A 144,179-nucleotide genomic window follows, 5' to 3' on the forward strand; every position below is an offset into this window, starting at 1 on the left:
GGCTGGCGCGTAGGAATTCTGACAGAGAGCGATCGACCAAGACGGTGAGTAATGCAAGCACCAGGCAGGAACACGGCTTACAGGTACGCAAATTGTTGACAGGTAATAAGATAGAAAGGTGCAAAAATATCAAAAACAGGCTACAATTTTTTGAACGAAGTTCTTTATCTTGAAAAGGAGCAAAAGAGGGAAACCGCAATTTATTCTGACAGGTAATAAGAGAAAGGTGTAAAAATATTAAATACAGGCTACTCCTTTTCGACCGATGAAGTCTATATCTTCGAAGTGTGCAAGAGAGGGAAGCCTTCCTGTGGTGGCATCGATATGGCTGGGTGGCTCGACTGCCTGGATATATAAACGTTCCTCATCTACTTCCCAATCCCCTACGAGGATGGAGAAGGACTGCAGAGGGGCTTTTTTTTTTTTTTTTTTTTTTTTTTTCCCGACTCTGGGCAAAAGCTTCAGAGCCTACCCCCAAGGCCCAGCAGTCCTCCTACATCTCCACATGTCACCATTTCGGCACTAACATCCACCGTCAATACTGAATACATGCTAGGGCTGTCTCATACAGGACTGGTGTATTGGTACCGTATTAGTGGAAATGTTTTTACCTGTAGTCGGGTCTTCTGGTAGATCAGTAAAGCCTGCTTTTTATTAAAGAAAAATCCATAAACTGTTCCCTGCCCCAGCGGGGATTTCAACCTGGGTCCGTTAGGACTGCAGGCCACCTCTCCACCGTTTAAGCCACCGCCTCCCCCTTAGGTCTGCAGTCCACTGGATTCACATTTCAAACCTTGGACCACAAAAACAAGTAAGGTGCATTAATATATTCCAGGTACAGGTTAATCCCCATTCCGACCGATGGTGTCTTTGTTTTCATACTTATTTCAGCTAACGTGTGTATGTACAAGGTTACGGCAAGGCACACAGAGGACAGAAAAATATGCATGACGGGTAATTCAGATTTTTTTTTCTTTTTTTGGTTGGGAGGGTACAAACAGGTAGGCCAACTTAATGATGACTTACTCTTACACCAGCTGTACGATTTCACTCAACTTATACAACTCGAGGACGTCTTACTGATTCTGTTCATCGTGGATATTTTAGGAACATGTAACAATGGCGGACAAATAAAAATGAAGGGTAAATCAGACACAAGGGTGCAAGAAAATAAATACTGCTTAACTCTCTCCAGGTAAGGTAACTCTAGATGCCTACTTTTAATACTACAAAAGCCAGACGGTTTTATATTTAGCAGGTGAGACGTATGAGACTAAGTTTTAATGGTCACCAAAAACCCTCTTATGACCGGGACAACTCTTGTATGTAATTCCAGATAATGCCAGGCTGAGAATCATATGGCCTGAGTGTTAACAGAGACGGGGAAATTAGATATCCTTTCAATGTCCGACTGAAGGCAACAACATACACAGTTTACCCCTCCAAACATACTGGAAAAAAAAAAAAAAAAAAAGCTTAACCCCTTCAGTGCAACGACGTTATTATCACTCTTGCTACCTCTGTACGAGTTTATTTTAGCACAGGTTAACACTCTCAGGTTCCTCTACTCCTACTCACACTCAGCTGAAATAAACTGTCTGCCATTAGCTGGAATAAAATACTGTACACCATAATAGGATTAATGGTACGAGGATGAACACGCACAGCCTCAGAGCAAAAAGATACTTATTCCCGTTAAAAAAAAGTAGGAAAATGACCGTCGAACAAAATGGGTTATTCCCGGAACCTTCAGACTCTCCTTATACTGTAAATGTGGTACAAGATTAAATAAATATCTTGCAATGTTGAAAAGCCTGAAGGAAATTTCACAGGGGCGGGAAAAATTACAACGAGAATGAAAATCTGTGCGGTGAAATCTTGATAAAATATACCTGAAATTACAGTACATTAGGCATGTCATCTCAATTATCTACATCCACTGCAGTTCCGAGGGTTTCTCCTTAACTGAATAAAAGCATAACTAAAAAGGACGTAGGGTATTCAAGAGGCTATGAAGGCTGCTTCCCCCCCCCCCCCAGTCCTATCCCTGGGAGGTGTGTATGAGTTGAACAGAAGCGTCTGGTGGTAACAGCAATAAAATCACAATGATTTCATAGACCTGAAGGAGATCATGATGTGTGCTGAATTCAAGGACAGCACCAAAAATTTCACGCATTAATATAAGATGGTCAATGCCATTCCCATGATTATTTTCTATCATTTTCATGCTGAATAAGCTAAGTAGTCTACTTTATATATATATATATATATATATATATATATATATATATATATATATATATATATATATATATATATATATATATTTACAGACAGATACTGATAAATAAACAGGTAGATATACAGATAAGAGAAAAAAGAAATCTGACGACAGAGCGAGCTACATCGCAACCTTGCCTTTGACCTCTCCCTTGTCTCCCCTCCCCCTAGCCACTCTCACCCGCACACTTGTTGCGAAAGGGAAGGGGGAAGGGAGGGGGGAGTAAGTGGTGGTGATGGTGGGAAAGGTAGAAGACTGAAAGAAGGGTAGAAGGAGAGGAAGGGGAGAGGTAGATTTAGAAAGGGAGAGGGGAAAAGAGGAGAAAACAGAATAGGGAAACAGAGATAACTTTAAGAGGAGGCGAAAATAAAAATTACCAAACAGCAGAAGGGGACAGTAAATGAGAATGACAATGAAATGGGGGGAATGAATACAAAAAGGAAAAGAAGAAAATACTCGAAAGAGAGAGAGAGAGAGAGAGAGAGAGAGAGAGAGAGAGAGTGTCCACTAGCCAGCCCAACAACCCACAACCCTCATGGTCAAGTCTGGCCCACAATTACGAGGTGGGGTGGGAGTGGTTACAAAAAAACATCCACCAGTTACAAAATAATCCCCAGGTAGACTCAACATTCAAAGTTACAATATATTTGCCAGTTTCAGGATATTACAGACAATACTCAAAAATTACAGTATATTAACCAGCTAGAGAGTATTAGCCACAGTAGTTACAATATACCCGCCACTCAGAGAATATTATACACAATACTCAAACAATAACAACATAATATTCACCCTTTTGATATACCGAATGAATTATAACATAGGCCTAGGTTAATGGTTCACGTTACCAATTAACCACCACAGACACACCTGGCCTATTCGAACAGTTACTAAATATTTGTTAGAAGTTGATGATAATAAATCAGTTACAACACATTCCTAGCTATAGTTATTTTACTGTAGCTACAAATTCAGCAGGTATATAATAAGTATGTTAACTGAAGACTGTACGGATAGCTACCGGTATAAATAACCGCTACTTACAAAACATTACTTACAGGATAGTTTGCTAGTGTACAAACTCTTCACTAGTAATAAGTGGTTACTATACTACGGTACCGGTACGTAATAATTTTCCATGAAAGATGGAAGAAATGCAAGCTATTGCAGACCGTGAAAACCTTAGTCTATTGTACGGTATATTTCAACTTTATTATATGATCCTGTACAGTAAATGAAAGCATATAATACTGACTAGATTTAGCCCAAGTTAATAACGCCTTAAATATAGGTGAATAACATATTCCGGTATACAATTATGCAAGTAATTACGGTACCAGTCACAAATACCTTCCAAGCAATTATCTCTCACATGTGATGCAAGGTTCCTCATTTCCTAACTCAGTATTTCGCAAACCGCGTTCCAATTACTGTATTCCCGTTCACAAAGAAATTTCGTTCACTGTCTGCAACACTCGCAGCATTGCAAAATCCAAGGCCACTATATCATGCAACTTGCTCTCAATAATCGCTGAAGGGAAATACATAGCTTGGAAATACTAATATTCCAAAGATGCCTCTCCAAGATGATGATAATCTTATGTACCTAAACGTGAACAACTGACGCTAAACCAAACTGATATTGCCTAGATCTAGCAGAAAGAACGGTAAACTGGAACATGTTTCTTTACTCCTGAGAAAGAGTGTGCTCATGACTGAAACTGACACAGTTCTATCACACACACACACACACACACACACACACACACACACACACACACACACACAAATCGATCTAACTACATAAACAGCATGAAGGTGGGCTCCAGTAATGATGATGTTAAAGACTACTGATCACGCGATTCGCCAAAGACGTGACTAGCCGATGTTCTCTCAACTTTACAGAAAAAAATAAAAAATAAAAATGTGGCAAAAGAGCATAGTGATATCAGTAGTTTAACCCAGGGTCGACTCCACATACACGCTGGCAGTGAACAGTTCGGCTTTACAAACTTATGATCAATTCAAACTGGCCACTCACATTTTCCTTTGCTGAAAAAACAAGAAACAAGGGAACTTCGAGCAATTTCCTTTTCTTGCCCTTCCAATATATCTATCTCTCTCTCTCTCTCTACCTGTAACAAAAACAAAGTATACCGTAACTAATATTTTTCTCCGGTAACTAGGAGTCGTTTTTGCAGGGAAAGCATGAGACACAGGCAGGGCCTACGCTCTCCTTGACCTTTCGGCAAAAACAAATGTAGCATACAGATGATGAATTTGTTTGTGAATCTCAGCCCAGCACCACATCACGCCAGTCTAAATAATCCTGAGCTTACTTAAGATACCGCATGTCAGTTTCGTTGCCTAATGCTTCTCTGACTATGCCCAACGACAAGTTTGCAAAATACTCACATTAACACTGCTACTGTACAACAGACTCGATCTAGCCGCATAAGAAACATCCTTTCCTTTCTCATTTTAGACTGTAGGCGCTGATGAGTAATATGTGACAAGTGTGCTTGTGATATTCCTTATAAATAAACAGGCACACAGAGTTCTGTCTGTAAGCCTCTGCGTGACAGCATGCTCCCTAAGCCTAAAGCTGGACTAAAAACTACCTCGATTAACCAGCTTACGTACCAAGACGACACCTGATCCTATCCCAAAGCAGACGACTGGGCTATATATAGTCAAGGCTAACGCTTAATGAAGTGAATTCTGGAGGGCAACATTAAAAAAAAAAAAAAAAAAAAAACTGAATACCCTAATACTCAAACACCTAAATATATGTACCGGTACTAGTTAACATGCAGAACACGTTGCTGTATCAGGCCAATCAGTTTTATCACAGCCTACAATTTGCATATCGAGTTCAAATCTCTAATCACAAACTGAGAGGCGAGATTAACGACATAGGCCGATCATCTCGCGCCATTTAAAGCAAAAAATAAAGTCTGGACAACCATTTCCTCATCATCCCACCAAGAGCTTCAATAAACCGGCTTCGCATTTATTTGACGCCAGCAAAAGAAACAGGTTCCTGTACAATCACCAAAGGCTGACTCAGGTCATCTAGATCGCACACACATGTCAAGGGCACAGGTGTGAAAAGTTAAGCAGGTGTAGGCAACTAAATCATCAACTAGTTTTTATTGTTCTAGTCCTTATCTAAATAAACACTGCGAACCATACGATAATCCAACCTAATCTAACCTAGTTAAGGAAAATATAAAATACTGAAACCAACGTAAATCAAACCAATAAATACTAACCTATGCTTATCGGCTAAACCTAAACCTAGGTAAACCTACCGTAGTCAACATTTAAACCGAAGCCTAACCTAACTACTATCCCCCTAACACATCCCACATAACCAAGGTTCATTCGTTATAACTAGTTGGATATCTGCGTCTTTTTTACAGCCTATTTTTTGTAGCTCGGTGGAAGAAGACAATGCTAAGACTAAACATCTTTAACATAGTACTTCTGATATAGCGCTAAGACTATACATCTTTAACACAGCACTTCTAATATAGCGCTATGTTTTCGTGTTAATCCCTTGCTATAGCTCAGCATGAAAAACGGAAAGGTGTCAACTGAAGGCAAAGTCAACGTGAAAGAATAGACTACCATCCCCCCAAAGTAACATTTCTCACATACCCTAACGACCATTTCCCCCCTAACCCAACTCAAATCCTCCCCTCCCCCCCATAACCAAAGAAATTCCTCCCATACTCCTCACCTACCACCGATTCTGATGACTCGACCCCAGCTGAAGTGTGTTTGTGAAGCAAGTCTGGTGGTGGTGGTGGCAAAGGCTGTTGCAACTCCCCTGGGGCCGTGGCTGTCACTGCTAAGGCACCCATGTTAGTAACCTGGATCACACACACACACACACACACACACACACACACACACACACACACACACACACACGATCTGTCTGTTGTGTCTCCAATCCTCCCTTGATTCCAACAACCTTTCGACGCCCTGCGTAGATTTCAATCTCAATTCTTCCCTTATTGACAGGCTACTGGAACCATCAACAGTACGTTAACCTTCAAAATCAAGTAAACACACGGAGGGCAACTTGGTGTGACGATGTGTCGTTAGAGAAAAACTTGGGATTAGCAGTGTGTGTGTGTGTGTGTGTGTGTGTGTGTGTGTGTGTGTGTGTGTGTGTGTGTGTGTGTGTGTGTGTGTGTGTGAATCCAGGTCCATACCTCTTAGTACGTCGGAATTCCTTCTATGTAAATAAAATGACGACATCCCCGCATCTTGAACATAATACTGATAACCTAACTCTATCTGTAACACCATATCTTATCTTCCGAAACTTCACATTATCACGTAAAAATACTGCATAACTCTTGCTTTGCCTTGAACTCTAAACAATAATTTCAGGGACAATCTAAAATCAAATGGGCAACCTGAGATCCCAACAGTGATGAAGCTACCGTACTTTGTGGGGCAAGGGCCTCTTAGGAGATGTACAGTTAAATTATTTACCTATCGTACTCAACTATGGTACCGGTAATTAACTACCGGTACTTAAGCCGATCAAGAAGAGTACATAGTTTTATTTAGGTACTACTTAACTACTTATTTGGATGACTTAAAGTATATTCTGCTTTTTACCGGCTCGTATTTACCTACTCCGATGACGTAGAGTACCAGGTATACTCGTATTCTATTCTTTCTACAACCAAACGATTTAGTTCAGATCTGGGGACTTCAAACTAGACAAGGTAGAGAGGTCTATCAACACAGCCATCATTAACTCATTCACTACTAGCGGTATAAGTTGTTAAAATCGACCTGTTAGCAGTATTAACTGAAATATTTAAAACATGTTACTAGACTAACAAATTTAACTCCATCAGACAATGTACGTACAATGGTATAAAATAAATAAATAGCAGCTACATTGCGCTTTACGGCATACGGTAGTCAACAACCTACATTTGCTATATACCCTTACAAGAATACCGTACTCATATATTACAAAACTTTACTGCCGGTACCATCAAACGATTTTTTTTTTTTCAATCTATTTCGTAGTGAAAGGGTGAAAGTATCAGCTGAAACTTTCGCAGTATATATGTATGTACCGTGTGGATTGTACTGGCCGGTTTGGAGACGCCTGAGATGGAAGGAAAGCCCTACCGGTACTCTAAACGTTCATGTCATGTTTTACGAGTCCTGAAAGGCAACTGTATCGCAGGCCTGAGAAACACCACCATGTGACCGGGCAAGATACGGTACGCTACCTGCCTCTGGTACACGACTTCTTATCTATCTATCTGTATCCACATACCATAATCCCGCATGGGGCGGCCACAAGCTACTCATCTCCATTTTACCCTGTCCTTCGCCACCAGACTGTTCTCTCTCCAACTCATATTCCCCTCAATCATACCTCACCACACCATCCCTCTCATCCTTGGTCTCACCCTTCCCTTCCTCATCCTCCTCACTCACATACGATACCTTACACTCCCCTTGTCAGTTCTTTTCCCCTATACAGTTCCATGATTTCTATGATAGCAGGCATGTATGTGCGGTTCCGCTTATCTTTCAAAAGCAACTGAAAACAGGTTCATATGATAACGTTAGAATACAGCTCGCCTATGGTTTAGTGTAGACTAGAACTGATTATGGTAGTTTGTTTTATTATTACTATACCGGTATTATTATTTCTTGAACGTTGTCCATATCATAATGGTATCTAATACAGTCAGCTTTCCCGGTGCTGTGCTCCCTAAATGAAGCCATAAATCAACCAAACTTTCTTTAAAACGTTGCCAACAGAAACGGGGTTCTAAAATCGGCGAAAGTCATCTACCGTCCTACACCGGTACGGTACTTTTCTCAACTCAGCTATCTTTCGACTGCCTTACGCCGCATCCAACAAAAAAGTGGTACCTCAAGGTAGCCTACCTCGAGGCGTTTCCTCCCCTTCTCTATAAAGATCCCTCTTCAAAGGACATCCCTTCTCCCTCCACCTGCTACGTCCTCCAGCAACTTGCCTGTCCATCCCGTTCTCGGAGTCCATTTACACTTCCCAATCATCTTACTCTCATGACGGCAATCTCCTATTCAGTCTCTCAAATTAGTTAAAAATCAGTAACTAAATTCGCACTGCACCTGCAGCGGGAAACAAGGCCATCTGATAGTGCAATTCTTTTTATCAACATACACCGACAAAGTAGAGAAATATTTGTGAAAATATTAATTCCCATCAATGTTTCTCTCTCTCGTTTTATCAGACATCTAAAATAAATATTCGTCGTCTTAGTTTTATCTGATATGCAATAATAATAATAATAATAATAAAATTAATAATAATAACATGACAAAATAGGCTACTGGGCAACATACATTCTATAATTCAACAAATATTCACACACACACACACACACACACACACACACACACACGCCCGCACGCACGCACGCGCGCGCGCGAGTCTTTCAACTTCCCGGTAATGCTATCCCCAGATCAAGAAAGATACAAACATGACATTCGTCATCCCTGACCAAGGCCATCCAGAGATTTAGTTACCGTACTTATCAGGGGCCACCTGATAAAGGCCAATTGCTGATAACCCAATTACCGTTCTCGTTACCCTGGCTATGTGGCAGCTCTTAACCCTTTCAGCCCGAGGACGCCATTTGTACTATATTTCTGTTGATACCTGACGATATCAAACATAAGGATATACAGTTGGTAGGGAAGGAGTTTAGGGACGTCGTCTGTATTACTCAGCTACTGTTACCGGACGAATCTACAGTAACTTAATACGGATCTGAAGACGTGAAGGGGTTAAAACCCCGCACACTTTGCTTCGTCTAACATCGCACGATTTTATTTAGTTCGGGGAAATCCAATGCTGTAAAAATTTAAAACCATTACCTCTGTTACTCCTCTAACCCAAGAGCAACGTCCGACGATTCCCTTTAGCTCACATAAGCCCATCGCTGACAGCATTTACCATTTCATTCCAAAGACGTCCCCTTCTTTAATGCTATCCGTGCTACCTCCTGGCGACATTACTTCGAGAAGGATTAAACTAGAGAAGTACGGGATTTGATATAGCCTCCATTAACTCCCTTGCTACTTGAATAAAATTGTCTGGCGAGAGCAGAATACGCAAATAAATTACGGTACGTCACCAGACTGAAGGAGTAACGATGCTCTCCAGTGAATTCTGTCACCGCCAATCTAGCCTACCCCTATAGGCCTAGTCTGAATCCAGTGATCTTTGTGTTCTTGTTTATTGTGTTCTTGTTTATTCTTACTACTTGAAGACGATTTTAGGGTATTCATCTCTGAGAAACCTGCTGAGTGCGCAGGTGTGAGAAACTTTGTCTTTTAGACCGTCCCCCTCAACCCTACTTCAAATCGTTTCTCAAGAACTAAATAAAATCATCTGGAAGTAGCCAGAATGAAATAGAATAAGTAATCGGACTGAAGAGAAAGCATACCTCTTGGCGATGAGGCTAGAAAGTCTGCATTAACCTTTGAAGTGCCATTTTATTTTTTTTCTAAACTACGATTTTCTTAAGCTTAGGAGCGATTCCTCGTAGTGAAGGGATAAAAACAGTTTTTCCATCTAGCAAAACAGTAGCATCAGAGATATTTCAGAGAAAATTTACAACGATCTACCATAATTTGGTAGTTATGAATATGGTGCCATCTCAATAATGCTCGGATATATAATGTAAGGAGCGATCCTTACGGTCTTCCCGATCATGAACTCTAAATAACCATTGCCATTTTCTTTTAAGGTTAAATCTTGAGATTGTGACTTCAAAGTGTCGACTATCATCTTAACCTTTACTCATATCTTACATTTGTTCTATTTACGAAACTGGTAAATAAGGCCTTGCAAAATCTAGTCAAACCACCTTGGTACCGTACTATTAAAAAGATTAATTAAAATTTGTATCAGTTCACAACACATATCGTATGAAATTGTCACTTCGACAGTAAGGTGTTTGAATAACTGATTTACTGCGTAAATATGCCTGTATCCAAAAACATTGCTGTACATAATTAATACTGTAACAAAACTGACACCGTAATAATAATAATAATAATAATAATAATAATAATAACGAAATGTCAATAATAATCTAATCCAAATCTACAGATTAAGAAACCTTTAAACTTGCACAGGATACACATAATATCAATACACTACATGGTGCGAGAATAAATTGCCACATAGCTACACAGTACTTTAATCGGCCTCAAAACATTCATACATGACACACCTTGGCATCATCCCAGAACAACTCGAAAAAGAGTAAACAATGCCATCTCAAAAAGGCGAGAGAAGAAATGATGAAAGGGTATAGTTAATTCATTTAGACCTGGCGGATATCTTCGGTCTTTTGCTGCTCATTTCCCGGGGTAGAATATGACAATTCTACGGTTCTACACTTTCCATAATACTTTTTTCCCCCCATGACCAATATCATCAAGCTTTAATATATTGTTACAGCTTAGAGTTCAAGAGTGAAAGAGTGCAGGTTTATGTCCAGGTGAAGTGAACAGAGTAAAGGTATGCAGAATCATGGATAAAAATGTTATCTCCCAACACTAACTCCGACTGACAAATTACGAACCAGAAGCCAGTTCCAGGGGGGCATTCTTTGCTTACCCAGTACTAAACATTTATCGGAGAAACACAATCCATTTTTACTATATTACGCCTAACGTCAATTAATTTTATCCATTCTGGCGGTTCCCTCCATAGCCGAATGGTTAAAAATTTACCTCTTCAAGTTTTGACTAATAATGAAACTGGCATTTGAATCCGGCTAGCAGACGATTTTATTCAGCAAAGAATCCTGAATGCGGCCAATGAACTAAGTTAAGCCCACCAACTTGGCTACACGTCACTACGGCATTCACAAGCATACAAAATATTACACTGTATCCACTGGTATGCACAGCAACTGGAATCCGACAAACACTGCATGCTGATACTCTCCATCCCAAGAAAAAATTACGCCTACTCTAAGTTAAAATCCCGACAGCAGCATAAAATCTTCGTTTCTTCAGCACAAACTATCCGACTATGCATAGTAAAACGAAGACATCAGACATGGGACACGCAGTCCATGAGTTAAAATCTGCAAAACTAGTTCCTGTGTGAGGTCTATGTGTCGGCTACAAGAAACAGATCAGTTAGATGTGTCTGCTAAAACATCTCTTCCCCAATTCATTACGTTGGCAGCGAGCCACCTGTACTCTGTGCATAAGGGCCTCACGTTGTCACAACCACCTGTCAACGTACAGGCTGGGAATAACTAACAAAAATACAGGAATAAATCACAGTACGATGAATGGAACATTTATACAACTACGGTGAGGGTGAGATATAAGTGGTGTGTCCTGGATGGTGAGTGTCCGTGTTGGGTTGCTCACTCCTGTCTGAAAACTTGAAAAACTGACGCGTTCAACTTTACCCGCTCAAATCGGCGTCTGGCTGGGGGGGTGAAGCTCCAACTGCCGTGAGGCATTGTATACAATCCTTATGAGTATCCAGGTCTAGGTGCAAGTTCCATCACTGTTTGGTATCGCAAGTAACTCAGAGGAAACACGAGCGCGCACAACAAGCCCTCATCACCACGAAGTGCTGTCACCACTGTGGCTGAAGTCCCGTCACCCGCGCCATCTATGGAGACTCGCAGCTACCACATGCACGCAGACGAATTATTCTCACCGGCAATTTGCTCTCACCTCCTGATTGATTCTTCGAAATAAACCCTCCACGCTTTTTATATAATGGTATATGTAACATTCACTCAATACATACTCAAAATCAATGCCTAATAATCGTCAAAACATGTTTGTTTACCTTTCATCATGAATGAAGTACGGAATCATAGAAAACAAGAAGGCGCTAAGAGAAAACGTAACTACTAAGAGGGTAACTCGTACATTCTTTGAAAACATAAGTTTATGTCACGTTCATAAATGACATTCAATATTTATTAGCACTCATTCCCGTATTATAAAAAGTTATAAGCAAAAAAAACTGCTAATTCTTAACTGGCTTATACTAGCTCTATTTTCCTCACTATTGGTGGCTGCAGTGGATGACGTCAGAGTATGCTAGCGGGTGGGTCTTATGTCGTCCTGTCGTGCCGGGTTATGTTTTTTCTTTTAGCTTCGCCTTCTCTGTACCGCGATCACGTCAGGCACCGCACAATGAACGTTACGGAAGATTCCGGAGGTTTTTGGTGTTACAGCGTAGGACTCATGGTAATTTCGTAACCTACTTTCCATCCTTTCTCTGAATTATAATGACATTTTGGATATAACGGCACTGTAAAATATAACGAACACAGGAGAATTTTTACACTTGCCAGTAGTTTTCCTCATCGATGTGCGTGACGCCAGACATCAACTTCCGGAATCAGGTGGAATCTTTTCTAGCTTATTCTTGCTATCTCCAGACGATTTTATTCAGCTTATGGGGCGGGCTTCCACTAATCCATTCAAAACAAGAAGCCGTTCCTTAGTTGAATAAAATCGTCTGCAAGTAGTAACAATATGTTTAAAAAAAAAAATAGTAAAATATGAACATTGTTACTTGTATGATGGATTACGTTTGTATTAAAGTGACATAAAACAGGACTGAGATATAGTGGGATATTAACAGGAAAGGTGAACTGATGTGCTACATATCTTAACATCTGCAACCCTCTCATGGTCGCCACAACTCTGCTATTCATTTCTGCTGACGTCTGATGATTTTATTCAGGTGAGAGTGAGTTGCAGGAACATCACAATTGACTTTCGTGATTGTGGTAATTCTACCTTCCTTTCCTTGGGGGAAGCAGCCTAGGTATATAGATTGATAGGTAATTCTTGTATTCTGTTCCAGCTAACCTCAAGCGAAAGTGAGTCAGAGCCTGAGATTGATACTAGGAAGGGTACACACACACACACGCACACACACACAATACACAGGTGATGGACAGTCACGCCTACGCTTCAGTAACTTCTTCCTCTATACTTACTCTATGCCTTCCTCCAACCATTCATTCATTCGATTTATTTTTCCAAGTATCATTTTTCTCTCTTCTTTTTCCCCATCCACCGTTGTACCTTCCTTTCCTCCCCTGTATTACACTAATCTCTCCCGTATCTTTTTTTCTTTTCCTTCTCCTTTTTAGGTAAAATACAGGTAAGTGAACATCATTAGAAGGTGAACTCTCTCTCTCTCTCTCTCTCTCAGTATATGCAGTGAATATTAAATCCATATAACATCTCACCTGTATGTTTTCCTGCTCAACCACTATTTGATTGCACATCAAGATCCACTTCATGAATTTATTATTTTGCTCTCTCTCTCTCTCTCTCATGAACCGAAAGAGCATTTGCATCAGGCTCATCCAAATCCCCTCTCCACCAAGCTCTCGACTGCAAATTCCACTAGTTGCGTGACGTCTGTACTGGGGAGGAGCTCTGGATCAGCTTGTCAGACAGGTAACTCGTGTATAACTCTGTGATGTAAAATATCCCATAGTGCTTCTACTCTAACCTGGCACAGATTATCGTCTTTTTGCAGCTTATTTCATGTAGCTTTGTGGCAATGTTACAGCGCTACGTACTTTCTACAGCACCTCTTTGTGGATAGCATTATAATCTAGTGTCACTCTATCTTACAACTCAGCTTTCAATATGGAGAAAGGAATTTTAGGACATATTGGAATAGAGAAGAGTGCAATGATCTGTGGAACTATATCGATCATGTGCACCTAACCATCTGAGGAAAGTTCACTGTTTTAGGTAAGCAGTGTTTCCTTTAGCAAAAACTGCCCAGCCAGAGGTGCGAGGTGTGTGCAACTGGCTGTCACTAACGGCAGGCGATTCGATTTAGCAGGGGATGTCATACGTGGCCACAGGGTCAGAACAGTCTCTATAACCTTTTCAAAGATTTGGCGGAACACTGGCATTCTACTCAACACCTGATCATCTTATTCAGAACAAAGAAACCCTTCGCAGTCTTTCTTCTGTCTGTCCTGTTTTTTTTTGTTTTTTTTTTTCCAGTGTTCATTCTTAATATGCTACTTAACATTAATGCCTTTCTTTTTTTTTTTTTCTCATTATCTTTGTCACTTCTTACATCGATATTATTAGACGTCCACACTTGAACGCGTGGAACGTGTTAGAGCGAGCAAGCTTGCTTATGTTGTTTTTGCCAAAGTGTACCATCTTACATGCCTGATAATAATGCACATTTTAAAATGATTCATCTGATTTCAGAATTTGGAACCTGTCAGTTTACGTGCTCTAGACTATCACATCAAAACGTGGTGGGTTACACGACGTAATTCTTGTGTTCAGTTAGAACTTTTGGGTTCTTTTCAACACTGTGCTGGCGAATTTTGAGAACAGCCACATTAAGTAACAGCTATCAGCTCTCCATGAGCTTCCAGTGGTGTGAATAGGTTTTCTGTCGCTTTACTAATTTCCGAGAAAACCCAGTTTGAGTGCTCAGTTTGGCGCTTTTTGGCTTTCTCTTGCAATATGGAGGCGAATTTGAGAAAAGTCAATTACGTAACACTCATTACTTATACAAAAGTTTTCAAACTGTGTGCTTAGATCCACTGTAATTTAAAGTCCCCGAAATAACAGTTTTGGTGGTCAGTTTGGCGCTATTTGGCTAATCCCAGTCACATGATGTGCGAGTTTTGCGAAGTCTTTTTCGTACTGCCCGTTACTTTTTCATGAACATTCTAACGATGTGCGAAGATGCACTGAAGCTTTAGTAGTTTCTGAAATTACACTGTTCTGGTCCTGCGCTTTATCAACCTCATCCACGTGACAAAAATATACCGTATGTCTTTTAATATGACCTCTAAAAATGAACTCTGGGAACACGCGGCAAAAGTGGCCCGATAGCTACAATCCGCCGGGTACACATTACATCAGCGACGGACCGTAATAAAAAAAACTTTCACGTCATCATTATTATCGTTGTTCTCCATATCATTTTCTCTATCATCACTGTTGCCGTTATCGTCTCAAATCATCATAATCATCAACACTGATGTCATCATCATAAGCATCATCACCATCATTCTTCATTTCTTCCTTCTCCTCCTCCTCCTCCTCCTTATCATCATCATCATGATCATATCTTCATCAGCATCAACGTCGTCATGATTATCATTATCACCATCATTATCATCAGAACTACTATCAACATTAACATTGCCATAATTCTCCTCCTCCTCATCATCATCATCAAATCCTAATTAACTCACACCAGGAATGAAACTGTCATTCCCACAAAACCCTTTTGATCTGGTCATGCATCAGTCTGTCAGTCTCTTGACTGACCGCCTAATAATAGGCAGTTAATCATACAGTATATTTGATCTTTTTCTCTTCGTATATTTTATTAGATTATCGTTTCACCTTTGTTATTCACCTGCATCTTAGTTCCCCTTACCTTTCATGAATTTTATAGCCTTATTTCATACTTCTCCTCTCCTCTCCCCTCTCTCTCTCTCTCTCTCTCTCTCTCGCTCTCTCATTAATTCTGCAGCACAGGTGTATCAGGCAAAACTCATACTGGAGTTAAGCCATTAGCCTCAGCGATTCTTATAATGAGGGGTGAATGGGCGGCACGAGGTAAGAGGAAGAGAGAGGGGGAAGGAGGAGAGGGAAAGAAGGATGGAAGGAGGGTAAGAAAAGAGGAAGATGAATCATGGAGAGAGGGCGGGAAGGAAGGGAAGGACGGAGAAAGATGGACAAGGAAGGAGCAGTAAAGGAAGAGAAAGATGGAGGGAGGGAGGGAAAAGTAAGGGAAGAGAAAGATTCAGGAAGGAAGGGAGAGAAAGGGAGGGTGGGAGAGGAGGAAGGAGGGAGAGAAAGCAAGGGATGAGAAAGGTGGAAAAGTAAGGGAGGGAGGGAAAGGTAAGTGAAAATGGAAAAAGGAGAGGGGGAGGAAAGGAAGGGGGAGGCAAAATGGAAAAAGGAAGGAAGGTAAGGGAAGAAGACCAAAAAGAAGAAGTAACCATAAGAAAACAAGGACGCAAAAACGAGTGTATGTGACAAACAATAGGGAGAAAGGGAGGAGAAAACCAGAAAGGCAAGACGGAAAGAATGAAAAAAACAAGAAAATAAAGAAAAGCAGAAAACACGGATAAAATAGACTAAGAAAACAAGGAAGACAGGCTGATGAAGCAATAACAAGGAAGAGGGAAGAAATGGCGAAGCGAAAGAACCAACATGACGATATTATTCAGTCGTTCAGTTGAAAGTAGTCGTGAATTAATGGCGTACAGACGGGGATGTTTGGGAATTGGTACCTTATTCTCTCACTCTTGTGTGTGTGTGTGTGTGTGTGTGTGTGTATGAGAGAGAGAGAGAGAGAGAGAGAGAGAGAGAGAGAGAGAGAGAGAGAGAGAGATTAATGAAACGTTCTGGATAAAATGTGAAAAAAAGAGAGCAGAAGTCGCATTCCCGGAAGCTCTTATCTCAGCGTATAAATAATCCAATTCTCTTTATATCTTGCCAAATTAAACGTAAAGACGAAGGACAACGGAATAAAAATGATGGTGACTTCTCAAGTAAAAATGAGGAGTGCAGTCCAAAGGACATTGTATTTTCAAGTGAAGACTGTCTTAATAAAATATAGCGTACACACACACACACACACACACACACATTATACTTTCAAGTGAAGACTGCCTTAATAAAATATAGCGTACACACACACACACACAAACATTATACTTTTATGTGAAGACTGTCTTAATAAAATAAAGCTTACATACACACACACACGACTGTCTTAAAATCAAGCTTACACACACACACACACACACACACACACACACACACACACACACACACACACACACACGACTGTCTTAATAAAATAAAGCTTACACACACACACACACACAAACATTATACTTTCACGTGAAGACTGTCTTAATAAAATAAAGCTTACATACACACACACACGAGTCTTAAAATCAAGCTTACACACACACACACACACGACTGTCTTAATAAAATAAAGCTTACACACACACACACACACACACACACACAAAGACTGTCTTAATAAAATAAAGCTTACACACACACACGACTGTCTTGATAAAATAAAGCTTACACACACACACACACACACATTATAATTTCAAATGAAGACTGTCTTAATTAAAGTTTTCACACACACACACACACACACTAGAACAAAGGTTGTCGCTTAAGTTAAGCATAACTAAGTCTTTCAACGCACCTTACTGGCTTTCTCTTTAAAAATGTATTTTTGTCAATCAGCTGTGCGTGGCTTGCTTTAAAATCCATTTCTCTCAAAGCTGCTACGCAGCCAGGAAAGAAACTTAAGCTAAATCAATAAACTGGATATTACGCAGTCAGTGTTCGAGTAGTATATGCGTAATGGATCAATACACCTGACAGGTGGCCACCTAGCGCCATGCTGGTGGGAAAGAAGCATTTCATTTGCGGGATAAATCTCTTTTGCTCCAAATGTTGGGGAGTTACTCAAATGCAGCATAGACTCACACGGACTGAAGTTGTAACTGCGGAGTTTCATTTCAATCCCTTCATTAACAATGAATATATTGGTGTTCTGGGAAGTCACAGTAATGAATCCTCCTGTACTTGATAGTGTGTTTATGCTACAGTATGTACAGGCAGGTGATAACATGGTGTACCGTGCAATTAACAAGTGTACTGTGAAAGGAAGTGCAGGACTGCGATCACTGACGTGAGAGCAATGCATAGTGATGATAGTAAGGAAGTGATGTTAGGGTGTATATTCTACAGTGTGCTGCACAAGGGTGCCTTTCCGCGGTGACACTGAAACAGTGATTTGTGAGGGAGTGTTCCTGTGTATCTCTCTCCCCCCTCCCCCCGGGAAATACGCTACTGTGCTCAAGCAAAGCCTTACCTCAAAATAAAGACCTCTGTTACTTTCGTTCTTAATTTATCCTTTAGTTATACTGCCATCGATTCCGCAGAAGGAAACTGCGAAAATGGAGACGATCATAGAAAACCAAAGGTATTGTAGGGCACACTCTGGTACGTTGTTCTCCAACTATAAATGGCAGTTTACTTAGTGTCCAGTACGCCTTTCCAGAATTTAACTTTTACCAATGACCCTCTGACTGCTGGGCTTATAGCTGAACAAAATCCCCTGACGGTAATGTATATAAGGGCGACTTCATGGATTACAGGGTTAACGCATTTTTTACTGTTATTGCGTACTTGATGAGAAGGGGAAGGGGGATCGAAGCTGAACTGCAGAGATGTATACTCGTACGAGTAAACGTGGGAGAGGGGGACTGGAGGAAGTGCAGCCTGATGCCGTAGGTCAGAACGACATGGAGGTGATTAATCGTGGTCACCCTCTCTAAATACAGCGTTGTGGCTGTAAAAGTTGGATAAATAAAATCCTTAAATTCTTACTACCTTCAAGTCCGGCGATAATGGGGGACTTGTTAAGCTGCCTACCGCTAGAGGCCACCGTTGTTAACAGCTTGTCGTCCACGAATACGTGTTAAATTACCATGATTTTTCTCTGTTGATGTGAGAACCTGTGTGGCAAAATACCATCATACACTACCGAAGTACTGAAAGAGCTTCGTAAAAATATATAGCAGAGGAGAATACATTGTTCTCGTTGTTTTATTTCCTCGAAAACCAAGCTCGAATTTTGAAAAACGGGCACATATATTCTTGTCGTCGTTTTTATTGAAGCTGCTACAAAGCTGAGTTAATTCTTGCCTCCTGAAATGTTCGATTTTGTGTGTGTGTGTGTGTGTGTGTGTGTGTGTGTGTGTGTGTGTGTGTGTCAACAGTCACTTATGTCATGTGATAATGATGTGTTACATGATTCTACACCAGCCATCCGAGCTCACAGTTCCCGTTCCAAGATTTGATATGACTTATTTGAAAGTAGTAGTAGTGACTGACACAAACAAAACAAGTGCTTGGCTTTAAATACAGCATAAATCGAACAAACAGGAGGCAAGAATTAACTCAGCTTTGTAGCAACTGCATTGAAAACGACGAAAAAAAATATATAAGCGTCAGGTTTTCAAAATTCGGACTTCGTTTTCGGGGAAATAAAATGAGAGCAATGTATTCTCCTCTTATATTTTTGTTACGAAGCCTTTTCAAACTTTAGTAGTGTATGACGGTATTCTGCCACGCCGGTTCTCACCTCAACAGAGAAAAATCACGGTAACTGAACACGTGCTCGGGACAAAGAAGCTGTTGATAGTGAGAAAAATCTGGTGGCAGACGATTTAGAAGTCCCCCACTGACGGATGAAAAATGTGAGGAGGTATATCACTGAATTTTTTTGAAAAAGAGCTTGCACATAGTATTCGAAAATTTTCATTAAGTTTCATGACACTTTTGAAAACTAAAGAGTAATATCTCTATCGGAGCTAAACTCTACCACTACCAGTATATTAATCATAAACGGTAAACCAACATATAAAAAAAATTATATACTGCCAATAAAACAAAAGAATGCTAAACAAAAAGGCACCAGTTCACATTTCAGGCTGCAACAGAATAGTAAATGGTGATCCCGAGCTGCCTTTGTTGGTGGTGCACAGCGTCCACCATAACAAAGCCACACTGTAATTTACACCCAGTGAGCCAACAAGGATAATCCAGGGCAAAATGGTGGCCAATACCCGTACTGAACAGGTGGGGCTCATGAGATTACACGAACACTGGTTTTGTGTGTGTGTGTGTGTGTAGGATGATTTTGTTTGTATCTTTACTACCACCAGGCTTTATAATATATGCTTTCTCCTGGCAGATGAAATGAGGAGAGAACACCGAACAAACCAGCACAAAATCGTCGACAAGATCCACAGGGAACAGGAGCTGGACGATTTTTTTCTTCTATATTTGCTGCTACCAGATTAATATACAGTTTCTTCTGGCAAATGAAATTAGGAGTGAACACCGACCCAACCAACACAAGATGATGGCGGGTCGGATGTCGTTTGATTGGCTGTATGCTGGGGTGTGTGCACAGTGAGTTATCTTCAGTGTTCTTGCTACCACTGTGTTAATATAGCCTTCCCACTGGCAGATGAACTGATGGATGTACACCGATAAACCAAACTGTATATATGTTAACGGCAGACTGAATAACACCCTACCGTGGGTTCGTGCCCCACGCAGATGAGGGTGCTTTATGGTACGATGCTATTCAACATGTTTATATACTGTATATATACATTTTGTCAACCACCGGGACCAGAAGAGCTTACATTAACCACCAAGTACAATACAATAGGTCGGGGTGTGTGGATGTGATAAGAAAAACGTCATAATTAAGTGTCGGACATACTCTTCTACACAAAGAATTAAAGCCGAAACCTGTTGGATGTGGACCCAGATTATGAGATGCGCGTTATCAGTGATACAACCTCGAGTCAGTCGAGTGACTGCAAGCAAACAGTGCTATCCATCCACTTGATGTGTAACAAAATTTGCATCTGATTGATAGCTGTAAACATTAAAATAAACTGAGAGCACCAATTTTTTTTTTTCTATCATTATTGGTGAGCAGCTTGAGATAAAACTGAAGGGGGGCCGCAAGGATGTTAAGCTCCCCACAAGTGGGGACGGAAGTGGAAAAGTTTGAGAAACACTGAGCTAGGCAAAGTTCAAACCATATAAAGATCAGGGACGAATTACCAGATGACGCAAAATCGATTAACAACAGCAGTGTTTAATTATTTTGCCCACGGTTTTTGAGTTTGATGGAGATTTGGCTGAACTTAAAGACTGCTGGTCTTCTTGATATCCATAACTGTGGTAAAGTAGTTTCCATTTACCTCCCTATGTGGATGTGGACCAAATACATGTAAAATAAATAAAAATTACCTAGCAAAGCCGACGACACTCACTCGCAGACCAGCTTGCTCTCTTCACCTTAATATCCCACAATTTCCTTCTTGGTGGATCACAAGAGGGTCGGAAAAGCCGCCCAGAAGGTCCATGAGTGTTATTGCACCGAAACGCAGCACAATCAAACCATTAATATGGAAAAAAAAAAATAACAAGTAAAAGAACACCCACCCCTCTCAAATTTGCGGCTACCAACAGTTTAGTTTGTCACCATTATAATTCGGCGATTATCATGGTGTTTACGTGTGCGTTGAGGTAAAATCCGTATGCAGAGATGAAGATTACAACAAAAATCTTCAGTAGCTCAGATTAACAAAATATACTGCGATTAATGCGACATTTTATTCATCAACCAGTCATGTATCACAGCAGGTAACGAGATGTATTTTTAGACGAATCTGTAGTCAGGCAGTAACCGGACTGTAGCCTGTGAGGACTTTGCACAAAAATGGCGCCACGGTGACTGACCAATTAGCGAGCCACTGAAAATATTGGCTATCCAGTCTCTTTCTATAGGGTCTCTAGCCTGACCCATAACCGTTTGTTTCAAATAAGATGAAAACTGTTTGATTAACCTTGCATTGTAACCTTGGCTTTTGACCTTTCCCCGTGACTTTTGCCTCTGACTGTGGTCAAAACTTCATCCTATTATTCTGGCCATAACCTTAGCCGTTTCACAAAGTTCGGCCTAAATTGGATAAAAATTGTTACCGTGCCATGTGACCTTGACCTTTGATCTATTAAAAAAGGCTTACTCCTTTGATGATCCTCAATAAAAAAGCGTGTTATTTTGTTAAAACACACACCCACACCCACACCCACACCCACATACTACTCAAAACACAATTCCCTCTCTCGCCTCGCGGGTTTAATGAGCCACCAATTTCAAGGGGTTAAGGATCTTGTGCAGTCCAAAGGCATAAACCTGGCTCTTCATCACCTGCCAAAGGTTGTTTTGCCACTGGGGAAGTTTCGCAATGTCTCTCTCTCTCTCTCTCTCTCTCTCTCTCTCTCAAAAGGACCTGTCTGACTTTCTACCTCTTGCTCACAGATTCTCTCTCACCAACCGCTGTTTATCTGCTTTTGAATTCTCTCTCAATATCTCTCAAGAGTGATTAACTATCCCCCCCCTACTCTCTCCCTCTCTTTCTCTCTCTCTCTCTCATACTGAACCGGTGAACGGGATAGGTTAATTAAATTCTGAGTACGTAAGTTTTAAAGCAAATCGTTTTACTTAATTAACCTGCGTTGCGTTTGTAATTTTTCTCCGTGCTTTTTCATCCTCATCCGAAGTACTTAATTTATCTGTATCTGACGTTTGCTATTTTTTACCGTATTTTTTATTTATTTCTTTTTCGTCGGCATCTAACATTAATTTCCCTTCGTAATAGTTTTCCGTTCGCAGCCTGAAATTCATAAACTTTTTTTTTCTTTACCTAATTAATGTTCTTTCTGTAATCGACGTTATTTTTACACCTGGATCATTGAAGTTATCCGTCTCTACCTAAAGCTCTTTTCCGTCCGCATCTGGAGTTCTTTTTCATTCTCCGTTTCAAAGCAGTTTTATGTTTGTACACCCTATCAAAAATTTTTCGGCACCCCTTGCTCCGATACCGTGCGCGACGATCACTGTTACAGACGGTGTGAATACGTGGTGTGGTTGGTACCCCTGTACCTCTCTCCCTCTCCCGCCTGATTTCACCATTAGCAGACGAGTTAACACACACCAGCAACACAGGGCCAGGGATACCAACCACATACCGTAATTCAGGAGTTGATTCAGAATGCCTCGTGTGTTGTGGCATAATGTATCGTGCCGTAAGGGTGCCGAAAATTTTTTTATAGTCTGTACCTGAAGTCCTTTTCCGTCTGCATTTTCCTCCCTTCCGAATCAAATCAGTTTTCTCTCTGTACCTGATATTTAATTCCGTCTGCATCTTATTTTTTTTTTCCTCTTCTATATCCAAGTAGTGTTTCCGTTCACTTCCGAGGTTCTGATTCTCTCCCTCGTCTGACTGATGCTCTGACTCCACCTTAAGTTCTTTTGCGTCCTTAATAGAGTACTTTTGCGTCCGTAGCAGCGTACTTTCGTGGCCTTATCAGAGTAGTTTTGTGTCGTTATCAGGGTACTTTTGTGTCTTTTTCAGCGTCCTTTTCAGTGTTTAGCAGAGTACTTTCGGGTTTTTATCAGAGTACTTTTGCGTCTGTATCCGAAGGTCTTTTCCATCCGCATCCGAAGTTCTTATTATCAATATGAAACGGCCTTCATTACATTGTTCCTTACTTACGGTATAATAATAATAATAAACGACATCGGAGCAGTACGAAAAAATGATGCAGGTAAAAATGCGATGGTTAGGGTGTCGCGGCGGGCACGGGTCCGCTTTTTGTTAATTAAGCATTTTATTACCTGGAAGTGTATTACATACTGTTTATATTACCGCCAGATGATTTCATGTAGTTTAGGAGAGACTTCTGGCGGTGACGAGATTAGAAAGCAACCTCATTAACACCAAAATATTGTCCACGTGTAATTATCGCTACCTGCAGACGATTTACGTCAGTTTAGGAGAGAGATAAACACATAGATAGCTTGATATAGGGATATATATATATATATATATATATATATATATATATATATATATATATATACTGTATATATATATATATATATATATATATATATATATATATATATATATATACTGTATATACATATATCTATCTATCTATCTATATATGTATATATACTGTATATACATATATCTATCTATCTATCTATCTATATATATGTATGTAAGTATGTATGGAGAGAGAGAGAGAGAGAGAGAGAGAGAGAGAGAGAGAGAGAGAGAGAGAGAGAGAGAGAGAGAGAGAGAGAGAGAGAGATCTATTAGTCTCTTTTCACACGCCCAGTCCCAGACTTCATCCTGGATGTCTGTCACATAAAGTCAGTGGTAATACAGTAATCTAAACACTACAGGAGACCTAGTAGGACCACTCTCATGGCGATTTATTTTTCATTTTAAACCTTAACGTTCTCCTCTAGGCCAATTATGCTGGTTTAACACCGACACAGATAACATAATTTACAAAGAAGGGGATTTTGAAGCGAAATCGCTACGGAAAAGGTGCTAAGAAAACCCCGAAGCCACTTAGGATAAATCCCTAAGTATCTTTTTCACAACCCATATCAGGTACAGTAAATTCAAACTCTCTCCCCAGAATCACAATACGTCTGTCCTTTGTTCATTCTCTCCAATATTATTCACATCTTTCTTGGTCTTCCTACATTCCTTCTCCCATAAGTGTTGTTTCTTTTACAGTCCTTCCATACTGCAATTTAAAACAAGGAAATCATGCTCTTTATACATTCTCTTGTTCACATATCATGGCATAACAAACACACGTACGCACGAAGTTATACATGCATTAATTTCCTTGGTTTCGTCCACAAACGATAAAAAATGTATAAATGATGTTGCAGGTTTTGCTTGAGGGGACACACACACACACACACACACACACAATTTTTTTTACCTCGTATGCATACAAGGAAAAGGCTTCAATGTATCATCACACTGTCAGATTCTGAGTACGGCCATATTCACACAGAAAAATATCTATGCCGTTGCAGATTTCTTCTCTGGAAGCGCACACATTCCTTCCAACCCCCACCCTCCCACACACGTCCATACTTTCTTATTCCCTCACAGCACGTATGTACACACACAAAGAGAACTTTCCCAGATTCTCTCTCCCTCTCTCTCTCTCTCACACACACCCGTCCATGCTTTCCTACACCCGTACAACCTGCATGTACGCATCCAAACGGACAAATAAAACTCAAACTCTCTCCTCTTTTCATCCATACGTCCTCTCACTCACAACACGTAGTTATTCACATACCTTAAACTTGCACACACACACACACACACATTCATTCTCTCTCTCTCTCTCTCTCTCTCCTATTCAGTTTCACCATCACAGCTTTAAAACTCTGTACAGCAAATGGCCGCATGACTTCACTCTCCCTTAATACCTTTCCCAGTCAACTCCAGGCACACTGACAACTCCCGCTAATTAGAGGTAGACAAGGTGATAAAAATGACCAGATATATATATATATATATATATATATATATATATATATATATATATATATATATTTACGATGTAGATTTATTTTCACCTATTCTTGCTAAATCCACTCCTTTTTTTTTTTTTTTTTTTTAAACATCTGGGGAACCTTTTTGGCAACTACCGCTTATTACAGGCACGCCAGGTAAGAAAATAAGGCTTTCAATGCGATGTTGACTTATTTCGGTCCATCGTAGCTACCTCCAGACGATTTTTTTCATACTAGGGGAACCTCATTCATTGAAGGAGTTGATGATCGTTATGACAAATCCGTCCTGTTCGAAAAGTCTCTCTTGAGCTCAATAAAATCGGCGAGTGGTAACTAAAATATAAAAATAAACTTGTTTTTATAATGAAAATGAATTATTCGTTGCCATGGCGCGGGACTAAAACCCACTGACATCAACACAGTCATCAAAGTTATTGGAACATTCGCTTTTTCTTTCTTATCCCCGAAAATGTCCTATAAATAATTCTTATTTTTGAAGGCCTTGCATATTGTCCAGAGTAAACTGAATTATTCTGGAAACCTCCGGCAACTTGCAAGCAAAAGCGAGAAGTTGCTGGTGAGATCCATTATTTTTTATTAACTTTAACAGACGGCACAAATCTGTCTATCTACCTGTCTGTCTGTCTGTCTATCTACCTGCCTACCTACCTATCTACGTGTATCAATCTATGGCCACACGCCGTAATCCCGGAGGGGGTGGTCACAAACAAATTGCTTCCATGTCATCCGATGTGTGCATTTCCACCATCAGGCTACCCTCCTTCCAACTTTCATCACCCTTAGTCATACTGGGCTAAATCACACAGAACAGCATAGTCTTCAGCAATTCAATCTTCCTTGCTTTAGGCTGATATGTGGGCAAAATAAAGGATTTCTTGAAGGGAGTAACCAAAACCTTAGGGAATAACTATGGGCACGAACTATCTCCTTTATATCCCTTACATCCATATACCTTTCCACCCCGTCCCTCGTCCTCAAATAACAAGTGTAAATAATAAGAAAGTACTTCCCTCTTTTCTCACATGTACCCATTAACGAATTTATGTTTTTCTTGCTGTCTTCTAACAATTTTTTTCCAGTTTACGGGACGCTCCACTAAAACGGATTTCTAACCTTAACTACTATCAGCTCAGTTGATGGCCAAGTGCAGCGCGACTGGAGAATCGATTTGACTAGTAACCAAGGAGATTCATTCCTAACTCACAGCTGAGGCTCATCGAATTTCACGCATCTGTTAAAATATTCATGATGTGAGTGGCCCAGTTTCGTCAGGTGATAACAGACAGACTGTCAGTGCTCTGCTAGGATGAATAAATATGTCTGGTCGTTGAATGATAACAAAAAGCTCCGTGTAAAGAGGTTATTAGTGTGTGTGTGTGTGTGTGTGTGTGTGTGTGTTTGTGTCATACTGACAAGGACGACAACAGTAAAATATAACATAGCATTCAAGTGAATATTGTGTGTGTGTGTGTGTGTGTGTGTGTGTGTGTGTGTGTGTGTGTGTGTGTATGTGTGTTAGTGACAAGCACGATAACAATGTAATATAACATGGCTTTCAAACGTATATTGTAAATAGTGAATTAATCAAGGGATGAACAACAAGAATCTACACATTTTGTCACACACACACACACACACACACACACACACACACACACACACTGCATTTCCATAAAAGGCCTTCATTCAACACATCCCTTTCAGCAATCATTCGGGTGAAATATTTTCCGATGAAGTGACAGTCGAACGAACCTGACTGACTGAAAGCAGCAAGTGAGATTAACTGCTTCGTTCTTACCACCACCAGACGATTTTATGTAACTTAGGATCTCGAGGAGTAAAGGGGTTAATGAAGACTATATAGGGTGTCCCGGGAGATATGGACATAAATTTGGGAAGCGATAGATGAGGGAAAAGTAAGCAACAGATGCAATATCAACTTGTGTCTAAACTTGAATCGTTATGAGGATACAATTACTGATGCCCTTATAGACAAAAATTGTTTCACTCATAATTCACCCATTAAATTATCAATAATTGTACCTCCGTAACAGTTAAGGTTTCAAGACATGTTCATATAGCATTTTTTACCTGTAATTCACCCATGAATAATTACCCAGAGTTATGCCCTTTCCTCCTAGGACACTCTGTATGTAACCCCTCTGTTCGATAAGTGGCACTATACTTTTGTGGCTGAAACGATAAGATGTTAAGCTACTTTATTTTGCTAGCAGGGCCACGTATTACACATAAAAACACCAGGGAAATAATATGACTGGTAAACGGTGTGGAAACTCTGGCATCAGCACCGAGATGTTGACGTTATAAGCCGGGGAATATGCTGATGAGCTGGATCGTCGTGTTGAATTTAAAACTTGCCTGTGTCTCTTTCCGATACTTGTTATACTACTGTGTTTCATATGCTACATGTTACACTCACAGATTGGGTCATCATTTGCGATACAAACTCACCTATTAATATCACGTACAGCTACAGCAAATAAAGATGGAAATAGAAACACGACAAGATTTCTACTATCCGAGTTCTCTTCATTATGGCATCCAGGCACCAGCGAGGATGGAAACTCAGGTAGACTTCAACTACAAGGTTCAGGTAAATTCACTACATCTCTTTCAGGCTACTATGACTACTCTCTCCGGAATAAAAACGTCAGAAGTTAATTGGGACAGCATACTAATGTTGTCTCGATCATGAGACGGTTAACCACTTCATTCCGACCATCTTTTACTTTCGATTCTTGCTACGCTCAGACGATTCATTCAGAGTTAAGGGAATTTCCTGTGGCGAAGAGATTAATCGAGACTATAATTATACAATCCCTCCAAACTGCAAAGTCTCCCTTAAGATGAAAAAAAAAAAAATAAGTGTCTGGAAATCACAAGAAGAGACTAGAAATCACGCCTTCGTTGTGAAAGGGTTGTTTCTGATAGCTTAAGGCCAAAAATATAAACGAGAGAAAGGGAGAGAGAGAGAGAGAGAGTTAAACAAACTCTGATTTCATCAGATCCAACTTTCGGCCAAAATCAAAGTTCATTTACCTCCTTCTGCTTCTCCCTCCCTCCCATCCTCTCTCTCTCTCTCTCTCTCTCTCTCTCTCCAGTTCACCTGACACTACCAATACTGTGTCCGACTTGTTCTAGATACTGATAAACACACACACACACACGAATTTATCGACTAGCAACTACGATTTATACGTAGAGAGAGAGAGAGAGAGAGAGAGAGAGAGAGAGAGAGAGAGAGAGAGTGGTGTAAGCTAACCGGATGAGACCCAAAGTTAGGAGAATGAAATATGGAGGAAGACAGGTTGGGGTGAAGGGACAAGGAGGGATATTGGGTAGGGAGAGAGAGAGAGAGAGAGAGAGAGAGAGAGAGAGAGAATGATGATGATGGTGATGGTGATGAAGTAATACAGGTAGTCTACTCACAGATTTTCGGAAACCAGCTGGAAGTGACCGTCTTACCTGTAAAGAAATAAGAATGTTTGAGTAAGCTGAATTATACATGACTTAACATAGGTAAATATAAAGGAGATGATAGACAGACTGACAGGTGGACCAGTCTATCTACCTATATCTAGAGAGGGAGGGAGAGAGAGAGAGAAGAAAAAGTTAGCGAAAAAGTTAAATAGAAAATGAAGAGACAGTACCAGGAGGAAAAAAAAGGGTGTGGTGAATACAATGGCCAGCACTGTGGAAGACTGACCTAGATTTTTGTGTGTGAATGGGACAAGAGAGGAAAAAGAAAATGGGGTACATGATTTTGGAGGATGCAGAGATAATGGAGGGAGGGAGGGAGGAGAGAGGCTGGAAGAGAGGAATGGAGAGAGGAGAGAGACTACATGGAAGGAAGGGTTGGAGGGAGGAAGAGAGGAAAGAGGCTGGAAGAGAGGATTAGATAAGGAAGGAAGGAAGAAAAAAAGGAAGGAAGGAAGTTATGGAGGAAGGGATGAAGTGTGTTGAGAAAAAGGAGGGAGAGAGAAAGAGGAATGGAGAGTGCAGAAGGGAGGGAAGATGGGAGGGAGGGAGAGGGGAAGGAGAGTAAAGAGAAACGAGAGAGAGAGAGAGAGAGAGAGAGAGAGAGAGAGAGAGCATTGGTTCTGAGAAAAGGCAAGGAGAGTGGAAGGTATATAGAGAAGAAAAGAAAATACAGGAAGAGTGTGAGGTAGGGGTAGGGGATGGTGAGTGCACAGAAAAAGAGTAAAGGAAGGGAGAGAGGGAGAGATGGAGAAAGGGTGCAGAGAAAAGGAACGGGAGGTGGGAGGTATGAAGAGAGGGATGGAGGGAAGTGGGAGAGAGGGAAGGAGAGGGGGATGAAGGGAACAGAGTAGAATGAGGGGGGAAGGGATAGGAGAGAGAGAGAGGATGAAGAGAAAAGGGAGGGAGGGAGAGGGAGATGGAGAATGCAGAGAAAAGGGAGAAAGAGAGGGAGGAAATGGTTGAAAGAGAGGGCAGGAATGGTGTAGGCGGGCCAAGAATACGTGGGCAACATGGAGGGGTGACAATGAGGGAGAGGGAAGTGGGTGGTAGTGACGAGAGAGAGAGAGAGAGAGGGGGGGGGTGGAGGAGGAGGGCAGGAAGAAAGAGGTTAGAGTGTGAGGGGGAGGGGTTTGGGGCAAGAGGAAAAGGTGACTGACCCTTTGACTACTAAGAATCTCTCGTCTGAACAAAATCGTCCGGTATCAGCCTAAATATTATTCCTAAATATTATTCCTAGGCGTGTCGGGATTAAGGCGTCTGGCAATAGACAGACAGATAGATAGATAGTGTGTCTGATCCATTGTGATAAACAGATAAGGTGGGTGAGAGGGGGACACAGAAAAGAGCTTGAATTCTTTACTTTTTCTCACGCTTCAGGCTACACAGAATAGCTTCTATAAAGATGGGTTTCTTTGTACCCCGAAACGTTTGAGAGATTAAAACATTCAAACGCTATTTTATGTACCCTTCGGCACCCAGTTTATTTTTAAATGTACAAGTAGCAGATAAAAGGTTCCTCGATATATTTTTCCGCCAGGCATGCTCTCAGCTGAACGAAATCCTCCCAAGCGCAGTGATAGCGTTAAAGAGGATGGGTAGAGTGTGTTAGGCGCTGGAGTGCGACGCCTTCATGTGGTGGTGGCACTGATATAAGTGGGTGGCTCAATGTTATTCAAACGTCCCTCAACTCTCTCCCTGTCCACCGAAAGGAGAATGGGGGACAGCAGGAAATGGGCAACTTCAGCCTGTACTTCACCGGGTTCTTTTCCAGATGAGACTGGGGTTACAACAATAGAGAGGGCTAAAAAGATAGAGGAGGCTAGACAAATTGGGTCGGAGAAAAAAGGGGAGGGAGTCCAAAGAGTGGATGGAGAAGGGGATATTAAAGGGGATGGGTTAAGGCGAGGGAATTGAAAAACAGGGCTTGAGATAAGGGAGGGGTCAGATATAAAGGACACCAGAAATAGACAGGACAGACAGAAAAACAACTATATAAGACACATGCCAGATACATAAGAAAAGACTAAACATAAGCCAACTTTGAAATGTGGGATGGGTAAAAAGTTAGCCAGGTCGGTTCCAGCCGTAACTTAGTTTGCTTGTGACATAACTAGATCTCACCCCCACCCCCTTCCACCCTGCCCACCACTCACATGCCCTCACTTAACCACACTCACACCCAACTTTCCCTTACCTACCATCCCCTAAGCCACGACCCATCACCCCAATCCACGCAACTCACACACACCCACTCCTACCCCACGAACCCCCACCTCCATCCACCCACCCCACAAACCTTCAGTACAAAACCACAACCCCCATACTCTGTCACCCACCCACTCCATACCCACCCTCCTCTATCTCCATCGAACTATACCCTAAAACCTCCAACCCTCATCCACCCACCCCACAATCACCCTACCCGATCCCCACCCACCCCACGACCTCCTTATCCTACTCTCCTGCCCTTCACAGACCCATTCCAAAATCCACAATCTCGCAAGGTACCGCTGGATTACATTATTTAACTCCTTCACCATCATGAAGTATTATTTGTTTTCCTGTTGCTACGCCCACAGGTTTATTCAGCTTGAGGACGACTTTTGGAAACGAATAACCAATTACACTCCTAAGGGGCTGTACTCCTAAGCTGAATAAAAACTGTATTGTAGTAGTAAGAAGAGAAGCATTACATCAAACTGAAAATGTCAAATCCTTTAATACGAATACGTCTTGCTTTACTGCTAATTTTCACTTCCCTGAGGCAACTGCAAATCCATTATATTCAAGTCAGGAAGGATATCTATTAGTGCAAGGATTGATGAAGGCTGTATCTACTATCTCCAGCTCGAAACGTCTCTCCCATATAACAGTCACTACGGACATAGAGACATCCTGCAAAATGTGAAATGAAAAAGGGAAAAGAGAGAGAAAACAGTTATAATCACTACTGGCTTAAGAGACATCCTGCAAAAAATAAGGATAAAGAGTAGTTACAATGAAGTTCTGATGGGATAATCACGAGATTATTTAATGAGGGTCCGGTATTTAGGACAGAAAAACAACTGCAGTGAAGCGGAAGTCGTTATGTCCTAATTTACGAGATCTGTTCCCTAATAAACCTCCAGATATATACTGTACATGCTTGATAACTGTGGCTTGAATAGCAAAGGACTAATGGCTTGGAGGAGAAAAATTAGGGGAGTACTCTGAATTATTACCGTCACTATTGTTATTGTTGTTATTTATTATTACCATTACTTTTACTACTATGGTTGTGATGATGATGACGATTTTCATCATCATTATTATTATTATTATCATTATTATTATACCCGTGCTCGCGGAGCGAGAGAAGGTATGCTTTAGAGGTGTGTGTGTGTGTGTGTAAATCACCGGGTCGGTCAGGATCACTTGATGGTCGTGATCGTCAGCTTTGCACCCTCCCGGAAGGGAGCTGAGAGCTCATATAGTCCGATCTAAGGGCAAGGCTGTGACCTTCACACTCGCACACACCCGTCCCCTTGCTCAAGGGGGACAGTAACCACCCACTTCGTCAGTGAAACATTTCGTAACCTGAGCGAGGCGCGAACTCCCGTCCACCAGTTGGTAAGCGGGAACGTTACCACTGCACTAGCGAGCGGTGTGTGTGTGTGTGTGTGTGTGTGTGTGTGTGTGTGTGTGACCCATCAGCCAAAAGTCAGGGTCAGACGGAAACATCAGAGGCCAAGGTCAGAGGGTAAGGTCGACTCAAACAGGTCTGATATACTTTGAACCGAACCCGTGAAAGTGTTGAGGGTCAGGCAAGAACGAAGAGATTCAATTAAAGGAACAATCAGTCAAACGTCAAGGCCAAAGTTTAACTCCTCCACCAAGTCTGGTTAAAATCTGACAAAAACTGCTTGATTTATGATCGGAACTATTCTCACGGAAGGAACGCCGGTGGGAACAGTTCCATGCTTGACTCACGGCTTTCATACGATTATAACCAACAGGCGCCTCTTGGTTATATGGTTACCACTCAACACAGTAAATGGCTACTTGGTTTATAGCAAAACCAGTTGACGTGCACGTGCCATTCAATGTAGTTACGCGAATGTAGCGTTACATCGAGTGGGTGGATGGTGAGCGCCCCCACCACTACCAACAACAAAATCGATATATGAAACCTAATATAAACAGCAACAGCTCATAGACAGTATGTCTAAATTCAACAACAACAACAACAACAACCGCCACAGTAGCAGTGGTGATGGTGGTGGATGCGTCTCGGTTATGTTTACTGTGGTCACCATGGCAACCCGTCATCGGCTGGAACAAGCAGGCCTCACTCTACTTTCCTTCCACCAACATCAATTTACATGAACCTTTTTCCTTCGTTTCGATGTCAATAATTTTCCACAGTGATTACCTGGTAGTTTCCTCACCCGAAGCATATTCATAGTGCATAAATAAACAAATAAATTACATCACCATCATCATCAACAGTCTGTCAGTTGAATGAGCAGAAGAGAATAAGTGAAATAAGCAGAAAATAAATTAATGAGTATAAATAAAGCGATACGTACTCAGTTAAGACCTCAACCTTTCAGTACAATGACGTCCATTTTTTTTTATGTATTTGTTGCCTCCAGACGATTTTGTTCAGCTCTGGGGAGATCTCTTGTGGTGAGGAGGTCTGAACAAAAAAGTCTGTAATTACGCTTTCAGTACCATGTGATGAAGACAGATAGCTGGCTAACCAAACAATATTATATAAGGGGCAATAGAAAGAGAGACAGCCGGCCATACATTATAGATTCACATATAATTATCCCGCCAAACAGACAGACAACCAGGCAGAAAGACAAGTGTGAGAAATAGAGTAGACAGCCAGCCATTCGTTAAAGATTTACACATTAGACAGACAAAATGACAGACAAAACGACGGACAAGCAGACAGCCAGACGGACAGACAGACAAGTGTTAGAAAGAGGGTCATACGTCCAGACAGTTAGACATGACACAGCTGCCTCATCTAACAGCTTTGATACTCAGCTAAGAATACACACGGGTGAGATACATTTCCAGGAAGGCAAGAATTAGCTGGGAATAAGCTTGACAATGAGAGAGAGAGAGAGAGAGAGAGAGAGAGAGAGAGAGAGAGAGAGAGAGAGAGAGAGAGAGAGACAGACAGACAGACAGACAGACAAAACAAAGGTCATGGTAGGGAAGAGATAAAGTTCTGATAGTTTAACAAGTGTTAGTGAATCACTTACATACAAAAATAAATCTCTGTTCTTATACATTCCAAGCCATTTCATTATTCCTAATTAGTTAGTAAAATAGAATGAGCTTTATAATAGAGTTCAGAGTCGGTGAAAAGGGATTATTACTCCCGCCAAGGATGTTATGTTTTACCCTGCGTTGGTTTGTTTATTTGTCTGTTAGCAGGATTACTCAAAAAGTTATGAATGAATTTTGATGAAATTGTGTGGAAGGGTGGGCCATGGGCCAAGGAAGAAATGATTAAATTTTGGGGCGGAGTATCCCGCATAATATCTCCAATGAATTTGCATGAAATTTTGTGGAAAGGTGGGCTATGGAACAATAAGGAATTGATTAAACTTTGGGGTGGATCCGGATTCTATATCTACGGATCCGGACCCGGATCGTTTTTAATGGCAATGGCACTGGCGGAGGTATGCGCTAGTGCTTCTAGTTAACATATGAAATTCCTCTAAACATCTAGGATTCCACACTGATAACCAAGATAATAACTTAGGAAGATGCAATTAGTGTTTGACAGAACGTCGAGACAGTATAAGGGAACTACTGAGTCTGACTGTACACCTCTAGGAATTAATTAGGGTGAAAGCAGGGCAGGTTTAGAGGAGCTGAACGTACCTGACATGTCGTTAATTAAAGGCAGCGAGACACACACGCACACAGACCCATACACGTGCACTACAATCATCACCATCATCATCATCATCATAATCATCATTACACTCCAAACATTAACATTCTCCAAACGTTAAAAACAATAGAGAAATGAAGAACTACATTTTTTCTTTATTTCTCTAGCGTTTAAGACTCTGAAGATGGGATATGTAGTCCTGATAGTAAGAGAAAGAGAGAAAACTTGAGCTACTTCTTGTGTGCCATCACGTGAAGGCGTCCCTCTACAGCACCAAAAATACACTTACAGCGCAGGTACACAAGATCAGCACTCGAACCCTCTTATTGATCACTTCACCCCGAGTAAGTCTTTCCTATGGCATTTTTGCTGTCTCCGGACGATTGTGTTCAGCTCAGGTTAGACTTTTTGGACTGGAGTGGTTAGACAGCCTTCATTCACCAATTTCATTACAAGAGGAGATAGCAAGAATATAACAAAAAGACGTCACTGTGCCGAGGGGGGTGGGGGAACATACAGTGCATATTCCGGTATATCCCAGAGAGAAGGCTGGCCACAAGGCACGAGAGAAGCTTGGAAACAGTGGTGAGGTAAACACAGCTAGACAGACGTACAGACATGGAGTACACACAGCTTCCCTGGAGTCTAAAGGCTCTGACAACTCAGCCATGACACCACAATCTCAATTTTCCTGTAACGCAGTGTGGTCCAAACTACGGTACATGTACTTCGCAAAGTTGATGGGTACGCGAGATGATTAAATTTTCTAAAATTAAGTTAAATTACATCACAGATTTAATATATTTATCTTACTTTCGCTGAATGACGACAGAAGAGGAAAGGTAAGGATGATGGTGGGGGTGAGAGGGAAGGAGGATGAGGAAGGGGATGGAGAGGGAAGGAGGATGAGGAAGGGGATGGAGAGGGAAGGAGGATGAGGAAGGGGATGGAGAGGGAAGGAGGATGAGGAAGGGGATGGGGAGGAAAGGAGGATGAGGAAGGGGATGGGGAGGAAAGGAGGATGAGGAAGGGGATGGAGAGGGAAGGAGGATGAGGAAGGGGATGGGGAGGAAAGGAGGATGATGAAGGGGATGGGGAGGAAAGGAGGATGAGGAAGGGGATAGGGAGGAAAGGAGGATGAGGAAGGGGATGGAGGAGGAAGAAGGTTGAGGAAGGGGATGGGGAGGAATGGAAGATGAGGAAGGGGATGGGGAGGGAAGGAGGATGAGGAAGGGGATGGAGGAGGATGAGGAAGGGGATGGGGAGGAATGGAAGATGAGGAAGGGGATGGGGAGGGAAGGAGGATGAGGAAGGGGATGGGGAGGGAAGGAGGATGAGGAAGGGGATGGGGAGGAATGGAAGATGAGGAAGGGGATGGGGAGGAAAGGAGGATGAGGAAGGGGATGGGGAGGAAAGGAGGATGAGGAAGGGGATGGGGAGGGAAGGAGGATGAGGATGGGGATAGCCAGGGAAGAAGGAAGAGGGGAGGGCCAGTGTTTACAGTAGGCCCACGCTGAGTAGTCACTGATGATCTGAAGGAAAATATATCCAATTCACGATTTTTCAGTATTTCATAACAGGGAACGGATTTTGTTCGTTATGTGAACTGTAATGCCACACGGTTTGATATGTTACTGTTTTATTAGGTTTAACATTGATTTCCACCGGTCACTTGATCAGATATACAAGCAAAAATGAGCTGAGTCGGCCATGAGGGTATTTTTATGACAATTTTCTCGATACATACATACCTATCTACCTACCTACCTTCTTCCTCACATTAAAAAAACTAAATAAATAAATATCTATCTATCTATCTATATAGGTGTCTCAAGCTGTTAATTATAACGACCACAAGCATATACTTTCTCTCTCTCTCTTACACAGCCCTCCCCGTCCCCCCACGCCACACACACACAAATGAGCACAGACTTGTCTTTTTTGTCAAAGTTATATAAGCATGCACACTCAATTTGTCATCCGCACAGGATCTCTCTCTCTCTCTCTCTCTGCTAGATACTCGTAAAAAGAGGATAAGAGGCCTCAACGACATGGGCCACCCAGCTTTAAGTGTAAGTAGGTCAGTTGATTACGCTGCCATTATAGCACGTCTCTCTCTCTCTCTTAAACAAATACTTACAATAAACTAGAACAAAGTGACCTGAGGTCACAACACCCAGCCCAAGTCCCAAATTTGGGACCCTCAACTCCCACCCTTGCCCCAGGTGGATTTTTACTAAAATCGAACCACTTCCTCAGTTCCACATACTCAGAACCTGTGCGAAGTTTGAAGATGATCCGTTCATTGGTTCAAGAGTTAACCGACGTACAGACTTACAAATAAATACATGCCGACGATCACATACACCCCTTCGGTAATGAAATGGGGATGGGGTGAAGAACAACAAGCCAGCCACTGTCCTTCTAACCACTTGACAAATATCACTTATAGGAATATGAAAAAAAAAAAAAGGCTCTGGATGAATAAAGAAATATGAAGAGACTGATAATGATTGAGATAAAAGCCAATAAAGGATAAAAAGGTGAACATGTAAGAAGGCAATAGAGGAAGGGGAAAAAAAGGAGGTGCGATGAAAATGACTCAGCGGAGATATTGATCAAAGGTAAATACGACAAAGGTAACAAAGACAAGTAAGAGAATTAAGCCGATAAAGGCAAAATAAATGTAGATTCTACTATGAATCAGAAAAGTAACATAATAAGACAACCACTAAGAAAGGAAAACAAAATGAAACTGGGAAATGAAGACAAAAATAAGAGAGAAATCGATGGATAAAAATATGAGGACTACAAAGATCCCGTGAAAATTAGGGAGAGGCTTTGAAATAAAGGAGTGTAAGAGAGAAGCTGCCGAAGAAAATAAGAAAAAAGCTGCTAAAATGAAGATAAGAGAGAGGACAAAGGAGATAAAAAGAGTAGGTGAAAGAGTGCCATATAAATAATAATAATAATAATAATAATAATAATAACGCGGGAACAACTTCTATAAATAAATATTAAAAGAATACTAAATACTAATACTAACAAATTAAAGAAATTCTGCGTTAAAAGACGATAACTAAAAGACTCATATGAAAAAAGAGGGTAGGATATTACATGGAGAAAAATATATATGAATAAAAAAGAGACCGACAACCCAAAGAAAAGTATACATACAGGTAAGAATCTGATTACGCAGGTAGAAGGCTTCGGTGGGGGGCAGGGAGGGTGGATATGAGAGAGAGAGAGAGAGCAGAAAACTCAACCGCCTTCCCAGTGTGGTCTATTGAGATGATTAGACGCCCTTATGCTAGAGGTAAATATTGCGGTTAATGAGGAGTTAATGAGGATAATAGCCAGTATCAGATAATTAACAGCGAGGAGATCTGAGACGGGGAGGGGGACGGGTGGGTAATTTTAGGCCTCATTATGCTTAGGGAAAATTACTTCATATGAGGTTTTAGAATGAGTAGAGAGACAGATAGATAGATAGATAGATAGATAACGAAACAGAGACGGATAGATAGATAGATAACGAAACAGAGACGGATAGATAGATAGATAACGAAACAGAGACGGATAGAAAGATGGATCGATGGACATACAGACAGACAGAAAGTTGGATAAATGGATAGACAGACAGATAGAACGATGCATAGACAGATAGAAAGATGGATAGACAGATAGATAGATAGAAAGGCATAGACATATAGATGGATAGAATGATAGATAGACAAATGGTAGACAGAATATTTAAGTAACGTGACCATTATGACTCTACAGAAGGCTAACAAGAGCAATTTGAGATTGCAAACCTCCGCCACGGCGGAGTGTGTGGTAGATCTTATGGAGTTCTTATCTTGTCATTTTTGTGCAAGCACTGTAGGCATTATTTATCGGGTTAGAAGCAAAACTGTTGAAATTGTCACTATCTTGCAATGGTAATGAATCCTGGATCCGGATGATGATCCGGATCACCACCACAATCTAATGGATTGTTGATTGGGCCATACCCCACCCCTCCAAAAAATTACTGCAAAAATTAACATCAGGTTTCTTTTTCTTTTAATACTTACTGGATGCAAGTGATATTAGGATTAGAAACAAAGAACAAGAGCTCAATATAGAAAGCGAAATCTCGGACAGACAGATAGACAGAGAGACCGACCGACCGACACACACACGCGCAAACACACACACACACACACAGAAAATGACTCGAGTAGGGAAGTGACACCGAAACTAACATAAACAGCTTCACAAATAACAAGGGCACCGAAAAATAGCAACGAAAACAAGCACATTATGTGACACAAAATGCAGCAGAGAAAAGGTTTAATAAATAGTGAAATGTTAGCTGACATCAAAAGTAAATACGACTCTGATAAACTTGCCCACAGAAACATCTCTGGGAGTGAAAAAGACTTAAAGAGGGAAACATGAAAAACAGAAAATAAAAAGATAACTGGATGGCCACAACGATCAGCACAGTGAAAGAAACAACAAAAATAATGCCAAAACTGTGAATAAAGTGAATAAATTATGGGAAACGAAATAATAAGGAAGCTAATGGGCTCACCACGTACTGACCTGGGGTAGAGAGAGCGTGGAGAACGACTTGGGCTGGTACGGTAGGGTCTTCTGGGTCTTGCTGGTGGGCTGGTTGGGCTGTGGGGTCTGCTGCTCCTCGATATCTTCCACCGAGACGATCCTCACCGTCAGCGTACATCCCCTGCGACGGACGATAACCGGAATGGACTCCTCGTACGTGACGCTCTCCTGCCGCCGAGTCCTTGGGTAGCCCGGCACATCACCCTCGCTACTCCCCTCACTCCCCTCGCTACTCCTGTGTTCTAGGGGGGAACTGTGGTCTGGAATATCCCCCACCCTCCCGCCTCTCATACTTCTGTGTTCTAGGGGGGAACTGTGGTCTAGAAAGTCCCCCATTCCTCGGCCACCTCGCAGTAACTCCCCTACTTCCAGCGACCTTGCGCGGCTCGTATCCGGTTCCAGGGTCGGGCCGGATACGGATACGGATCTCACTCGTCGGCATGGTTGGATCCTATACGGTTTCTGCCAGGAGCATCGGCGAGGGGAACGGAGCGGGGTAGAAGGAGTTGGTCTAAAAGTCTCCTCTCCAGCGAGCAAATGTAGGTCGTTGAAGCCTGAGAACCTGTGCAGCGGGTGCCTCCTGAGCAGCGGTCGGTGGCATTCAATCGGGGAAGTGCTCAGGCTCAGTCGGTGTTCGCTCAGGCCTAATCTGGTTTCATTCGAGGGTGAGCTGCTCACGTTCAGGCTTAATCTACTCTCACTCAGCTTCAATTTTTCAACCGGGCTTAATTTTGTTTCGTTCAGTGGCAGACTATGCACGTTCAGACTTAGCTTGCTTGGACTCAGCCTTAATCTGTTTTCACCCAAGTCTAATTTTGTTCTACCCGAGGGCGAAGTATTTCCATTCACGGTGGATTTTGCATGATTCAGGGATATTTTGGTTTCGTTCGAGCTTACTTTGGTTTCGCCAGAAGGTCCAAAATTTCCTTTTAGAGTTGGTTTCTTTTCATTTGTCTTTAATCTGGTTAAGTCCAATCTGGTTTCGTTCGCACAGACTTCAATTTCATTCCCACCTACTTTGGTTTCGTTCGCACCTACTTTGGTTTCGTTCGCACCTACTTTGGTTTCGTTCGCACCTACTTTAGTTTCGTTCGCACCTACTTTGGTTTCGCTCGCACCTACTTTGGTTTCGTTCGCACCTACTTTGGTTTCGTTCGCACCTACTTTGGTTTCGTTCGCACCTACTTTGGTTTCGTTCGCACCTACTTTGGTTTCGTTCGCACCTACTTTGGTTTCGTTCGCACCTACTTTGGTTTCAGTCGACGGTACACTCTTTACATTCCGAATGGATCTGTTTTCACTCAGACATGATTTGCTTTCATCCATCTTCAGTTTGGTTTCACTACTTAGATTTAATTCATTTTCACGCGTCTTTACTTTGGTTTCACTTGGACCTACTTTAGTGTCACTACTTAATTTGGTTTCACTCAAGCTTGCTTTGGAATCACTCAAGACTATTTTGGACTCACTCAAGCCTATTTTGGATTCACTCGAGACTATTTTGGATTCACTAAGGCCTGGTTTCGTTTTACTAGGACCTGTTTTAGTATCATTACTTTTCCTTACTTTTGTTTCATTCAGACCTACAATGGTTTCACTCAAGCCTACACTGGTTTCACTCAAGTTTAATCTGTTGTCACTACTTCGACTCAACTTGTCTTCATTCAGCTTTAATCTGGTTTCACTTTGCCCTGATTTGGTGTCGCTGCTTAATTTGTTTTCACTCTGGCCTAATTTGGTTTCACTCGATTTGGTCTCACGCGATGGTGCACTGTTCTTGGATAATTTCTTTTCACTCGGCGGCGTACTTTTCACGCCTAATTTTGCTTTATTGGAGGACGGTACACTCTTCTGACTCGACATGGTTTCACTCGTGTTTAATTTGGTTTCATTTAGGCCCAGTTTGGTTTCGCGTTGGTCTAATTTTGCTTCAGGTAACGGTCAACTGCTTGTGATTTATTTGGTTTCACGAGGTGGTGTACATTGGTTTGACTTGATTTGGTTTCACTCAAGCCATATCTGGTTTCACTCACGTCCGATTTGGTCTCAGCTGACGGTACACTTGTCATGTTTGGCTCACTGTTCTGGTATTATTTGGTTTCACACAGAGGCATTTCCAAGACCTGGTTGGTTTCACTCAAGCCTGATTTGGTTTCACAGGACAGTACATTGCTCCTAATTGGCTTCATCAGGTGGTAAACAGCGTAGACTTAAACTGGTTTCCCACTGAGCCATAATTACCGTCAATAATTGGCTTCACCGTATGAGACAATGCTGAGGCTTATATTTACCCACTAGAATGCTTGTATAACTTCGTAACATCTATGGGTACAGCACTCTGGCCGAAATTGGTTTTTGTGATTAAATTTGGCTTACTCAGAAGAATGTTGCTCGTGCATATACTGCTGTTTTCACTCAGCTTCAACATTCACTTACCAAAATGACACTGAGTGGGTACGATTATAGTAGGTAAAATACACTAAGTAATTTTTCACGTGTACATATAAAATGGTACTTTATGAAACTGACACACAACACACTGAAACACTATCATGAAAAGGCTTCAGAAAATGCAAGCTGAGCCTTTAAAAACGTTGCACAAGATACGTAGAAACTTCATTGTAGATTTAAAGGCAGCCAAGGAGCTTAAAAATGTCCAGTCCTCACACGACACCAAAGCAGTTCACTAATGGTAGGAAATCTTTCTAGGGTATGTATAAAAGAGATCACTTAGTCGAAGATTTATAAAAAGTTCAAAAATGGTCATCTATGGCACCAAAGTATATACAAAATTTTCACCGGAGATCAAAAGGCAGTGAGATTGCTTGAGAGTATAGCATCTTGAAGGGCAACATTATGCAACACTATATCTAGACTATGTTGCAACGGGTTCACTTTTCAATACACCTGCATGTCTCGCAAGTATGCAGTTAATACCATTTGTAAGATGATGCTGTAAGATACAAAAATATGTTTCATCTGAATCACCTGGAAGAAAAAAAAATACTTAGAGATTTTGAACTTATCCAAATTACACGTCTAAAAACATGTGATCGCTTTCTGAAACATTACAAATTAAAAGCAGATCTGTCTCATAACTGTGATTATGATCTACGGGAAGGACAGGAGATATGCGACTTCTCTATCTACCGATCTATATCTATCTATCTGTCTGTCTATCTATCTAGCTATCTATCTATTTTCCCACACCTTGTCTTTCCCGCACAAGCGAAAAATGACACGATACTCTCTTCTCATGAATGATTTTTTTGTTCTTTTTTAATGCCGAAGGAGCAAAAGAGATACGGAAAGATTTCGAAATCTTCTTACTCTCCCTGTAAAAAAAAAAAAAAAAAAAAAAATCTTAGTTACGAGACGGAGTGAATCATGAGTCTCCTCGTGAATCTCGCTCCAATTCCATTACACCAATTTAGTCCCGCCAGAAATAAATATCAGGCACGAAAATTTGAGGGTATGGGTAGGCAAGAGTATGATGGTGTTTGAAAGAGGTGCGGTGACATTCTGTGGTATGAAAATAACTGTACAACAATAGAGAGTAAGAAGATAGTTAATACTTTAGGCAGTGCTGTGAAAAAAGACTGTGGTATGGGGAATGAAGGGAATCTGGGGATGCAGCATGGGAGTGGCAGGGACAGTAATAGGAATAACCGATCCTGCCTACATCGTCACCATCATCATCATCACCACACTTCACTCCGTATCATCATCATCATTATCCTACCTACATCATCATTCAGTGGACATCATTTTCATCATACATACTACAATCTTCCTATCTCCATCACCAAAAACTTCCTGTCTACATCATCGTCATCATCCTGCTATCTACCATCATCATCGCCTATTTCTCCATTTGAACTGAAACGGAGGAGAAAGCAAAAGAGATGGTGAAAGATCCTTGAGTAAAGCTGGTCTGAGGAAGAGAGATGTCTCAATCCACTTTAATGCTGAGAGGCGGGGTTGCTGGGGACGTGTGTGTGATAGATAAATAGACAGATAGATAGATGGATGGAGAAGAGAGAGAGAGAGAGAGAGAGAGAGAGAGCAATCCCTTCCCATCTGAGCCATTAAACAAGCTTCATGAATAATTCATTTAATACATATTCGGCAGCGCCATTTCGCCTCCCCTTTGACACTTCCGTCTTCGTGGAGTTATAACAGACGCTGCAGTTTATTATTATTATTAATATTATTATTATTATTAGTAGTAGTAGTAGTAGTAGTAGTAATAGTATTTTCTGCGCTCGGTGTCGCTATTATTATTATTATTATTACTATTATTAGTTTTATCATTAATGGTACCGTTATGATTACGCCTATTTTTTCTACAACAATAATCAGTTTCCGTGCAGTCCCTGATCGTTCTAATTTTTTCCATATATAGATTTGACAAAACTACAGACACAGACGAAAGTTAAAACAAGGGAAACAATGAGGTATCAACAAGCCAATAAACAGAATATATATATACATATATATATATATATATATATATATATATATATATATATATATATATATATATATAAATGAAGCAATGAAATCTGTTGAGTGGAAAAAGGAAAAACGAACGAAATTTATAAATGGAAAAATAATAACACTGAGACAAAATACGAGAAAATAAAAGTGGTTAAAGAATGACAAAATTAGAGTAACAAAAAAGATGAGGATAAAACGTTGCTTTCAAAAATTATAAAAATAATGAAAACAAATAATTAAAGACACAGTACAGATAACTATTAGAAAGTGCACACACACACACACACACACACACACACACACACACACACACACACACACACACACAATTATAAATAACATAGCTTATTCTGGCTAACGACACGCGAAGTTTTTCAGATTAATTTATTTCTGTACCTGTTTCGTTAGGATAATTTTGCTTATTATTTGTGCAGCCTAAGTCAGTACACAAAATCATATATAACACACACGAGAATAATAATGTGCCATGTTCTGAAGCAAACTTTTTTATTTATACGAGGAAGAAAGAGCCAAAGCCCAGGAGCCCGCAAAATTGTCCCTTCCATGAAAAAACAAAAAACAATATAACAGGGAGCAGAATTCAAGATCCATTCATTTCGAGATGCCTGGACACCCTGCGTTTGAAAGACTAGAGATCAAAGGCAGTAGGAAATACAGACAGAGGGAGACAGTTCCAGAGCTGACCTGTTGCGTACATGAAGGACTGGGACTAACGGTTAACTCTGGCATTTGAGAGCTGGACAGAAAAGGGATGTGAGTTTGTTGCTAGACGGCTGCAGCGCGTGTTGGAGAGCCTCAAGAGCTGATGAGAATACGTTCCTGAATCACCAAAACCTGGACAAATATCGCTCAGGTTTCACTCTTTTGTATGATGACGCATTTTTCATTATATTCCTGGCAACCTCCAGATCATTCCATACAGCCTGGGATTGAGTTTTCGAAGAGGAAGAGTTAGATACATCCTAAATAAATCTCTTCATGACGAGATATCTGTACTGAAGGCGAATCAAACTGTGGGATATCAAGAGCAATAAACTAAAAACGACATCGCTTGGATCCAAGAGCTCAAAATCCATCTAACCTACACGTGGAAGGATTACTTACTTAGGTGAATGTCCCACGCACCAGCCAAACCCTCAGTGCATTCATCACTCTCTGACCCTTTAATATATCCGATTTCTCTCCCTTTATGTCTGGCTATCTATCTATCTATCTATCAATCTATCGCTTTCAGTGCATCCTTCAGTGGTTCCATCAAAGCTCCTTTACACCGATATAAAATGAACATATATACTGTATTATATACCACCATCAGCCGACACGATATGTTCAAACGTTAAGCTCTTTCGTTCATTTGGTGTGTGTGTGTGTGTGTGTGTGTGTGTGTGTGTGTGTGTGTGTGTGTGTGTGTGTGTGTGTGTGTGTGTGTGTGTGTGTGTGTGTGTTCGCGCGCGCGCAAAATCCAAGAGCGGATGTGTGCAGATATACAGATTCAGATATAGATAACCGAGAGATACAGGTACAGTAAATACGGTACGTACACAGGTAAGTGATGTGAATATCTATCTAGCTCTATAGTGTGTGTGTGTGTGTGTGTGTTTGTGTGTGCATACATATATATATATATATATATATATATATATATATATATATATATATATATATATATATATGAGAGAGAAAGAGTGTTACCAACTGGGGTATATAAAAATAAAATGCGCAGAATATTTTGCCTTGCGTAAAGAATAATAAAAACGGTTGTATTACTTCTTCTTTTTAGGAATGGAAATTAGTCTCATCTATGTTCTCTTAATGCTATATTAATCCCTTAACTACGATGGCGTTATTTTGATTTTAATCAGGATACCACAGGAGATTTTGCTCAGTTTGGAGAGAGAGAGAGAGAGAGAGAGAGAGAGAGAGAGAGAGTTGTAATCTGGTAACGAATAATAAGCAACCATCATCCCCTAACCAAACCCTTCATCCCTCGTTACTTCAGTTTTCTGGGAATATTTCGTTTCAACTTTCAGCTTCTGTACCCACGTCTTCTCTTACACACACACACACACACACACACACACACACACACACACACACACACACACACACACACACAGTCTCTCTCTCTCTCTCTCTCTCTCTCTCTCTCTCTCTCTCTCTCATTGGTTGACGTTTTTGTGACCTGCTTTAGTTCAGTTTATGTCGTCATTTAGTCAGGCCGAGGGAAACGAAGTGGTGGCTGGCTAAAGGGACTACTACTACTACTACTACTACTACTATTATTATTATTATTATTATCATTACTGTATTATTATTATTATTATGATTATTAATATTTATTTATTTATTTATTTTTAGTATGTGTCCAGCTCTGGTTCTAAAGATGACGGTCCTTCCTCTGAGGCTCGATAGTCCTTTTAAGTGCCACACACATGTCACCATTTCGACGCTACTGCCCACTGTTCATACTGAGCTTACGTTGAGAAATGTCATGTATATGCTTGACAATGCTGCCTCTTTAGTTACTCAGTGCCATTCCCATTACTCTGGAAAAGGATGTCTCTGTAGACCATTGATGGACAGGAACAAAATAATAGTTATATGTATACATCCTAAGGTACAGAAGGGATCGACGCTCCCTCTCCAGCCAATTCTCATTTTCTGCCACTCAAGGGGAAAATGACACACGGCATGCGAGAGGCGGGAACTGTTCGCCTCACTGGAGATATCAATTAGGCAGACGGGTGGAGGTGAGTAGCTGAGGGTCTCGAGGAGCAGGGGGTGAGGGAGGAGGTGAAATTGTTGGAGTGGGGAATAGGGGTAGAGGTGGGGTTGGGGGAGTGAAAGGGATGGAGGTGGGAAGTAATGGGATGTGACGGGGTGGTGTGGGGGATAGGGTGAGGGATTAAATGGGTGAGCATGAAAAGCGGATGGGATTGGCTGGGAGTGGGGATGTGTGTGGAGAACGAAAAGGGGTTTGGGGCAGGAGTAGGAGGGGTTTGGGAGTGGGAATGAGAGGGTGATGGATGGGTGTCTGATTAAAGTGGTTTAGGGTGGATGGAGGGGTAGCTGGTGGGGATTAGAGGCTATCAGTGTGTCTAATTAAACAAGCCTCTCCACACCTGAGGGAAGCGGAGCCGTGATTGGTGTCAGGTATGAAGGTGAGATGAGAGGCATTGAGTCAGGTTGGTGGATGTATGGGAAGACGTAAAGGAATATTGGTAGATGCAGGTCACTGGAAGAGGGACTGCGGTAGGCTGATGGATGGGTAGACAGAAAGGCAGGTTTATAGGTGCAGGTGGTGTGGGAATAAGGCTGAAGTAGGTAGACAGATGGGCAGAGAAAGTTTTATAAATGCAGATAGTAGCGAAGAGGGGGTTGACGGATAGACAGATATTTAAACGGACGAAAAGGTTCATTCATGAATGAAGGTGAGTGGAAAGAGGGACTTAGAGCTAGTGGACTAATTAGAATGTTAAAAATGAAGATGAGGCGCTGTAGAGGATCCATCGAGGTAGGTTGCTGGATGATGTATAGTCAGGGAGGGAGGTTTATCTAGTGAACGCAGATTAATCCCAATAGTAAGGTGACTTTTTAATTTTTTTTGAGGGGGTTACCATTCGAGGATTTTACTCCACTTAGAACGTACCTTTAGAGGTGAAGAGGTTAATGACAGTTTAAAAATTCTCCTATACTGAATAAAATAATCCGAAGACAGCATAAACAAATAAATAATTAAATAAATAAATAAATAAATAAATATATATATATATAGATAGATAGATAGATAGATAGATAGATAGATAGATAGATAGATACAGACTGATTAGTAGACATGAAAAGACAAGACCGTCACACAGGCAGACTGACCTATATATATAGATGATTACGCACGCACGCACTCCCCCACCCTTCCCCCTTAAACACACACACACACACACACACACACACACACACACACGCGCACACACACACACGCGCACACACACACACACACACACACGCGCACACACACACACAGCAATCCCCACCACACTCACACACACAGCAACCCCCACCACACACACACACACACACACACAGCAACCCCCACCACACACACACACACATACTCAACTCCCCCCCACACACATACATAACCCACCACCACACACACACACACACAACCCACCACAACACACACACACACAACCCACCACAACACACACACACAACCCACCACCACACACACAACAACCCGACCCCCACACACACAATAACCACACCCCCATACACACACAACAACCCCACTACTACGCACACACAACAACCCTCCCACCACCACACAGGGCTGCGTAAAAAGAATTTAGTGTTCAAAATAAAAGCACTGAGGATTTCCGAGATCATAACAAACAGCTGTGCCTGACATAATCTCGTAATACCACTTTGAGAGAAAACAATCGCCTCTGAGCGTGTGCTGAGTTCATTTTGTTGTGTTGATGGGTTTCGCATTTTGGCAGAAGTTTGTGTTTTCGTTGTCATTTAATGGGGATGGGGATTTTCAAAGAACTTACAGTATATAATATCTATGCGGTGTGTGTGTGTGTGTGTGTGTGTGTGTGTGTGTGTGTGTGTGTGTGTGTGTGTAATTTGCCCACCAAGTTGCTCAATCGTACTGCCTTATCAAGTGTATACATGTGAGGCTGTTCTATCATACAACGGGCGAAACAGTATACAAATCCAATATATTTCAGTCTTACTAGGCGGTTTGCTCCATTCCCTATCAGCTCACCCCCAAAAATTCATAAACAATTTAATCTTGCTATCGCCAGACGACTCATTTCAGCTTCCTGAGACACGTTTAGAAGTGGAAGGGTCGGACATTGCCTTTTTCACCCTCTTCTGTACTATGGGTGCTCTGATAAATCTTAAAAATAGTATGAGGCAGGAAGAATAATATAATAAAGCCAGCTGAATTTTCTGAATAAACGGCAAAAGAAGTTATGATTACGACGATGATGATGATAATGATTCACTGGGTATTCACCGGCACATAAACAAATACATTCATACATACGAGTACACCTATCCATGCGCTGCACATATACATTCATACATACGATTACACCTATCCCTGCGCTGGTTCATACACGCAGCAAGTGCCACACATGCAGTATCATACATAACTCCAGATGGTCATACATATATCAACATACATATGACCAATATATACGTCCAGACACGACAGACATAGAATCCAATATTATATCCACCACAAGCTCTGCACCAAGGACACACACACACACACACACAGACACAGACACACACAGACACAGACACAGACACAGACACACACACACACACACACACACACACACACACACACACACACACACACACACACACACACACACACTGTCGACAAAAGCTCACTGGATCCAGCAATAAAAGTACAGTAAATTACAAATACTATCAACTTTCAGTAACAATAATAATATATTATAATTTCCAGTCATTTAATACAGCACTAAACTGTATGTTAAAACTAGATATAACTGCACTGCGCCATTTCCTGAGAGAGAGAGAGAGAGAGAGAGAGAGAGAGAGAGAGAGACTGTAATACTAATCAACCCCTTCCCTCCGATGGTGTCTCTCAAATTCTACTCTGTATCAACAGTAAAGCGTATCAGTTCAAGGTGAAACAAGGCAAGCGTTTAGCCCCTTAGTAGGAGGCGGTATTTTTTCATTCAACCCCTGCTATCTCCAAACGATTTTCCTTGGCTTAGGAGAGACTCTTGGAACTGGAGGGGTTAGGCACAGTCCTCATAAACCCCTACAATATAAGGTCTCTTTCGTATGCTGAGTGAAATCGTCTGGAGGTAGCAAAGAAAATAAATAAATAAATAGATTAAAAAAAAAAAGTCGTAGCGCTTGTGGGATTAATGACTGTAGAAAACCAACGTTCGTCTCTATAAATACATTTTGTAAAGCATTCCACGTTGCACTTTAAGTATGACCCGTCTTCATGGTCCAGTAGAGAGTCACTTGTCTACTCATGCCACTACATGGGTACTAACACTCATCGTCGGTACTATGATACTAAATAGATTTGGTTTTCAGGACTAATGTAACTATTTTTTTCAATGCAAGAAAGAAGGAACCAAAGGCCAGCAGCACTTGGGTTGGAACATGCGGCCTTAGAGTTCAAGGATTAGGAGGCTCCCTACCACCTTTTCCTTAGCGATTTATCTTTGGTTGTTGCTGTTTAATATCCTTTTGTACGTTATTTATGCAGGGTATGACGATGTTGGAAAGATTTATGTAACACAGAAAAGGAAACTAAGATGCGATAAGCATAATAAATCGCGTAGGAAAAGGTGTTAAGGAGCTTTCTTAACCGACGAGAATAAATGGCCCAAGAGTCTGTTTCTTTAATCGTGTCACTGCATTCTTGCTTCCGTCAGACGATTATATTCATGTTAGTGAGAAGTCTGGAAGTAAAGGGAGGGTTAAGTTCTCTAAACCCGAGAGAGAGAGAGAGAGAGAGAGAGAGAGAGAGAGAGAGAGAGAAGGTAAAGCAGAGCAGCAATATTGTAAGAGACACCTGCACGTTACGCTGATATAGGAAAGGCTTACACAGCACAGTGGATGCCATTAAGTAAATTGTGAGTCTGTGTGTGTGTTTGTGTGTGTGACAGAGAGAGAGAGAGAGAGAGAGAGAATAAACAACGAAAGTGCCTGCCATATCAATAAGTTGTGAGCGAGGCCGGAGGAGAGGAGGAGAAGGGGGAATATAGAAGGGAGGGAGGAGGAATATGAAGGGTGAGAGAAGAATAGGGGGTAGGAAGGGTGGGAAATATGGGGGTAGGGAGGGGGAGGAATATGGGGGCAGCGAGCGGGAGGAATATGGGAGCAGGGAGGGGGAGGAATATGGGAGCAGGGAGGGGGAGGAATGTGGAGATAGGGAAGGGGAAGAATATAGAGATAGAGAGGGGGAGGAATATGGAGGAAGGGAGCTTCAGAGGTAAGGTAGTTCAATTTCCCTAAGTGAATGGAAGCGAGGATCTCCTACTATCAAAATATCCTGAAGAGAGGAGGAGGAGGAGGAGGAGGAGGAGGAGAGAAGTGGGCGCAAGAGAGAGTAAAGGAGGAAGTGGACTGACTTTAAATATAGAGGCATTTTGTACCTTGTTTATATGCATGTGACAACGGATGCTTATGAATGTCTGAAAGTGATCGAAAGGTGCTTCCCCCCAAACTTCCACTGTTACCTTTCGGAAACCACCATCTCTCGCTTCTTAAATGAATCTTGTTACGTCCGTCTACACCACTCCGACTCGACCGTATTCCTTTACTCCGCCACAGTTCGTACAAGCATCAAGTTCTGCAGAATGGAACTCCAGCTATGCAACAGTAATTGATTCAAGTACCAAATAAGCAAGGTTCCTAAGTGCTGGGCGGTGACTCATGTGGACAACAAACAAGAACAACAACAACAACAACAACAGAAGCACAAACACACATTTTCTCATATATACACTCAGATCTCTCTCTCTCTCTCTCTCTCTCTAATACACAAAGCCTCTCATAACCCGTGGTATTTCATCCTCCCACTGTGTCGAAGAAGCATTGTACACCCAGTGAATAAGGAGGGAGCGGGGATTGTGTGTGTGTGTGTGTGTGTGTGTGTGTGTGTGTGTGTGTGTGTGTGTGTGTGTGTGTGTGTGTGTGTGTGTGTGTGTGGACAAATACAAAAGACCCCCATTACGTTTATTGAGGGAGGGAATTACAGGTGGAAGAGGGTGAGAAGGTGAGGGGCAGGTGAGAGAATGAGAAAGGTAAGGATGTGGATGATGGGTCTGAAAAGTGTGTGTGTGTGTGTGTGTGTGTGTGTGTGTGTGTGTGTGTGTGTGTGTGTGTGTGTGTGTGTGTGTGTGTGTAAGGAAGGGACAGAGGTGTGTAATGTGTGTGCGTAGGGGGGGTAGGGAGCAGACACACACACACAAAGGAGTCCCATTAGTTTCATTGCGGGAGAGGTGTGCAGGGCAGCAAGGTGAGAGGGAGTGGCTAGACTGATGAAGGTGTGTGTGTGTATGTGTGTGCGTGTGCGTGTGTGTGTGTGTGGACAAAGGACCCCATTACCACCATTGCACCTGGCCTCATTAACGACTGCCATTGGTGAGCCAGGAAATGAACTGCAAACCCTGAGAAGAAAAGAATCGAAAGAGCGAAGAAATAATAATAAAAAAAAAACACACAAACCGAATAAATTACGTATTCTTAGGTCTTCTTTTCTTTCTTTTTTACCTGAGCATAAATGTCAGCAATATAACAACATTCAGATGGCATATGAAGAGAAAAAAAAATACACACACTCACACACAATTACGTTTCTCGTGTTTACCGCACGTATCCAAGCCAGACGTCACCTTAAACTAGCCCCCCCAACACACACACACACGCACACACACGAAAGGTATAGATAGACAGACACTGAAAGACAGATACAGATAGACAGATAGATAGATAGATAGATAGACAGCTTAATTGACAGGTGCATAAACAGACCGGTAAATAGATAAATAGACAGATGACAGAAAGGTAGATAAACGGACTGGTGGATAGATAGACAGATAGACTGGCAGGTAGATAAACAGACTGGTGGATAGATAGAAAGATAGATTGGCAGGTAGATAAACAGACTGGTAGACAGGTCGCAAAACAGATATTGAGAAATAGATAGACAGGCAGAGAGAGAGAGAGAGAGAGAGAGAGAGAGAGAGAGAGAGCCATATCAGCAAGTCTGAGTTGGCTTTCAGGTCAGGCAGGTTCTGGTGGACAAGCTATGCAATTTATTACCTGTCATGGAAGGGAGGGAGGATAAGTCTTTTACTGTGAATGGCTTTTCTTTAATTAAATAGTCGGGACAGTGAATGGGGATGAAAAGTGAGAGAGAGAGAGAGAGAGAGAGAGAGAGAGAGAGAGAGTGGTAGTTAACTCTTATGTTGTGTGAGTCCTTTCTTTAATAACATTGTCAGGACCGTAAAGAGTGTAAATAGCCTACAGGGATACATTAACGTGTGTGTGTGTGTGTGTGTGTGTGTGTGTGTGTGTGTGTGTGTGTGTGTGTGTGTGTGTGTGTGTGTGTGTGTGTGTGAGGGGGGGTGGGGACCTGCTGGGAGCTAAAGTACAAGGACTTAGAAGGAATATGCCACTTGGAAAATTAGGGAAAGAGGCTTAAGAGGATGTACAAATAGGGAACTCCTCGGTTAAGTAAAGAGGCCTGAAGGGATGGGTAAATAGGGCCATAGGGGGTATTTAAGAGGGATACGTAAGTTGGGATCCATTGAGCTTACACAACGGGAGTCTAGAGGGGGTGGTAAACAGGGATCTTAGAGTGAGCTGGATGGGCTTAGAAGAAGGGTATCGGTATTCCATGGTCCGTACTCTCGTCGGTCAAGGAAGCTCCCTAACACTTTCTCCTAAGCGATTCATTCTGTTTATTGCATCTTACTGTCCTCTTCTGTTACAAAACTCCTTCAAACATGGTCGTACTCTGCATAAATAGCGTACAAAAGGATATTAACTACGTGGAAAAATAATTCGCTAAGGATGAGGTGTTCGGGAGCCTCCTTACTAAAACAGAATACGGGCCAACGGGTAACAGGTGGTTCGTAAACAGAGCTCCACTAGAAACTCATCTGTTGGTACCGTATGTGTCGCGTGAACGGCTGAGTATGCTGGTGTGCGCGTGAGAGTGGCAGTGGGAGTAGGAAATGAACAGACGAACTGATACTGGCAACGCCGAGAGCCGTCCCCGCAACGCACGAGAAGTCACCTGGCATAAAGGAAGATGGGCGTTATACATGGGCCACCCTGTCCAGACACACGACTTATGCAGGAAGGACCCACGGGAGATTAGATCATGGAAGATTTTGGAGGGATATGTACACCGTAGAGGTTCATAAAAGGGGACTTAAAGAGACGGACACACGGATGGAAGAGGATTCAGAAGCTTCTTGAGATCAGATAGGAAGATTACATAACGGAGTGGGTATACACGAAGGGAGATTCTGGAGCAGAGAGTACATACATGTGGGAGATAATAGAAAGGAGGTTCTGGAGAGGAAGGTCTTCACGCAGTGGCATAGAAATAGCCGGACTACTGCGCTGCCCAGTTACACAAACAAGGCCTCAACTTCGTCCCTGTCCTCCAAAAGAAGGGTGGTGGACTGCAGGAGAATGGCTTAAGTCTAAATGAACCTGGCCAGCAGCAACAACAGCAACAACAACAGGGAGAAGGAGAAAATGGGGACCAAAAGAGAAAGGTAAGGGACAAAGGGACCTGGTTTCTTCAGTTCTATGACGTCTTTTTCCGTTTCATTCTTGCTGCCTCCAGACGATTTCATTCAGCTTAAGAGGGACTTCTCGAACTGGAGGGATTAGATAGGCTTCATTAAACGATTTACTACCGGAAAGATCTCCATAATGAAATAAAGTTATCTGGTAGCAGCAAGAAATAGAAAAAATCAGTAGCAGCAAGAAATAGAAAAAATCAGTAGCAGCAAGAAATAGAAAAAATCAGTAGCAGCAAGAAATAGAAAAAATCGTCATTAGGCTGAAGGGGTGAGGGTAACTTTTTTTTTTTTTTTTCTATATATGCAGTGTTTCCGCTAGAAGAATTTATCCATCTTAGGCGTGGCTTCTCGTTCTCTAAGGATCGAGGCGAACATGAAGAGGCGGTGAATAATTAAATGGATTCTCGAGGAAGAGGGAACTCGACGAGGACTTAAAGCAGAACCTAAGGAAGGACTGACAAGCAATGAACGTAATAACCGACAGAGAAGGTAAATAACGGGGATGATGGGTACCCTACTTCACAGGCGACTGAGGTGATGGGAGAAATTAAGAAGGGGACTGCTACTGGGTAACAAATAATTAAGAGATAGAAAGTAACAAGACAATGGACATCTATGATATCCGCACCTTTCCCAACCGTATCCACAAGCCAACGCATCCCAAAGGGTGTAATTTGTTTATGGACAAAATCCAGATGAACACCAGACGTACCTTAGGCACACCCCTTTAGGTGCAACAGAAATCGATAAAAGTAAGTGTGACGCTCATAAAACTCTACGGCTACAACTTGATAGATTTCATCCTTCAATTATATACAGTTACTCAGTCAAGAGATCGACACAGTGAGATACATACTGGATTTGGCCGACCCTGTTGGTATGGTAAAAAGACGAAAGGGAAAACCTGGAGATAAGTGACTCATGAAAAGGAAACTGAGAATGGGGACTTTACTCACTAAGCACTACCATTACCACGTTACTGATTTTAATCTTGTTCCAACCAGAATATTTTATTTGCAACAGGAAAGCCCCTACACTGCAATAGCCTACATAGGTTAATGAAGGTTATACCTAAACCCAAGAGTTCGAAAAATCTCTCCCCAGTTGAACCTAATTGTTTCTCTGTACAGTATTCGGAGTGAGAAAAAGTAACACTTTGAAACCGAGAAGATGGACGGTAATAATTAAAGGAACACGGCACTTAAAAGCAATTAAGGAAAAAGGTAACATAAGGAGATGGGTCGTTAAGGACACACCTGCAGGGGGCTGATCCAGGGTGATGATAAAAAATGTAACAACTAGAAACAGAAATGACAAAGGGAAAAATTTAGTTGTGCTGGGTACTAAAGGAACTGAGAAGGGGACTCACACAGGATTTGAAATAAAGGGTAAAAAGAGATGGCGGGACGTAGGTAAGAAATAATAAGCACTTAGAAAATAAAAAGACGAAAGAGGGATAAAAAGGATGCTATGTAATCAAATGGGGATGAAAAGCAAAAGATAAAGTGATAAATAGGAGACAAATGGGGGAACTTTAGGGGGACAAAATAAATGGGTAAATAGATATGGGGGAGTTGTAGAGGAAGGACCTAAGGGGAACTAAGGAAAACGGTAAACTGATAAGGGGAGCCTAAGGAAAATGATAAGCTGATTCGGGGAGCCTAAGGAAAAGGGTTAATTGACAAGGAGGGACAGGAATGGGGGAGCCTAAGGGTGACTAAGAAAAAGGGTAGAATGATAAGGGGAGACCTAAGAGGGACTAACCAAAAGGGTAAATTGACAAGGAGGGGCTGCAATGGGAAGGCCTAAGGGTGACTAAAGAAAAGGGTAGATTGATATGGGGATGCTAAGCGAGACTAAGGAAAAAGGGTAAACTGATAAAGGGGTGCTAAGGGGGACTAGGGAAAAGGGTAAACTGATAAAGGGGTGCTAAGGGGGACTAGGGAAAAGGGTAAACTGATAAAGGGGTGCTAAGGGGGACTAGGGAAAAGGGTAAACTGATAAAGGAGTGCTAAGGGGGACTAGGGAAAAGGGTAAACTGATAAAGGGGTGCTAAGGGGGACTAGGGAAAAGGGTAAACTGATAAAGGGGTGCTAAGGGGGACTAGGGAAAAGGGTAAGCTGGGAAGGGTGCCGTAGAGGGGTGACTTTAAATGGGACTGATCCTGAGTGAGGGGCCCAGGGGCATGTGATTACGGCCAATGATCCACTTGCCGGGCCCGCCTTCCTGAATAATTGATGGCAGGGTGGAGGAGGAAGGGAGAGATGGACGGGAGAAACAGGAGGAGAGGGAGGAGGAAGGGAGGATGAACAGGAGAAACAGGAGAGAGAGATGGAAGAGGAGAAGAACGAGAAACAGGAATGGTGCAGGATAATGATGATGATAAGATTGACAGACAAACAGGTAGAGAGAGAGAGAGAGAGAGAGAAAGAGAGAGGGGGGGGGCACTTTAAAAGCCAACTCAAGCCTCAGTGAACAGAGAAAGAAGCCGAGATAAGCTGGATGGAGGCAGATACAGCCGGAGAGAAGGGGGGAGGGATGGAGGGAGGAAAGGAAGAGAGAGGGAAGGAGGGAGAGAAGGAACCTGGGGAGAGAGACAGCTTGGAGAGAAAGGAAGAAAGAATATGAGTGTGGAGAGAAGGAGAAGCCTTGAAAGGAGTCTGGAGATAAAAAGCTTGGAAGAGGAGGAGTCAGGAGGGAGATAAGGAAGTCAGTAGAGAGGAGATAGGAAAGATGGATGGAGAGTGGAGGGACAGAGGGAGACGGCTGGAAGAAGAGAAGGGAGAAGCTGGAGGGAGAGAAGGATGAGACTCGAGGGAGAGAAGAAGAAGGCTGGAGGGAGAGAAGGAGGAGGCTCGAGGGAGAGAAGGAGATGGGTGGAGGGAAAGGAGGCCGGAGGGAGAGAAGAAGGAGATTGGAGGGAGAGAGGGAGGAGATTGGAGGGAGAGGAGGAGACTGGAGGGGGAGAAAGAGGAGATTGGAGGGAGAGAGGGAGGCGATTGGAGGGAGAGAAGGAGGCTGGAGGGAGAGAAGGGGGAGGCTGGAGGGATAGAAGGAGAAGACTGGAGGGAGAGAAGGGGAAGACTGGAAGCAGAGAAGGAGGAGGCTGGAGGGAGAGGAGGAGGCTGGAGGGGAAGGAGGCCGCTGGAGGCAATGGAGGAGAGAGTTGGAGGGAATGAAAGGAGAGAGGAAGCCTGGATGAAGAGAGAGGAAAAAAAAAGCTGTAAAGGCTGAAGGAAATGTCTTTATTCTTGCTGCTGCCAGTCGATTGTATTTAGTTCAGGGGAGCGACCTAGAAGAGAAGAGGTTAATACAGGTTAGTATAGTACCTCCTTCCTCTTCGAAATCTCTGTTAAGGTGAATGAAATAATTTGTCTATAACTATAATAAATAAACAAATAATAAATAAAATCGTCTGGAGGTCACATGAATAAACTAGAAAACACATAACTGGATTCCAGTCGCTCCGTTCTTTAGCTCTCCACTAGCCTAAATTAAATATCCTGATGGTGGCAACAATAATGTGAAAAATGGTGTCATTATTCCGTAGAGTTTAAGGGTCTAAAAGTTATTGAAGCTGCCAATTAGTGTGGAATGGTGGTAGGTTCCTCTGGCAAAATTAGAAGTAAATTGAGAGAGAGAGAGAGAGAGAGAGAGAGAGAGAGAGAGAGAGAGATCAAAGCCTCCACTCTCCACCCACTTCACCTTCCTTTTAATATTAACACCTGGGACACCTTGCCTGATGGATTTTCTACCGCTTTCCCTACAATAAGAGCCTTTTCTATACTCTTTCTACTTTAACTTGGCCTAAAATTGCAGTCCCACCACCTCCAATACAGAATTTTACACAACAGATTAACACCAGAATATGATGTAAGTCAAGAAGAAGTGCGATTAAAAGAATGTAGGATCGTAATTTTAACATCAGATTAACACTAGACTATGATGCTAGTCACGGAGAAGTGCTATGAAAAGTATGTAGGAGGCCCGAAGCATTGTCTTGTTTTCTGGCACTGATCTACGTGAACTAAGCGACAAAAGGACGAATATCTAGGCCAAGTATAGATTATAAAAAGACCAAAGTTTGTTAGTGTTGCTACCAGAGAATATATATTTTTTTAGTCTTTACACCTTAATGTACTCCATTATATTAGTACTGAAAATGATGCCAATGTTGATCACGTGAAAATAAACTATCTATCTATCTATAGCCAGACGCCTTAATCTCGTAAAGGGGTGGTCACAAAAGCGCCTCCATGTCGTCTTATCCTCTACCATTTCGCTGCCCTCCCCCCAACTTACACTCCCATCTCTCATACACCTCTCTGCTCCCTCCCTCCAACGCACATTCTAAATAACACGCGAGGAAATGTCAAGGTGAAGTCTGCACAATAAATAGCTAAGGAAGAATATTAATGCCGTAAAATCCACTATAGGAAGAAGGTGAACGTTCTCTCAGTCATCTCTCTCTTACCCTTCATTTCCGCGCTACTTTCTGCCCATACATTATACTCCATTAATTGCTCACCTTCTGACGAGGTTTTTAAAGGCCGGTTCATTGATTTACTCTACTAACATCTCTCTCTCTCTCTCCCTCTCTCTCTCTCTTTCTCGGTTCGTACTTCCAAGACCGTAATCTTCAAGACATTTGTCTTACACTAATTCAAATTATCGTCTCAGAAGGCATCAACCTCCACTTCATATTTGTCTCCTTTCTTCTCCCTGAATGCAATGAAGAATTTAGATATCTAGTTTTCATCATATATTCTTCCGTTCATCTTTTCTATTTTTTTTTTTTTCAGTTTTCACATCTACACGTCGTTTCTTTCATTCTTTGTCTCCTTTTTTCACACCTCTTATTTTTGCCCATCCCTTTTCTTCCATATCATCTTTCTTCCCAGTGTTTGCATACCTCATTATTATGGTTATTCCCTCTAGTTCCGTTTCTCTCTCTCTCTCTCTCTCTCTCTCTCTCTCTCTCTCTCTCATCCGTAAACACAATTTACACTTAATTCTGCATCCTTAACCATTTCACTTTGATAACACTTCTTTATTATTTTTATTTTATTCTTGCCACCGATAGCCAATGTAATCCAACATAAAGGAGATCTGAATGGCCTAAACCCCTTCAGTCCCATAACGTATTCTTAACTATAGCCTTTGTAACCCTCAGACGATTTCATTCAGCTTAGGAGAGGCTTTCTGAAGTGGTCTGGACAAGTGCATTCTATTTCATCTAACCCCAGACGGTTTTATTCAGCTGAGAGTGAGTCTGAAATTTAGTACTTTCTGTATGTAGTGTAGCCTATACACTGTATATATACTGTATATGGCTAGTGAGGGAGTGATCGCCCTCTACCTACACAGATCAAAAGCCCTCGGGAGCAGGGGGGTGGTTGCTTTCTCAGGCAGAGGAACTCCTTGAGAGTGAAATGGCTGGGAAGCATGCCGGCACGTGACTGGCTACAGCATAGCTGGGTCTTTCGGGTGTGGGGAATCAGGCAAGTTAGCTGCCTACTGCGACTGCAACACAATGGCGAGGTGTTCAGGAAGTTAGCCAAAGAAACCTTGATGGACTCGGAAAGAATAATAATGGCCCCCAGTCCCGTGCAGCCCTTAAATGGGCAGGGGGTGCTAAGAATCTCACGGTTGCCTCAATTACAATCTAATTCCTTTGTGAATGCAAAAAATACAATTAAAATTGGTAACTGGAATGTGAGAACGCTAAATCATGACGGTAAAATCGATGAGTTAGTGAAGGTTTTTCAAAATTACGGACTTGATATTTGTGCTCTGACAGAAACTAGATTAACTGGAGTCGATAAGTTGGATTTGGAGGATGGTATACGTTTATTGATATCTGGCCGACAGGACGGAATGCATTATCAGGGAGTAGGATTGTTGCTGGGTTGTAAGGCAAATAAGGCTTTATGTGAGTGGGATCCTATAGATGAGCGATTGTTATACGCACGGTTTAAATCAAATCATGGCAACATCAGTCTGTTTGTGTGTTATGCACCTACTAATGATGCACTCGATGAAAGGAAAGACACATTTTATGAAAAGTTGCAAGAAGGAGTAGGAAGGGTACCTAGACATGATGTTTTGATCTGCGTTGGAGACTTTAATGCAGTAATGGGCTGTTCAAATGAGGGATTTGAGGCATGTATGGGTAAGATGGGAGTTGGTAGTAGGATGAGTGAAAACGGAGTGAGGTTTGGAAGCTTCTGTCTAGCAAATGACTTAGTCATCGGGGGCACACTCTTTCAGCATTGCAATATACACAAGACAACTTGGGTGTCGCCGTGTGGAAAATATAAAAATCAGATTGATCACATCGCTATCAGTAGGAGGCATAGAAGTTCTCTGCTAGATGTTCATGTTAAACGGGGAGCGGATATTGGTAGTGACCATCAACTCAGCATTGCAAAAATAAGGTTTAAACTTAAAAATCAGAAGAAGGAAAAATCTGGTGTTGGTAGATACGATATTGTTAAGCTTGGAAGGGAAGGAGAAGAAAAGGAGGAATTCAGATTAGAATGCAGAAATAGGTTTTTGGTGTTGGAAGAGGGGGAGAGAAGTGTAGATGAGATGTGGGAGGATGTGAACAAAGTTTTGCATGAGACTGCTGAATGTACGATTGGAAGGAGACATAGCTTCAGGAGAAAGAAATGGATATCAGAGGAAACGTGGGATATGATAAAAAAGAGAGGTGAGGCTAAACTGAGGAGTGAGATGCAATGCGTTGATGAACAAGAGATTGAATTAGCAAGAGCTGCGTACTGGAGTTTAAATTCTGAAGTATGAAGGTTAGCTAGGAGAGATAAAAGAAGATGTGTGGATGGAAAGGTTGCAGAGACTGAAATCTTAATAAACAAAAATGATGGACAGAGTCAAAGACTAGCATATGAATCGATTAGAGAACTGAGTGGTAATGCAGGTAAACGCAAGGAAATACCAGTTAGAGACAGGGAAGGAAATTTATTGACCAAAGATGGAGATATTAAAAATAGATGGAAAGAGCATTTTGAGACAGTTCTTAATAGACCAATACCACCAGAAGAGGATATACCGTCTGCTCAGGAAGATTTAAATATAGAAACAGGAGAGTTGAGGCTTGCAGAAGTGGAGAAAGCAGTAAAACAGTTAAAGAATAATAAGGCACCAGGGGAGGATGGTTTATTTCCGGAAATGTTTAAAGTGGAGGGGGATAGATTAATAATGATCTTGACCAAGCTATTCAGTAAGATATGGGTGACGGTGTTACTACCATCAGTTTGGAAGAATGGTGTAATTGTTAAAGTTCCGAAGAAGGGAGACCTGAGTGAATGTGGTAATTGGAGGGGAATCTCTTTGTCACCAATAGCTTTGAAAGTTTTCAGTAGAGTGTTGTTAAATAGGTTGGAGCCGGTGGTTGAGGGTATTCTGAGGGATGAACAGGCTGGGTTTAGAAAGGGACGTGGTTGCAATGATCAGATCTTTATAGTTAGGCATTTGATGCAGCAAGTTAATGAAATGAGAGTACCGTTAAGTCTTTGTTTTGTTGATTTTGAAAAGGCTTTTGATAGTGTTTCGAGAGAGACTATGGGGAAGATCATGAGACATTACGGAATACCAGAGGAGTTTGTGAGGGTCATTATGAACATGCATGAGGACACATTTTGTAAAGTGATGGTTGATGGTTGTCTGAGTGATTCGTTTGAAGTCAAGTCCGGAGTAATTCAAGGTGGTGTTCTATCGCCTTTACTATTTATATTGGTCATTGATTACATTATGAAACGCGTTGGAACAGAAACCGGTGCAGGTATACTTTGGGAGAGAACAGGAAACTTTTGGATTTAGATTATGCAGATGATATAGTTTTGATTTGTGATGGTCCAGAAGAGATGCAGAGAGTGTTGGACTATTTGGTGAGTGAAGGTCGCAAGGTGGGTTTGGTTATTAATTGTGGAAAAACTGAAATAATCAATATGAATATGGAAAATGCGCAGGAATGTGTAATTGGAGGTATGGTTGTAAAGCAAGTTGATAGGTTTAAATATTTAGGTACTTATTTAGCCAAGGATGGTTCTTTGAACTTTGAATTCGAGGAAAGGTTAAAGAAGGCTAATCAGGCAATGGGAATGCTTAAAAATATTTGGAATAATAACAATTTCTCTGTGCATACAAAAATCAAACTTTATAAGGTAATGGTTAGGAGTATCTTAATTTATGGACACAAGTCTTGGTACAGCACAGTGACTATGGAAAATAAATTCTTGGTGTTTGAAAATAAAGCACTTAGAAGAATATTAGGAGTTAAGTGGTGGGAAAGGATACCAAATAGTAGAATTAGAGAAATAACGGGAGTGCAGCCGGTCGATGAATATGTTAGATTCTCACGATGGAAATGGCTGGGACATGTGTATAGGAGACAGGGAATAGTACGAGGTACACCAGGGTGGGTGGCACTTGGTAGGAGAGGTAGAGGAAGGCCAAAAGAGACGTGGGTGAGGACAATGAGACGGGAAGCTGGAGATGAGTGTTGGGGAGATCTTGAGGAGTTAGCACAAGATAGGATGTGGTGGTGTGAGTTCATCGAGGCCCTATGCATCCCCGAGGGTGCCACAGGAAATGATTGATTGATTGACTGTATGTACATATTTTTCTCTCCATTCTCTTCTGATTCCTTTCTTTCTCCCTTCTGCCATCCCTTCTGGTCTGCTTTAATTCGGACTGTCATTCAATGCTCTCTCTCTCTCAAGTTTTAACCCAAGTGTATGCCCTCTTCGGTTTTGCCAGGTTCGGGGACAAGAGTTACAACTTCCATAAAAATCTGACCAGTCTTGGGAGGAAAGAAGTGTTTTGTTGGTGGGAACTCCTGGACGCAAAACTAATAATAATAATAATAATAATAACGATAATAATAATAATAATAATAATAATAATAATAAATAACGCGACATACACCGAAAACTTCTAATGGATCGGATCTAGAAAAATAATGACTGGAAAAATAAAACAAGGATAAAATTTTGCTCTAACTCTACAGTCATATTACTAAAAGCCACTAAAGGCGACTGCATGAAACAGTGATAAGAGGATAATGTGAGAGAAGGGGAAGAGGATTAGGCGAAGAAAGCAGAGAGGGAATACTAAGGGAAGTGGAGGAAGAAGTAAGGAATGTAGACGCGAAGACTGAGACATGGGGGATGAATTGAGAAGGGATTGTAGTCTATGTTCTAAAAAAAAAAAAATAAAGTTCAAATAACGAAACAAAGCAAATAAAGTGAACTGAATAACTGGTGTAGATACCGCACCAATATTTAACGCATGCATCATAAAGCGAACATTACAAATTATTCGTGCATAAATGTATAGTATGCGCAAATATTCAAACAGCTTCTAAAACAAAATATTCGTATCATAAATGTGAAATTCTCGAGGTATGAACGAATGTCTAAAACATCCTTTAGTCCCTAACACTGAATCCTATTAATATATCAATTTATTAATTTCTTTTAACATACTTGTGTTACGTGATGGCAACCACCATCCACGCAATTGATGCAGCGTTGCTTACATCTTCCTTCACTTTTATTTTTTTTTTTCTGTGTCTGCCTTTATCTCTTCCTATTTCTCCCATCTATCTAGTCATTTTATAGTTTTCTTCCTTCTATTTCATGCGGCTCTTCACTGCGTGACAAGCCTAATGGTTTCCTGTTACCCATGAAACCATCTACAGCGCTGTGTGGTAACCATAAAACCAAATAACGGGGTGATGTGGAGCCTCTTATGATGCCCCATTTAACTGGCTGGAGATACAAATGTGGCGTCCATCTAGGAACCAAACCTCCACACTGTATCCCGCGCTTCGCTGTGGCAAGGCAATTCATAACAAAGGGGGCGATCTGAGAGCAAGGTGGCGATTCGTACGTTATGATGGGGCAACACTAATAATTCATTCCAACTATTGTCAGATGATTTTACTCTGCTGGAAATAGGAAATATATGCTTGTGAGTTTTAAAGTGTTAAATAAGTAGCCCACGAAGAGGCGTTACGAAATTTCAAAAGTTCTCTAGACTCCAACTAGGACCAGATTTTCGTCCTTTTATAACTTACGTCATGTAGTTCAGTGGCAGAGAGACAATGCTGCGACTCTACATCCTTTCCATAGCACTTCTTTGTGACTAGTGCCATGTTTTAGTCTTGATCTCCCGGCACAAATCGGTATTCTAGGTGGACACTGCAATTTTGGGCCTGGTAAGAGTAAAAAGGTATACAATATTTTCCTTCCTCTGACCGTCTTATGAGCCTAATTATCAGCGAGGTAAACCCAGAGCCTTAATTACATATGAATATTTCACTGGTATACCTGAGGCGGGATTAAGTAATAAGGACGAAGAAATTGGCCAGTCACTGAGGGAAAATGGGAAGTTACATAACACAGTGCAAAGAGAGAGAGAGAGAGGGAGAGAGAGAGAGCACTCATAATTCTCTCTCATATATATATATATATATATATACTGAGCAAAATCAGGCATTTGAGAAAAGAAATATGACTCACTTTGACGGGGAAACTAGTAAAAAGGAAGAAAACGAAGAAAACGGGAAATTTAGGACGAGATGAAGCAGGAAAAGTTTAGTATAAAGATAACAGTTCAGTGGTAAATAAATGGGAAACGCAAAACAAAAGGGAGAATGAAAGAAGGAAAAAGGAGAGTACGGAAACACAAAAATCTTAATGACATATTATGAGCAATAAACCCGTACACTTTCAGACGTAAACCCATACGGTCTACATACAGTTGGAACACCTTAACTACTAGACCATCAGGCGTTTATCTGGCTATGTAACGTAGTATATGGTTTTCTGGCCTACAAGACATCATTTGACTTGTCGCTCAGTGTAGAATCAACTGTTATGGATGGTAGGATGAAAGTAAACAGGACAGAAAAATGCAGGAGCAAGAAATTAAGCAGAAAAGCAGTATGAGCGAGAAATTAAGCAGGAAATGCAGGAAAATGCAGGGAGGGTGCGTCGCCTCGCTGCTGGAACTGCCGGCCTCTGCTGACGGTGCTGTGAATATTTTAGCAGGCAGGCCACGGGGGAGAGAGACTAGCATACTGCCCTACCCTTTACCCTCGCTACTGCTCTCACTCTATGCTCTGACCTGTTTTACCAGTCTCCATCACTTCCTGGTTTCCTCCCCTCCTTATTCTCCCCTCCCCATCTTCTCCATACCCTATTTTCTCCCCTCCCAGCCCTCCTCTCCCCAACCCTTTCCCGTCTTCTCCATTCTCTCTTTATTGCTCTTCCTGTCCTCCTCTCCCCAACCATTCCCCATGATTTTCACATCCTCTTTTTCCTTCCCTTCCTCCCTTTCTCACTACATTCTTTTCCTTCGTTATGTTCTCATCTCTCTCCACCCATTTCTTTTGTTGTCCCCTCCTGACCTCTCCCCTATACCTCCTGTTCCCATCGTATTCCTCTTTTCCACAACTTATCTCTTCTTTCTTCTCCCCATCCCTTCCTACCCCTAGAGATTGGCACACTGACCTACCTTTTATCTTCGCCACTGCACATCCTTATACTCCTCCCTATTCCCTCCCCCCTTTCTCTATTCCTTCTGTCATTCCTCCCCACTCATTCTCTCTTCTACTCCTCTCCTCCATATCCCCCCCCTCCATTCTCCTCCCGTTTTCTCTCTACTCCTCTCCTATCCCTTCATTAATCCCCCTGTTCTTTCTGCCCCCCCCCCCCATCCCTCCTCTCTTCTCCTCTCTCTTTCTACATTCCTTCCCATCTCAACTGAAATGACATTCGCCTCCTTTCCCTCTAACCAACTACTTTCCCTCCCTTCGTCCTATAGGTCTTCAGTAACTCCATCTCTTACTTCCCTTCACATTAAGTTATTCCCTTCATTTAGCTATTAGTAAAGATGGGAAAACGTAGCCTATATAAAGTTGCGTAATGTGAAGGGCAGGTAGACAAGCGGCCAGGTAGGCAAGAGGGCAGGTGTGGTAGCAGACATAAAGGTAAACATGTAGGTGGGAAGACATACGAGTACACGTTAACTTTATGTAGGCGGCACAATTTACAAAAAAAAAAAAAAATCAGTGTGTGTGTGTGTGTGTGTGTATGTGTGTGTGTGTGTGTGTGTGTGTGTCAGGATCACTTGATGGTCGTGATCGTCAGCTTTTACCCTCCCGGAAGGGAGCTGAAAGCTCATATAGTCCGATCTAAGGGCAAGGCTGTGACCTTCACACACGCACACACCCGTCCCCTTGTTCAAGGGGGACAGTAACCACCCACTTCGTCAGTGAAACTTTTCGCAACCTGAGCGAGGCGCGAACTCCCGTCCACCAGTTGGCAAGCGGGAACGTTACCACTGCACCAGCGAGCGGTGTGTGTGTGTGTGTGTGTGTGTGTGTGTGTGTGTATGTGTGTGTGTGTAAATATAGGCAAAAAATACAGGTGAACTTGATGCAGGTGTGAAACAAGTGTACAGCTAAGTTGGTGTGGGTGTATGTGAGCGGAGGCGGGAGGGAAGGTGGTGAGGAAAGCATGGTGGGATGATAGGCAGGTGAGATATGATAAGGCAAAAGTTAATGAGACTGGAGGTAGACAGGTGCGTAAAATTTAAGTGGACAGGTAGGAAGATACAGAGCACATATGTAAAGGTAGGCATCGGAAGCAGGAAACCAGATGTAAAAAATAAATGAGGCAACGCAAAGGTTAATGAGACTGGAGGTGAACAGGTGCGTAGTATTTAATTAGACAGGCAGGAACACAATCAGAGGACACATACGTTAAATACACACCGACAAAGGATGTAGGAAGCCATGTGTAAAATAGGTAAGATATGATTAGGCAAAAGTTGATGAGACTGGAGGAAGACAAGTAGATGTTAATTATGCAGGCAAGAATACAGTCAAAGAACACATACGTATAACCGCAGTCAGGAGTATCGCAACACATATTGGCCGAACAATTATGAAACTCTTATACATTATTCTGAACGTGTTTGCTGGGTTCCGAAGCTCGCATCACTGGGTTTCAAAAGGCATTGCTTATCGTCTCGTTACTTATCGTAAGGAAGTGGATCGATACTATAGTCTGTTCACTTTACTATGGACCAAAATTGCCATCCCTTCATGTCGAAAGCTGAGTTATAACAATAGATTAAGACCAGAATATGATGCCAGTCACAAAGACCTGCAACAGAAAGGATGCAGAGCTACAGCACTGTCTTCCTGCCACTGGGCTAAGTGAAATAATCTGCAAAACAATGAAAATCTGGGCCAAGTTAAAGTGAATGACCTACAGTATCCGCAGTAGTAAAGATTGACAGCAGATATAAGTAACCAGGAGTAAGGTTTAATGAATCTATCATTGCAAGAGGCTTCCCTTGGTCTTAATCAAATAATCTGTACGGTAGCTAAAAATACCATAAGAAAACCGTCGCTGTAGTGATGAAATGATTACGGACATTATTCCTCAGTAATCTTATATTTTCCTTGTATCCTGACACACTGGAAAAATAAAAAAGAAACATACAAGAGAATATCAACATGTAAAATTAACCTGGGAAAGAAGAGGTGCGAAAGAGTGTCATAGACTAAACCAAAAAAAAAATCCCTCAAGACTGAACCCAACTTTGAATATGCTGCACAATATGTTAATAGGTTACGTTAAAAATATTTCAATAAGATGAGAGCTAATAGAACCATATCCGGTAATGCAATGAACTGTAATTAATGACAGGACAGGTGAGAAAACCCAATATTAATTTCGGACTTAACTCTGCAAAAAATGATGTGCCTCATTTTGCAGCAACCATTAATAATCTTAATTATCAGTGGTTATATTTTCGCTCTATACTGGTCATACAGTAAAAATATAACCAGTATATTTTTTACTATATCTCCTTTAACTCTCAACATTTACTTATACGTTTTCTTACACTTATTATTTAAGCTGCTCTCTTCAACCCTCTCACGATTGGGACAACTTTAGTACACAATTCCAGCTAACGCCAGACGATTTTATTAAGTTAAACGTGAGTCATAGAAGCGTGTCCATTAATAGTACAGTTATTTCACTTCAACTTGGCCCAAATTTCAGTCTTGTTGCAGCAAATTCCACGTAACTCGACAAAAGAATAAGACAATACAACAACTCTCCATCCTTTCCATAGCACTTCTTCATGAACAGCATCATATTCTAGCAATAATCCATTCATACAACTGATCATTCAAGGTGGAGAGATGTTAATTTTAGGCCAGGATAGAGTAAACAGGGCACAGTACCATTAAGCATCTCAAGGCCTTGTATGTCATTCCATCTAACCCCAGACGATTTCATTCAACTGAGTGTTAAGCAGTTAATTTTACTATATATATCATCCATACTGTTAATAAGAAATACTCCAATATTTTTTCCTACACTTTCTCCTTTAACTTCGGCTCTCAACATTTAATCATTTATTTTTATACTCGGTAATTTTAATAAGCCTTTAATTACCAAGTGAGTTTTTTCACATAATCTAAACTTAAAATATCCAATGTATTTTTCACTATGTTTCATTATTTCTTCACCGAATTCAACTTTCATTTTTAGCATGGTTTTTACTCTTCTTGAATGATACTCTGACGCTGCTTTTGACTCACTCGCAGGTAAATCACATCACCTGGCGTTACCTGGAATAGTATGTCAGAGTTTTGCCGTAATCATGACTGGGTTAGGACAATGGTCACAGTATCAACACTCGCAGGCTCCCATGACGTATCCACAACACACACACACACACACACACACACACACACACACACACAAGCGACACCATAAGAAAATTAACCCCTTCAGTCCGGTGACGTATTATTATCGATTTATTATTTCCATCCCCTCTTCAGCTTGGGGGTGATGTTGAAATAGTCAATGAGGGCTGAATCTAAAAACACTATCATCCTTTTACAATAGCTCGGCCTAAAATTCCTAACTCTCCATCAAGAATACTGAGTTCTGGGAATACATTAGCACCACAATGTGATGCCTGTCACGATGAAGTGCAATGGAAAGGATGTAAAGCCGTAGTTCTGTCACTGAGCTACGGGAAATAAGCTGCAAAAAGGACGAAAATCTGGGTCAAGTTAGAGTAAAAGGAGTATAGTTCAAAAAGTCTCCCTTAAACCGAATAAAATCATCTGAAGGCAACTGGAAGGAAATAATACATTATTGGATTAAAGAGATTAAGCTACATCTATTCACATCGCTGAATTTTGTTTTCTCTCTCTCTCTCTCCTCATTCACTCTTTTGCCCTTTCCATTATCTTTTCCCCCCTTTTAACCCTTGGAATTTTCCCATCTCTTCTACTCGATTTTTCTACTTATTTTTAACTCAATGTTCCAGCTGCCATATCCTTTAACTTCTCTAATCTTTTTCTGCAACTTCTCCAATTTTTATGATGCCTAAAAGCTACCCGAAACTTTTTTTCTTTATCCCTTTTTTTTCCTCTTTGAGTCCTGTTTATTTGTCGATCCGTCTGTTTTGTCTCTGTTACCTAACTCTCTCTCTCTCCCTCCAAGTTTTATCCCCTATTTCTCCGTCTGTCTTTCACATTCATTCCTCTCTATCTCCTTTCTCCCTGTCCCCTCTCCTTTCTTTCTCACTTGTCTCCTCACCACCTTCCTTCCTGTCTTCCCACCACTCCCCTCGTCTCTCCACTCTTACAGATCTCACCCCCTTTTCTTTACCTTATGATTTTTAACTCTACTCATTTTTTCACAGTCCGGGTCCCTCTCCATTTGTCCAGCCCCTTTCCCATTCTTGCTCAGCCAACCTATCTGCGTCTCTCTCTCTCTCTCTCTCTCTCTCTCTCTCTCCTACGTGTTCACTTTGTTCTTCTCTCTCTCTCTCTCCTACGTGTTCACTTTGTTCTTTCCTCCTTCACTTTTTTTTTTATATTTTTCCTCCTCCACTCCTCTCACCTTTTATATTATATTTTCTTTCTTTAAATTCTCCTCTTTTCCTCCTGTTTTCCCTCTTTCTCCAAATTGTTTCTCCCGTCTGTCCGCACTGTCTCTTTTCATCTCCACATTTTTTCTTCCTTCCTCCTTTACAGTTTCCATGCTTCTCCCATTCTCCCTACCTAAATACATTTCCCCACTCCGTTCTCCTCTCCTCTCCAACTTTATTCTGCCTCTTTCTTTCTTATCTCATTTACCTTCGCTGTTTTCTCTTATTCTATCATTGTCCCTCCTAATTTCTTACCACTTTCATTTTGTATAACCTCCGTCACAATTCTCTCTTTGTCTTTCTATATCCACTTTCCCCTCCGAATTCTCTTTGCAGTCTCTGAGCTCTCCAGTGCTTTACGCTGTTTGCACCCCCTCTTCCTCCTTCTAAGTCCTACCTTTTCCCTCACTCTCCCTTCTACCTTCCTTATTCTCTCTCTCTCTCTCTCTCTCTCTCTCTCTCTCTCTCTCTCTCTCTCTCTCACCTGCTTTTCCCCCTACCTACCTATCTCACTCTACAGTAGTTCTCCCCCTCTTCCATTTTCATTCTACCACCTGCACTGTTCCCCCCCAGTCCCATTCTTCCTACTCTTTCCTGTCTCATTTTTCTCTCCCTCCCCCATTCTCCCTTCTCCACCTCCCTGTTCCCCTTTCTCGTCCATCTCCAACTTTCTTTTCACTCCGTCACCTCCCTTCCCCCGCCTCCTTGCTCTCCTACCAACTCCTTTCTTTCATATTCGTTCTCCTTTTACACACGTCACCCTGCTTTACCTCCTCTCTCTCTCTCTCTCTCTCTCTCTCTCTCTCTCTAATTCTCTCCCTGCCTCCTCCAACATACCTGACCTCCATTCACCTGAGATCTTGTTGTTGATGCGAGTCGTGTTCTATACAAGTCACAAATTCTTCTCTGTCTGCCTGTCTTCACCTCTTCCTCTTCCTCCCTTCTTCTCTTTCCTCTCTCTTATACAAATGCACACTAAATTTAGGAGGCTCAGTTTTCACTCGTTCTTTCATTCTCTCTCTCTCTCTCTCTCTCCATTTATCTGTCTGTCCATGTATCTATCAATATTACACACACACACACACACACACACACACACACACACACAAATTCAGTCATCTGGGCCGTATCAAATAAGAGTTGTCGCAAGGATATTGCAGTTCCTGTGAAGCATGAAATACCATGAGAGAGAGAGAGAGAGAGAGAGAGAGAGAGAGAGAGAGAGAGAGAGATGTGGAACCGTAGTAGAAACAGGTATCTAGAGAAAAGACAGGCAGGTAGATAGATATATACAGACAAATATATAAATGGATAGACGGATAGATAGACTGAGGCAGGCAGACAGACATCAAGAAAGTGAGCTAGAAAGACTGAGGAAGCGAGCCAGAGAATGCGGCAGAGAAAAGCGAGTATAAAATTCCAGCCTCCTTTCCTCTCTCTCTCTCTCTGTCTCAAAGAACACGCTCATGCCTCTTTCTAACCTTTTCAGCTCTTTTCCTGTACCAAAACACTGAGGTCAAAGGAGGATAGGACAAAGGTGGACAGTGCATGTAAAATCATCGTTGCAACATCTTACCTTGTTAATTAATTCACAGGTAATATCACTCCTGCTTAAAGATCACCTGTAAGACGATTTTATTCAGATTTCGAGAGGACAGTGATTGATTTGGCATTAAACTCCCTAAAGACGAGAAGAGGTCATCCCAGGTAAAGCGAAAGATTTTTTTTGTCCTTACCTTACTGTCTGTCACTGCCCTTGAGTTACTGGTTATCACTGCCCTTATGTTACTGGTTATCATTGCCCTTGTGTTATTGTTTTTCATTGCCCTTATGTTACTGACTGCCATTGCCCTTATGTTATTGACTTTCATTGCCCTTATGTTATTGACTTTCATTGCCCTTTGCCCTTATGTTATTGACTGTCATTCCCATCATGTTACTGATTTTCATTGCCCTTATGTTATTGCATTTCTAGTCCTTTTGTTACTGATTTTCATTGCTCTTATGTTACTGACTATTATTGCCTTTATGTTATTGCTCTTCTAGCCCTTATGTTATTGATTTTCATTGCCCTTGTGTTATTGGTTATCATTGCCCTTGTGTTATTGATAGTTATTGCCCTTATGTCATTGATTTTGATTGCCCTTATGTTATTGATTTGCACTGTCCTTATGTTACTGATGTTCATTGCCCTTAAGTTATTGATCTGCACTGCCCTTATGTTATTGATTTTCATTGCCCTTATGTCACTGATTTTCGTGCCCTTATGTTATTGTTTTTCTAGTCCTTATGTTATTGATTTTCATTGCCCTTATGTTATTGGTTATCATTGCCTTTATGTTATTGCTCTTCTAGCCCTTATGTTATTGATTTTCATTGCCCTTATGTTATTGATTTACACTGCCTTTATGTTATTGATTTTCATTGCCCTTATGTTATTGATCTGCACTGCCCTTATGTTACTGATTTTCATTGCCCTTATGTTATTGGTTATCATTGCCTTTATGATATTGGTTATCACTGCCCTCATGTAACTGATTTTCATTGCCCTTATGTTCTTGATTATTATTGCCTTTATGTTATTGCTCTTTTGGCCCTTATGTTATTGATTTTCATTGCCCTTATGTTACTGACTTTCATTGCCCTTATGTGATTGATTTTCAGTGCTCCTTTGTTATTGATTTTCAATGCTCCTTTGTTATTGATTTTCATTGCCTTTATTATCTTTATTATTATTATTATTGTTATTATTATTATTATTATTTAAATAAAGCTCTCCGTACAGAACCACCACACGGAACTTTCGCTTTCATGTAGCTCTTCCTATCAAGTGGCTTTCTCTGTCTGTCTCTCACTATACCAGGGCCTCCCTGTACTCCAATCTCTGTACGCTAGTATACCACTTTAGTAAATTACTCCCCCGAGGTCTTAATTCTCTCTCTCTCTCTCTCTCTCTCTCTCTCTCTCTCTCTCTCTCTCTCTCCAGTTTCCACGTACTTTCTCCTGCCCAACGTCTCTCTCTCTCTACCCTCACACAGGAACGAAGTCATCTTTATAACATTCTTACCGTCTCCTTCCGTCTTTCCCTTTGCATTTCTTTCCTCCCTCTCTCCCTTTCCCTCGCTTCCCTTTAATGTTACTGATCATACCCTTTCTCCCACCTCTCTCCAATTTCCTGTTTCCCTTCTTTATCACATCTCCACTTTGTCCTGCCCTGTTATTTTCCTACACAATATCTATTTCCTTCACTTTAACACACTCAGGCTCCTATGACTCACGCGCAGTTGTCTATAATCATCTGGTGTTAGGTGGAATTCAAGACTAAAGTTGTATCGATCATGAAAGGGGCGTATTCTTATCACATATCCTGTCTTCATGTTTTCCTTCCTCTCTTCTCGCTTTTTATCTGAATTTTATATCTATCCTTCTCCACCCCTCCCTCCCTCTTTCTCTTTCCGTTTCTTTCTATCTGTCATTCTCTGCTTCTGTCTGTCTAACTGCCATCGTCTAAAAATCATCTTCCTTTATTAAAAGTTCATTCATCTTTACTAGGTGGATATTTTGTTTGTTTTTGCAACTTTCTTCATATATTTCAGTGGCAAAAAAGGGCAATGCTATGACTCAGTATCCTTTCCATGGCACTTCTTCGTGACTAACATCATACTACAGTGTTAATCTCTTCTTACGGCTCGAAGATCAACACGAAGACATCACAGCTTTACACCCAAATAAATGCATGTTACGTTTCCCATTCTCACCTTTTATTCTCCCCATTTCATTTTTTATTTGAACTTTATCTTTCTCTCTGCCTTCTTCCCCTGCTCGTCCTTCCTCTCCTTATCACCAACTACCCCTGTTATCCTTATCTCCCCCTTCCCGGTTCCCCTTCCTTCATTTCCTTACTTCCAAATTCATCCTAGCCTTGAACCTTCTTCGGCTATAATTACATTCCTCCATCTTCTTCCCTCGCGTCTTCTCTTTAGTTCTCCTTCCCTCTCCCTCTTTCTAACGTCTCTCATATTTCTATTTCCTTAACTTACCATTCTTGCTTCTTAACATATTCCCTCTTTACTAACACATTCTCTCTCTCTCTCTCTCTCTCTCTCTGACACACACACACACACACAGACGCAGGGCGGTGGAGGGTGTCAGTAATTGCTGTGTATATATGGCCACAGAGGGAGGGGCCAGCAGCTCTCCTTACTTCCCTCTCTCTCTTACCTAGGTGCAGCTTCCCTATTCTCTCTCTCTCTCTCTCTCGCTCATCCAGCTACCACTACTGCCTTTCACTAACCCTAATGTTCACCTGGTTATTAATTCACTTATTGTCCCCACCCCCTCTCCCTCTTAAGTAGCTCAGAGTCAACTTTCTCGCCTACTCCCCATATTCCTCCCTCCCCCCACCCCTCTCTCTCTCTCTCTCTCTCATGGTCAACCTCCTCATTTACCTCCCTATTCGTCTCTCCCGCCCCCCTCTCTCTCAGGGTCAACCTCCTCGTTTATCTCCCCGTTCGTCCTCCTCCCCTCCTCTCTCTCTTTCTCTCACTTGAAAACAACCTACGTTCTGCGCTCTACATGTTTCACTAACAAGCTTTACAAGTTTTATGCATAATGACGCGTTCCCCGGATGTGGGGCACTGTACACACACACACACACACACACACACACACACACACACACACACACACACACACACACACACACACACACACACACACACACACACACGTGCACATTTATATCGACACTAATCACTGTTTCACCTTTTCCATACGTTGATGCCTTTGCAAAATTACTTCTTCCTAGCACCTAACGATTTATATGACCTAGGAAAACCGCATGCACCGAGAGAGCTGGGCAGTCTCCATTAACCCTCACACTCCGACCACATCTTATTCTGTACTTCCTTTACTTTCACGTGGCCCAGATTATCGTCTTTTTTGTTGCTTATTTTATAAAGCCCGGTGACAGAAAAAAGATAAGGCTATGGATCTGCATCTTTTTCACGGACCTTTGCATGACTACCACTACATTTTATTGTTCCTCTCTTGATACAACTCAGAATTTATCATGGAGAGGCAGCAATTTTAGGCCACGTTACTGCAAATAGAGTATACTTTATTTTTGCTGCCGGCAGATGATTATAGATAGTTTGGGGGAGATCAGGTGTCGACAGAGGCGAACTAGAAAGAAACACACCGAGGGTTAAAAAAAAAAAAAAAAAAAAAAAAAAAAAAAAAAAAATGCATTACGATGATCACTGGCTTTCATTTTAATTAGCCACGGGTAATTTGCATCCATTAAGATTAGAGATTAGTGATGAACACGGTATGATCTTTTAATTCCTCACATATGTTACAGGGAATTTGAGTAACCAGTGATGTCATGAAATCCCTAGGGAATTCGTGAAATTAGTTTAAATTAGGATGGGTTAATTAAGGTTAGGTTAATTTAGGCTGCGGTTAGGTTAGGCTGGTATAATCTAGGTTAAGTTTAGGTCAGGTTAGGCAAGTTTAGTTAGGTTACGTTAGGCTTGGTTAATTATAATGATCGTTCAATACAACTTAGCATTCATCTAAATTAACTTAACCTAACCTAGCCTAACCTAACCTTAACTTAACCTAGATTATCCCAGTCAAATCTAACCACAGCCTAAATTAACCTAACCTTAATTAACCCACCCTAATTAAAACTCATTTCACGAATTTTCTAGGGATTTTATGAAATCACTGGTTACACAAATTCCCTGTAACATAATTATACAACAGGGCAACATACTCACTCCCCTCCATTCTCTCTCTCTCTCTCTCTCTCTCCCATGGGGCGCTAATGGCAGAACAACATGACTTCACTCTTAGCTCTCAACACCACCTCACGCTCGACATTCTCCCCTCGCAACAAAACCCATGCCAAATATACGCATGAGAAACTGAGTCTCGTCATTTTCATCACTGTATTTATGTCATACCGCCTTCATCACCACTGTCATCATCATCATCATCATCATCTTCATAATTCGGTACTACTACTACTACAACTACTATAATAATAAAAATAATAATAATAATCATCATCATCATCATCATCCGGACCTCCCCACCCTAGGGCAGGGTGAGAAGTAGCAACGTCCAGACAGCCCAAGTTTGCCCAATCCAATGGACGCGCTTCCATTTAGTCATCATTCAAGCCCCTGGAATCCTGGCTCTATCTGATACGCTAGAAACTTTCACACATGGGCACGCTTCCATTCAGTCATCATTCAAGCCCCCGGAATCCTGGCTCTATCTGATACGCTAGAAACTTTCACCACATTCTGTAGCTTCACATAAACGTATCCGACGGAGTCAATTATAATGATAATAACTCATTCCTAATACGCACCACGATCATCTATGTCATCTGTATACCGTTAGTTTTTTTTTTTTCTTTTCACCATTGGAAGTATCTCATACGGCCTTCATCATATCATCATCATCATCATCATCATAATCATAATCCAACTCTTACTGTTATAAAGGAACCGAGAAAATACGAAAATACAGGAAATATGAAACCACAGAGGCAAAAATGGGCCACACACATCCACGCGTTCATTTTTCAGGCACTTCAAATACCTGCTTTCATTTCCATCATCGCCTCATAGTTCAGTTGTGGTGGGAATTACAACTGAGAATGGTGAAGAGATGTGATTTTTCCTCAGTCACTGAATTTAATCATGCTTGTTTTCATTAATGCCTCAATTGTGGCTTAAAAAGTACTATTGGATTATCACAGGTTCTCAGTTATTTTATTTTATTTATTTATTCATTTATTTTTTGCATCTTTATATACTAACATCATTCTCACATCATCGCCAACATCACCACTACCACCCTCACTTCTACATCAACACACCATCAACACACCTCTACCCTCACACCTACAGTACATCACCATTATCCTCATTCCATCACCAAACACTTACATCAATCTCACAAACACCATCACCAATACCACCACTCACACACCGTCACTCTCATAAACACCATCACCATTACCACCACCGTCACACTCATAAACACCACCACCATTACCACCACCCACACACCGTCACTCTCATTAACATCAATACCATTACCACCACCCTCACACCACTCCCATTCCATCATCCCAACAATCCATCAACCTTAACGAGCACACACCCGTATAAACATTACTAATATTTCATGTCCATCAATCACAGTCATTATAAACAGTAACGACACTATAAAAAAAAAAAAAACACTGATCATTCGGGGACAACAGGCCACTCCTAAAACTTAATAACTATAATCGATTGGCGGAAGCAAGAATAAAGCTGTTTCTGACGTCTTGAAGGACTTAATTGTCTATATGTAAAAGAAAGGTCTCTCCCAACTTCCCTCTTTCTGACCACACTATACTCATTTCACTTTGATCTGGATAAAAATCATCATCTCTCCATCTTGAATGCTAAGTGGTAAAAACAGACTCACACTACAACACGTTGGTGGTAACGCGGTAGTGCTATGGAAAAAAGATGTAGAACAGATGTAATGCGTCCTTATACCACCGAACAACGTGAAATGAGCTGGAAAGAGATGAAGAAATTTGGGCCATGTTGAGGCAAGTGGATCATATTACCATCATCATCACACCATCACCATAACCCTAACAGCATCACCATCACCAACATTACTCTCACTCCATCGCCATCATCACTCTCACTCCATCACCAACATCACTCTCACCACCATCATTCTCACCCCATCACCATCACCAACTTCACTCTCACTCCATCACCAACATCACTCTCACTCCATCACCAACTTCACTCTTACTCCATCACCAACACCACTCTCACTCCATCACCATCAAACAAACACACCATCATCACACATCACAGCGTCACCATCACTAACACCACTCTCACTCCATCATCCCCAAGTATCCATCATCCATAACGAGCACACAACGTCCAAAACAGTTCCAATATATAACAATGGTTCATCAGTCACAACGAGCTAACGACCCTGCTATATGGAATGCTGTTATCGTAAGAAATTAACTCTTCAACGACAAGAGACCAGTTAAGTTACGAGTTTCCACATCCCGAGAGGACGACTGGGTACTGTTTACTGCCCCTAGACGACGAAAAGTACACCCTAAACTGAATAAAATCGTCTAGTAGGAAGAATAAAATCGTCTGGCGTTACTAGAAATAAAGGAAAGAGAAAATACATCACCTGATTCAAGGGGGAGGGGGGGTTGAGAAGAGTACTAGCTTATCCAGGCGCGTGCAAGAGAGGGTTTACGCCGATGGGGGAACGTGAGGATGGGGTTCGCAAGTAATATTTTAAAGAGAAATGTAAGCCGCATGGGAACGGGAGACAAAAACAGACTGGTTAGGTGAACGAGGATATTATCTGTGGGGAAATATCTGGCCAGAGTCACGTGGAACCGCTAAATATAGGTCGTGTAATGTAAATGAATGATGGAGTTGGGATTAAATGGAGTAATTCGGGGTTACGTTACGCTGGAGTTAATGTTTGTGATTGATTTTATTATTATTATTATTATTATTATTATTGTGAAGCTGTTTCGTGATTTTCAATTCTTGTGCTCTTTTTCTTCTTGTTGGATCCTGTCTTATAATTGGGAATCAGGGTTAGAGTGACGATAATGATAATTAACATGCACTTACAAAAGATGACCTCTCTCTCTCTCTCTCTCTCTCTCACACACACACACACACACACACACACTCCATCATCATCTACTGTAGGGTTGAATTGGAGACTACAAATCCCTAGTCAACATTCAGTCCGGCAAGTCGTGTTCTGCTTTTGTTTACTATTATGCACAGTTATCAAATTAAAGCCTGATATTAATTCCTCCTAAGGTCGCGTCGTTTCTGTCAATTTATTTATTAAGGCTATTTTCACGTAGGGTTTTATGATGAGTGAAGAGTGGTGGGACTAATTTGTTGGGTAGTTTGACGATATTTCTCCTATATTAGTGTTTCCTTATTTTATTTTGGATTTCGTTTACCCAACATAAATGTGGAACAGAGGTGGGATAAAGACGAACTGATTGTGACCTAAGCAAAATTAAACCAAAGGACGGGTAATAAAAGGAATATTCTTGGGCTTCTCATTTCTCTCCCATTGCGTTTTTAATCATATGGTAAATTTCTCTCGCCTGCGTTAATCATTGGTCATTTTTAGCGCTGTTAAGTGCTCATTTCGCTCATGCAATTAAGACTGCTTTAAAAAACAAATGACACTGATCCTCGTTTAACAGACATCAAACACAATTTCATTTAAAACTTCCATAAGCACTTTTCAACGATTTTTTAAAATACAGTTTTAATTACGCCTTACCACCAATTCAGTTACAATTTCTAATCAAGTACGATGCAAAGTTACTGTACTATAAGCTTAATCCTATAATTCTGAGAGAATTCAGTAAAGATCTTCAACCTCTGTCTGGAATGGGTTTCTAAGTAAAAACATATGGTGCAAGCTGCGACAAAATGTAGTTTTCAATTCCTGACTCGAGACTGATACTACTATTTTAAAACATTATTTTGACACACTGGACTGTTCTGAAAAATCGCCTGACATTATTCGTATTGAAATGCGAAATTCGTACACTCGTACTACTGTCAAATAGATCAATATAAAGGAATGAACGCCTAGAAACTTATCTATTCTTTCATGCTTTGAATTGTAAGCAGCTTTAATATCCTAAATTGCACCAACATCAGTGTTAATCTCATCAATTACGGTCAGGGAAAAGTAGTGCTAATTATAACAGGCTAAATAACAATACAGTTTGACCTTTGATCCCGCGCTGCCGACCTTTAAGTTTACCACCTGATAACCTGGAGACACAGGCCTCGAGGGAGATAGGTTCAGTCGAAGGTGAGATAAAGGAGTAACCAGTCCACACATGCAATGAAGGGATGAGAACCATACCTTGGGTGGAATAATAGAGAAGTGAACATGACTAAGATGAGAGAGAGAGAGAGAGAGAGAGAGAGAGAGAGAGAGAGAGAGAGAGAGAACCGACCATGACTATAGGATGAAAAGACAGAAAACCGCAAACGTTTAGCGTGGAAAGAATTACTGTGTGTGTGTGAGAAAGAGAGAGAGAGAGAGAGAGAGAGAGAGAGAGAGAGAGAGAGAGAACCTTTTCCCACACGACTAGGATGGAAAGAGAGAGAACCGCAAACGTCTAACGTGGAAGAAATTACTGAAAAGCACGTCTTCTGAAATAGCAGGTAATTATCAAGACGCAGTATTTTGTATTGAGAATCTATCTATCTATCTATCTATCTATAGCCCGACGCCCTAATCCCGCAAAGGGTGGCCGCAGACAAAACGCCTCCAAGTCACTCTGTCACCCACCATTTGACTCCCCTCCCCCCAACTCACCCCCCTCTCCCTCATATACCTCTCAACTCCATCCCTCCACCTCATCCTCGGTCTACCCCTCCCTCTCCCTCCCTCCACCTCACCTACATACACCCTCTTAGTTAGTCTTTCATTCTCCATTCTCTCCACATGTCCAAACCACCTCAGTGTATTTCTCCTAATCTTTTCAATCACGGGTTGATAATTAGCCTGGTAATTTCGACGTAGGTTTCATTACAAAGCACGTGTGAACCCCTTCAATGCGATGACGCCTTTCATTCTACACAGACTGGTCAATATATCAGAGTCTACCCTACATCACTTATTCATTTCCTACTCCCACTGCTACAACCTCGCCCACACCAGGTGACTGAGCCGTCCCCGCGAAACGTGAGCGCTGTTTACAGACCATCCTGTATCTTTCCCACCACTAGACGATTTATTTCATCTTGATAAAAATGAGTGTGGGTGAAAATGAAAGGCATCACTCAGCCCGGGAGGAAATGAAGACAGGGTGGAAGTGACGGGAGGAGATATTAACCTGGCGTGTGTGGGAGGCGGGGAAAGAAGAGAAAATTAAGGACAGTAAGAAAATAACCCGGGGGAAAAGAAAAAAAAAAGACAACAGTAATGAGGAGATTTCATATAGAAAAAGCGTGAAACGTAACTAAGATATTAAAAGAATAAGTGACTAGAATAATCAAAGGGAAGCTATGAAAGGAATTACACAGCGATTGGAGAAAGAAGGAGGCAAAAACAATTATAAATGAGAAGTATAGCTTATAAGAATACGGTAGAGCTTAAATGAAATGAGTGGGATACGTGAATGGGGTAAGAAAAGAATGAGAGAAATCGGCAGGATAAAGGTAAAGTATCTTCATTCTAACTCTATAACAGGTGAATTAATCTGGCAGGTAGGGTTTAGGAACAGATGAAGGAAAATACAAAAGGAGAACTACAAAAAGGGTGGCCAGCGAAATCTACCAATATTCATCCAAGTATCATTAAAAGCTTTCTGAATTTTGAACTTCACTATACACACTCACACAGTACTTAGATTAACACAAGCACACGTTCGTACATATTTACAACACCCAGATTCACAGACACACACACACACACATAGTACTTAGATTAACACATTTATGCTGTAAACACTTAGCCTAAATACATAAAACACTCACACACACAAAGTACTTATATTAACACAGTTATGCTCTAAACACTTAGCCTAAATACATAAAACACACACACACACACACACACACACACACACACACACACACATAGTACTTAGATTAACATATTTATGCTGTAAACACTTAGCCTAAATACATAAAACACTCACACACACAAAGTACTTATATTAACACAGTTATGCTCTAAACACTTAGCCTAAATACATAAAACACACACACACACACACACACACACACACACACACACTCTTCCCCCCCTTACACACCCTCTCTCTCCCCACCCACAGGCAAAGAATCTCAAAACCTATCCCTTTTTCCTTTTCCCACACTAATTACGAGAGACCTGCCTCCGCCCTTCCCCCTTCAGGTTGACCCTGGGGAAGCCTAGTGTTTGTCAAAGGCACGATTTCCGGCACAATGCACCTTTATATTACCTATTGGATTTTCATTAACGGTGAGGCTAAAATCTATCAGAGTTTACCCCGGAGGGGCGTCTTCAAGGGAGGGGGAATTTGCCGTAGACTTTCTTGTAAATTGTGTCCTCTCTCTCTGGCTCTGTGTGTGGATTTCTGTCTCTGTCTGTCTGTTTCTCTGTCTGTCTGTCTCTCTCGCTCTATTAATTATTCAGTCAGAATCCATATTAACCCGGAACTAACACAAGTCAGGATTCACTCACTCTCTCTCTCTCTCTCTCTCTCTCTCTCTCACACACACACACACACACACAAAGCCAGCAGATGAACCATACACCAGTTTCCTCTGATGTAAGGTCCCCATCACAGTCGATTCAGCCCCACGACACTCGAAGCTCACCTGATTTCCGGCACAAGGTGTTACTGTGAAGGTTTATCGAAGAAATGAACTGAGATAATTTGGAAGGTGAATACTGTGTGTGTGTGTGTGTGTGTGTTAATGGAGGACCGGGGGGATGAAAGGGTTGGTACTTTAGTAAGTTTCAGAGAGAGAGAGAGTAGAGCAAAGTGTTTTGGTGTTTAACTTCGTAATGCCGACCCTGCTGACAGCACGAGAGAGAGAGAGAGAGAGAGAGAGAGAGAGAGAGAGAGAGAGAGAGAGAGAGAGAGAGAGAGAATTTATGTTACGATGAAATGTGAGGTACAGAATGGGAGGAAAGACTGTGAAAACGCATACCCTAGTGCCTCCCGTTTTCTATCTTCATTTTTACCCTTGACACGAAAAACATACCCGAACTTTTAGCAAAAATGTAAGCTGCAAAAATAGAGAGTCTGTAAGCTGAGTACTTTATTTTTTCTTCCTGCTGCTTTCCTTAATATTTTGTGTAGTGAAAGTGAAGTTGTGTGTTTTGTGTGTGTGTGTGTGTGTGTGTGTGTGTGTGTGTGTGTGTTACAGTGGGTGTTTGTGACCTCTCTCTCTCTCTCTCTCTCTCTCTCTCTCTCGTTCTGGGTCTGGTGAAAAACAGGTGTACAGTTTTACGAGGTTTGACACAAAAACATTTCTGTACTCTCTCTATCTCTCTCTCTCTCTCTCACACACACACACACACACACACACACACACACACACACACACACACACACACACACACACACACACAATTACATACGTTAAAGAGATCATACTCACAGTGACTTGCATATGTACCGGATATATGCTCGTGCGTGCATATAATGCGTGGTGTGTGTGCAATCTCTCTCTCTCTATCACAAATGGATTAAGTCATGCAAGTGATATTAACCAGCAGTTTATGTATGTATGCGTGTATGTATATTTCAGTTTAGGGTGCATATCAGATCTCTCTCTCTCTCTCTCTCTCTCTCTCTCCCCACTGAACTGACCATCCACAGAAATTATTCTTAGATATGAAAATAGGTCATGATGATGATGATGATGATGAGGAGGAGGAGGAAGATGATGATGATTATGATGGTTATGATATTACCAACCATGTATGATAACTGAGCACAGGATAAACATCTGAATGATATATAGTAGGAAACCGTTGAGAGAATGACAATGAGACAGCAAATTGGAGCAAAGAGGAAGAGGAAGACGGAAATCAGCGGGTGAGGAACTCGGAAGAGAGGGAGAACTGGGCTGAGGGAAAATGACTGGGAGGGAAAGAATGATGAAAGGAACAGGGACGATGACAAGAAGATAAAACAGAATTATAGGGATGGGAAAGTAACTGGAGGCGTGCTTACGGTATTTCCTGAGATTATATTGTGTAAAAGTATATATATTAATCTTCACTCATACAGCCATCAAATATTTCTCAACCAAATATAAATAAATAAACAAATAAATAAATAAAAATCCGACCATGCAAAATGATTCTGATAATATTTCGCTTTTATGGTCCTACTCTCAAAAATGCTGAAAAGACGTATAAAAACGGTGCGACCCTTTATAAGTATTTGTTTATTAGAACAGTCATCAACAACTCTATCACTTTTTTTTTTACTATAATGACTGCCAGAGAGGGACGCCATCAAGTGGTGGCACTGATATGACCGGGTGGCTCCGCTGCCTGGTTATATAACTGTCCTTCACTTTCCTTCTGAACCCATAAAAGAGGGATGGTGGACTGCACAAGGGTAACAAACCTACAGTTCACTGGATTCACTTCATATGAGTTTAGGGTTGCAACTACTACCACTTCCGCAACTACTACTACTACTACTACTATAATGACGATTCTTTTATTATATTTCAGCTATCATTTGACTGTTTTAACCAGTTTAAGGGATTTCTCTTGTAGTGAAGGGGTTTCATTTAACAATCTTTGGCAAACTCTAAAGTAAGATAACATTTTTTAAACTTTTCGTGTGACCTCCAGACTAATTTTATTTAACTTAAGAATAAGCTCATACCGTGAAGGAATTAATATAACACCCTCGACCCGACTTTCCTGTGTGTGTGTGTGTGTGTGTGTGTGTGTGTGTATCGCAAGAAAACAACAAAACACAACCCGAACGAGAGGATGAAGAGTTAATTTTTTTCCCTCTTCACTCAAGAAAATAAACTTTTAACCCCTTCTGCCAGAGGACGTGAATTTATTCACTCGCGTTCTCCAAGCGACTTTATTCAGCTTGGGAAAGCATTTTGGAGTTGGACTTGTCAGATATGGCACTCATTACTGAAGTCACTAAATACAGTGTTCTCTTAATCTTCACAAAATCGCCTGGTTGCAGCAAGAATAAATACTATGTCATCAGAAGGAAAAGGTTAAACTACAGAATTAAAAAGATGTGCATGAAAACACTGACGCATATTCTTTCATCCATAACTGGATAATTTTAAAAGATCTTTTAAGTAATGCCATATTTTTTCTTTACTATTCAGCTGAAAATAACCTGTTAAATTATTAAGGCAATGCTTCTTCACTCACTACAAAATAAGGAAAAAATCTTGAAAATAAAATCACGGCTTCCCCTCAAACTCAAAAACCCTTGAAAACATTTAAAGTCAGGCTTCTCCACTTCACAACTAAAAAAAAAAAAAGTTAAGCTCTTCTCTTAAATATATTTAAAAACATTAAAGCACATTTTCGTCCCTTCTCACAATGAAACAAAATACACATCTTTTTTTTTTCTCTCTGCTACGAGTCTCAGACACTTCAAAGTATTAAGAGTCAAGATATTCTCCTTCACTGCACATCTGACAAAACACAAGCACTTGAGAACAATTAGTCACTGCTCTCCCTTTCTCCTCTTCACAAAAGTACGTTCTTGAATACATGAAGATTCAAAGTTGTCTCCACCACTCAACACAGGAAGAAAAATATGGTCGTTTCTACACAATTCATAAACTCTTTAATGCTGTGATTGCAAATTTTCTCTACCACTCAGAATTAACACAGACAAAAAATGCTGAAATTCTGTCCCTATTCTGATCCTAAGCTCTTACAAACACTGTCTTCCCCCCCCCCCCACCGCTCGACTCATGGAAGCTCTTGAAACATTCTCACAACACCAATGACACTCTAAAAAAACACTGCATGTAATTTTTCTTTCAGTATACGGCAAACAAACACAAACTCTTGAAAACAGAGTCGGACATCTCTTCTCAGATCAAATGTCAGCAAGGGAGAGAGTGAGAAAAGAGACAGCTTTCTCTCTCCGACTCACGAGGCAGCGGACGAGTGAGAGTGAAAAAAAAAAAAAAAAAAAAAAAAAAGTGAAAATTCAGGTATTTCTTTTCAACCTTCCAAGAACACGGTCAAGCGTGAAAGTAAGAAAATAGCGCTCTCTTTCCTCAATCCAAAAATGAGCAAGTGAGAGAAAATAAACAAAAGACTCATTACACCCATATATAAACACGTAAACAAAAGATTCATTACATCCACATATAGTAAACAAAAGATTCATTTACACCTACATATAAAACAAAAGATTCAATACACCCACATATATAAATAAAGTAAACAAAAGATTCATTACACCCATATATTTATAAAGTAAACAAAAGATTCATTACACCCATATATATAGAAGTAAACAGGAGATTCATTACACCCATATATAGAAGTAAACAAGATTCATTATACCCACATATAAACAAACAAAAGAATCATTACACCCATATATAGAAGTAAACAAAAGATTCACTACACCCACATATAACAAAGTAAAAAGATTCATTACACCCACATACTGAATTTACGTTTCTCAGATTTGACTGTCCGCGTTATGGGTTTTGGAGACTTCGTAAAATCCTTTCCTTAGTGATTTATTCAGCTCATTACACCTCAATACCCTCTAGCATGTTAGTAATACAATGTCAATATCAAAAGGATATAAGTACAGTACAAGTGAATGCCAAGGCGAAATATGCAAAATAAATCGCTAAGGAAAAGTTGTTACGAATTCAACTATAATAATCTCTGTATCCTCACAATGAACACAGTTTAAGCGTTAATATTTTTTTCCATTTAAATAATTCACGTCAACGAGAATCAAAGAACGCATTCTGGGTGGCACAGAAAGCTTCGTAACACTTCTTCCAATGCGAATTATCCTCCAAGTTACACCTTATTATTCTCATTCATGTCACAGTATGTATATCGTTTAAACATCCACACAGTTTGCAGTAACAAATTATAACAATATGGTGAGATATGGACTCAATCGCTAAAGAGGACGTGTTTGTCAATTTCCTTTTCCACTTTGTAGGATACGGACTTAAGACTCATTGGATAATATTCTGTAAGTGAGTGAGTGGAAGAGGGAGGAGAGTGAGATAAAATAGTTAACTCTCCTCAACTTAGGCGAGTGAGCAAGTGAAAAAAATAAATAAATAAAAAAAATCGGTACGTGAGAGATAAAACTCGTATATCTCTCCCCTGTGTCACAACTAGCGGGTGAGCGAGAGTGAGAAAGTGAGGGAGACGCACCGCACCACTCTCCCCCACCGCGGCCCTATCCGATACTGCTGACTTGTTGCTCTAAAGCTCCCCAAACTCTGCCGCACGCAACAAGTGGGTCGCGTGCGTGTGTGCGTGCGTCGTAGGCTAACTGACTTCCTGGGTTTGCTGTGTGTGTGTGTGTGTGTGTGTGTGTGTGTGTGTGTGTGTGTGTGTGTGTTGTTGTTGTTGTTGTTGTTAAAAGATTCCCTGTACCTACAGTATAGTGCAGGCCGGGCCATACATTAGCCCGGTCGGTGGGGTATGGGCTGGTTAAAAAACAGTAAGGGGGTAGGACAGGACCTGGGGATTGCCCAGCACACACGTCCTGTCTCCTGGCCGACTTTGTGGTGTGTGTGTGTGTGTGTAATCTGTGTGCGTATGTGTTAGCGGTGACTGCGTATGTGCCTGTGTTACGTAAGGTATATAGGATATTATGCGTGATGTATAATGATGATATTGTGCGTGTGTGAATTAATGCATGTATATATGTGCATGCATGTTTGTGTCATAAAGATGAGGTTTTGTGTGTGTGTGTGTGTGTGTGTGTGTGTGTGTGTGTGTGTGTGTGTGTGTGTGTGTGTGTAACCAAACAGCACAAATAACCTCCAATTAATTTACCCAGAGAGGCATATGGAACATTAAATTCACTCTCCTGACCCCGTAACTATATACCCAGGTGTCATTAAGTGGGCTAAGACGGTGCTCAGTCAGCCTCTGTACAGACGTGAGGCAACCCTCAGCCAAAGCTTCTGTCGCCTTCTGAAATCACGTTTACCACAATCGCTAGGGATCGTGGTGATGAAGAGCGATGCAGAAATATAATCAAGAACTATTTTGACTAGGAATAAAATGTGAACCTTTTGTAATGACCGAAACTGCACAGCTTAAAATGACCTCAGATGCCAAGAAAGGAGCTACTCGTGTACTCAGTTAACTCGAAAAATACTGGGACTGCAAAATGAATTACATGTTTTTTGTTGTTCACGTAAAAATAAGATTTTTTTTTTTTTTTATGGGGGTAAAAACAGATGGCTACAAAAATGAAAATATGAGCTCCTCTGTAATCAGTGGTAATTAGTGTTTTTTATTTGTTGATTTCAATGTGAACTTGTAAGTAAAAATAAACTTCAATATGTGCCGAAGATTATGAATGGAAATATATATCCTAGACTACAATAAAATAAAACACACACACACACACACACACACACACACACACACACACACACACACACACACACACACACACACACACACACACACACACACACACACAGACCTCCAATGCAATTCTCATGTAATAAATAAACAAAACTAACATCTGCTTTCCTACTCACCGGTGAAGAGGATCCACAGCAACCCCTTACCTGAAAATAAAGGGGAAAAATATAAGTTCTCCGTCGATTCCCTTTGGCGTTACATACAAACACTAAGCGATTTTGTTTTGGCAAGGGAAATTCTAGGAGTAAGGGGGATTGGTAGAATATATGACAATCAAAAGGTGTTCTGTGTGTGTGTGTGTGTGTGTGTGTGTGAGAGAGAGAGAGAGAGAGAGAGAGAGAGAGAGAGAGAGGATGAGCTTACACGAAGGCCTCTTGTCACGACCACTCCCAGGAAGAAGGATGGAAGGTGTTATGTAGTCTCCTGGTACTGTGAAATGAGAGAGAGAGAGAGAGAGAGAGAGAGAGAGAGAGAGAGAGAGAGAGACTTACTAGAAGAATATAGCTAATACTCGTATTTAGGTACCAAAAATATTACCGCATCATATTGTTTTAAGTTTCAAGATTCTCTCTCTCTCTCTCTCTTACACACACACACACACACACACACACACACACACACATTTAAGCAGTCGTTTGCTTCCTCTTTGCTCGTTTTTCGCTCACATCCTAGTTTACCGTCCCTTTCTTGCTCTCCATAATTTCCTGAATTTTCGTCCTCTTTCCTCCTTTTCACTCACCTTTAATGTCATCCCCTTCTCTCTCTCTCTCTCTCTCTCTCTCTCGGAAGCCCTCTCCTGGATAATCCATACCTTAATCAACCCCGTCATCAATCAAAACATATCCAGGAAGAGGAACAGTCTTCAATAACCATCCTCTTCCCATTTTCAATAATATACGAGTGGGAAATCTTAACTCCGTCTCCCCAGTGACTTATCTATTATTCTTGGTTACGAAGAGATCATTTAATGCAACTTAAGAACGACATAAAGTACTGAAGGGGTTAAGGAAGATCACATTTAACTCCTGTTTTAAGTTTCTCCTAAGCTGAATAAAATCGTCAGTGAGTACCATGCATAAATGAGTAAATAAACAAATAATGAATAACTAACTAACTAAATAAATGTCAATTGATTAAAGGGTTAACTATATCATTTTTACTGGCATCAGACGATTTTATTCAGCTTGTGAGTGGTCTACCATCCTCAGTTTTAAAAAAATGTCTCCAATAACCCATTAGATCAGTCACCAGACGATTTAATTTAACTTAGGAGTAGCTTCCAGTCCTCCAAGATTAAAAAAAAAGTATTTTATTTCCCTTTAAGAATATTTCCCTTTAACTAATTACGAAACCTTAACCATCTTCTTTTTTCTTTTTTTTTCTTTCTTTCCTTTTTTTTCCATCAAACCATTGTACTCAGCTTAAGAGTGGCTTCTCGTGTTCTAAGGGATAATGGGTCTACAGAATACCTTTATTTTTTCCCCCGGTAAGATAAGCCATTTTAATTTCAGTCCCCCGGCTTACGTGTTGCTTAAGTGAAGGGTTATGAAAGGGTGACTTCTCTCTCTCTCTCTAACTCAAACCGACAACCAGATACTGTACACTGTATATTTCTCCTCTATCTCATACTGCTTTTTTCCTACATCTTATCACCAACTCTCTCTCCCTCTTTCTCTCTCTCTCTCTCAGTCAAAATCCTTTATTTCTCATATATCATTCTTTCATTTTCGTCTTCCAAAACCAACAAAGAACTTTTTATCAGACTGAATTCCGGCCCTGTAAAGATTCCCCTAGGCGCTCCACTCTCTCTCTCTCTCTCTCTTTCTCTCTCTCGCTCTCATTTCCCCCGAGGCCCCTCTTCCTACCCTCCTGTTTTTCCACCCATCCCTCCATACCTCTTTCCTTTTCCATGCCCCTTCCTGTTTTTTTTTTTTTTTCCCCTTCTCACTCCAAGTAACCTCCGCATCTGTCTCCCTCATCACTCTCTCTCTCTCATCACTCCCTCTCTCTCTCTCTCATCACTCCCTCTCTCTCTCTCTCTCTTACACTACGCCACATTTCCTCTTAGCTTCCTCTCCCCTGCAGGAAGTTAAACTGTTGCTCCATCACACAGGAAACTCATCTCTTGAAAACGCACGCACACACACACACACACACACACACACACACACACACACACACACCTCACTGTTCTTCTGAAATATCTTACAGCGAAAAAAACTCTTAGTACACATGTGTCCTCTACAGTACATCACTCTTGCTACCAACAGACGATATTTTCAGCGCAATGGAGATCCCACGCATTTTACTGAACTGGAAATACACACACACACACACACACACACACACACACACACAAGATGATAATGACGATGATGATGATATGGTGGTGGTGATGACAATGATAATATGATGATGATGATGACAGAAATATGAAGCACACGTCAAAAGAAGGACGGAGTGTTAAAGCGAGAGGAGATACGCGCGAAGGAAAACATGCAGAAAACAACAGTGGAAGTTCCTCAGCTCTCTTAACAAATTTCGTCTGATATAACCGCTACAAATTTAACGACAATATAACCATTAATTAACATACGGGTCAGAATAATAATGTTTCTGCCCTTAATATGAGTGTATTTAATTATTCCCAGGTACGTACTTTGATGGTGAAGTGTTTGTGGGAAATTTGTTTTACATTGGTGCTCGCTATACTGTATACACATAAATAGCGGTTTGTATACTTGGTTTGTGTGTGTGTGTGTGTGTGTGTGTGTGTGTGTGTGTGTGTGTGTGTGTGTGTGTGTGTGAGAGAGAGAGAGAGAGAGAGAGAGAGAGAGAATCAATCAACAATATATCAAGTGAAATGACCCTCCTCTCAAATACACTGAAATTAGAAACTAACATTTCTTTCATATTCACTTTCACGCCTCACTTCCTCCTTCAGTATGTGGACTCTCACTTGAGCCAGGCACTAAACACACTCAAGGGAAGCGTTGGATAAGCCCTTACATCTAGGGGTGGGAGGGGAGGGGGGGCTTAGGTGAAGTGTTGGGGAGCGTGTGTGGCGTGATGTGGGTAAGTAAGGAAGGGTGATCATATGGTGTGTGTGTGTGTGTGTGTGTGTGTGTGTGTGTGTGTGTGTGTGTGTGTGTTTTGAGGCACAGAAATAAAACAGTTACGTGGCTTGTCTTTGAACACGTGAAGGTCGGATCGCGTGCTGTCTCCATGGCGACGGGAATTAGGAGAAACATATCCATTCTCCAATTCCCCTCGTGGCAGTTCGGTTTCAGCTTATGTTTGTATTTCAGAGAGAGAGAGAGAGAGAGAGAGAGAGAGAAACGATGCCTCAATGCTGTACCCTCTTATTTTGCGTACAGAGCCGCAATTATGGAAGCATTTAGCATTAGTCCATAAAATTAATTAATGTTAATGGCTCTTTTGATGCTCATGGCGTGATGGAGGATTTGTGGGAATTTATATTACTGTTATTATTATTATTATTATTGGTATTGTTATTATTATTATTATTAGTAGTAGTAGTAGTAGTGGTAGTAGTAATAGTAGTATTTGTATTATTAACACCATCGTTACTGATATTATTCTTATTACTATTATTATCATTACCATCATCAGTGACATTATTATTATTACTATTATTATTATCATCATCATCATCATCAACAGCATCATCACAATTACCCAACAGGGAAGACACGAAAGAAGAAACGTGGGATTAGCGGGAAGAGGTTTCCAAGAAGGACTCTCTTTCTCTCTCTCTCTCTCTCTCTCTCTCCAGTGGTGACCAAGAAGAAGGGGAAGGGGGTATGAAAAACTCAGGAAGAGAATGGGCACTGAGAGGAGATGGGAGGGTGAGGGAAGATGAAGAAAAGTGGAGGGGAGGAGGACTGTAAGGGGTAAGAGGAATGGAGAAAGCTAGAAGGGGAGGAGGGGGAAATGCAAAGAAGGGGAATGAGGGAGGTGGTGGGAGGGTAGGAGAGTTGAGGGATGGTAGAAATGACAGTTAGAGGGGAGGAGACGGGTGAGAGAGAGAGAGAGAGAGAGAGAGAGAGAGAGAGAGAGAGAGAGAGAAGATAAATAAACAGAAATAATGCAGGAAAAGGTTGGAGATGAATCTATGAAGTAAGAAGAGGGGGAGAGGAATTATAAGGGGGAGGAGGAAGAAGGAAAACTGTGGGGAGGGGAAAGGGTAAGGGAGGGGGGGAAATTAGAACACAGAGAAGAGAAAAAAGGGAGAGAAGAGAGGAGGCAGATTACGAGGAAGAAAGGAGGAAAGTTAGAGAGATCAGGAGTGGATAATAAATGAGGCTTGAGAGAGAGAGAGAGAGAGAGAGAGAGAGAGAGAGAGAGAGAGAGTTGTACTAACTTCTGCATGTAATTATTGAGCTTACTCTAACACACAATCATCCTATGAACATACGAGTATATCGGACGTGCAGAAGTAACGGAGTAAAGGATGTTAAAATATGAACGGTGTTAAAGGAAGATATTATCCACTTCTAACCCAAGTCATGATCCCCTTTACTCTTTATTGCAATGTTTTTGCTGACAATAACTGAACACTATGCTGCAAATACACTGTGATAAATATAAGCATAAAATAAAGTCATGAAGAGTACAGATATTGGTAACATGGGGTGGAACTGGATCATTTTTCCCACTATCGCTCTTCAAGTTCTGATGTCCAATATATATTTTTAATCCAATATATATTCATAGATCATTTATGTCTTAGAATGACCCCAAGAATCACATGAAGTTAGCACGTCAGCTCTCTGTAAATGTATGTATGTACTGTATATATGTATGTATAATGAGGCTGGAAAAGGGAGAAGGAAGTAAGAGACGGGGAGGGGGAACTGGCTTCATTGATAGCTACAGTCTAACTTAAAATTATCTCTCAGTTCCATTTCCCCTTTCTCCACAACAGCTGCTTCATCTCTCTCTCTCTCTCTCTCTCTCTCTCTCGTTTTGCTTTGATCATCCATCCTGTGAAAGGCCGTTCGTATCATCACCTCGCATGCCTCCACTTCCACATTTTCCCTTCCATTCCTCTTCTTCACTCCCTCCTTCCCTCTTGCATTCTTGATCTTCGTTCCTCATTTTTCTTCCTCATCGTCCTTCCTACACTACTTCCTCTTCCTTACTCTCCTTTCTTCCCTCCTTTCTCTTCCTCGCTCTCGTCCCTTCCCCACTTCCTCTACCTCATCCTTCTCTTCTTCCTACTTCCCTATTCTCGTCCCTTCACTATTTCCTCATTCTCCCTATGTTCTTTTCCTCATTATCCTCCCTCCCCCATTTCATCTTCCTCCTTCTAGTCTCTTACCCTCTGCCCACCTCCCTCTTTCATTTCCTTCTCCCATTCTCACCCCCACTCTCTCTCTCTCTCTCTCTCTCTCTCTCTCACCTCTTCCCTCCAATCATTTCCTTTCTCCTCCCGCTTCCTGTATATCCTCCTCATCTTCACTGCTTCCTTCGTCCTCCCTCATCTCTTCCACCATTTTTTTTTCTTTTCACATGCTCCTCCCCTCTTCCTGCACCCCTCCTCTCTATCTCTCTCTCCCTCGATCAGTCTCCTATCTATCGTTCACCTCTCACCTCATCATAGTCCTGCACTTTGCCCGCTTCGTCACTGTACCCGACTCATCCACTCTCTCTCTCTCTCTGTCTACTATTTACCATTTACCTCTCATCATACTCCAGCCTTTCTCCTGTTTCCTCATTGTACCTGACTCATCCTCTCTCCCTCTCTCATTGTACCCGAGGCTCATCCTCTCCCTGCCCTTCATCCCACCACCATTCACTGGAGTCTTACCCTGCACTTCTCTCAAAGCTTTCCTTCATTACGGCAAGATACACTACACCACACATCCATGCCTCGAGCCTCATCATCATCATCATCGTTTTAATCTTCATCATCGTCATCATTGTAACTTTCATCATCGTCATCATCATCATTTTTATCTTCACTACCCACACATCGATGTCTACACCCTCTACCTCAGTCTTACCACTTGCAAAAACATCACCATCATCATCATCATTATCACCATCATCATCCAAACCTGTTCCTCAATAATTTCCTGTGATATTATAGACTCCGGGACTGCTTCTTATTACCATACATTGCCAGGACCGTGTGGACTAGGAATGGAATATAATGCAAGTAGAAAAATGAATAAAAATAAATTGGTATGCCGTATCTCATGGTGATATTCCCCAGCGTTCCATCCTCCTCCCTGACCTTCAATGTTACGTAAGGAAAATCAATAAAGGTGAATTGTGAAGCCTGCCGAACGATATGCTTGTAACATACCCCTCCCCCCCCTCTCTCTCTCTCTCTCTCTCTCTCTCTCTCTCTCACAACACACACACACACACACACACACACACACACACACACACACACACACACACACACACACAGAATGAACCCCACATACTCCAGCTTACACACAAAAAAGCTCTTATATACACAAGTCCGTGAATAAACCTGCACACGAGCCCATAAACATACACGCACATACACGCCTATATATGCACAATCCCTACACACACACGCGCACACACACACACACACACACACACGCGGCAGGACAGACATTATCGCACAGGTATTCAGTTCCCCTGTGTAATTTCAACTTGCACACACATCAAAACGAAAATTGATAACGACTGGCGTGTGTGTGTGTGTGTGTGTGTGTGTGTGTGTGTGTGTGTGTTTTAAAACCTAGGCTGCGGGAGTCAGAGAGAGAGAGAGAGAGAGAGAGAGAGAGTACTAAAAGACTGGAAACTAAAGTTATAATGGAGACGAGGGCTGACAGGGGGAGACGGAGTTCTGCCAGCGTATACAATTGCAGTCAATAGTTCCTTTACACCTACTACTCATTTCCAGGCGATTTTTCTCTGCTTTTGATAGCGTTTTCGAGCTGGAGGGGTCAGATGCAGCCTTCGTTAACCCCTTCAACACGACAGGACATCCGTAAGCTGAGTAAAATCGTCTGGAAGAGGCACGAATGACCTAAACTTAAAAAAAAATAAACAAATAAAAAAACGATCTCACTAAGGTGATCACTAAAATGTATCCCCTTCAGTTATAGGAGGTGGTTCTCATTTTGTTCTTTCCATCACCTATTTTATTTTGCTTTGATGGGGAAGTTATTTTATTTGTCTTTGAGAGGGAAGTTATATTATTTGTCTTTGAGGGGGAAGTTATATTATGAAGCTTTGAGGGTGAAGTTATTTTATTTAGCTTTGAGGGTGAAGTTATTTTATTTAGCTTTGAGGGTGAAGTTATTTTATTTAGCTTTGAGGGTGAAGTTATTTTATTTAGCTTTGAGGGTGAAGTTATTTTATTTAGTTTTGAGGGGAAAGTTATTTTATTTTGCTCTGAGGAGGAAGTTTTATTGTTTAGCTTTGAGGGGACACTTTCTTGGTAGAGGAACTTCAGGGTGAATGTTCCTATCCCTTTTAGACCAAGAGAATCCATACGTAAAATAGTCTACTGGTGACAGGAATTCAGTATATATATATATATATATATATATATATATATATATATATATATATATATATATATATATATATATATATATATATATATCAGTCTATCTACCTATCTATCTATCTATCTATCTATGTATATGAGGTCTTGCGGCAGAAGGGGTTAAGATGGTGAGAAGGACAGTGGATCGCCGCTTCATCCGTCCATATATACGCCTTTTAGTTTAATCTGGTCCAGATTTCTTAGCTTCAGCAACTTATTTCACGTAGATCAGTGGAAGGACAAGGCAAGGCCATGGTTCTACATGCTATCCACGGCACTTCTTCGTGACTAGCATGATTCTCTACGGCCAACCTGTTGTCAATCCTCAGCATTCTAGATAAGATGGAAATTTTTAGGCCAAATTACGGTGAAACGAGTATAGCAGGTTTGTTTTCACCTGGAGGAACTGGGTCACATCAAGAACCTGAAAAATAAATCGTGGCTGCATAAAATGAGATAAGCTTTTATTATGAGGCGGGAATGAGTCTCCTTGGTAACTAGTCAAATACATCTTCCAATCTCACTTCACCTGGCAATCACCTGAACTGATCTTCAGGTAAGAACAAACGCGCTGTAATGGACCTAATCCCAGTAACTGTATAATAGATAGATAGATAAACAGTTAGATATACAGAGAGATAGACAGATAAATACAGTATATACGCAGACAGATAGATAGACAGATAAATATATAGGCAGACAGATAGATAGACAGATAAATAGACAGACTGACAGAGATATACAGACTGATAATGAGGTACGTGGATAGACTGACAGAAAGAAAAATAAATAAATAATACAAATAAAACATAAATAAAGTCTCCCATGCAAAAAATGTCCTTCTTTCGTCAGTGGTTCATCCATTTTCCTTCCCTGCCTCATCACCACCACCACCAGCCTCGCACTTCATCCAGACTTTCTTTTAATCAGTCTCTCCTTTTGTTTGTCTTGCCAGGGAGTTGGTTCGTCTCGCTTTGAAGTGTGTGTGTGTGTGTGTGTGTGTGTGTGTGTGTGTGTGATAAGTCGAGATGTCAGTGGAAGGAATCGTGTGTTTGAGTTTCGTTTGGATTCTCCCCTCCCTCCCACCCCCTGTGTGTGTGTGTGTGTGTGTGTGTGTGTGATAAGTCGAGATGTCAGTGGAAGGAATCGTGTGTTTGAGTTTCGTTTGGATTCTCCCCTCCCTCCCACCCCCTGTGTGTGTGTGTGTGTGTGTGTGTGTGTGTGATGCTGGAGATGTCATGTGTATGTTTATGTATACACGAGTCCAACCTGACACACGGGCCGCTTCCCTTCTTTTCACGTTGTGTTCTTTCATCTTCCCTATATTTTACGCACTTAACTTAGACGCCAATTTTCTTATATCATTTTTCTACCCTCAAAAGATTTTACTCATTTTGGGACAGCGAGAAAAACATGAACAATATTAAAAGGGCTACTCTGAAATACTAAGGTCCATTTCAAACCCAATGCAGTATAGTTGGGAATATTTTTTTCTCGTTGGAGTGTAAATATATTGAGTGTTAGTGATATAGAGAGTTATATAAGATTCCTTGTAGTAATTAGCAATCCCATTCCACTTACATCATCGCACCTGTTTTGGCTTACCTCAGTGCCTAATTAAATTAGTCTACCTGCGCTCCTCGTATTATAACTACCATACCGACTATTTGATGTTTTAATTAATTTCTTGTTATGTACAGACACACAGACACAGACGCACACACACACATTCTCTCTAATTAGTACGTTTGAAATACACACGAACATACACAGTCACTCTGATTAATAAATGTTTCTAAAGCACACACACACACACACACACACACACACACACACACACACATTTAGGACGTACTGTATGTCGCTAATTTGCTCTCAATGTCATATAATATTCTCTTTCACCCACAGTTTTTATCTCTCCTTCCTTCCCGCTTACAGTGCTCCCCCCCCTCCCTCCCTCCCTCTGTCTCTAACCCACTGTCCCCCACCCCCTCTCTCTCTTACTCACTGCTTCACTCCTCCCTACGCCCACCTCTCTCTCTCTCTCTCTCTAAACCACACAATCTAGGCGCCTGAGAGACCAAAACATTCAACCCCTTAGAGAAATCAGGAAGAGAGGATGGAAGAGAGTCAACAAAGAGAGACGGTCTGCTAACATCCTCTCTCTCCCTCTCTCGTGTCCGGTCCCCTCACTTCCGGGTCAAATAACATTAACTGTGGAAATGGGCAAACAGAAAGAGACTGGGATATGGTTTGATTAGGTACAGCTCGGTGTGTGTGTGTGTGTGTGTGTGTGTGTGTGTGTGTGTGTGTGTGTGTGTGTGTGTGTGTGTGTTTTCTTGGGTGGTACTCTTTTCTCACTTCCGGATTACGCCCCTTCAATCCGAGAACGTAATGTATATCATATTCTTGCCGTTTTTAGCCATTTTAACTGCTTTAAGAAATAATGCAACTGGAGGAATTCACTATAACTTTACTTATTTCCTCCACTCCAGAACGTCTAATCTCTTCCGTACAACGACGTCTGTTCTTTATTAGTACCGTCGTAGCCCATTATTCTCTTTAAATCTTTACTTCATTATACACCTGCCCTCTACACCCACCCTCCATACCTGTTTACACCCGTCTACGTCTACACTCCACACCTGTTTACACCTACACGCCACACCTGTCTAATTACCTACACCTGATTTTCCCACCTGCATATATCTGTCATCCACACCTGTTCAGTCTCACGCGGCCCGAAATAGGACAGATCCGATTTGTTTCGAAAATGTGCTTGGCATTTTCAACCTCCTTCTTCCCTGCTGTGATAATAATAGAGTTGTCTGCCGCAGAGAGAGAGAGAGAGAGAGAGAGAGAGAGAGAGAGAGAGAGAGGAGCTTGGTGTTGTATAATAATTACTGATAATTAATGATTGTGTGTGTGTGTGTGTGTGTGTGTGTGTGTGTGTGTGTGTGTGTGTGTGTGTGTGTGTGTGTGTGTGTGTGTGTGTGTGTGTGTGTGTGTGTGAATAAATATATGTAGTTAATAAAGCATATCTAAAAGCACAGGACAAAGAAAGAAGGAGTAATGCACGTATGTTCTTAAGTACATAAATGTCTGCTTAGAATTACGCATATTTACATGTTAAAATATACATCTTATAATCCGCGTGAAAGAAAACGTGAGATAAACACAAACATATACCATGAATATCTATCTATCTCTACGTATCAGTATCTATCTATATATATATCTACCTGTCTATCCCTATCTATCTGTATATCTCTATCTTCAGTAGCTATCTATCTATCTATATTAATCATGTCCAAAAGTTACAAAAAGGTGCAACTACACATGATTTACCTGGACTGTGTATGTTTGGCGCACAAGCTTTTACCCGCACAGAGAGAGAGAGAGAGAGAAAAAAAAAAGCATCATCAGCCTGAGCAATTAAACTCACCTGCGTAATTTTCAGAGTGCACCTGCCCGCAAAAATGAGCCAGGGAAGCAGAGGACACACAGAGAGGGGAGAGAAAACTACAGAGGCAACAAGGCCAGTACGCATGCAGGGAAATATTACGACGGAAGCAGCAGTCTCCTTTTTTTCATTGCTCTCCTTCCCCACGCTTTACTTAGTCTCTCTCTCTCTCTCTCTCTCTCTCTCACACACACACACACACACACGTAGCATTTGTGACTGAGTCCGTTTGTTTATATATCGTGTATGGTATCAGTATCAGCAAAATATATCCTGACTGAACCTAAACACATTGTGTGTGTGTGTGTGTGTGTGTGTGTGTGTGTGTGTGTGTAGTGGATTTATGTGCAGATCGATGAAAGTTCAAGGTCAGGGGTCAAGGACGAATTTCCTCTCTGAGCACCTTTGATCTAGCTTGTGTCTGCGATGCCTCTTATCTTTCCCACTCAAGACAAAGGTTAATTATATTTTCATTGGATCCTTCTCTCACTCTCTCTCTCTCTCTCTCTCTCTCTCGTATAAACATAACCTTACTCTAGGCCATTTGAGTACTATGAGCTTAGTTTCTCTCAATGGGATGCTCACCTTTACTTTACGAGCCAAAACTAAGCTAAACTAATGTAACCTAATCATAACATAATCTTGTCTAACCCATATCAACCGAACCCAATCAAACTTAATCTAACCCAACTCAACCTAACCTAATTTTAAACCAGACACTCCTGGAAAAGAAAAAGCTTCCAACTCTTTTTTCTGCTCATCTCTCACTGCTGACAATAAAGACACGCTTGCTTCAGACCCAACACTTTTTGGTAGGAAAACGTGACCTTAACTCCAAGCAGATGATTTTTTTTTTTTTTTTTATTCTTCTCGGTTCCAGACGATTTTATTTGAATTTGGAGAGACTTCGAAGTAGAGATTAGAACAGAGCCCCCATCAACCTCTTACCTACCAGACGGCTCTGCTAATCTGAGGGAAATCGTCTGACAGTAGTATGAATGAACTAAAAATAAATGCCACCGTATTAAAAGGTTAAGTATCACCACTAAATTTCACCACCAAGGCCATTTATACTTCAGTCACGCAACTAACAGATGATTTATTTATGTGTTTACTTATTTATCTATTTATTTAATTTTAGCCCAGCTCCCTCGATAAGATGAAGCCTTTTAATGCGTTCCTGTACCACTAGACGAAAGATTAAAGAAGACTGTTTTAACCATTTCATAGCCAGAGTTTTCTAAAGTAAAATAAAATCACTGGACGGGAGCAAAAACATAACAATAATTACATCATCGCACTTTCAAGGATAACGAGAACCATTCGAAGTAGAAGACACTAATCATCACAATATGATGACTTTGATTTTTATATTTTATTCTTGGTACTGGAATAATAGTTTGTTCATCTTAATAACTGTTCCTCGTAGTGAAGAGGTAAATGAAGAGGAGTACGAAGGGAAAAGCGTGGGAGAGTGTTGGGAATTCTCGGTAAAAAAGTCCAAGAATGGGTTGGCGAAAGAGATGGGTGGGTGGGTTAGTGCTACGAAATATAGAGGTATACCAATTTTACTTACTTACTTACTTACACACACACACACACACACACACACACACACACACACACACACACACACAAAGAAAATTAAAACTTGGTGCCGCAAATATTCTGTCATATGGTGAGGTAAAAAAAAAAAAATCCTTCCTAGCTAGCATCACTTTACTCTCTTCATACTTCGCATTATTTCTCTTCCTGGAACACCGGAGGAGGAGGAGGAGGAGGAAGAGGAAGGGGAGGAGATGAAGAAGAAGATAGTATAAGCAGTAGAAGAGGGACGGAATGACCAATACTGTTCATACATTATAAAGCAGATCCTAAAAAGTAGACAGCAAATAAATATGAAGCAAAGTTAAACGTATTCAGTGATCCAGATAACACACACACACACACACACACACACACACACACACACACACACACACACACACACACACACACACACACACACACACACACACACACACACACACACACACACAAGGGCAAAAAAAGGGGTAATCAAAACAAAACTTAGGCAACCTCACCCTTACCCCCCAAAAAAAAAATCGAGACAAACTCAGGGAAAAAAGAATCTGCCTGTTAACAAGAGAAGATCTGAGAGAGAGAGAGAGAGAGAGAGAGAGAGGAAGAAAGCATACGAAGTAAAACAAAACACTAAGGATATCGAGAAGAAAAAAATATGATAAACGAGGAGGATGGACTAAAGTAATGATAAAAAAAAAAAGTGCTTTCAGCTGAGAGAGAGAGAGAGAGAGAGAGAGAGAGAGAGAGAGAGAGAGAGAGAGAGAGAGAGAGAGAGTTATGACACTCAGGTAAGTCTCCCCTGAGTGGCATCCGAGTCGTCTGCTTTAGTCGACCTGGTGGCATTGATCCGGTGCGAGACTTAGGTGGGGAGAGAAAAGGGTGGAGGAAAGGGGAGAAAGGGAGGGGAAAGGGTAAACAGGGAGGTAAAAGAGAGGAAAGGGAAGATAGCAATAAAAGAAGAAGGGGAAGAGAGGGAGGAAAAAGGGAAAAGGGAGGGAAAGGAAGAGAGAAAAAAGGAAGGAAAGGGAAGATGGGGAGGAAAAGAGGGTGGAGGAAGGGGAAGAAAGGAAGAAAAAGAGAGGAAAGGGAAGTCTGGGAGGAATGAGAGGAAAGGAGATATACGAGGGAAAAGAGAGGAAAGGGAAGTCTGGGAGGAATGAGAGGAAAGGAGATATACGAGGGAAAAGAGAGGAAAGGGCAGATTGGGAGGAAAAGGATGATAGAGTGGAAAAAGACATGAAGGAAAAAGAAAGGAAAGAGAAGAATGGGAGGAAAAAGCGAGGAAAGATAAGAATGGGAGGAAAAAGCGAGGAAAGATAAGAATGGGAGGAAAAAGCGAGGAAAGATAAGAATGGGAGGAAAAAGCGAGGAAAGATAAGAATGGGAGGAAAAAGCGAGGAAAGATAAGAATGGGAGGAAAAAGCGAGGAAAGATAAGAATGGGAGGAAAAAGCGAGGAAAGATAAGAATGGGAGGAAAGAGAGGAAAAGGTAGTTAGGGAGGAAAAAAGGAAGAAGAGAGGGAAGAATGAAGGGGAAGGAAGGGAAGAAAGGGGGGAATGAGCAGAAAAAAAAGGAGGAAGAAGAGGAAAACTGAAAGGAAGAAAGGGAAGACAGTGGAAAAACTATAATCTATTCACTTCACTTTGGCCTAAAATTGCCATCTCTCCACCTTAAATGCCGAGTGGTAACAACAGATCAACGCTAGAAATACGGTGCTAGTCACGAAGAAGTGCTACAGAAAGGATGTAGAGTCATGGTATTGTCTTTTTCTGCCAATGATCTACGTGAAATAAGTTGCAAAAGGAAGAAAATCTAGGTCAAGTTGAGGTGAAAAGAGTATAGTAGTATTTGCAGCCCCAGACTCATATTAAAGTGAACCCAGGGAACTGCAGGTTGAGGACGCCCTTCTTCCTCAGTCTACCATTCTCTTTTTTGAGGGGAGACAGAGGGAAATGGGAGACGTTTAACAGGGTAGCTCCATCGCCTCGTCATGTCAGTGCCAAAGAGTGAAGGCGTACTTCTCCAGATCCAGAGTGGAAATATGAGTGGTAAACAGTGAGAGAGAGAGAGAGAGAGAGAGAGAGAGAGAGAGAGAGAGAGAGAGAGAGAGAGAGACGCACTAACGGAAGGGATGGGAAAAGAATTTAAGACGGGAGGGAAAGAGAAGAAAGGATGAGAAAAGATCAGCTTACAAAGTCAAGGAATGAAGGAAAACAAACAGTAACACGAGCTATTGGTCATTACGACGCCATCTGGTACACGGTAGGTTATTTCTGTGGTAAATGGTGTGCTGGATAGACAGAAATTAGATAGGGATAGATAGATGACAGACAGATAGATGGACAGTTGCAGACAAAAAGATTGGTGGAGATGGATAGGCAGACAGACAGTGACAGACAGAGATAGACAAGCTGGTTGGCGACGATGTTCAGCTCTAAGTGGACCAAACGCTGTCAGCGACCGGAAGTGAGTTTCGACACTAAAAGTCATTTCTATATGGAGGTGCTCCAGTGCGACATTCCACTAAAGAATCATGACCCTGGCTTTATAACCTTCAGAGCCTTACCATTTCGCGGGAGCAAAGTCGTAATATTAGTGCTTTTCATATATGATCACCTTTGACCCCTGACCTGGCGGATATAGGTCATGCACTTACGAAATACACTTGTAGTATTCATTAACGTTTATAAACATGCAAAGTTTCATTCGATTCCATTCACCCACTATGGAGCTAGGAAACTTAAAATTTGCGGACTGGCCCAGCAGAGAAACAGCTTCTAGGTGGCGCTGCCAGCGACTGGAAGTGAGTTTCGACACTAAATGTCATTTTTGTATGGAGGTATTCCAGTACAACATTCTACCCAAGAATCATGGCCTCGACTTAATAACCTTCGGTGCCTTAGCATTTCGCGCGAGCATAGTCGTGATTTTAGCTATTTTCACTGTATTTGTATTTGATGACCTTTGACCCCTGACCTGGCAAATGTAACATATAGTTGTACACTAGAAAGCTGTAGTACTAGTCAGTGACTATAGGCATGCAAACTTTCATTCAATTCCGTCCAGCCGCTGGGGAACTAGGGGGGCATTTTTGATACCGGTACTGGCTGCTAGGGACGCTGAGGCCAGTCTTCGTAGGGTTGCTACTCGAAAACTGGAGGAGAAAGGGGAAAAATGGATGGCACACTTCTGATAGGGAATGACCTCAAGATTACGCATAAGGAAGTCAGAGCTTTATAGGCCCATTAGTAATGCTTCTACAGCTCACATTGTGAAAAGTACGAAATAAGAGGGTTTTCGGCCGTTCCTAGGCAACGAGTGGTTGGCTAGCAACCAAAACATTGCGGACACAACTTATAGGCTGGTCATTGTGTTCAGCTTTGGTCGGAATTCGTTAATTTTGAAGGATAGAAACGCTTCCACAAATCAACAAGAATACAAGAAAGAAAGAAAACGCAACTAAGAATAAGGGCAGCATGAAGCTGGCCAACAGACGGATGGATAGTGACAGACCAGCAGAGAAATAAACAGATGGACAGACACACAGATATATATATATATATATATATATATATATATATATATATATATATATATATATATATATGAGAGAGAGAGAGAGAGAGAGAGAGAGAGAGAGAGAGAGAAAGCTTCACCGTGATCACACACACACAAAAAAAAAAAAAAAAAAAAAAAAAAAAAATATCGATTTAAAAATGTCACTGTGGGGGAAGACTTTTAAAGGTTACTGGGTGGACTGGTTGAATTAACTGGATGAAAAATATGGTGGCGAGAGAGAGAGAGAGAGAGAGAGAGAGAGAGAGAGAGAGATGAGAAAATGGTGCAGGGACGAGAACAAAGGGGGAAGAGGGATTAACGAGAGCAAAAAAGAATTGGGTACAGAAAAAAAAAAAAAAAGGAAAACCAAAAACCAAGAGAAAAATGAAAGGGAAATTAAATCCTTCCGTGAATTAAGTCTTCCTTTTTACAACCTCTCTCTCTTTCTCTCTCTCTCCCTCTCTGCTGAATAAAATCGTCTAACATAAATAGAATAATGGAAGACGCGACTGTGAGAGGGTTAACAATAAGACTCCAGCGCCATGATAGGTCTGTGCATCTTTGTAACAACATAAATGAGGGGTGATGAGAGAGAGAAAGATGTTACAGGAGCAAAGAGAGATGGAGAGAAGTTAAAGAATAAGAAAAATGTACCAGAAGAAAAAGAAATTACAAGCGAAAGAATACAGGATGAAAGTGGTGATAGAGAAATAATATAAATGAATTCGAATACAATGGTGAATGGGGAAGTTACAAGAGGAACGAAAAGGTATGAAAAGGTGACGAAAAGAAGTAAAAGAAATTAAGAAAACTGAAAGAAGTGGAGACAGGCAGGCTAAATATTTGATAAGTAAATAATAATAATAATAATAATAATAATAAACTTTGGATCTGAGAGTCTATACATAAAAAAAATTACAAATGCGAGAAGGTGAGAGAAAATGAGAATCCGGTGTATCTGAGATGGGAAAAATAAATATTCGAAGTGATAATGAGAGAGAGAGAGAGAGAGAGAGAGAGAATTAGCTTTATAGATGAGACGTATAAAAGTAAGAGGAGAAGCAAGACATAAAAGAAACTCAAGAGGAAAGGCAATATAAGAGAAGAAAAGGGAAACAGAAGAAGCACAAGAAAATTAATATAAAAAAACACAACGACGGGCATGAGACAGAAGAGAGATGATTTAGGAGACAGAAGAGGGATGATTTAGGAGGAGAGGAAATGGAGAATAAGGAGAAACAAAGAAAAGATCAATGAAAAAAAAAAGATAAAGGAGAGGAGAAAGAAAGCAAATTTACAGTGAGAGAGAGAAAAGAGAGAAAGAGAGAGAGGAGAGGTGAAGAACTGTGATGCATAGTGGAGAGGGTAGAAAGGAAGGGTGCATGTGAGAGACGCAGGTAGGGTGTAAATATTTCAGAGGCCTGGGTGAGAGAGAGAGAGAGAGAGAGAGAGAGAGAGAGAGAGAGAGAGAGAGAGAGAGTGTGTTGAATTCAAGAGCGCTAGCGAGTAATACAATGAATATGGAATGATCACAGAAAGGTAAAAATGCAAGGACACACGTACACAAGCACGCAAACAAACAAAGCTCATGGAAATAATACACCCCCATACATACAAACAAGCACAAATACTTATACAAAAACACTAATAAACACAAACACATCTGAACATAATAAAGCACAGAAACATACATACAGGTACACGTAAACAAAAACACACTCACTGTACTTGTAATAAGGCACATACAAATAAAGACGAATACTTCCAAACAAGCACACAAGCAAAAACAAAGGCAAACTAAAAACATGGATACAAAGAAAAACAAATACAGGCAAAATCACAAGCACAGACACGGCCACAAGAGGACTTCGTAAGATAAAGACACACATTAACATACATTCTACCATCACAACAGGAAACTTCACAATGAAAAAACCAGACACAGACAAGCATGAAAAAATACAGAAACGAACACCAACTGAACCAAGGACGAACAAAAATAAACATTACAAATAAAATTAAAACCACACGATAAATCCAGACACGAACACAAACACAATCACCAATATCAACACACGCAAACACGACCAAATACTAATAAACCCTTGAATACAGTCAACACAAACACGAAGAGTACTGCAACACACACACGCACACACACACACACACACACACACACACACATGGAGGCAGTGTTCCCAATGATAATGCAATGTATAAAATAACCATTATCAAAATTTACAGTATTAAGCCTCAGGGGCCAAACGACTCCCACCCAAACTATCTCCACTCCGACCTATTAGAGTCTGTTTGTTTTCACCTGAAGGAACTGGACCACTCTCACGGGTTGACTACAAAGCCGTGACTACATGAACATTACTGACCTTTAGTTATCTACCATCTATCTATCTGTCTACCTATCTCTCTATCCGTCTGTCCGCCTATCAATCAATCAATCAATCAGTCTGACTATCTATTTATCTAACTTTCTTTCTACCAGTGTTTCTATCTATGGTCAGACGCTTTAATCTCATGAGGTGAGGGCACACACACACACACACACACACACACACACACACACACACACACACACACACACACACACACACAAACGCCTGCACATTGCCCTACTCTCTACCATTTGGCTGCCTTCCCTCCAACCTGGCCTAAAACTGTCATCTCCCCATCTTCAGTCCTGAGTTGTAACTGTAGATTAACACTGGGACATGGTGCTAGTCTCGAAGAAGTGCTGTAGAACTGATGCAGAACCGTGGCAATGTCTGATTCTGCCACTGACCCATGTGAAATATGCTGCAGATGGACGAAAATGTTGGCCAAGTTATGTAAAAAAAAAAAAAAAAAAACTGCAGCTTAACCAGGTGAGAATAAATGTGTATACTTTTCAGCGTGTTTCGCCCCAAGTCCAAGGGATACTCTTTAGTAAAAAAGGAAGCGAGTTCGATCTCAGAGTTGAAAGGGAACAATCTGATTATCTAAATATCGGTATAACAGACTCTGAATAACATCGTACAGTAAAGCACCCTCATCTGCGTAGGGCTCGACCCCACCTCGCCACCGCAAGGCTAAAAGATGTGTGACCGTAACGTAATCATGATGTTTTTCTTTTCAGATCACCTCACTCCGACCTACTGTAGTGTGGGTGGTAGTGAATTTAAGCTCATTCAATCACAATGTTTGACAAATTGTTTATATATTAACGACAGACTTCCCTGATATTCTAAAGGACCAATCGACATGTTATAGAGACTCCATTACCATCACACCATGACACAGCTCTAGCATGTCTTCAATATGGACGGTGGGTATGAATGCCAAAATAGTGACAGGCGAAGGTGTGTGGCACGTCCAATGACTGCTCAGGGAACGGGCTATCAGATCTATAACAGAACCGAAGACAAGGAATAAGGAAGGACAAACCAAGATACGAAAAAAAAAAAAAAAAAATCGCAACCAATAACAAGAAAATGAGAAGAAAATAACAAGAAGGGGAAAACAACAAAATGGAAAAAAATATGGAAAAAAGAAAAAGTTAACAGGAGATAGCATACGAAAATAGTATGTATGGTCTTTATTGCGGCACGGATAGTTTGAACAGCTGTGTGTGTGTGTGTGTGTGTGTGTGTGTGTGTGTGTGTGTGTGTTCTACCAGAATAATGAACTGCCACGGTAAAAGCAATTAAAGACAGAAATATTGAAAAGAAAATAAGCGAAGGACGAAGGAAAACGCCTTACAATGAGAGAGAGAGAGAGAGAGAGAGAGACAGACAGAGAGAGAGACAGACAGACAGAGACAGAGGGAAAGGCCACACAATAAAGAAAGGCGGAAGAGGGAATTGCCTGGGTCACGTCTGCCATAAAGAAGGTCATGAGCGAGACAGGTACACGCCTCACGGGCCACGCAATACACAACAGGTAATGCAATACAGCACAGAGGTCACGAGTAATGCAACGTGGGTCACAGAGGGATAGCTCATGCAACTCAAAAGACCGATGACAAGCCACAGTAATGACACACACCATGCAATGTAACGCCGATGACAAACAATACAGCAAAACTCATCCAATACATCACACGTGACCGGCAACACTAACCATTTGGGACAGATCATGCAACACACGCCATGGAGGATCTGGGATGGGAAGAAAATGTCAGATGAAGAACAGGTTATGGGTAGAGAAGGTCAAGGGAAGAACAAGTTATGGGCAGAACAAGGCACAAGTAACACAGGCCACGATTGGTAAGTCTTGATTAATGTTTGTATACCATGAACAATTCACCACGAGGGGAGGGCAGGCCATGAACACCAGAGCAGCACAAATCATGAACAACACAGGTCATGAACAGTATAGCACATGGGAAGTACAATCAGGTCATGAGCACCACAGCAGCAAAAATAAACAACACAGCAGCACAGGTCATGAACAATATAGCACATGGGGAAAACAGTAAATCAAAAACAGAGTTGCAATATAGGTCATGGAAAACGAAATAACACAAATCATAACAACCCCAGCAATGCAGATCAAGGTCATTATAACACAAATCACGGAAAACACAATACAGTATGAACATAATAATAACAGAACATGAGGAAAGGTTACAGGCAATGCAGTTCATACAATAAACTAGCCATCGAGAGAGAGAGAGAGAGAGAGAGAGAGAGAGAGTCGTAAGCAATATAACAATATAAATCATGAACATAACATATCTTACGAACATCATCTCAGACACATGACACACACAGTATATGCTAGAAAGAGACAGGAAATGTACAAATGTTCACCAGAGTATGTCATCCTACTCTTATAAACCATCCGCCCTGACACAATATCGTTCTACCAACACATATCCACTGGCAAGCGCAAATTGGAAGTTTGGGGATAAGTAAAGGGATGTTTTATAGGGCTGTACAGCTAAAACACACACACACACACACACACACACACACACACACACACACACACACACACACACACACACACAGTCACTTGCACACCATTATACACATATGCACAGGTGACAAACAACACAGACCCAGCACAAACCGTTCACAATACAGCAACAAAGTCATGAACAGCAGCGCAACTCAGGGCATGAACATCACAAGCCACGAGCAACCGACGACCACAACATAAGATGTAGTGACGAAAAGGTTCTGATATTCCCCGCAGCTCATCATTACCCCACTCCCACACGATGTCCTCCACGAAGAAAAATGACCCCCTCGCCACACCCACTGCCTCGGAGCGGATGCATGTTTGAAGGTAAATAACGAGGCGCTTTATGGGATTATACGGGTGGAGGACATACACAGCCATAGAAACACCTACATTCATGCTTATTTGCACGTACACTGGAACACATACAAACACATATAAACCAGTAAAACAGTAGTAAAAAGGGATAAACACTGAGAAGCAAATATACAAATACCACTGATTTTTTTCCCGTATATACACATGCAGAAATATTTCGGCACATATTAAGACATGCACACAGGCTACACGTACACACTACTATATACAAGCAGTAACTTTCCCCCCCCTGCACACACACACACACACACACACACACACACACACAAAACTAAAATTCAAATGACAACAACACCTCAGAAGAATCACCATCAACCAGCCCAGCACCCACTGACGCAACATCCAGGAGCAGAAATTTTCCACCTCTGTTGCCAATTCCGGAGGCCAAGCATCGAATTATTGGATCTCGATATAGACGCCACCGCCACCACAAAGGGTACTGGATGTTCTGACTACCCTGCATCCTCCTCACAAAAAAAAAAAATAAATAAATAAATAAAAATAAAAAATAAAAAAAGAATGAGTGCACTGGATAGCGGGTGAAAACTAGGCCACTAGGTCAGATGAGAAGTGAGTTACAGAGACAGGCAAAAAGAATAATACACGTATACAGTTAAGACGTCTTCATTATTGCTATCACTCACACACACACACACACACACACACACACACACACACACACACACACACACACACACACACACACAGTAAAACATCTTAATACCTCCTCCAACACCTGTATCAGACAACGGAGATCACCATTAAAATTTCATACCTCTTTCTTTGCCCATGATCCACATATCCACAAAATTTTATTGAAATCCACCAATAACTTCTTGAGATATCTTATGGGCAAAAAATAATACTCCTGAACCTGCTCTCGACCTCGTATAACCACCAAAATTTAACCAGCTCTGTCATGGCCCATAACCCACACATTCACCAAATTCCACTGAAATCCATCAATAACTTTTCGAGATATCTTAAGGACAAATAAATAAACAAACAAACGGAAAAAGGGGTGAACACAATAACCTCCTCCACCTCCGTTGGCGGAGGGAATTATCAGGTAGTATACAGCTCCACCGTTGGTCTCTTTCTTCGCTCAGTATCCATCACTATCAATCAACAGAATCCAATCCTCTCTCTCTCTCTCCCTCTCTTAAATCATTCAGCGTATTGGGTTCATATCGCCCACCATCACGACACCGTAACCACACCCTGGGACCCAACACAGTAAAGGTATGTATAAATGTCTACAGGCGGTATCCATAAACATTCCTAGCATCAGCCATATATAACATTATTTTGTATATATAAATATTCCTAGCATCAGCCATATATAACATCACTTTTATATACTTCATCTCGACTCATGCAGCTACCAAACACCTGACAATCAAATCTAAACTCAATATTACTACCATTATCTTCACTCATAAGGGCAGAATAAACTTGGGAGCCAAATCTAGACTCAGCATTAATATCTCTACCTTTACTCATGTGGCTACCAAGCACTTCATAATAATCAGACTGGAACTAGAAGGTGAAAAGAATGTTTATATGTATGAACGTATGTATAAATGTATGTAGCTGTGTATGTACTGTATATATGTATGTATGAATGTATGTAGCTATGTATGTATACGTATGCATGTAGGTGTCAAAGCTGAAGACATATACCAGGAATTTTACTTCGGCTAATACAAGACGATTTTATGCAGCTGAGGGAAATCTGTACTACCCTAATTTCTTTCAGTGATATCTTCCAGCGTTTAATTTTACCACCGACAGATGATTGTATGAAGCTTAGATGTCTCCGGCGGGGAAAGAGTTACATAATGTTTTTCCTCCAACTGTCAGTATATCTCTCCTAAATCGTACCTCCCAAACTCTTTCTCTTCCTCCAACTGTCGGTATATCACTCCTACAACATACCTCCAAAGCTCTCTCTCTCTCTCTCTCTCTCTCTCTCATACAAGCCTGCTTAAACACACACACACACACACACACACACACACACACACATTCTCTCTCTCTCTCTCTCTCTCTCTCAAGTGCAGGCCCTCGGTAATGGTTATGTGATATTCTGGGCTTTAACTGTTACCTGACTTTGACTTCTGACACACACACACACACACACACACACACATACATACAGAGAGAGAGAGAGAGAGAGAGAGAGAGAGAGAGAGAGAGTGAGAGTGAGAGAGAGAGAGGAGAGAGAGAGAGAGAGTAATGCCATCCCTCCAGCAACAATAAGCCAGAGATGATGAGATGGATCCTGAGTAGTTCTCTTTTATATAACTCCTCCTGGGAATCCTACGTTTCTCGTTTCTTTGCATTCCTTCCTCTCGGTTGAAGATGACGATAATAATAATAATAATAATAATAATGATAATAATAATAATAATAATAATAATAATAATGATAATAATTTTATTATTACTGTTATCATTCTTATTATTATTAGCAGCAGTAGCGACGCGAGACACTAAGTAAAAGTAATGCTTAAAAATATATAAATAATAGGACAACTTGCCAGTACAAATAAATGGACATGTGTGTATATCGTAATACAAAAAAAAATCACTTTAAGGCAAGTTATTACAAAGGGGAAAGAAAGGAATGACCTGATAAAAAATGAAGAACGAAAATAAAACTATCAAAATCTGACCCATAATTTTTAGACACTACAGTAACGCCCACATCCACTATTGAATGAACAGGACAAAATAACTGTTAATACGCACGCATGAAGCCAAACTGAGCGTTCACTGTGACGAAAACTACATAAAACAAACTTGAGGAGATATAAAATGGAAAAGAGAACCACTTAAACATATATTAAACATTAGTTATAACGCAGTTGGTACATCCTTTATTCAACTAAGTGAATTCTAGATGCAGTATGAAAGGCATTAGCAGAATCCAAGAAGGGGTGGCTACAAACGAATCGCCTCCACGTCACCCTGTCCTCTGCTATCCGGCTGTCCTTTCTTTAACTCACACCCCGGTTGCCCATATAACTAAGGTAATGCGTATAACAATGGCAGAATCGATATATAAATCGCTCCACTGCATGATACTTTATTTAAGCGCGGGTGTGAGGGCATGACACGCCATCACAACCTTGCAAAGTGGGCTGTAATCCGATGAGTGATGGAGCCTGTGTGTGTGTGTGTGTGTGTGTGTGTGTGTGTGTGAGACAGATAAATAGGAAGACAGAAACAGATAATGGATAAATACAGATGGATAAATAATTAGAGAGAGAGAGAGAGAGAGAGAGGAGGGTGGGGGAGGGATCAGGACTGGATATGCAATAATCAGCTTTAGTATTATCCAGGAAAAGTGCATTAACAGCTTAGGGGATTAACTCCTCTGTTCCTCGACAAACTCTTTCAGTAACAGTGCTTTGATAGATAAAACACCGCTTCGATACATAAAACAGATGGATAAAACATATAGCTAAGTCTGTTAATCTTTTTATTTCGTCTATTTCTGGTCCAACCCTTTCAACAACGGTGCTTCGAACAGTCAGAGAGCAGTAAATGAATCAGTGACAGTAAAAACAGCAGTGAATAAAGTGAAAAATTGTTAAATTAGGAGTTAGAGCAGCTAAAAAAAAAAAAAAAAAAAACTAGAATACACGACCAGTGAACGAAGAACCAGTGATTAATATGAGCAATGAAAAAAAAAAAATGTGAGCACTGAAAGGAAAAATGGACTTAAGAGTAATGACAGCAGTGAAAGGGGCCATGAAGGCACTCACAGAAACCATGGTAGTACTGAAAGAAACTTGAAAACAGTGGAAACCATGAAGGCAGTGAAAGAAGCCATGAAAGCAGTGAAACAAGCCATGGAAGCTGTGAAACAAGCAGCGAAGCAGTGAAAGAAACCACGAACGCAGTGAAAGAAGCCGAGAGAGCAGTGAAAGAAGCCATTAGAGCAATGAACCAAACAATGAAAGCACCGAAAGAAGCCACGAAGCAGAAAAAGAAGCCGTGAAAACAAGGAAACATGTCATGAAACAGTGCAACAAGCCGTGAAAGCAGTGAAAGAAGCCACGAAGCAGTGAAAGAAGCCATGAAAGCAGTGAAAGAAGCCGTGAAAGCAGTGAAAGAAGCCGTGAAAGCAGTGAAACAAGCCACGAAGGGACTACCGTTGGGTGGAAAAAGAACAGACCTCTATTTTTTTTTTGGCACGCCCGCCTCAAGGGAAAGTATTTTGGGCTCAAACTTTTTTTACCCTCGGTATAAAAGGTTTTCACAGGAGTTATACCCTGAGCGAGTATATGATAGCTCTCTCTCTCTCTTTCTCCCCTTATAAACTAAAGACCAACAGCGAAAATTATACACATCTAATATATCTAAACCTAACACACACACAAGCACACATATGGGTTTCTCTACGGAAAGGTAATAAGGGCCTGCTGTTCACATATTTCCAACAAGCGCAGGTGAGCATAAGACTTCTTCCGGAACAATGAAACAAAACAAAATATGTAACTGCATCAGAATGGAGGGGGGGGGGGGAGCAGGTTCATTTCATTTCAGGACCATCACTTCACATTTTCTCTGATGTATGTGCGTTGGTACTCGTAAAAACAAACAGTCAAACAAAACTAATATAACATCTGCTCGAATATGAAGGACCTGTGACTGGTTCTTGAAAAATATAACACCTCTATGCATACACGCGCCTACGCATCCTGGACATGTGTGCCTCGAGGATGGTGGGGACGACGCGTGGGACGAGAACTAAATTTGCATACTCCTTCCTCCAACATTTTCCTCACACCTGCTCTTCCCTCTTCACTACCTGAGCTCTCCCTTATGCTGCATAAAATCGTCTGAAGGTAGCATGAACAAAATATAAGATATAATTATACTGAGGTGAATATAAATACAAGGGAATATACATACACGTGAATAGTGAGAGAACTACTGTGAAAAGCTATATACATATCTACACTACCCTTTGTACACCTGTCTATATTAACGTTATGACTGCGGTGCGTTTCTGTGAACTGACGAATAGTAAGAGTAAATTTGTCGGCTCTTACCAAGAAGTACTTTAAAAACCAAAAGACGTCATCTGTTCACCGGGATAATCTGCATAAATTTACCAATATATTTCTCACACAAATAACGCACGATGAATGATATCTATAAGGTACCGCAGTAACACATGCACATATTTACCATTCTACTTATATTTCCTTCATATCTACCTGAATGAAGGAGCTAAAAATATTTCACACTTCTTTCCAAACTTCCCTCACACATCTGAAATTTTTTTGTAAAAATCTGCACTCGGGCATTAGCACGCCCAACACTTATCAAGGATGCGAAATGAATACTGATAAAACCACAAATTTCCCTCCCCAGTATAAACACATTCTTGTCACATCTGCCTTAATCAAACTTAGGTGTGAATCACCCTTGAAAAAATAATACAGTAGTAAGTACTTGCAGTGAGAACTTAATATTCTCTCCGTATGCTGGAGTGTGTGTAAATAAAAAATAAATAAATAAACAAACCTATCAACAACAAATTTCTTCCACATCTGCAATAATTTGACATAGTTGTGAGTGACCTTTGGAAGAAAACTGTAATTAGAACTTACATTATAGTTTCATTTTTTCCTGCTACACCCGTGACTAGGTATTAAGGTAAATATTTCCTCTCCTCATCGAATTCTTCTCATACCTGTCCTAATTATCCCTACCTGAGAGTGGTTTTTGAATAATAATGTTAATAACCTGCTCTAACATATAATCGCCTCCCACCACAAATGGCTATATGTAACTCCTGACACCAAATCAACCAATGAATATTAAAAAATAAAAAAATGCCTCTTATCAGCAGATATCCTCTCACACCTGTTCTAATTAAACTTGCTTGTCAATGGTGCTTGAGAAACAAATAATACAACTGGTTATAAGTTCATGCATTGGTAAGTGGGTGTTTATGATAGTGAAAATTTCCCTTACCAAATAATACCACTCACACCTGTCCTAATTATACCTATCTCTTAGTCGTTCCTAAATAATTGTTATAAAGCTGCTCGTCCGTAATGCCATCCCCACCACAAATACCTATAAATACCACTTGTACATAACCCCTGGTATTTAAAAATGTAAAAAAAAAAGTAAAAAAAATCCTATCACCAAATTCTTCCTCTCATTCCTGTGCTAATTATGCTTACCTGTGAGTGGTACTTGGGCAGGACTCCGAGTGCCCTGGCGCGAGTCCTAGAGTGTAGGACATTGTGGAGCAGGAGGGGGGAGGGGTCGCGGGGGGAGAGACAAGCCTCCACCACACCGCACTCCACATCCTCCTCCAGCGATGCCTGAGGATGAGAGAGAAAGTGTTGATTGAGGAGCAGGTGATATGTAAAAACGAAAGCAATGAATAGATATCATAATACTGATGAGTAATTATATTTCCAAGCATTTTTTACTATGAAAACACTTACAGTCATGGACAACGATAATACAAGAACACCAGAAATAATAATAATAATAATGATAATAATAATAATCATCATCATCATAATAATAATAATAATGATGATGATGATGATGATGACGTAAATTTTCCTGGCAAATTACAATTGTATAACTAAGATACAAACAGTGTACAAAATATAAATTAAAGTACATAAAAATAAGTAAGGAAGAAGTCTAATAGAATCCTCACAGCTTAAAAAAAAATACATGAATAAATAAAAAACGACGTACAATGATTAACCATCTCAGCAAAATCATGTCCTTAAGTTTCCTTCTTGGTACAGTCAGACGATTTTGAGTCATGAAAATTATCTCCCATTAAAAGAGACTCAAAAGGCTACATGTAACCTCTCCAGCTCGAAAAGTCTCTCCTAAGCTGAACAGAATCGCCTGGAGACAGCAAGAATAATATAAAAACGCGTCATCAGAGTAGTTAAAGACTATCCCTATTTCTGACTGACCGGCAACGAAGGCCCATTAACACCATCACGAACTACACCTGCTGTTAATTAGTGGTCAGGTAAAGGTAGGCCGGAAGAAAACACACACACACACACACACCAGTCCATTATCTCTAATTATCTGTCCCCTCTTCTCTCTCTCGCTACGTTTCTCTTTATACTGCCACCAGAAAATACATCCAGGAAATCTATTAAATATGACAAGAGAACGCTACACATTACACTTAGCAGAAAGAGACTGATGTTTCTATTATCAGGCTACTTTATTTAATCACCCATTAAACCCTGGAATACTCTTAATTATAATGTAAATATGGAGGGTGGTCAGGCAGTTGAAATTGGAGTTAATGCTTTTTTTATTTTTGTCAGTAAATATTTCATTGCTGTTCATGCCCCCCAATTAGAGGTTTATAGTCTAGTTACAGGCTCTTCAGTAGGGCTAGATATTACTACCTTATAATAATAATAATAATAATAATAATAATTCATTCATCATATAATCCTGTGTTTCCCCATGAGGTGCGTAGGAGTCCGGGACTAGGGAAGTTGGTCCTGGCATTTAACATGAGATTGACAAGCCTCACTCATCCCTGAGAGCCAACAGGTTAGCAATAAACCCCAACCACCCCTTGGATGTAAACCTGCCCGGGCTCAGTCCGATTGAAGCGCCTTAAGTACCCACCAAATCACCAGGAGCCATAATTTGGTTTTATGGTTACCACCCAGCGGAGTATGTGGTTTCCTGGTGTACAGGAAACCACTTGGCTTGTCACTCAGTGTAGAGTCACCGGTAGACAGAAGGAAGAGGAAAGAATGAAAGAAAAAAAAGACAGAAGAAGAAGGAAGGAAAGAAGGAAGGAAGAGCGGAAAGGGCAGTCGCCCGAGAGCAGCACTACATTGCGTGAGTGGATGGTGAGCGCCTCCACCTACCACTAAATAATAATAATAATAATAATAATAATAACCACCACCACCACCACCACAAACAATAATAATAACAATAATAATAATAATGATAACTTCTACAACAACAACAATGACAATAATACCATAATAATAATAATAATAATAACAATAATAATAATACCACCACCAATACCATCACCACCAACAACAATAATGATAATGATAATGATGATGATGAGGATGACTTTTACTTAGTGCTATGTAATATCACTCTCAATACGGTTGGAAACATATCAAGAATCCTAGTTCTGCTGGAGAGGGCTTTAAAAAAATTATTGATGTTCTAATCCAAACATCATAATAAATTCAAACACACATAGCTAGAGAAAGCTCAAGGGCATCTTCCTACCCTATATTCTGACCTAAGAATTATTTTATTAGGTGATCGAGAAAAATCGCTGGGCTCTGAACGGCCGAAGGTAATTAGATGAAGCCTAAAAGGTCAAATCAATAGACCACCGCTGCCTAGGCCTACCTCATATTGACCTAACGTTGTTCCGACGGGGAGTGCTCATTCACCTTAGTTTGTCCTTTTATTATTATTATTATTATTATTATTATTATTATTTATTTATTTATTTTTTTGCTTTGTTTTCTTCAGACGTTTTAATTCAGCTTTGGAGTGACATCGAACTGGAGAGATCAGAAAGAGACATAACTTCTACTGAGGTTTCTCAAGGGTTGGAGGGAGTCTGGCAGAGTAAATTATAAATAAATAAATAAATAAAAGGCCTAATCGTAATTAAGTTACTAACCTTCCGATCACTAGAATTGGTCTCACCGTGTACAACATTCTGTCACCACTCTGAAGAAAATGCTTAAGTTTGCCCATAACATATTAAAGGTTAATAGGGTTTCCATCCTAATGAAAACCCAGATTTCTCGAATAAAACTGTTCGGTGTTAGCCTAAATAATATACATTTAATGATTTGTTTGTAAATGATATCGTCCCTTCGACCAGAAACTCTTCTCATACACATACTGACTACATAGTGATACATAATATATTCACCAAACGATTGTCAGTGTCAAAGATTACTGGTAAAAAGGCATGACTGAATATACTGATGGCGACAATACAGTCTACGTTACATAACGCAAAGACGTATCGTATACAGAGGATCGCAGTAGGATCACCTCGCCTGACCTGCATGATCTGTGGATACACATAACTTGGCAAATAACTTTCAAGGAGCAACGGTACTTGATAGAAAAATTAATGGAGACCGTATTTAACCCTTCAGTATGAGAGATTTTCCCCATGTGAGAAAAGAAACGACATATTACTACACAAGGGATCCCAGTCAGACCACCCCGCAGGAACTGTATGATCTGTGTATACATGTAACTGTGTGTGTGTGTGTGTGTGTGTGTGTGTATGTATTTTATGATGCAACACGACAGGAAAGACAATAGTCCGTGGAAGCCTTGAACTTATCATGAATGTCGCTATCAGTTTATCTTATCACCCGCCACACATATGACTGCTGGCAGGTAGGCGAGAGTTAGGGCCATAAGCGGCAGGATATAAATTCAGTGTGGACTCTGAGCAAACACCTCATACGCGCCTCCAACGACAAACACAGGGACAAGTTTGTGTGTTATGAGGTGGAACCATCTACACCTTCACCACGACCCACAAACGCCTAGGGACAAATTAGTGTGCTGAGTGCTCAGGCCATCTACAACCTCGACTCTCGCACTAGGACCAAGGACTACAAAGCACAAAGACAAATCTAGGTGCTGTGCGAAATCACCTACACCTACAACGCTTGTACTGAGAGGAACACAGAGCAAAAACAAACAAGAACAATCTGACTGGAGTGGAGTCAGGAGACGAATAGGACTTAGGACTATAAGGTGTTGAGGGGAAGGGTTTAGTTCTCAAGTGGAACTGACACTCACTCTCAAGCTAGATCATAAGCAAGATGGACACCAAACCTGCCCTCCCTCCCACGGGTACGTGCTTCAGCCTTTTTTTGTTGCTCAGGCTGATTGTAATAGTCTGATGTTATGAATAAAACACTAAAGTTCGATAATCACAGTGAAAGGGATAAGGGCATAAACCAATAGGTAATTAGAAATGAGTTTACTGATCAGCCCTGTACTAAATGTGGCTTTTTTGTTACCTTAGCTAAACGAACTATGTTGCCTGACGTTAGCCAAAATAAAATACCTACCGTATATAAAACTATATGCTGTAAGGATTAATCAAAACAGTTTTCAGAATAAAATTCGTACTAAATTTGCTACAGTACCTTTAATCGTACATACTACATGCATCTCAGCCAAAAGTGAATCAAGTAAAATATTTTTACTGTTGACATTATTAAATGAATATGTATACTATAATTATCATCAACACGATTTTCCTGAACAAGTTTCGTACAAACGGTTATAGTCTTTAACATCTCGGGCTGACATGTAGACCCATAATTTACCTGATCTGTTGAACTTTTACAATGCTTTTAAGATAATGTGGTCTGGACAAAACCTTCAATTAGAACCTCTAATTACTGCTTTGATTAGCAAAACCACGGCATTTCCCTAGTAACATTTTAGAGATTATGTTAATGTGTTCTGATTTAAAATGATTTATGGAATCCCACCGTAACAGGACCATATATATATGTGTGTGTGTGTGTGTGTGTGTGTGTGTGTATTATATATATATATATATATATATATATATATATATATATATATGTGTGTGTGTGTATATATATATATATATATATATATATATATATATATATATATATATATATATATATATATATGTGTGTGTGTGTGTGTGTGTGTGTGTGTGTGTGTGTGTGTGTGTGTGTATATATATATATATATATATATATATATAGATATATAGATATATATATAGATATATATATATATATATATATATATATATAACTAAAAGAGGCAGAACACCAAAAAAATATATCAGAAATGTGTATATATAATAATTAGTAGATGCCGGCAGAATGTTTCCAGTTCTTCATCTTAAGTTACTCCGCCTTGTATCCTGGTTTCTCTGCATCACAAGTGAAACGGGAAAAATGTAAATATGTCGTAATAAATTATGAATGAAAAAAACACTGGAGGTTAGATAAAAAGACAAGCCGGCCTGACAACACAGATCCTCTCGAGTTACTATCACTGATGAGTAAACACACCGCCACACCACCACCACCAGTTTTCAACATTATTACGAGCTTTTATTAAAGCGCGGAACACATCCCTAGTATTAAAAAAATGTTCCTTTGCCGGGTACTTATAAAAATAAAATCTTTGGCAGAAGCAGATTATATAATTAAAGATGGTTTGTGGCTCAAGGAGCTGAACCTAACCTTAACACATATTTCTTCAACTGTCTGGGATTTCACAGTCGTTAAATACTATAATAATAATAATAATAATAATAATAATAATAATAATAATAATAATGAATAAATAAATAAATAAATAAAGTTCGGCAATATCCTACACTTCACAAGGTCCAACCTGAGTCATACTTCTGATATGCAATTTTTACTTCTAGCTATCTTGATCACACGCCGCATCACTGAGAGTTTTAGATTAGCAAAAATTATCTCAGGGCAGTCTCTCCCCACTCAGTAACGATATCTCATACATCACATCCTCCTCTTAAATCTACACTACTTTGTTCACTACCTCGATTCTGGTCTATTTTTGTCCTTCCAACCACCCCACTCCTATATTCCTACCCTCCTATAGGACTTCTACTCTAACCTGACCTAAAGCTGCCATCTTTCCTTTTTTACTCCTGAGTTATGAAAATAAATTAACAGTATAATATGATGCTAGTCACGAATAAGTGCTGTGGAAAGCATGTAAAAGGAGAAATACTTCCTTTCTCCTCCATTGACCCACGTGAAATACGCAGCAAAAGGACGAAAAATTGGGCCATATTACGGTGGAAAGAATATAGTCAGTCTTATTCTTACCGTGTACAGGAGCGTAATTTCCCTCCGTATATGGCCAAACCGAGACAATGAAAAGATGCAACATATTATGGAAATACAGGAACAACTATATCACAAACTCCTCCTCCCATGCTCACAGACTATCCTATAACAGATCTAGAAAGGACCTGTTCCTGTTTGCTTCCCTCTGTAAGCCTTTTCTTTTGTGCCCTTTGCCTCAGAGACCTATACTTCGTGTGCCTGAGGGGGTTTTGAAGACAGTAAGAAAAGCAGTAAAAGTCTACGGTGATCCAATGCCCCCCTCCCCCCCTCTCTCTCTCTCTCTTGAGGAGAGGGGGTTGGTGAAGAACGTAACCTGAAATTAACTATAGCATCAACTTATATGTCTGAACTTATGACCTTAAACTGACCTTTATTGTTAAGTCATGTCTGTTCTTTATCATAAATTAATAACCCGGAAGTTTCGAAGTCAGGTAAGCTTTTGATGTATAATTATAATCTTTCCTGATTTTTTAAAAACTGATATAACACGGAACAAACAGAAATTCATCTCATTCGTCTTGTGAATAAATTAAGCTTGCAAAGATTTGCGTATGTTTGCGTGGAGGATTTGTGTGTGTGTGTGTGTGTGTGTGTGTGTGTGTGTGTGTGTTAAAGTTCCACCTCATAAAATCAAATGCAACCTAACAGTAGATTATCCTCCCTATGTCACATTCATTTAACTTCGCTAAAACACAGGATTATAACCACTGAAACCTCTCCCAGCGAAAGGGTGACAAAGACTCCAATAAACTCCCCCATTATGTACGGTCTTCCAAAATGTAATTATACGAGTCAGGAGGCAGAAAGAATATAGCAAGAAATTGGTCCTAGGGGTGGAGGGGTTATCCATTTCACACCGCTGACGCTATTTTCCTGTTATTCTAGCTACTTTTAGGAGTTTATATTCAACTTAAAAGAGACCTCGATATGTATAGGTTAAATACAGGCCTAATTCATCCCTCCACTGCTACAGGTAAATAAAATCAGTGAACGTAATCATCTGGTGAACGAAATCATCTGCGGGCACTATGATTAAAACGATACGATACGTTCTCGGGCACAGGGGCTTAACTGTGGTCAAGGTCGCAGACTCCGATCAAGAATCATAATGACAATGCATAGTGAAGCGATAACAGACACACAGACACGCCACAACATACGGCCGTTTTGCATCCAGGGACCTAGATTTCTGTCCACCTCAAATTGTCCATAATACTTATAAAATTTGATTAGTAATGAAAATTCAATGCCATTCTTCCTCTACAGTATCCAAAAACTAACATAAAGAAACATATAGAAAGACAGACTGGGAGATAGACAGGAGAGTAATAGACAGATACACAGCTAAAATACTGCAAATAAAACAGAGATAGACAGACATATAAACAGAAAGACAGGAAAGTGATAGGCAGACACAGAGTTACATACTGTAAATAGGACAGGGAGGTAGACAGATAGAAAAAGACTGGAAAGAGACAGGTGCACTAAGAACGGTCATTAAGGGCAGGAATATGAACATGGGAGTAAAATGAGCTCTACATGACTGTGTGTGTGTGTGTGTGTGTGTGTGTGTGTGTGTGAGAGAGAGAGAGAGAGAGAGAGAGAGAGAGAGAGAGAGAGAGAGAGAGGAAGGGAAGGAAAGATAAAGTGAGAGCAGAGTCGAGTTATCTGAGAAGTGCAAGAGGAGTTATCTGGACAGAGAGATAGGCGGACCAATTAGTGTGTGTGGACAGCGCTGGGAGGAAAAGGAGGTAACATACATAAAAGGAAAATATACTCAAAAGCCACAGTTTCTTCTAACCCCCAGTTTTTATCTTTGGTATCTTCTTGTTGGTATAGTCGGTTTGTTTTTCATCCGACGGAACTGGATGCTCTGAATACTAAACTTTGGTTGCGTGAAATTAAGTAAGCTTTAGGTTATGTCATATGAATGGGTCTCCTTGCTTACTAGTCAAATTTATCCTTCACTCTGACTGCACCTAGTCATGAGTTAAACTGAATATGGGTTATGAGGCTTTCTCAGGTGGAAACAAAAGGTGTACATCTCTCTCTCTCTCTCTCTCTCCTTTACACAAGACAATAGTTTTCCACTCGGAATAAAACTCTAACAACGATTTACTGCCAGGGAGGGGCAGGATTAGAGGGTGGAGAAAACTAAGATTTACTGGCGTTCTTAATGTTGAAACTAGCAGAGAGAGAGAGAGAGAGAGAGAGAGAGAGAGAGAGAGAGACAGACAGACAGACAGAGACAGAGAAAGAGACGGTGGGACAGAAAAAAAATAAGGTGAATAAGTCCAAAAAGAAATACGGAAGGAAACTATGGACGGAAATGAGACTATCAAATGATGGAAAGGGCGAAAAGAAAGAAACAAAGCAGGAGCCCAAGTCAAAAAGTTGTGGTGTAAACATAATCGAACTGAAAGTAAGAGGTTAACAACGGGGTAAGGAGGCAATGTTGATGGAAGAATAAGATGACCCAGTACGAGAGGAAAGGACAAAGTGAAGGAAATTAGGGAATACGAATGATTGCGGACTCTAATATCGCTCCACTGCCTTACGATAAATAGGAAGACGGTGAACAATGACTTTTGAAACTTAATGATGATGTCTTCAAAACCCAGCAGTCTTTTCATTATATAGCGGAAGAGCTTCATAATTCTTTGACCAAAATGTGGAGCGATATTCCTCACCGCTACTGTACGAGAAGGTGGCCTTATACTGGTAGGAGGGAGAAAGAGCCAATGCTAGAGAACTTGGAGTTTTTTTTTTTTTTTTTTTTTTTTTAAGCCACACTGAACGAATTTTGAGATTGTGTCTAGAGAGAGAGAAAAAAGTGCTGTTTTTACTCTAACTTGGTTCAGGTTTTCGTCCTTTTGCAGTTCTCAGTGGCAGAAAAAGATTTGACTACAGCACTACACCGTTTCCACATAACCTCTTCATGACTAGCATCACAGTCTTGTATTACTGTCTTGTTACAACTCTGTATTCAAGATGGACAGACTGCAATTTTAGGCCAACTTTGAGTAAAAAGGGTGTAGTACTAAATCTACTACGGTACTATTGCTGCCACTACTAAGACTACTGCTACTAGAATACTTTCCGCAGGACTAAAACAGGGACTATTTTTCGATAATCGGAAAATGTTAATCTAAACTAAGGTCACTCGAGTATAATGTCAAAGACATAACTTCCTCCAGCCAGTGTTTATACAGTATTTATATATATACCATATATATATCTATATTTATCTATCTATCTATACAGTATATATATATATATATATATATATATATATATATATATATATATATACACACACACACACACACACACACACACACACACACATACACACACACAACATCACAGAAAACTGAGGACCTCTCCGGGTAAACTAGCTTATTTATCACAAACTCGCACCTATGAACCCATTTTCTTTAACATAAAAAAAACACACTAAGCTGTGATAAAGCCTTACCCAATAGCAGAGCCGTGAGATAAGCCGATAAGATAAACAAGGAAGGTATTGTGAGATATGTGGTCTTAAAGTTAGTGATGGTTGCACCCCTCTAAGTTAAGTGCCTAGGAACGGGAGGCGAATAGCTGCTTCCATCTTGTAAGGTAAATATCGGTAGGATCTCCAAGCTTAACAAAAATCGTCCACTGAAAACTGGATTAACAAACACAGTTTCTTTATTTTTTGCCAAAACGCCAATCGTCATAGTTTCTAATACCTTTTTGTGCCCTAAGTTTGTCATGTGTATAGTAAAAGAGTCTGTTGTTAGCTGAAATATAAGGCAAAGGAGGTAAGCTGCAATCAGTGGGTCATTAACCACCCCCTCAGAACGAATGCCCTCTTTATTTAGCTAACCCTTATTTTGCTTCATTCTTCCTACTGACTGACGATTTTCCTGGCTCTAAAAATGTCTCCAAGTAGTGCAGGGGTCAATCAAGGCTACAACTAACCCCTACAGATAAATAAAATCGTCTGGTAGCAACAGGGGAAGTTATGATGTAGGCTACTCCTTCTTACTGGCAGACGATTGTGTATAAAAAAAAGGGAAGCCTGTCATAACAAGTGGCTTATGGAGTCTGCAGCTAACCCTCTCACAGCGAAATATATTAGCAATCCTTTCAGTACAATGATGCCTTTGTTAATTAGTTCTCGCTACTGCCAGACGGTTTTATTCAGCTAAGGGGAGACCGACGGATACTGATAATTATAATTTGCTGCTAAGTCTTTCACAGTCAAAATCTAGCAGTTAATCCCTTTAATCCGACGACGCCGTATTTATTTGTTTATTTATCTACCTATCTATCTGTTTATCTATTTATTTGTTTAACATGGCAACCTTCAGGCGATTTTTTTTTTTTTTTTTCAGATGAGGGAAGTCCTTTCGAAACGGAAGTGTTAGATGAAATCTTCAATAAATATTTCTAAATCAGATATCTTTCAAAAACTGGCTAAAAGAATATAAGCACTTAGGAATGACAGGACTGTTCCATATGTTCACCTAATATCCGACCCCCCCCTTCCCCTCCCCCTCCAGGTGAATAACATCGTCTGGTGGCATTACGGAAAAATGAAAGAAAGGAAAAAAGAAAAGAAAAAGTCATTGTATTCCAGGTCTCTTACCCCTCACCCCAAGAGCCTACCCTAAGCTGAACAAAATCGTCTGGCGTTAGCAAGTACAAAATTTAAGCCTGTCATCGCATTTCTGAGTTTATTTTTCCCATCTCAAGGCGATTTTATCCAACTCAGGAAGGACCTCTAGTAGTGAAGGTGTTAATGAAGCCTTTATTTAACCCATCCTGTTTCTAAGTCTCTCCTAAGCTGAATAAAATCGTCTGAAGAGGAAGAAGGCTTTGAGTAATGCCTATTGACGACACGTGGCTCAAGGTAGGCATTCAGTTTTTGAAACGTCGCATTTTCTCCCACGAAAGATACGCAGCAGACGAATTTACAGCCTAAGGGTCATATTTATAAACTTTCTTGGGTTTATGTTATGGATAAGATTACTTGTATAACTTTTACCTTCAATCGTACAGCTACCAAAAACTTCACAATCAAATCTAAGTGAATATTAAAGTAAAAATGCAAATAAATAAATAAATAAATAAAATAAACTACCTGTGATGCCAGTTAACTCTAATGGAAACTTATACAGATTGGTTCATATGCTTTATAAACACTCCTCCATGATTCTGCTTCGCTTCTAGGTAGTCTGGGAGATTGATCGAGACGTTTCATTATACCCGAAACCCAAGGCACTTCATTTCTCGGGGTTCGAACAAGACTGAAGCGGTGTCCATGTCATAGCATGTTTGGTTGAGTCATACGGTAGAAGCCAGATTGCACCATTTTTCAAATCGATACTGACATTTTCATAATAAATAGTAGCTATTCCCAAATGCTTTAGACGTTTTTCAAATAGCTTCAATTATCATCTTAAATGGAAATCAGTCCTCTACAGCGGCAGTTTTATCTTATCTATATTTATTGGTAAGCGACTAATAAAAAATACACGTAAAAAAGTTAAAATACTAAGCTGTCTACTTTTGCAATCAGTGGTGCTGTAAATGGTTATATCATTCCTAGTTATCTTTGATCACTTCGTATTAAAATGTCCATTCCTACCGAAAAAAAGATAACTTCATACGTAACTAATTCATCGATATTCAACCTAAAAAAAAACACTGAACTGGAGTGCAAACAATATATTTTCAATTGACTAAAATAAAAAGTTACCTAAATTACCATCATTAACATCACAATTTTACTGATGAGCATTAAACTCCTCAATCCATATCACCCATACTCAGATGAAAATTTCCTCGCGAAAACAATTATAGAACAGACATCATCGTTTTTTTAACCCTTCAGCCTTATAAAATAGTCTGTGGATGGCAAAACAAAATCAAAATGGCATCGTAATAGATGGGACAGAGACGAGCAACGCAAGTGTGAAAAAAAAAATAAAAAAGTGAGAAAAAAGAATGTCATAGCAGTGACAGGAGTGATGGAGACTTTTTGTTCACTAACAAAATGGATAAATCGCAGAGGGAATTATAATTATAGCAGCTCCAGCGAGTTGTTCTTCCGAATTAAAACAATATTGAATGAGGATGGGGGGAGGGGGGGAATCGTCATCGTACAGGGTTAAAGAGTCGAACAACTCAAGTCCGACCTCAGTGATGCCCGAAACGAATGGGTGATGGCGATGACAGTTGAAGCAGGCACCCAATGTTTACGTTCTGGGGCCTGTACAGTACACCCGTGGGCTTCATCGCACAGTTTTGGTCACACACTGGTGTTGTTTACAGCGCGCGTTTTGTTACCAAGGAAAACCCCTTTACCTGAAAAAGCATACTGGATGTGTCAGTGTTATCTCTGCCCAGAGCACCATTTCACTGCAACACCGCCTTTGTAAACTGACGAAAACGAATTGTCTTGCGGTGACATGAATGAAATAAAACTGTCTTCATCGCACTGCAAGGAGTTAATGGAAACTTTATAACCATTTCATTCTCAGGAGGGCTCCTCTAAGCTGAATAATACCATATGGCATTACTCACAATAAAATAAAAGTACGTACTCAGGCTGAAACAGTTCTCTCTTCATTACGCAAGGCGCTTCCTGAGTTGTAAAAAATGCGCTTTGATTAGAATAATTACAATATAAAAGACGTTATGGCAATCTAGAGGTTAAATAACTATAAAGAAACAAATCAAAACTAAACCAAGAAAAACCTGGCACAAAAACGTTTTTCTGAGGACAAACGTGTACTGAGATGAAAAGTTTCCCTCGAACTAAAGAAAAACATATTTCCCTGAACAACTGACCCCCTAACATGTCTTTGGAACAATATTGTCTGTATTCCTTGCTAAATAAATATTAACGCATTCACTACGATGACGTTTTGTGTGTGTTTTCTTGGTGCCAACAGACAATCATCAGCTTAGGAAAGCCTTCGAACTGGAGAGGTCAGATATAGTTTCCATTAACCCCTTCAGTAGAAGTTTCTTCTAAGCTGGAGACAGGAAGATAAAATCAATATAAGACATGTGATTCAAGGGGCAAAAATACTGTAAAGTGTTCACCAAGGTAAACTAATTCGCAGTGGTCCATTTGATACATCTGAAGGTGGCGTAGACTCGATGTGTAAACTTTTAAGCACCCCGTATACCGTAACGTTCTGATTACAGCCCCGTTCAAAATGTGGTGAACTGTTATTTAAGTTTGGGGTTTACCTTGGTCTCTTACTACGAACTGAAGAACATTATTGTTGTTAAAGAGTGAAGTTACGGCAAGTGGATCTATATAAACAGCATCTCTACCTAAGGAACAGGACACTTCACAGTCTTCAAAAGGAGGGCGGTCCGCTGTTGTCCCTGTAAGATACTGATTTATGTCTTCGTTTTTTCTGTTACTAGAACTCACCAACGTAGCTACCTAAAAACACAGTTATATGTGTGCAGGAACACACACACACACACACACACACACACTGGAAAATACTTTAGCTCCCATTTGCATTCTCTCCCATGTAATGTATCCACTTGCCATTTGCTCTCTCTCTCTCTCTCTCTCTCTCTCTCTCTTATACACACACACACACACACACACACACACACACACACACACACATTGTACATATTGTATTTCGAATAACCCATAAATTCATGACTACAGACATAAGTTCAATTATTTCTAGTGTTGAACGCACTTCCTCCTGCTCTACAGGTGATGCAGCCAGCTACTTCTTTTCACATGACAGCGACCATTGCTAGTATGACTGATGTACAAATAGAGAAGACATTAAAAGAGAATAGGAACCCTTTTTTTCCACCTCCAAAATTTGTTAATATAATGTAACTTTCAGAAACTCCTGTCATCGTCTCTTCTTTATTCTCTCTATGAATCTTAACCATAAGTCTTCTAAAACCTGAGCTACGGACTTCGATGACTTTATTTACCCACAGACCAGTGTCATGAGTGTTTTTTGCTCTGCACCTACGATTTTTTTTTTTTTTTTTTTTTTTTTGAGTAATTTATGGCACGGGAAGCAGGAGAGGCAATAGAACTTTTGCAGATGATTGTACTCGTTCGATAAAACTGCAGCTGAGCGATGTCTCTCTCTATTTTATCGTATGCCCAGTATTCAGAATGATACATGGTTATCGAAATGAGGCAAGCAGAGCAATATTTAAAAGATCTTTGAGTTGGATTCGCATTGCCATATGAGAACGCAGAACCTCTTCCTTAGCGATTTAGTTTTGCATGTCACACTCCTTTATTCCTGTACGCTGATGTTTATATCCTTTTGATAATACCATAGTTTTCATCAGTGACAGAGAGGATCCAAAGCGTAAAAGGCAAAATAACTCGCTTAGGAATATGTGTTACGTAATCTGGCAAGCCAACTAGAATACGACCCTTGTGTTCCACCGACGCTCTTGGGCACCGTTTCATAACATGCCACTGTTATTAAAATCCAGTCACAATATTTCCACTGTGTATCATACAACAGCAATTTTCAAACCTCCGTGAGAAATATTAAAGTCACTGATATTAGCGGCCCTGCATAAATTTTTCGCTTTTACGCTTCTACGGGAAAATGCGCAGATGAGATACAGTATTTTTCAACACTATATTCTGGTATATTTTTTCCTGTAAGTTGTTAAACCCCTTCACTGCGAGAGCTCTAATTTCAAGTGAATAAAAGTGTCTGGTGGAATGAATAATAAATGTGTAACTTCTTTATACTACCTGAATAAACTTCGTACCGTTACTAGTAGGATTCTGCCCAATAACATATTATTTCATTTTATACGTCTTGCCTCTAGACGACTTTATTCATATCAGGAGAAACTTTTCGGACTGAAGAGTTTATATGCAGCCTTAACTCACCACTTCAGTACATGAGATTCCCCCTAAAGATGAGCAACGCTGTCCAGAGGTAACGTGAACAAAATGAATGTTATGAAACTGAATGGATTAATCATGACTGCTTCTTGTCCTTTCACTGCCAAAGATCTCTTCAGAGTTGCATATAAGCCACATAAACACTGATAGGGTTAAAAACAAGCTCTATATATCTTTTTCACTGCGATCATGACACGTATGACGTTTCTTTACTTTCTCCTTTTCCATTTCTGTTCTTTCATTTTTCCAAACCTCAGACGATTTTCTCCAGCAGAGAGAAAACCCATACGCATCAAAAGGATATCTTATTTCGGAATCCAACCTTATCACCAATCGTATCAATATATCCATCTCAAATACACAAATTCCTGGACATTTATCTAATACTTATAAAAAAAAAAAAAAAAATCTTAACCCTCTTTTCTTTCTTTGCTTCAGACGATTTTCTTCAGCAGATAGAAAAGCCCTGCGCATCAATGGGATATCATATTTAGGAATGCGGCCTTATCACCAATCTTATCATCCATATCCATCTCAAATACACAAATTCCTGGATGTTTATCTAGTACCAATAAAAAACTATCTTATCTCCCCCCCCCCCAGTATACCTTATTCATCTGCTTTACCTGAGCGGAGGAATATTAACTCTTTCATGATCGTCAAAGCTCTAGTTTATTGCAGGTAAAGTTAGATTAATTAAATCTGCTGAGACTGAGACAACGATTTGAGTGTAGTGAGGTGGGGACGGGGAAGACCACACACACACACACACACACACACACACACACACACACACACACACACACACACACAGATAAACAAATAAATAGATAGGCAAACCAATATATAGATAGATACATAGACAGATAGATAAAAACACAAAATCCAGTCCATCACTCTCTTTCTTCGGCACCGTTAGTTAAAGAGGGCAATTAGGGAGTGGGTAGTTAAAAGACGAGGAATTTTGTGGGAGCGCGTTGACCTTTGCCCTTTAACGTGGACTCCCACTGCGGAGTAATGGGTGTGGTCGCGTCTCTCTCTCTCTCTCTCTCTCTCTCGGCTGCAGGGTTCTTTCTTTTTTAATCTTCATTTATTTAACATCCTATACTTATTTTGCTTCCGCTCCTCTCTCTTTCCTGCCCTCCCCTTTCCCCCCTCTCTGTCTGTCTGTCACACACACACACACACACACACACACACACACACACACACACACACACACACTTTGCAAGACAGGGAAGCTCCTGGGGCTTAACCAGTGAGTTTTTCCTTTCGGTTTTTCTCTCAATGAGTAATGCACTGCCTGGTCGCTTAGAGATGGGTCAATATTAGCTTCTCTGAATGTGTGTGTGTGTGTGTGTGTGTGTGTGTGTGTGTGAGAGAGAGAGAGAGAGAGAGAGAGAGAGAGAGAGGCCCTTAGTTAGGTGATGGTTTCTCAGTTTAGCCTCTTTAATCCGAATTTTTAACATTCTTTTCTCTACAACTAGACGATTTTTTTCAGCTTATGGGATGATCTTATTGAAGGGGCAAGCATGGATCTCTACAGACATTTATAGTATGATTTTATTAGGTTATTATCCCCTTATTTCCATCCAACAATTTAATTCCGCTTCGTCCCCTCGCAGTGAAGAGGTTAAGGATACACGCTTAACCCGCTCAGGCCGAGGACGTCTGGCAAATTTTGTTCTTGCTCACGTCAGGCCATTTTTCTTCAATTTCGGATTGCTCTTTCGTGGTGAAGGGGTTAAAGGCCATATCTAATCCCTCCAGTTAGGATTTTCTCCGGGGATGAAACAATCGTCTTGGGAAAGCATGTCTATCTACCTGTCTATTGCCAGACGCCTTAATCCCGTAACAGGTGGCCACAAACAAATCGCCTCCATGTCGTCCTGTCCCCCGTCATTTCACTACCCTGCTCGCAGCTCACACCCCCGTCCCTCATATACTGCACTCCATCCCTCCACCTCATCCTTGGCTTCCCCCTCCCTCTCCTCCCCTCCACCTCACTCATATACTTCATAAATCATGTCATCGTTGCAAGAAGTTTCGTTGGTTACACTAAAAGCCCCTTAAATCCGTATTACATCATTTATACATCATTATTGCTGCTACCTGACGATTTTATTAAGCTTAGGAAAGACGCTGCAGACTGGAGGGGTTAGCTATAGCCTTAACTTTCACTGATACACGGTGCTGGAGAGGGACGCCTTCATGTGGTAGCACCGATATAACTGGGTGGCTCCACCACCCAATCATACAAACGTCCTTCAGCTCCCTCCCTATACTCCCAAGAGGAGGACAACTTCAGGCTACAGTCCACTGGGTTCACATTTCAGACGAACATGGAGCTACAACTAATACTCCTTCTACGACTCCGATCCTTCCTGTCTTAGGTAACATCGTAAGTGAGTAGAATTAACAAAATGGAAAAAAAAAAAATAGCTGAAATGTCGCTCCGCTGGCTATCGCACTTTTCAATACTGCGTGGGAGCCAATAATGGAGTTCAGCACGACCTCGGAAAAGTTTCATACATTTTTCACATCACACCAACTTCTGTCCATCAATCCTTTTACAGAATACAAATAAGACACCCTCGTAGTTCCAAGCTATAAATGTTAAATACTACGGGCATTTGAAACTTAGCTCTCTCAAGCTCCCATGACTCACTCTCAGCTGAAGAAAATCGCCTGGTAGTAGCCGTCCTCCCTTGCCCCACAAAAATAAAACCAGTAAATAAATAAATAAATAAATAAAATAAACAGTTAATCGTGCAGAAAGAGCTTAAGGATGGGATTAAAATAAAAAGAAAAGTTTTTTTTTTTTTTTTTACCCGGCCACTCAATTTAAGAAAAGGCCAAATACTAGACTGTGGCCTTTGATCCTGCAAAATGTAGTTCTTTTCAGGACGGGCTAAAAAAAACGTATACTCCTCTCCTAACTCCGTTCTGTGTAAAAGGAAGGGGATATTTTCTCAAGATTACCGTATATAGTATTTTCGTCTTGTCACTCTACAGGCCCCAAGAGGACACCAGTATTTCTACATATACGTCTCATCTGGGTGAATAAAAGAGAGGGAAAAGGGAAAAAGTGTGTGTGTGTGTGTGTGTGTGTGTGTGTGTGTGTGTGTGTGTGTGTGTGTGTCTCCCAAGGGAACACTGTTTTTTGCAGGGGGCGTGAGAGAGTCTTAGGGGATGAAGGAAAAACGGGGTACGAAGGATGAGAGTGGGGAGTAAAAAAGAGCAAGAGAAACACCACAAGTAGGAGAAGAGGGAAATAAAGAAGGAGGAGAGTGAGGAAGAAAGGAATACAGGAAACAGTGGGAGGGGGGATGAAAGGATTGTAACAGACTGAAGAAGAATGAGATCAGGGGAGGAAAAGGAGATGAACAAGAGGAAGGCAATAAGGGTAGAACAAGGCAATATGAAAAGCGAAGGGAAAAGAAGCATCATATTTATAAAAGGGCGGGGAATAAGAATAAAGTCAGGGAAGGAGTGGCAAGAGAGGAGCAAGAAAGGAACAAGAAATAATTTAAGAAAACTAAGGAAAGTGTGTTGAATCGGAAAGGGACAAAAATGAAATTAAGAATATTCACAAAACGACAAATATAAAATGTAAAGGGATAAACAGAGAGAGAGAGAGAGAGAGAGAGAGAGAGAGAGAGGGAGGCGGGGTTATAAAAAGGGGGGAAATATCACGCAGGAGAGGACGAATAAGGCTGAGAAGTGAAAGAGGGTAAAATATACGACAAAATACTGACTGATGAAAGATACACATTTCAGGTGAAGGAAATTACTAGTCTTGATATCTGCTTGTGCTCGGGGAAACAAATCACAGTTAGGGAAAATAGCGATAGTAATGAATAATACTGTAATGATGATGATGGTGATAGAACTAGAGCTAATAACAATAATAATAATTCCGTAATTGTAGCAGTTGTAGTAGTAGTAGTGGAAATAATAATAATAATAATAATAATAATAATACGATATAACATTTCAACAACAGCAATGCGGAAAGGGCTCGTACAGCAGGAAGTATGAGAGCTGCGTATAATACCAGGATAACATAGATGGAAAATTAAATAAATATCATACGCTGAACTAAAGCCGAACAAAGGTGACTGGGAAATGACAACAGCGTGGAATAAATGATAACAGGGCTGAAGGTCATATGATAGGGGAAAATGGATATCCTGGAATAAAAGAGAGAGAGAGAGAGAGAGAGAGAGAACAGGTAACAGTGAGCATTCTGATTTAAAGAGGTCGTCTATCCTTTGTAGCAGTAACACACACACACACACACACACACACACACACACACACACACAGAATGCACTCTATCCCGTCTTCCATACCCTAAGGCTGTCATACATTGGAAAGATTATTATTTTCTTTTACTTTTACTTGTGAAATTTCTGTGACTATATCGTAAAATTCACTGCTTTCTTTTCGCTGCCTCATGACACTGCTCAGAGAAATGAAATTTTTTTTTTTTCACAAGAATGTTAAGTATTCTGAAAAAATGAAAATGGGAGAGGTTTTTATATCTTGATCCATAATTTTCTACTGATTGTGGATAGACCTTCAGGCATCAACAAACGATATTTATCAATGGTAAAAGCATCAGCTATTTGAAAGGACAGTGAAATTTATCTTGTCCAATTCTTTGTTGTTTTGCTCACTGTTTGTACTGACAATCTACCGTTCAACTAATACTGGATCATGAATTTCTCAGCTATCTAAATTCTGACTGTAAATCGTTTAAGCTCACGTCTCTCATCCGTGTCTCCTATCAGTTCAGCAGTTATCTATCTAACAGTATATATTTCAAGAGATTGAGTCAAACATTAATTTCTCATGAAGTATCCTATTGTATTCCTTTTGCTGTCAAGAAATATAACCACTGCGGGTGATTCATTACGAGTAAGAGACATTTGATTATAAGTCACTTAGAAAAGATCCACCTCCTCTGAAGCAGTGTTTCTAAGTGTTCCTGACCAATACGAGGTTATCACGGCGCGTTATCCTATTATCAGTAATGAGTGACGAGTGTTTTGCCTACGACTGACTCCATTTCAGCCTGTTCCTTTCCCTTCTCATGGCCGGAACAACTCATCGTGATTCTAGTTCAGGTTACGTCAGGTGCAGAATGACGGTGAATCATAGGAGTCTGAGAGTGAATCATAGGAATCTGAGTGTATCATGTGAGTCTGAGTGTGAATCATAAGAGTCAGAGTGAATCATTCGAGTCTGTGTTAATACTGTCATCATAGCCTTGGGTCGGAAAAATTCAATTATACGATACCAACTAACTCCAGATAATTAGATTCAGCTGAAGGTGAATCATAGGAGCCTGAGAAAAATAATCAGTCCTCACTCTATCAGACCCCTCTCAAAACTGAACAAATTGGCCTGCAGTGGAAAAGAATGATGCAGATGACATTACGGATTGCAGGTGTCAAAGAAAATTACTTCTAACCTCTTCTCTATAGCACATTTCCCCCCAGCTGAAAAAAAAAAAAATTGTCTGATGCTGGAAAGATTAATATGTGACATCGTACTGAGGTGGTTTGCGGTACATAAGTCTTTCTCCCGACACACAGACTGGTAAATATATAAACAGACAGAAAGAAAGACTGAGGAAACTTTAAAGACAGACAGACATACAGACACGCAGATAGATAGACAGATGGAGTGAGATACGAAGTCGATATTGTGAAAGTAGGTCAGCACTAAACTAGACAAGGAAGTAGCAGTGAGAGACAAAAAAAAGTGAGTCTAGGTGGAGAGTGTGAGAGCGAGTGAGGATAAAAATAAAACGTAATAATCCTTAAAGCCCGGTACACAAAGGTCAAAGTTCAGAGGGAGGTGACCTGGTATAGTCTGGTGTTGTGTGCTGGTGCGATGGTGAAAAGTCAGGGTATGGAAAACAACATCTCTCTCCTCCTCCTTCCCCCCCCCCTCCTCTCTCTCTCTGTCTCTCTCACACACACACACACACACACACACTACAACACTTCATTTTTACATCACCAATATTCACACATCACTACCAACACTCACCACACCCACCTTAGATCAAAAGCACATCACCATCATCTGTCACAATGAACAGACCATCATCACCATCATCATCAGCAGCAGCACCACCACCTTCACCAATATATATCCAACATACATCAACAATGGAACAAACTATCCTCAAAAGCATCATCAGCACCAACATCCGTCGCACCATCATCATCATCAGCACCAATATCCATCACACGATCATCATCATCATCATCATCATCATCATAATGACATCACTCTGTAAGCCAGTTACCACACCTACAATCACCGCCATCACAGGAAGATAAGATACCAGGCTGTGAGATAAGTAAGGGAGGCTTCTGTGACAAATAGATATATAGATAAATAGATAGACAGTTAGACGCAAGAGTAGATGAACAGCCACAGACACGGATAGAGAGAGAGAGAGAGAGAGAGAGAGAGATGCTGATAAAGAAATGTGATAGATAAGAACAGTAAGCAGAGATTTAGAGAAATATATAACACAGATCTGGCAAGAAGAGATGAGAGAAACAAAATCAATGACGACTTAGGAGAGGAAGTAAGAAAGGAAGAAGGCACAAAATCAATGACGACTTAGGAGAGGAAGTAAGAAAGGAAGAAAACGATAATAAGGGGAGATTCAGGTGGGGAAAAGCGGTAACAAGAAAGAATGAATCGAGGAGAGAGAGAGATGATGATAGGGAGGGAATGAAGGTACGTAAAAAAAGGAAAATATACAGAAAATCGAGGAGATAAAAGATGATAGGGTGGAAACGAAGGTACGTACTGAAAGAACAGGAAAATATTAAGACAATCGAAGAGAGAGATGATGTTAGGGAGGAAATGAAAGTGCGTCAAAAAATGAAGAAATACACTTAGGCAACACTTGAGCAAATAATAAATGGGGAGAATATGATCCTCTGTCAATTAACTAGTTTGCATTTTCATATGGCCAGCGTAATAGGCCTATACTACCATGAACAAATTGCAAGGAGTGACCACAGTGAGAGAATTATAAAGAGGAGACAAGGCAAAATACTGTATATCAATGAAGAAATGTATAATTTTCTCCATTTGTGTAGGATAATTTTCACCATCAGCTATATATAAAAAAAAATTTATTACCGTATGTAGGAGATAGGCAATTTTTAGACACGGTGGAGGTGAGCGTGTATGCCGTCCCTTTAAACATGTGAGGCGATTAGATAAAATGGTGATAAGATACGAGAGTGATCACAGCGCCGGGTTATCAGCTACCGAGGTGATCTGGCTGATAGGCTGGCTTTTGATGAGGGAGTCTGGGTTACAGGTTAAGTTACAGTAGGAAATTTGGTGTATTTTAATTACTCTGCTCAAGATTAGGTAGGATGTCTTTGTCTCTGTCTGTCTGTCTGTCTGTCTCTCTCTCTCTGACACTGCCTGACCGGATTAGGGTCTTCTCTATGACTTTTCCGTCCTACCTGCTTCATTATTTCAGTACTTGAAAAATAGGGACGGAGAAGAGGGAATATGCTACCCTTAACTCTGTCCCCTATCACACCTACGTTACAGTGAGATGAGGTACTCTAATCTAGCCTTATTTTACGACAGATGCCATAGTGTACGCCAACTGCAACTAGAGAAGTAGATCCCTCATTTCGTTGTCGAAAATTTACACGAAACATTTACTACGGAAAAGTAATAAAGACTGCTAATTCATTTAAACAGTGTAAGAGGTGTTGCGCAAGCGCGGGCGCACATACACGCACACACACACACACACACACATCGTTCGGAAATTCAATCACCAGTAACCTTTTCAGTGTGGTGTGTGTGTGTGTGTGTGTGTGTGTGTGTGTGTGTGTGTGTGTGTGTGTTCTTTTATTCATTCTTGCTACCTAAAGATACAACAGTCTAGAATATCTTTTTAGGTCAGGGAAAACCTCTTCAAGTGAAAGGATTTAGGGTGAATAAATGAGAGGATCGTATCCCCACAAGATCACAAACCAAGGGATAGGAGAATAGTACCAACGTCTTCCCTACGTACTGTGGAAGGTGACTATAAAAGAACAGGAATGAGAGGAGGTGGGGTGAAGCGGGCAGGTGGAATATGACATACTTTTCGTTATGAGTTTCTAGAAGCTGCTGGTGAACGATTACCTGTTAAGTTGGCGAACGCGGCGAACACTCCCCAAAAACACACACACACACACACAAAGGCGATCGAGAAAAGTGGAAATTCAGAACAGCGAGATGCACGGAGAAAAAACAAAAGAAAAAAAAGTCTATTCTTCTCCCTCATATGTATCTATCTATATATGTTAGCGGATACTGTATGCCCCCACGACCAGTGATAGAAAGCTGTGGGGTTGGCTATCTTATCACTCGGACAAATGAGAGCAAAGATAACGGGGGTTAACAAGCCAGCACTCCCTGACACAGAACAAACAGCTAGTGGTTCATCCATGCTACACCGACTGGCAAGGCAAACAAGCAAACATACGCACGACAGATTTTTATCTTTCCCATCGTTTGATTATCCTCTCTCTCTCTCTCTCTCTCTCTCTCTCACACACACACACACACACACACACACACACACACACACACACACACACACGCACACCATTGCCATCACAGCAACATCCCCACAATATCGGCCAGCAACAAATTCCAAACCTCTGACCGATTAATGGGGACAGAAAAGTGTTACCAGTTGTAACTACAATAACATGTGTATAGAAAATATGAATTGTTCGCAACTGATACTAATACACTGAAATAAGGGGAACGTTGGCCTGTGGTGTGGGTGTGGGGTTTTGCAAAGATTACGGAGAACGGTACGGAATTTTGCATACATATACTCATATATATATTTTTACATGCACAGGTGCTCATATTCGGATATAACACACCCATACCCTATATATATATATATATATATATATATATATATATATATATATATACATACATACATACATACATATGTAGACTATATATTGTAGAGAGCAGCAGCGGCCATCCACCCACTCACACGGACAAAAAAAAAAAAAAATCCCACGCGTGCATGAACTGAATGGGAAGGCCGGGGGCAAATGAAGGACATCGGGGAAATACAGGAATGAAATTAAACAAATTCAATCTAGTCTCCCGTTACCATAAAAATTAGCACAGGAAAGGAAATGGTTCAGGTCGATATACTAAAGGTGACCTGAAATGAAGAGTCCCGATCACTAAATCCTCTACACTTCAGGGGGTTCCACACTAATAATAATAATAATAATAATAATAATAATAAAAAAGCAGCAATCCATGCATTCGTTATGGCAGAAATTGATCACCGGATATTAGTGGTTCAGGTCATTATATCGAGGCTGATGTGGAATGTCGTCCCAGTCAATAATTTTTTTACGCTTTTATTACTGATGATTAACTTAACATTTTCTCATATGGTTTCGAGACGGTGTAAACAAACGGCTGTTGTATTTAGAAAGTACTCTATTGTGTGTCACGACGTATTTTCTTTTATAGTTTTACAATTCCCAGACAGTTTTATTCATATTAGGAGAGATTGCCCGTGGTAAATGAATTAAAATTATCCATTAACCCCTCCAACACCATGACGTCCTTTTTATTGTGCACTGTTTACTTCCTGTTGATTTTATTCAGGTTAGGACAGACCGCAGGTAGTAAGTGGATTAGCAACAATCTTGCTAACCAGTAAAAGGAGCGGCTGAAGGCAGAGCACCACCGCTTTCTCATATTGGTGCCACCACGTGAAGGTGTCTTTCATCGTCCCAAAATGTCCAACCCACCACAAAAATATTACTGACTGAAGTGCTTCTGTCCAGTAATTGCAATGTTAAGCTGGGATGGTAGAAAAAATAATGAAATAAAAAGCTGGAATGAAGGAAGAACAAATTACTCCCTCACTACAAGGTCTTTCTTAAGCTGAACAAAATCGTCTGGAGGTAGCAAGAATTTTAAAAACGTCAATCTTGAAGGAGTTTTTGGAGACATTTTAAATCACATCACTACAGGTACCATATCACTCTAAATATCATCATCTTGTAACAGTGGAGATGAAACTGATCGCCCGAAAGAAGTTAAAAGAAGTTACTGCTGATGAAAAGGTACTAGAAAAGGAGCACCGAATTAGTAAAGGGAAATACGGTAGTTAACTGAGGAAATATTTATCATGATTTTAGATATGTGTGGGGAGACGAATGAAACTATGAGTGGAAAGTTTGAGCATATGCGAAAATTAACTCTCAGGCTCCTACCACTCACTCTTTGCTGAACAGAATCGTCTGCCCTTAGATGGAGAGAGAGAGAGAGAGAGAGAGAGAGAGAGAGAGAGAGAGAGAGAGAGAGAGAGATTAAAAAATATGTATTTCCAAGGGCGGTCCACACACATTTTCCAATATTCCATTAAATAAAAAAAATAAAAAATCATACGCCCTTTTTCTTACAGCCTCGTTTTTTCCCATATTTCATCACACACATTCCCTTTCATCACTCCATCCACGCACACGCTTCCTGCAGATATTGAAACGAAACTCTCTACCAATATGAGGTTACGGATCCTGGATTGGGCCCACAGTTTCGCGTTTCTTTTTTTTTCTATGGAGAGGCGATTAGACTTTGGATATAGCTGGGTTTAGGCGTGTTGGATCCCTCTTCCGGCTTATAAGCAGAGATTCACGCATTTATTCTTTTACTCTCTCATTACCTTTTCCTCTCCTCTCGCTATCTATAATCTTTGCCCAGGGTGCTTGCCCTTTGCACTCTCTCTCTCCACACACACCCACCCACCCACACATACACACACACATCTACCCAATCTGTCTAAAATATATATACACACACGAGCGAGCGCGCAATTGAGTTTTATTAATTCAGTACCAGGATATAAAATGTCAAGTGAGTTAATAAACTACTCTATATGATATACTTTTTAAAAACATATTGCTCTTGGTGTCTGTTATACAAAAATAGACAACATAATACCAACACGCAAACACGTACAAAAATGAAGATATATCGGCATTCTCTCTGTATAATTTTTACAAAAACATAAATACATATGCACGTATATATTCTCTCCCTCTCTCTCTCTCTCTCTCTCTCTCTCTCTCACTGAAAACCATTGGTCACTTTTTAAAATGCCTATACAGCAAATGTATATCAGTCATTGAAACACTCACATACAAACATACAAACACACACATACTTCAGAAAATACACACGCATCGAAACACATAATCAAAATCAAAACAATTACCCACCAACCGATCTATAATTAACAAGTGAATGAAATATTGCCACGGAGTACAAAGTCCCCTGTAGGATGATAACCATACATATGTACTGCGCATACAATGTAGGTAAGATAGCAATACGTATTTACTATGTACACAATATGGATATGAAAAGACCTTGACCTAATTCCGGACATACTGACGGATTTGCTGATGTACTGACGGAGACGCCAAACCCATAGTCCCATACCGCTTTGACCAGTAGGAGACTAACAAGCAAGATCTATGCATATCTGTCTTTAAATTTTACAATGATTTATTTTGATATATGAACCATTTTCTGACACAATACAAATCCCTTTACTGATCCTACCCTAAATTAACACTAATCTCCATCATAAAACCTGCAAAAGCACTGAGGGAGACGGATAGATAGAAAGATTGTGTGTGTGTGTGTGTGTGTGTGTGTGTGTGTGTGTGTGTGTGTGCATCATTATTATTATTATTATTATCCTCTATATATAGTTATTAGAGGTTTATTTACAAATGCATTGATTTTTACATTTACATTTCTCTGATTGTGTCTGATGGTATAAGAATTTTTAGATGATCATTTTGAAGACCCCAGATAAGAGCGAATCTCGTCGTTGTCTTATCAGTGTTGTGGCCCTCTCGTATCTTATCGGCTACGTGGTGTAAGATATTATTTACCTTCATCCATTCACTCCCGGATGTGAAGGGACACTAATGCGAGAGAGAGAGAGAGAGAGAGAGAGAGAGAGAGAGAGAGAGAGATTGTTATCCCATGAGGTCATTGATCATAATTGTAGCTTCATATTGGCTGAAAAACAGACTTACATTTCCATGGCATTATCACTGAAAATTAGCCCAAGAACAGGAAGAAAATGTACACTCTTTTCATGCGACGCCCTGAAGCGAGATGGAACGATATCCAGCCCATTTTATTTGATGATGATGATGATGATGATGATGATGATCCCTTTAAATCTGACAAGGTTCTGGGACACAGGAAAGATTTATTTTTGGTAATTGTACACTTGGTAACAGTATCATTTTCGCTTCAGGATTGGACGATTTTACGAAATTAGCACCATCTCTGTGACTGTTAGGTTGGCATTCCTCTATACAATATGCTGGTGCCCTCTTATGTACGATAATCCAGTGACCAATTTGTAAAGACATAATTTATACGATACTGATGGACACCTAAGATGACACTTTGGTCACTATTTCATAATGCTTCACACTGTTGGGCCCTGCAAACTGTATTAGCTAAGTACACATTCATAATTAATTTCAGTTTAGATAAGCATACTTTATTGTACTCGTTTAATCTCTTCCTGCTTCAAAATCTGTGTTGCTCTCTTAATCTTTATATATAGCATTTTTTTCCATTCTTTCCATAATTATAATCTCTCTTATCTCCTCTACTTGTCTTTATTCCGATTTTTTATACAGTCTCCCTTCCCCCACCGTGTTTTCTCTCCGTGCATTTATTTGCCTTTTATCCTAAATAGCAATCATTGACATTCATATTGTACTTTTTCCTTCATTCTTCAGTTACAACAAATATTTCAGCATTGATCTTCTTTTTTTCCTTTTCTTCCTTCGGCCTTCCTCCATCTTCCTTCGTCAGTATTTTTCCCGTTTCTCCTTCCTCTTTTCCTTCTCTCCAATCTCTCTAATCCTACCTTCCTGTGTGTTTCCCTGGCGTACTGTACCTTGCACGAAGAAGTTCTCAGACAATGAAATACAATCATATCTTAGAAAAAATATCAAAGAACTGCGTAAATTAACTTCTCACTGCCTCGTCATTAATATAACTACAATCACATCAGACTCAGGGACGACCAATAATAATGAAAAACGAATGTTATATTAGGAAACTACTGGATCCTTCGCTTAATTTAGTGATGGCAATCCCCTATTATGAATTTTTATGACCCCTATAAATCTCTAAATGGTAGTCTAACAGCAAGGTACTTAAGTAATTAATACCCCTCTGACAAATATATAAGGAAGGT

Source organism: Coenobita brevimanus, chromosome 110 (assembly GCF_032717465.1).
Source record: "Coenobita brevimanus isolate Jiangsu-jjx chromosome 110, ASM3271746v2, whole genome shotgun sequence".
Lineage (NCBI taxonomy): Eukaryota > Metazoa > Arthropoda > Malacostraca > Decapoda > Coenobitidae > Coenobita > Coenobita brevimanus.